This window comes from Atractosteus spatula, chromosome 4 (assembly GCF_055471065.1).
Source record: "Atractosteus spatula isolate fAtrSpa1 chromosome 4, fAtrSpa1.hap1, whole genome shotgun sequence".
NCBI classification, from domain to species: Eukaryota; Metazoa; Chordata; class Actinopteri; order Semionotiformes; family Lepisosteidae; genus Atractosteus; species Atractosteus spatula.
This window is the reverse complement of record NC_142709.1, coordinates 67,387,801-67,531,979: the sequence shown is the minus strand read 5'-3', so window position 1 is coordinate 67,531,979 and position 144,179 is coordinate 67,387,801. Positions and strand designations below refer to the sequence as shown.

At 37.8% G+C, this 144,179-nt stretch overlaps 1 protein-coding gene across 6 annotated transcripts; it reads left to right on the top strand.

The window, feature by feature from the left end:
- The first annotated feature begins 32,778 nt into the window (after window positions 1-32,778).
- On the top strand, window positions 32,779-137,626 carry dock10 (dedicator of cytokinesis 10). Of its 6 annotated transcripts, none has more exons than XM_088912800.1 (57): window positions 32,779-33,039; window positions 80,266-80,385; window positions 81,879-81,968; window positions 87,885-87,967; window positions 90,675-90,747; window positions 91,246-91,371; window positions 92,010-92,144; window positions 94,442-94,625; window positions 95,578-95,663; window positions 95,956-96,039; window positions 96,155-96,310; window positions 96,916-97,134; window positions 97,239-97,361; window positions 97,732-97,814; window positions 99,714-99,836; window positions 100,897-100,976; window positions 101,501-101,685; window positions 101,851-101,916; window positions 102,098-102,190; window positions 102,523-102,646; window positions 104,828-104,955; window positions 105,317-105,403; window positions 105,893-105,985; window positions 106,333-106,451; window positions 107,352-107,421; window positions 109,276-109,389; window positions 110,387-110,458; window positions 110,651-110,797; window positions 111,284-111,367; window positions 111,656-111,752; window positions 112,343-112,378; window positions 112,685-112,860; window positions 113,427-113,543; window positions 114,569-114,686; window positions 114,778-114,899; window positions 115,150-115,264; window positions 115,691-115,757; window positions 116,494-116,541; window positions 118,962-119,060; window positions 119,882-120,006; window positions 120,322-120,437; window positions 121,000-121,137; window positions 121,538-121,720; window positions 122,610-122,720; window positions 123,301-123,516; window positions 124,433-124,490; window positions 124,995-125,093; window positions 126,229-126,335; window positions 126,480-126,602; window positions 126,881-126,994; window positions 130,369-130,515; window positions 131,111-131,321; window positions 132,309-132,499; window positions 133,831-133,931; window positions 134,512-134,650; window positions 135,464-135,539; window positions 136,974-137,626. In XM_088912800.1, exons 1-57 carry the CDS (start codon window positions 32,932-32,934, stop codon window positions 137,042-137,044), a joined length of 6,576 nt encoding a protein of 2,191 aa, XP_088768926.1. In that variant the 5' UTR covers window positions 32,779-32,931; the 3' UTR covers window positions 137,045-137,626. The 6 variants fall into 6 exon arrangements, with proteins under 6 accessions (XP_088768926.1, XP_088768931.1, XP_088768930.1 ...); XM_088912801.1 differs by lacking the exon at window positions 32,779-33,039 and adding an exon at window positions 75,922-76,257; XM_088912805.1 differs by lacking the exon at window positions 118,962-119,060.
- The last annotated feature ends 6,553 nt before the right edge of the window (window positions 137,627-144,179 follow it).

Here is a 144,179-nt window from a genome sequence, read left to right as displayed (position 1 = left end):
GATCCCCGGGCATTTCTCAAGAAGAGTAGGGAGTTATCCCGGTGTCCGGTCCAAATTTCCCCCCTTGGCCTTTACCGTGACCTCCATGTATGATTGGCTTGCACTTGCCCTGCGATAGACTGGCACCACATCCAGGGTGCACCCTGCCTTGTGCTCGTTGCTTGCTAGGTAGGCTCCAGCTTCCTGCGACACCGTAGGGTATAAAGCGGTTTGGCAAATGACATGACACTTCTAGTTGTAAGTAAATTAGCAGGTGTAGAACCATAGCATTCAGACCTGGACAGAAACTTCTTGACGTGATACATTACGTTGTTGGTTCTGGATTACAATTTCCTAAAAACTAACTAGAAGAGTTACCCACCTGTAAAATGCAGAAAAAGGTCTTCTGTTTATTATAAAGAAAACCAGAAATTAGATCTTAGCTTCAGACTAATGTATGGTTTGTCTCTGGAAGCTGGATAGAAGGCAAGGTTTTTGAGTTAGTTTGAACCTATGGGACACAGAGGGCTGTCATATTTTTGCATATTTAGCAAAACTTTTTGAAGTATAATGAAAGACTAGCAAAATTATAGAGTAAGTGGTGCACACGCAGCATTCTGGTTAGCCCTGATAATTGCATGAACCATTAAAAAAGCACTGATGTTACTTGCCTTGGTTGTATGCGGATATCTCAAATTTGAGTCAACAAGAATATGGTGAAGGAGGCTTTGTTGGCCCCTGGAAGTCCAGCCATCATGCCTGGCTTCTCAGCTGAGGTAATTCATTATTAGAAGAGCCACCTTATCTTGTCATAACTCTCACTTCTATGGTTGTGTTTCTGTGCATTAGCCACAAGACGTGGGCTGAGCAAGAGGCTGATTAGAGCTCATCTCTGTTGTGGAGATGAGTGATGTCTGAAAAATTGAAATTGTGTTAATAATTTTCATCAGAATATGGCAGCCTGAAGTCTGATGGAGACACTAATGGATATTCTTGTACTATCTTTCTTCTCTGTGCACTCTCTGTAGTTTGATTGTAGGATTCTAGCTGTTAATGCATTTACCAACATTTCAGTTTTACAATGCTGGAATTTTAAAATCAAGTACATGAAAACTAAGAGAATGATCATTGCTTTCATCTGAACATGATGCCAAACTACTTCACCTTAATGGACTGTTAATTAAATACTGTGCGATAAGATATCTTGGACCCTGATTTGTTCACCCTGGAATATGGAAAGGATTTATTTGACCCTATTTTGCTCAATATATTTTAGACTAAAATAGCTATAGAGCTTAGGGATGACATTTTGTATCCTGCTATGGCAGAAATCATAATGGTTTTCAATAACGGTAGACCAAAAATTACATTTCAACACTATTGATTTTTATTTAATAGTAAATGGCAGGGAGGCAAACAGCCTGTGCACAGACTTCAGTGTAAACGTTTATCCAATAAGCACAGTTAAAATAGTTCCATGACTTGATACCTCCACAGCCTGGCAGAAGAAAAATCAATGCTAATTTAATATGAGGCCACAAAACAAATTTTGCCTTCATTGTTTCTTGTAAACTCAATCATACCTCATATTTACAAGCACATTCCACAAACGGCCTTCCAGTCACACAGCTTAAAAGTCAAAGTTTCACTACAAAACAAATCAAATTATAAAAACAATATTTTAAAATATATACTGTATATAAGTTTGGAGTTTTACAATCACTGTGACATACTTGTAAAACTTAGTTGTTATGATTAGTTGATTCTTGGTTAAAAGTGGAAAAACTAACGTACAAATGCATTGCTGCTGTGAATGGGATGCATTTAGTAGGACTTCTCTTCCCTCCCTTCACCTTTCAGGCTTCAGTCCTCTAATTATTATTCCATTCAGGATAATCTACGTCATTAAGAAAAAGTGGTTGGTTTTGAATTTCTAAGATGTACAGTATTTTTGTGCGAGAAAAACAACTGTTTCCTGAACATTTTTAAAATACAAATGTTAATGATATATCTAAATGTCCATCCCCTCCTCCCCCTCCATATTCATTTGTCTTAAGTGAGGCTTACTAATAATAAGACAGTCTGCTACCGGAGTCTTGGCTTGCCAAAAAATAGGATTTGCCCCAGTCTGGTAATCTATTATTAATTGCCTGTGTGCTGTCTTATTGCTTCAATGCTCAGAGACAAAAATTAGGGAAGAAATGCTGTGAGACTAATGTCTGCCTGGCCTAGCTGGCAGTAAAATAGTTGTCTAGTCAGGTAACAGAAGGGGAAGTAACTGTAGTCTCCTGACAGGTACATCTGCTGAGAAAAGGCACTGCTGGGAATCGCCCAATAGTTGATCAGTGATTGTGGAAGTGTGCTTTCAATGATCCTGAAGCAATTTCATTTAGTGGTTTATGTGTGTCTAATTTATTCACACAGAAAACTTTAAGTGTGTCACTTCATTTCTCTTTACCAAGTTTAAGCAATACATTCTCAATATTTAATTAGCAGTGTCTGAATCTGTGTATTTATTGGTCTGTTCACCTGTCTGCACCTTTCTTTCAAAGTCAAAGTTATTAGGCACGGATAGCTGCTTTGTCCCTATAAGGATACAACTGAGTAACATTGCTAAATTTGGCCAGAAAAATAGTATATACTGTATATACATTTCAGAGATACAATAATGGAGAGAGCGAATTAATATTCACATTCCCATAAATCAAAATGACTGCTTGTTCCTAAAGCACATGTTGCCTTTTGGAATGAACATTCGCTTCTATTCTGACATCATCATTCTCAGACTTTTGTAAACTATTTTAACTCTGCTGTTTGTTTATCTTTTTGACACGGCTGTAGAACGCCTTTTATTCCAAAAGTTTATTCCAAAACGGTCAGCAACAATGATTATTTAAGCATTTAAGCCTTACTACATATACAACATGAAAGCATTTCTATAGCATTTGGGATGATGGGCTTACTGGTCAATTCAATCGCATTTTAGAAACATTCTGGGAGAATGTCCTGTCACTCCAGAATATTAAACAATTTCATAAGCATCTGTGACTCCTGGATACTGTTATATTTTTCACTGTCTGTGCTGATTCTGCTTAAATAGACAGGAGAGAGACACTAACAATAAAAATATAATAATAATACCAGGTGTGAGGCATATCCTTCTGTTTGAACAAGGCTCCATTGGAACACTTGGGTGCATTATTTTAGGCACATACCTTTGAGAAAATACAGACTTTTAGCTTTGTTCTCTTCCTACAGTTATCATAGAGTGTTTACACCCATCATTGAGATTAAGCATATAGGAAAGCACTTTTTAATGACTTTGGAATTTTTTTTTACTTTCACAGTTCAACTGTTTTTTATTATGAGCAGGTCTTTCACAGTCATGTTATAGCGCAGAATGATTTGCAAGGAAAGCAATGATAATTCCTTTTCTAATTATTTATAACACTGGATTTTGCTAAATAAATGTTAGCTGAATGCTGACAATATTAAACAAGCTGAGAAACAACTCCGTTACATCACTGAAAGCATTCTCTACAATGCTCAAGGAAAGTATATAGTGAACTAGTATCAGCAATATTATAGACATAGATCATTTTTTAATACAGACATCACAATTCAGATTTTTTTAATTGCAGTGGCCTGCATCCAAGTCACATATCTAGTTAAATGAAAGATTACATTAAAAATTGATTAATGGATGAAATTAAAAATAGTGGAGTCAATTTTCAATAAAACATAGTGTTCCATATCTCTGCATATGTGTAACATTTTAGTAAAATCTTGATAGTTGATATCCTCCTTAATGTGGATCTAAGGAATCCTTAAATCACATTATACACTGAGCAGATAGTTGAGAAATCTATTCAAATGACACTGTTTCACAGCCATTACTGTATGTCCTGGAGTTGGCACAGCTGAAAGGGACTTAGCCTGCCACTCGCTAATTTACAACAGAAAGGACAATAGACTTTTCCTATTCGAAAAGACATCAATATTTACAGCATGTAGTTCCTTTAAACTGCAGAATGAATTTTCCATCAGTTTGAAAGGACTAAAGTAGGTTAACTTTAGGCTGAAGACTGTTCTGGGTAAAACTAAATAAACCAGTGTTTTTTTTTCACTTTCATAAAGTTAGGCAGCAAAATCTAAATGGTACAGCTAGATACTTAAACATTTACCTGTCACAAAATCAGAGCCGTCTTTTGCCCTTTTTTCATTCTTCCTCTACTTATGTCCCATAGTAAGATTACTTTTCTAAATGAGTTTTCCAATGACTGTTTTTTTGGCTTGTCCTTAAATTTGGTCCTTTTCCAGGCACTAGCAGGAATGTAAATATGGTATGAATAAACTTTTTCCACGTTTTTTCCAAACAGTCCTTTTATGAAGAACAGATTTTCCATAAAGGAAATTAAAACGTCCGTAAAAAATTCAGACACTGTGGTGTAGCTGACAACAAGCTTCTTTTGCCAACCAACAAGTGGTTTCTGAAAAAATCTATTCCAGGTCAAATTGCTTACATGTACCATAAATGTTTACAGTAGTGTTACAATTGTAATAATCCCAGTTACAAAATAAGGACCTTAAATAAAACTGCATGTTATATTTTCATTGTGCATACAATCCATCTTGCAACAGAGAGTCAAATTTTGATCAAGAAAAATAAAGAAACTTAGAGAAAATTGGGCTACATCATATACAAAGCAAAGCATTTGGACTGAAATGAAATAGAGTTCAAATCTAAGTCTAAACATTTTGACGCTGATGATGTAAACAGGCGTTTTAACAGAGCATTTCGTCTGAATGGCCCGCAAACAAAGCACATCTAAACCAGTGCCAACACTCTGCAAGACACTCATTTCAAATATGCCGTTAACATCAGTTATGCAATTTTGCACAAACTTCAAAAATTCAAATATACTAGATTTTGATCAAATGCTTCAGTGCTTATTTGAACTGTGACACTGCATACACATATCAAGTATGTCTGTTGTTTAACAGAGCAGTTTGGTATAATGAAATAACATGTGATTGATACATCAGTCAAACACATGATTAAACACTAATTGTGATTGTAGGCGAATATGTTTCATGTCAGACGTACTGTATTAACTATTGCGTGGACAGTAAGTGTATATAATGTCAGATATTTTGGAACTTTGCCCCCTGCAATGTCTATAAAGTCATAATTGTTTTCTTTTAGTATGTACAGTTTGATCCCAGAAAGAAATAATAGAAATATAGCAATGAACAGCGAATAGGCTTTATTCTGTCCAACTTAGAATACTGTAACTGCAACTAACATTAAAAGGCTACAATCACATTAACACTCTGTTTTGGATTTTTTGTAAATAATGATGTGCCTAAATTGAATAAAGGAATTAAGCCTCTCAATGAAAAAAATAGTTATTTCTTCTGAGGTTTAGACACAGAAATGACCATAGAAACACCTCACACTCAAACGTGGCTAGAAGCAGGGCTGTGCATTTTTTTTTCTGAGCAATCCGCAATGAATTCCCAGCAGTGGAACGGTAGTTTAATCCTGAAGCGCGCCAGGAGTTTTCTCCCGTTTTCTTTTCTGTCTCCTCAGGATGAGCAGCTGTCAGGTCAGCCCTTGCCTAAGAGCCTGAAGCCATTGAAAGCAAGGACAACTTCACCTGAAGGCCAGCTTTTCTACAGACCAGAGAGATCACATAGATACCTCCAGGCCACAGTGTTTGAATCAGATGCTCATGGGCGGACTGAGAGACCACAGAGTGCTCTTCCAGCCCTCCATCTGGGCAGGCCCACTAGGTCCAGGTACTGCACTGTGGTACACACAGCAGACAGGGAAGGACAAGAATCCAGGCTCACTTAGGTGTTGATGTTCTTCCTTTTTCTTTGGTGGAAGGTTGATGCAACAAAGCTGGTTTGCAGGAGCAAAGTTTTTGTAGGAAATTAAGTGAGCGAAGTATAGGAAAGAGGGTTGTTTAATCTGGGCCAGCTTCCACAGAGTACAAAACTAACATCATATACTATATTCACCATCACTGTGCAGTGGTTTCAAAGTATTTTGTGGTGAAGAAATGCAGAATCAAGAATATCTTTTGTAAACACTTAAACAAACTGTTTTCTGTTCCCTAATCCTTGGTTATTTGTGGTGTTCTCTCTGACTGCTTCTTATTGATACAACAGACTCAAGGACCCAGGACAGAGCAGCAGCGAGGGAAGAGAGTGTTACAGTTTGGTGTTTTAAGCACGCGCGCAGTAACAGCCTAGCCTTCAAACCCTACAGTGTTGTCCACAAGCTGCTACAAACATAACTGTTTTGAAACACTACTTCCTATTCAGCAATGTTCTAAGTAAAAGTCCCAAAGCCTCTTCATTTAAGTTGCAATGACAATCAGAGCAAACAGTTTGTGAAGTGAAATCAGAGTAACACAATGCGTCAAGCCATGTCACAGTTTCTCACCACTGTGAGGGAGCATTTGAAAGGCCATTAAAGATCACCTCTGGTGTATGTGAATATATTATGTGAAAGATAACCACAGCACACCCAGGGAAATGGTCCTCTTACATTGAATGGCAACATCCACTTAAAATCCACTTTGAAATGTATTGTAGTAAATGAGATAGTAAATAGAATAATTTTCATTTCTTTGTTTTAGCTATCATTATTAGAAGGTAATAAATATATCTCTGTTTTTAGTCTATACCCAAGGTAACAGCCAGCTGTGATTATATGCTTTTAATATTATGCTTTCAGAAATTTTACATAAAGCGCTGATTTTATGCTAAATGTCAAATCTCTGACATGTGACTTGGAGGGATTTTTATGCTAATTCATAGAGCTTTAATATTCAGATTTTTGTCCTGGGAGAAAAAGGTATCTTGCTTTAGTGTAGATAAAGTCTAACCTTCATAGATAACTGCCCAAGGGCCTTGATTTGATCCCTAGTTAGGTCATATTGTAAGTGTTCCACATAAACACATACACAAAAGAATGTTAGAATATCCATTAATGTTTTTACAGCACAAGTCTTAATAAGCAATTACTGATTACTTCTTGAAATAATTAATATGTAATTAGAGGTATTACTGTGCGCATTCATCAGGTTGCTGGGTTTTGTGTATGGAACATATTAAAACTGGATCACAGCTGTTTTTTTATGCATATTGGAATATATTAGGCAAATTACAGACAAAAGCAAAACCAAGAATATACTGAGCTAGCACATGTGTAAATGTCTGGATCTTGAATTGAAGTCGTGCAAAACCTGACATTAAGGAGAAATTTGTAAGGCAGAAATGATTAAGAATCTTTTCAATAGACCTACAGTATGTACATTTGCAAACTAATTTGCGATTTTCTGTGGAAAAAATCAGAAATGTGAATGTCACAAAAATCTGATCTTGGATTGGAAGGACCATTTGTTGGAACACTTTTTGTAAGAGGAACTATATTCATTCATAATCAAAACATTTTAGTTTTCTGTTTACAAAATGCAAATGTTGCTCTGGTACATAAATATACATTTACTTAATTTAAACCCAGTAATACTGATGTTTTGTTCTTGATTTTATGCTTATTAAGTATTCTCATGGTCATGAAATCTAGTATATTTTGAAATATTTAAATACAAAGCAGATATTTTTGGATTTTTGATTTTTTAATTCATTATACTGAAATAATTTAATAAACCATAATACAAAAAAAGCCTAAAAGCTTTTATTTTTTACGCAGGAGTAAACTGTGGGTTGGTGTTTTGTGCAGCTAGTTTGGAGATTGTGAATATTCTGTATGTGATGACCTAGTGCTACTCACACTCATTAAGAAAGGCTGTCAGTAGCTTACAACTTTTTTGCCACTTAAATGGGGAAAAAAAAACCCAAAAAAACAAAAAGTGATTTATTTTACATAAATGGTGGTGTTTAAGAGATCGTGGTTAATTTAGTTAACATTTGTAATAAAATATTTAAGCAAACACTGAGTGTAGGTGGTCTTTAATAAGCCTTGAAAGAGTGTTTGGAAATTTTAGAAGTAAAAATATAATGTTACTTGTGCATTTCTTTATGTTTATTTTTTAGCCTTTTAAGGACAAGATACCTTTCTCCATCAGTATCCAAAGATTTCCATCGAAAAGACAAAACAACACCATGTGAGTGACATTGGGCTCATCATTTTAACTGAGTATTTTAAGTTGACTTTTACTAACTTAATCCTATTTTAACCTAGGCACGTAGACTTTTATAATGCTTTGTAATAGTTTAATCACAGTCTTCATTATTGAATATAGGTATTAAGTGGTGCCTTGTATTTCAGCCTGTGATTTATCAGCTTCATAAGAAACTACAATCTTAAGTGCATTTTCCTTTTTTTAACAAAAAAAAAGCATTCGATATTTTCAGAAGACCTTATTTACTTTGACGTGCTGCCTAATGGAACTCCAAACTGCCATGTTATCGGAGATCTTTTTGTGATCAATTCAAATCCCACCTAACCTGACAGTTGTTCTTTTAAGTAATCATTAAACACAATTCATTTAAAGGTGGTTTTTAGCGGATAATAAGTGTAAATGTGCTCTGTTGATTGTGGGATTAGCACGTTATTGCGCGGCAGGTCTGGAGGGAAGAGGCTGGCAGCGCGTCTCTCCTCTCCGTGCGAGTACGGAGTGTGGCCAAGGGGTCAAAGAGGTCTCTACACAGTCAGTGAGGCACAGCAGGATAGGGCCGACTGATGGACAGGGCGGCAGATGGAGCCAGCCACAGTTCTTGAAGGGGGATTCCTGGCTGTCACACTTAGAAAGACAATTCTTAAACCCACCCTGATATTTTAACAAAACGGCCACACATACCTGTACTGTATATCACTACACTTTACATACAGGACGTGTGTACAATAGGTCCGTGTACGTTGTATGCAAGGTTCAATTAAAAAATAAAGTATTTCAGAATGTTTTCAACAAAAGTCATTCTTCAGCTGGCTAGAAAGAAATGTAACCTTACTCTAAATGCAACAAACACGTACTGTAACCCTACACATACAGTACTGTATGTATTTGCCTTGGTACTGTAGTAATCTATGTAGAAAACAGAAGTTTCTGCATTTTTCCTGTTTAAATTGTGTATTCTCTCTTGCCGCGTCATTTGGCTTCTGCTTTAAAAAACATTTCATGATCGTATGCATATTTCTTTGTGATTTAACATCGGGAATTGCGTGTTTGGTGCTATAAATACTTCAAGCTAAGAACTCATAAGGCTAAACATATTTGCATAAAAAGACTTATGTAAACATCCCCCTGCCGCCACCATTGTGATTGCTCTATTTCCATTCATTCAGATGTTGTTTTCCGTATTATGCTAAATTTTGACACCACAATGAACGTGAGTGAGCAAGTGAAGAGGAATTAATTGTGATAATTCTAAAATCATCCTACTATTCCTCAATTGTATTAGAAGCAAAAGCGCTTAGGGATGAAAAATAACTTTTTTGTTATTACTAGTAAAATCATGATTAATATCATGTGGTATTATTTCACATTGTAATGTAGATTAATTGTACAGCTGTTTGAATCTATTTTGAATTTTGTTGAATACTTTAAAACTTAGCATTGAAGTAGTACAGTTGAAAGTAAACAGAGTATTGTAGCTGCACAGCACCATCTAATGGTTGTTATTATATTATTTATGATTGTTGGAGATGGCTTGATAGTTCTTTTAGTTATTATTAACCCAAACACAAATAAAATAGTTAAAAAATGTTTTCTTTTTTATAACCACTGTAAGACCTTATCTGTGCTTTATTTATGCAGACACCAATGAATGATCAAAAAATACTTCGTGGTTGCTAATTAATCAAGTTTGGGATTTCAAAATAATGTTTGCTTTAAATTGAAGATTATTATATTTTTCGTTTACCCGTTTTAATGTGGTAAAATATTGTTGGATTAGCCTTCAACAAGGAACAAGATTGATACTGTCTTAGTAAAACGGATATCAGATGTAAAATAAATAACTGTCCTGATTTTGGGATATGGTGGCAAAATTGACTTTATGATATACAAATCAAAACAAAGTATTGTATCAAAAGTAAATAGATACTGACTAAAGTCATCCAGCAGAGTATGTTCTTAACATTCTAATATCATTAATAATCATTCAAAAGCTGATAATAGCTGTTCGTACAGTACATGAATGTGTGAATTCACAGTTTTGATACTGTATGTTTGGATACAGTATCTTGTTACAGCAAAGGTTACATGTATATTTAACAAACAGTCTGGCTAAAATAATTATTTTTCCATTACATTTGTTTGAATTTCTGCTTAATCTAAACACTACTTTAAGTCTGCAGGACTCTTTACCATTTCTTAGAAAGCTGCATGAAATTAAATTATCTTGGCTCTTCAGCTTGCTGTAAGAGTGGTTCAGAAAACACTAAGCAAAAAGTGTTTGTTCCTAGAACAAACTGAGCATAGTGATGCGGTGGATGGATGGATAGAATCTGAAAAGTGCATTACCTGGGATGCATTCTGATTTTTTTCTAATGTAATAAAAATGATATGTAGCGGGTTTCTCAAAGCACATGGAAATTTCTCAGGATCTAACACTGCAGTTCTGGTTCAGACTCCGAATTCCATTTGGGCAATAGCAGAAAAAAACTGTAGCAAAAACCTGTTCCCCTGTAGCAAGCATTAAGACATTTCGAGTCAACCTCTCCTTTGAATGCCTCTTAAGACTGCGTGTATCTTTCCTATCTTAACAGTATCAAGGGTCTGTTCAAAGTAAACAAATCAATATCTCTGATATGAAGGGTGAAAACAAAGGTTGCATTTTTATGATTTTTTTACTAACAAAATGTTTATCCTCTTCTTAGAAAAATCTATCCCCAGAGGTCACATGACCTCTTGCTTCTTTTATATAATATATACAATGAATAAAAATGCCCTAATTTGCTTTTTCCCCCTGTGATGTTAACATGCTAACTGCATTTATATAATCAGTGTACTTGAGCTCATTTCTTTTCTCACTTGGAAGTGGAAAAGAACAATTTTCACGAAACCCCTGACAATACTGCTCACTTAAAAAAACTTCAAATTACGAAAACATTGTTAACAAAAGGAGTACGAGTCATATATTTAGACACATTCTAAATCTCCAATAAATATGGAAGTAAGTATATTTTACAGATTTTCCCTTGCACCAATCATAAACAGAAACAAATGTACAGTATATTGAACCTTATACTTCTGTTCCAGCTATGGATCGGTGAAGCTCTGTTTTTACACAAACACACTTTTTGAAATACATGTTTTTGTTTTAGTAATCCTCATCAGCCCCTGTTCAGGAGGGTCCTAACCAACTAAAATGTTCAGAGATTTTGCTTCAGGTCTCACTATTCTGATACAGAAAGAGACTTAAGTTTTTGCAAAGCTGATGTTTTGTGCTGATGATTAAAACACCTGAGTGGTTCAGAAGATGTGTGATTATGTGACGTGGCTGTTTGCTAAATACACTGTAAAAAAACTTATTGGACTTCCAGATATCACCCATGGGAACTTATGCCCTCCTGATACACAATTGCTTAGGGTTTCTAATTATCTCGTTGGCTTTAGCTACTGTTCTGTTACCATGGTTTCTTATACACAGAGGATTTTGAAGCTAAGAACAGTGCTAACAAAGAACATATCCTTGTTCAATGACATTAGATCATGTTGAACAGGGAAACCTTAATTAAATATACGCTGATGTGGCCAGAAACACAGAGTATCCTGCACAGGTACAATCTGGCACAAAAATGCAAGTTTTTCTCGTTGTTTAGATCAGTATAGAGGCATTCCAATAAAACATTTGAGACTGGTGACTGGTGAGTTCAATTATTGAATAAAAAATAAGCAAAAAGAAATACAGCAAGGGATGCTGAAAACTGCTTTCCATTACGTTTTTTTTCTCCGAAGCGTGCCAAAATAAAATAACGACCTAGGTTCCATGCCCTTCTATGTATCACTGTAATTTTATAACCTTACTCTTTACATTAAGAGGCATTAAAACATCACGTTATATAATTAATGTACCGTACTTGAAGTTCAGTTTAGAGGGCATCATTACAAAACCATTGATCATCCATTTCAACAGTGCTTCTGTGAGGCTTGCTTTTTGCTTGGCATTTTGAAATCAACAATGAATTAATGTGTCTGCCAACTGTCTCCACCCCCTCCTCCCAAATTCTGCTTTACCACTGCAGGTACCCACTGCATGAAGTGAGTACGACTGAAAAGCATATGCAATATTCACACAACTTTGGTTTTGGACTGCTGTGGAGAGCTGACTGCCTGTTGTGCCAAATTATTGCAAATTAGGTAGTGGTCTTATCATGTGGACAGTAGTCTAATTCATTCCTCTGAACACCAAAGCCAGGGCTGAATGTAGAGGACACTAATGTGGAAGCAGCCTATTTGTGTCATGCAGTAGTGTTTTTATATACAAAAAAACCCTCTAATTGCTTGACGTGCTCAGCAAATATAATGATTTTATTACTGAATACAACCCCCCCCCAAAAAATGGAATATCAATCTTGCTACGGGACATGTCTTTCAGTTAAAGTTGGCTTTAAGTGTGCTCCACATTTATTTTGTGAGTGTGAGTAATAATGGAGGTTGTCTTTCTGTCTGTCTGGCCTATAAACTGTAGTATACAGAACATAGCTTTTGAAAAAGGTCACACATGATGGAACGCTGTGGAAAGCATATCCTACCATCAACGATCCATCATGCTGTCAATCTGCCCTACCTATATTGCTGCAATTATAGCACACACAAGAAATGTCATATTAAAACGATACAAATATGAAAGCATTTTAGAAGGCTGATAGTCTGTATTATTTGGAAAGTACTGCAGAAAAAATGACATACTGTACCGCGTGTGTCAGTGCAAGCTTAACACCTGTGTCTGCCTTACACTTGGAGAGAGACCATGTCTTTCCAGGAAGCTCTGAAGCCTGTTTTGTTTGTTTTACAGTCACCATTTTAATCTCCACAAATCACTTATCTCTCCTGAAGGATATCAGGTGTCTCAGTGTGACAATAATAACGTCCCTGGAGGTGTTAATTGATTTTGTACCAGGGTAATTTGGCGTCCTGCAGCTTTCACTTTATGGACTTACTGGTGTCATGCTAGGTAGTATTACTGCTAATGAACAACAAAAACTCACTGTGACCTCTGGAGGAAGATGTGATTATTATGAAACACAGCCTGCTAAGATAAATAGGCTAACACTGTTTTAAGGAACATTTAATTAGTCATCTGTGAGACAATAATTCCTTCCAAGTTTCACACAAATACCTACAGAAATAATAGTGTGCTCCATTTGCTTTCATAACCCAGACTCTATATTGGTTAAATAATGTATGTAATATTTCACTCATAAATTACATCATGAAATAGCTTTACTCTTCTAATTTATATCACAAATGGTCTTAAAATGAAATATATTGGGTCCTCTGTGTGTCATAGTTTTGATGTGCAAATTTTGCATGTGGATGATTTGATAAAAAATATGAATTGCTGCAATGAAACAATTAAAATATGAACTACTACTGTTAGAAAGAATCGCAAAATTAAATTTCAAATGCTATCAAAGGAGTCATTTTAGGTTATATAATTAAATTGAGATGAGGAATAGAATAAAGACCCAAGTGTTTGAAAATTATAAGAGAGACGATGAACAATCAACAAGACATTTATATAAATTAAACTACTGTAACAAAACAGCAAAGAATAACTTTTTGCTCGATGTCAGGACAAAAGGGCATCCTGTGTTTTGAAGAACGTGTGCAAACATTTGGTAAATGTACACAAAACTGTACTGTGTCATTAGTAGAAGCACAGAATCATAACCCTCAAAAGATCACAGTCTGACAGACTTTCAAACACACATAAGGTTAGAATGGTATTGCTGTTCCTTAATGAGGAAGATGCCTTTTTCTTTCCTGTGCTTTTGGGTTTTTGTAGTACGCATCCATGGTTCTTAATACATAAAGTGTATAATTACTACAGATATTACTGGGCTCTTGTTGAAAAAGAACATTGAAAGCTTGTTAGCTCTTGATGCAAAACCCTGAAGTTATATATGAAAAATATTGTCTAGGGAAGGAGTTATCAGGGTCATGAGCAGTCAATTGTATTTCTGTGAGTTATTATGAAAGAAAGGGAGGAAGGCATTGAATTCACAAACTGTTTACTCAGTTGAAGAGTGCCATTATAGTTTGAATTGGGATGCATACATAATGCATTTAAAAATAAAAAAAACCTTTTCATTTATCCACACAGTTCTACAGAAACTGCTGCATTACAATGAACTTGGCAGAGAGTGGTCAATAAAAGTAGAGCATGACAACCTCAAGCTGTTCTTCTTCCTTCAATAATATAACAAACTAGGCAGAACAAAAGATTAAGAAAGCATTATTGAGTCTATCTCAAGGTTAGCCTGTGTTGCTAGAGATAAAATACCTACTAGATGTCAGATCAAAAACCCTTGTTCAACCATTCAAGACCTACAGGAGCCCAGGCAGATTTCAGAACCTTCTTAATTGATTTTGTAGTATGTGTGTTCATTCATGACATTTAAATAAAAAGTTGCTTTAAAGACACATATTGTACATGAAATGTGACACAGAGCTAATTTGTATGTTTTAAGTACGAATGGTTTCCTGCACTTAAACAAAAATTATCCAGTCCATTTCTGCAGTGCATTCGACAGCTGTAATGCTGCAGGATAAGAATATGAACACAACAAGCAGCCCTCAACCGCTGGGCATATAGTAAAGTTCCAAAACCTTTTATACCGTATGTATTCTGCTGCTTTGCACAGCATGAAAGTCATGATGGGCAGATAAGCAAGTTGCCAAGCGCTTTGCTTTGATTAAGTTTCACAGTGAATTGATGTTCTTTTAATATAGTATAAATAATTGCAACTAAATGTGGTAAAACATTATCAAATGCAGTATGTTTATGAAATTTCCCACAGTATTCATATATAGTGGTGGCCTCTACACAGACATACAGTGGGGCCACAGAGCTTTAATTGTCTAAACTGCAGTAAAATAATTAAAGCGAAGAGAGAAAAATAAAGTGAATTTGTCTGCAAAGTGTGGAGGATAACTTCTAGTTATGTTCATGGCTTTTCTCTGCAATCCAGGTCCTTCTGTTGCCACAGATGTCTTCAATAAGTGACTAATATTGCATTGATCTTGACTAATTAAGCCATTGATGGATATGAGCATAATATTGAGAACTCAGCTGGCAAGAAAACAGGATGACTCTTTAGCAGTCTAAAACCAAGGTTGGAGACCCCTCGTATATAACTTATGCAAGAAAGAGCTTCAGCAAAGTTAAGCTCTTGAGGCAGAGACAGTTATTCATTTTTCCATGCCTTGTCTACACAGGTGATAACAGACGGCTTTCAAGTTGAAGAGAAACTCATCATTAGCAGCGACTTAGGAAATTTCTTGTTTCTGCATTTAATTATAGTTTCCTTTTGAACACTGCGCACTGTAAGTTTGATTAATTGCCTAGCAGTGTTGTTGACTTTAGCCTCTTTTCTGAGATCATCTAATAAATATCCTGAAACACCTCACTCTTAGTTCAACACAAAATGCTTAGAAACATGATAGATAAAATGAATGCCTTAAAAGGTTCATGTAGAGGATTGTGTCATATTTATTTAACTTGCGAATGCACTGTAATGAAAAGATAAATATTTTTATTATTATAATATGAGAAACCTTCGATAGTCTTAAACAATGAGTCTTCTATAGATAATTATTTCCATGTCAACTGTATCATTTGCACAGCACAAATGGGGAACATGATGAATAGGGTGGATTAAAACATTTTATACAGTACAAGTTCAAAATAGGACAAAACTGAGGTCATGTCTCAGTCACTTAAGCCATCTTGTCCGACTCACAGTATTGACTGAAATCTTACTAGGCTTTAGTTTGGATAGATTAGTGAACCAGTTGTTGTTGCTGCTGGAGCACACAATGATTAGGTAATGCTACTTTTCTCTTTTTGTAGAATAGGGCGTTTTCATTGAACTTGTTTTGCCATTAAATTGTACAATTTGAGCAAAGCTTTGGATCCAATCTACCAAAAAATTTTCATATTTGTCTGGCTTCCCACAGTCTCAGAAACATGCTGTTCTCTGCTTACATACTTATATTCTTTAATAAAGCCGCTAACGCAACAATACTGACATTGTCCCTGTTTTCCACCAACCCTTCCTGTTGCTGTGGTGGCATGAATATCAGCTTTTTGCATGAATGTCTTCCTTTTGTCATGAAGTGTACTTTCAGGACCCTATACAGACAACACAACCTGGGGGGGGGGAGTGAAGAAAACATGGGGATAAAGGCATGCAGGGGGGCTGGAAGGAAAACAGGGGACGTGTCCATGGTGCGCTGGTGTTCGGGGGAGGTGTGGCCGAGGCAAACAGTCCAAGGGAGTCCGAGGCAAATCCGGAAGTGTAGCAAATGTCCAAGACCGGGTAATCCATCCTGACAGACAAACAGAGTTAAAAACCAGAGTGGGATCCGGCGGAGGGTCGGGGGAATAAAAGGGGGTAACGGGACCAGACGCTCCCTAATCCCGGACTCAGTAGGTCAGGACGCCGTTGTGAAGCCTATGCTGTCGAGTCGCTTCTGGACTCACGGGTAGGCGGGCTTGGGGGCGTCCATCTTCCAAAGCTGAGCCCAGATTGGCAGGAACGTCTGGCTTTTATGGCTCGGGGGGCTGGAACCTGAGGCAGGTGCGGGAGATGAGTATAAAACAAGGAAGGGCTGGAGCGTCCTTAAGAGGAGGGGTTTACGATCGTGACACCTTTGGTCTTGCATGATGCACAAGGTCAGGCTAGCGTGTGTTGTGGTACTTATACTGACTTGATTTCCTGCAAGATGTTCTTTTATACCTCTACAGCTCCTTAGTTTCCCAGTGGGCAAACTGTGAGCAAATTGCCCATTCCATTGCAAATTATTGAGATAGGCAATTTGCCCACAGGAAACTTTGCTTGTCTAATATCCATGTCAAGCTCATTTTCATATGTCAGGAATTAGCACTGCCAGAAGTATTTAAAAATATAACATAGGCCTAATCCTTTTGACACAGCATTCTTATGAAAGACTATTTCTTAATCTAATGGGAAAAAAAAACTTTTCCAGTCATGCCTTCCCAGCAGCAAAGTGTTCCTAATAACATCCAACCTTGTATCAACCTCCTTTCCTCCTATTTTCTGCAAGTTAATAATTATAATAATAAAAATTAAAAAAGAAAAAAACATGAAACCACTAACGCCTGTAGGATTGCTCCTCATATTTGAGCATCCCACGTAGTAATTCGGGGTCAAATGAAACCAGATGCCTTAAAAGAAACTCTTGACTGCCACTTTTTTTTTTTTATTGGAGTGGAGTTGAGAAAAAAAGGGGTAGGTGGTTTTACACATGCAGTGTAGGAGTTGTTGGATCTGAAATGCCCTTTTTTGACATTTCATAACCAGCTTTTTTTTTCTTCTGCAACAAAAAAGATTGATAGTTTTGCTTGCCCTGATCTCAGTATGGACTAAACAGTAAAGGTCAGTAATCTGAGGTGAGAGTCTTGATATTGACTACAGAAAGCTTCTCGTTGAGGAGTCTATTGTAGTAGAAAATGCAGAGCTGCCCCCAGCACCTTCCCTTTTCTCTTTGTGCAGACAGAAAATGTCACAGTATTTCATGCACGTTCAATGGTGACTGCTCCTTGCATCATTATAAATAACCAGAGGAAATAAAGTAGTCTGGACAAGTGACTGATTTCTCATTTCCACTGCTTAAAAGTTCACTGCAGTTACCAGGCACACAAATTTCACTTACGTTACCTAATCCTTGTTTCTAGTTGCCATTTCCTATCATTGTATTTAATTTAAGTTTGGGGGTGCTTACATTTCCTGTACTGTTCACATTTGTGTCTCTGCAGTATTTGTCTTACGCCCACCTATTAATTAATGTCCCCCATTTGCTTTAACTAAATGGTTCCTTGGTTTTCTAACATTAGCAAGTGAAAACCTTCAAGGATGAAGGTCAGGAATCTTGTACTTAATTAAAGGAAAACAAACTTACATTTTCCTTTTCCAAACAGTGTTATTAGCGTTTAAGTCAAACTTCATGATTCATTAAGAAAAGGAAATTCAATCGAGCCCGACAGATGTAGAGAGCTGCGAGCAGTGAAATGTTTTTTTATGCAGTTGTTCATTTGGAGAAAAGTTATTGATTGTGTTTATAGTGAGCTGAACATCCAAAATTATCAGGGGTTACAATGAAAACTTTGTTTTAAGTTCCTTATGCAGGAATAATAAAATTGCTGTTCAAGGTCAAATGATTTTTTTCCTGTCTGTAGATGTTGTCTGAGGAGGGTTTGCTATCAAGGCCAAAGTCAAGGTGTTTAGATCAATGCCTTTCACTTTATTGTGCTCTTTGCAGGTTATATCCATTGAAAATGACTTTTCGCCTCTTCTCAGAATGAAGACTTAAATATTACACAAGTCAAGCATGTTTTTCTATTCGAAATATGGTCTGAATTGCTTTGGATAATTTCACTAAAATATAAAAGAAATAAGGATGGGCTTTTTTCAGGATATACTATTCATTTTCTTTAAATGTAAAGCTTTCTTTAAATATATTTTTTAAAGTACAAAACCACCATAGTTTACTTCTTTTATTTCTGCTGGGATGCGGATCACCTAGTTCAAATGATTAGTTCATACACAAAAATGGGTCCTTTCAAATTCAAAACTATAAATATTTACTTTTTAAAATAATCTTTCCTAAGCCACTATGGGAAAAGTAAAGTATTTCATTAGCAGAACATGAAGAGACTATTTGCACAAATTACTATGCACTCTTATTTATCCATATTATTGAGAATTAATTTCTGGATGTAGTAAACATCTACTAGATCAAAATAGATCGCGTTTTTTGCCTGTTATAGAATTTAATATGTTGGTGTTACTTAATTATATTTTTATTCTCAAAGTATTTACTTTGTATTAACATTGGTAAAACTGAAGTCAAAGAGACGATTGCTGAAAATGATAATTAATCAGATCTTCTTTTTTTTAGCTCCAAAGAAGTGCTCTTCCAGTAGACTACCTCTGAATCTGAAGGAGTATGTGCTGATTTTTATTTTTCTCTCTATTTCTAAGAAGCTTGTGGTGTGATATTTTTCTTTCCCTAATGAGTGCTAAGTGGCCAATACTTTCTTATGCAGGAAACTTATGTCAAACTAATTAACTTTTAATGAGAGGAAACCAACTGATTAGAGTGTTTTCCTTGGCACATAAACCAATTAATTTTGTGTACAGTTTCAACTGTATACGCTATAGATGATCTATCCTTAGCCTGACTAATGTTGTGCGTGCCTGGCGGTGTTTATTTGACTAAATGCTGCTGTAGCCTATTATAGCCAGTTTGTTGAATAGTCTGTAGTGCCTTACTTAAGGAAGTTGAAAAAGAAAAAGTGCTGAGATAAGAATTTGACTGAGAGGTTTGTTTTATTTTAATCTCAATAATTAGAAGCAAAAGAAATTGTGAACAAAACGAGAAGGAAGCAGTTAACAAAAATATAATTCTTTTCTAAAGTGTTTGACTGGGTGTGGAATGCATGTGAGGTCTGACTATTTGACTACATCTCAATGTCTCCAGACAAAATTAGAAAATGATGTCACTTTATACAACAATAAAACCTCTAAAACACAAATCAGGTGAAATTAAATACAGTAGCTGGAGCTTTATAACAACAGATACAAGTGCAATTCTTCAGAGTGACTTCACGATAATGTAATCAACATATGTTTTCATGTTTAATGTTATATTAGCGCATACTGTATACAGCACTTCATTTTTCACTTCAAGCTCAAGAACTTTTTAATTTTCAAGAAAATGCTCCAGACAAGCTGAAGTATCTTTCAGGGTTAGAATGGTAGCTTACATGCAACAACACAACTGAAGAATGTGATACAAACTGTTGGCACACAGATAAGGTTTTACTAAACAGCATTCAGTTAATAATAGATGACTGTGTTAAAGCTGGTTTTTTTATTTCCAAAAAGCACTGCCTTCAGTGCCATCCAGAAGAGATCAAAGAAAACCTGTCAAGTGAGGGTCTTTATCGACACTGTGATGATTTTTGTATGATTTGACCCTTTCATACCAGCTGGTCATCACTGCTGGGTTTTTAAAGAGATCAACACTCCAATACGAAGACACTCCGCAGAAACCTGTAGCTAAACAGAGGCATGGATTAATTGATGACGACTGAAGAAAGATCACATTTTCATTTGTCACAACATTCAATGAGCTAGATTGAAAACAATTCCAATATTGATTCACTTTGGATTCTTGAGTTCTGAATGGAAGCTTATTTCTCAGCATATTGCTGTTTTCAAATCTGATTGCTGTCATTACACAATAGCAGCTGAAGAGGACAGAACATTTAAAGATTAATATCCTAGCAAGAGCTGTAAAAAAAGTAATTAATGTTCAAAATTAGAACTAGATTTCAAATTTTGACATTCATCATCTCCCAATTTTTGTGATTTGTGAAAGTCACTTAGTTACTCATACTGTAGTTGGGTATGTATTCATTCCTTTCTTCCCAGTTTGCTTTATTATTTCTATTTCTGCATGTGCTAAAATAAATATTCACGTTTCAACTGATCTGAAACACAAGTAACCCAGTAAAAGGCCTGTCAAGATGGGTTACACCATGGAGGAGTTTAACACTAGGTAACTTAGTATCCTGCTGGCTAAGACAGCACTCGTAGGGGAAGCAGGGGTCTGTTTAATATTCACAGAAATTAAACGGCAGCAACGAGAGTGTGGAAATGCTGCTGTTTCATCTCTCAATTACAAAATTAGTTTGAAGTTGCCATGTAAGTACTTTATCTGTCACAATATGGCTCAAGTTTGTCGAAGTATTAAAAACCAAAAAAGCAACTGCAGTTGGTAATGTTTCAAAGAAACCATCCCTTAAAGACTAAATCAATCTTGTTTCAAGTTTATACCCTTGCTTTATGATTAGGGCTCTAGGGGTATATTTGGCTGAAAAAAAAGTCTTTTTGATTTGTCAGAAATTCTTTAGATTAATATGCAGCTGTCATAGCAAAGCAAATCTAGACCTCATTGCAGCCTTTTATCTTTTCTCTCTCACCCCAGGCTGCAGCGCGCGTGCACCTCTGTGGGAGAGGATGTCCATTCTTTTCTGATTGGAGCGCGGTATAATAGGTCAGTCACAAGGCCATCTCCAGACTCTAGATGACTATCCACACATTCTGCGTAGAAACGGAAGCAACACGGTTATTGTTGTTTACACGATGGGGAATTTCACGTCTTGGCCAACACTTCATGTTCTCGGTGTCCATCAGCTTTTTTCTTTTTGTCTTTTTCTTCGGCACAATGCTTTAAGCATTCACCCTTATAATTGACTTAAATGTGTTTTTGAAAGTCCATTTGCATGTATGATCCGGCGCTAATTTGACATGAAAAATGAAGACTTTTGAGATGGTTCTCTTAAAATGTTACTCTTTAAAATGACTCCGCTGCTCAACGGAAAAGTGTCACATTAGTCAGCGTCAAAATGTACTGATGCTCCACATCATTGAATTGAACTATTTGCAACTCTTCTGGGTAAAACCTCACAACTGAATTCTAGATGAAATAACATTGTTGAGCACGGCAGTGGCATTATCTGTGCTGAATGACAATACCTCTGTGATTAAAATAATCCACATGAACCTGGTGCAAATTTAATACTATATACTTACTAGAAGCTACAGTATACAGTATGTAAAGTATACATATAAATACAGTATACAATGTGTTTTTATATATTGTATATATACATTCATGGCAAGACATGGAAAGACATAGTGACATCAAATAAGTAGACACCGCACACTGAAAGAATACCCAGACTGAAGCCCTTTCCAGACACACTTTACGCAGCTCTCGGGGGCGGGTGCTGGTCGAGAAGCTCCTGCTCAGCGGGCTGTATGACTGGAGCAGAGTTATGATCTCGAGACTCTCGTTCTATTTTTGTTTGCGAATGTCAGGGGCACGCATGACTGCTTGTGTTCTGGCTGACCACTCTGTTACTAGCCAATAGCTCCAGCTTTTGGGCCATTTCCTCCTGGCATCAGCCAATGTGACATCTGGCAGCTATCCCCAGTCCCTGATTCACACTCCACCAGGTGTTGAAAACTTTGTGCTTGAGGTGTGGCTTCCTGTGGCCTGTACCTGTTGTCACAGATAACAACAGCGAGCTTGTTACGTGACTATCATCGGCTTGCTGGCGTTGGTTTGCAGTACTTGGGTCACACCTCTGGAGTGGCAAGAATGATGTATGTTCTGCTATTTTTTTTTCCCTTTTGGTCTGCAGGAAGAATTTTGATAGCTTGCTTTTATAGAGACATTTTGTGAATTTCGCTCTTTAATGGGTACTGCGTCTGTAAGCGTGTCCCAGGTTTACTGTGCCAAAACAAACAGATTTACTGCAGACTCGGGAGTGAGAGAGAAATGTGTCACACAGATGTATGCAGTGTCTACAAAAGCCTTCTCTACCTGTTCCCGAGCCTTGCGGTGCTAGAAAAGGACTTGCCGTATTGAATGAATTAAAAAAATATTAGTTCAATAGATGTTGTACATCAACAGATTCAATTTCTGAGTTGATATGTTACCTAGTGCAAACCATTTCATGCATTTCAGAATGCGAATGGTGTTCTTCATATTCTCTGTATGCACCCTAGGTTACTCTGGAACTAATAAATACAATTTAAACCCCAAGCCACACTAGGATATCTAAATGGTACATAACTGGAATAAGTAAATTAACATTTTCAACGTTGTACACACTTAAAGGCATTGCTAATTAACACGCTAACATTTTTAAATACGTCTGAGACCAGGAAGGAACATAATCTAAATTCATTACTTCGTTTGAATATGTGTGTATATTTGAAGCACAGTTAATATTGTTTGAGACATCTCCTGCATTATCACACTGCTGAAAAAGACCTATGCTACAGTTTAATTTTCTTTTCCCTGTAGGATTCATTTCCAAAATATGGAAATTTCTGCAGTCCTTAGGCCATGAGTATTGAACAGAATTCACCTTTTTGTTTGAATTTCACATTGACCTATCATGGAGTACAGTGTTTCTGAACATGAAAAGGCTTCATTGACAGGTTCTGTGTTGTGGCTGTGTGCAATCAATTTGCCAGCAATTACTTTGTAGTTAGGGCTAATTTAAAAAAAAAAGAATGTTGGATTATTCCAAGGCTGTTTTTACCGATTTCTAAACAAAATAAAGTCTTAAAAATGCAAGATGAGGAGTTTCCTGGTATTTATCTAGGCTATATTAACAACAAAACATAAATTAAACATTTAGTGATTTCTGGAAATTTTCTGTTTGCATATTCCCCTCTGGTTGATGTATTCATGGTATATATTTATTAAAGCAGGGGTGTATCTACCAACCAAAAAAGAACGAAAAAGAGAAATTGGCTAGATGCATTGATGAACACTTCATATGAAATTACTTGTTTATTAATCAATTCCCCTAATTTTGGACATTTTCTTTTTCACATCAATCAAAAAGGGATAGAATATCTTTTATTTTTGTATGTAATAATATATGGATTGCTAATTGCATTACTTTCACCATAGTTTATTCTGACAGCCTTGTGTTTACTCTATGAAAACATTTTGAGTGATTGTATTGCTTTTCATATCTCATTTACAGAGAAGGATACATGGACTCTGTTGCTGTTGAAAAGTATGGTCTATACCTCTCTCGGAGTTATCCAAACTGTGCCTTTCTAACCCACAGTGAAATTGACCTTTCTGAAGGAACACCCAAAAAACATGGTAATACGTACCTGTAAATCTACTGATTTCATGCTACTCTTTGACTACAAAAATAAGACATTTGAGTCTATTAATATTTGTTCCACTAGAGGGCGCCAGAGGGACTTCAATGGCCATAATATTGTTGTTTATCTGAATATGTGACCATTATTCCTGGCCTAGTTGTATTGGCAAATATTTATATTGGGAAAGTATAATAAAATAAAAATTGTTTAGAAAACATATTCTATATATATATGAACACATATATAAATATTTGAACTATATACTATATATATATAGTTCATTATGAAAGGTTGAGGTCCGATTCTAAAGTTTAAAGAAAAGTAAATTGTCCAGTGAAAGAAAGGACTGAATCTGTATCATCAGCCATATCTGAGCATATGATCAATTCATAACCTTGTCTGAACAAGGAGGGCTTTAATGACAAACTTAAAGTGCAAAGTTCTTATTAAGAAAATATACAAAACTAAATGCACTCCATATGTCAAAATAGACATTACTGTTTTATACATTACCACAGCAACTTGCTAAATGTATATATAATATGCAACTCTACTGAACAAAAGCATACATCATATGTAATTTCATTACCAAGTCTTAAGAAACAAACTGGAATTTAACAGATGGCTCTAGATACTGGAGTTTAATTTCAAATGTTAAGGCTGCTGTTCCTTCACTACAGTATATGTTTGATACACACCACATATTTTATCTCTTCTTGCCAAAAGAGTATCTGGACTGTCAGGGTCTTGTACAGAAACTACATTTGGCCTCTTTGATTCTCTTGGCTACAAACTCCAACGTTACATTCACATAAGCATATTCATTTCTTACCTTGTAAATTAAAATCTGTCTCAAAAGGAAATGAAGTGGAACCTTTTACCTTAAAAATCCACAGATATGCAATACATTTCCACAAGGCCTCAAAGTGGCCGAGTCAATGGTTTTGATTTACAGATCTCCGTCTCACCACGGTTTGATTAAAAAAATGTGATGGCTCAGACCTCCATACACGAGAACAGAAACACTGACAGGCTGGATATGTTTGTTTTAGTCTGAAATGGACTTGCTGCAAAAGTCATAATGTTTGTTCCTGGATGAGATTTAGAACCTTTGGTCCTGTTTATGATGTAGACAGAGCACATGCCCTGAGGAGCCACAGAGCAAAGATGTGTCAGGGCAACGGAGAAGAAGGCAGGGGCATTACTGCTGAGCAAACAAACAGCCACCAGGGGGCAGTCAAGAGTGTCTGGGGTACTGTGCCAGCAAAAGCCATCATGCACACGAAAAGGAAAGAGCAACAGGTAACGGGGGTTTTAGCATAAAAATCGGACCCAGGTCTCTCGTGTTTGTACATTCTGTACATCTCTCTGGGTCTAGCAGCCTGGAAGTCTGAAACAATGAAAGAAAAGAAGCTTCTTTGTTAGTTTTGCTCTATTGCTCACATACATGACTCTCATTTGTATCCACAACCATGACATCTCTAGAACAAGGGGTTTCAGCCTGGAGGGTCTGTAACCCCTCCGAGATTATACAGGGAGCGGCCGAATACGGACGTGTCACCCCAAGTCCAGTCCTGCTCTGTGTACCTAATGTCATACAGTGGGTCTGCTCTGATACAGCCGATCTATTGACTTACAATTCTCTTTCTACAATTTCATAACCGGTATTATGATTGATGGCACAGAGGGTTCAGGTAAGGTCCAGAATTAGGATTATTTGATGTTTAAATTTCCACTCAGGGGTGATGCTGTATAAAGGCATAGATCAGTAGGTAGCTGCAAAATCAGTTCAAAAATTCAGAAAGTTCCTTAATATCAGCATGAGCATTGTTAAGTCAATCATTCAGAAGTGGAATGCACCTGACACTACCTGGATCAGGATGTCCCTCCAAACTGGAAAGCCAGGCAAGGTGCCGATGGCGACAGTGAAACAGCTACAGAGTTCAGTGGTGTCCTTGGGACAGCAATATTCCAGCCACTTCACAAAGACAGCTAGTATATACTTTTAAAAAAACAACATCTCAAATCTCTCATGAGATATGTTTTTAATTTTTCTCCTCTTTTTTTTCCAGAATGACACAATGAGAACAGCAAAAGAGCAACATAACACTGGTCAAATGAAGTGGAGTTCCAATGCTCTCAAAGGACATTGCAGAGATGGTATTACACCACTTTCTGCTCAGAAATGTAAAGATACAATGTTCAGTCACAAGGCTGAGGACAGGAGTGACAGAAAAATCAAATCCACATCCCCTCCCAAAAGCCAGAATAATAACTCTTCAGGTTTGCTGGTCAAAGCCATAAAGCCTTCAAAATCACATTTCAAATTTGAGGAGTTCAGTGGCAGGAAGCCAAAGAACAGCCTGTAAGATTTAAATTGCAGCATCATTCAACAGCAAATAAACTACATGCAGCATCAGGAGGGACAAGGGGCAGATATCACTAAAGCATGTTTTATTAAATGCTAATCTGTTAAAACAAGCATCTCAGTCCAAACAGATATCTGCTTTGTTTCTTTTCATCTTTGCTTTCCATTTCATACTGTAAGCCTCCCTGTTTCTTATGTATCTGCTTATAGGGAAGATAGGCCAATCATTAAAAAAGCAGTGCTTCTTTTTCGGCACGTACTACACGATCGGAAATACCAACAAATACCACACATGTTCAGAGTCCACGGCCTCAGACGCATGAACCCAGGTGCTGAAGTACTTTCCTTTAAGAGTACCAGAGGCATCCAGAGGCCATTTCCGCCCTTAAACCTTAAAATTTCATTTATAGTCCTTCCAAGATGAAGTATTCCTAAAAATATTTTAGTATGTAAACTGTGTCTTAGAATAGATGTGGAATGTGTAGGTAATTTTTTTAATAAGAAAATAGGAAGATCAATGTCACTTCTTTTAAAGAAATCAAGAACATTTTGTGACTTTTCAGTTCTTTAGAATCATGCAAAGAGCTACAGATAGAAATGTAATAGTAGTTCAAGTAGGGAGCTGCATCAGCATGCGTAGGCTGCAAAGGAACAAGTAAAGGTTTATTCCACGCTGAAAAGAGAAGGAGAGAAACACAACGTTTCAGCTGTGGAGCCTTCTTGGGGTGAAGAAAAGAGCTGAAGAAAGCTCCACAGCTGAAACGTGTTTCCTTTCTTCTCTTTTAGGCATGGAATAACCCTTTACTTGTTCCCTAGAAATGTCATGCGGTATATCAAAGTTAGTTGCTTTTCAGTAAAGCTGTACCAAACCGAGTCACCATATGTCTTTGCTGACTTCTAAGAGAAGTTACATTGATCTTATCTATGTATCTACCAATTGTCTGTTTTTAGCACAAGCATGACACCTAGGGTGCAAATGTACTTTAATTAGTGCAATAATAAAGGGGCATTGTTCAATACACAACTTCAGTTTTTCCACTGCAAATTATATCTGTTTCCTTTTGATGCAGGTTACATGTTTTTATTTTAGATCTATTTTTCTGAACTTGCGGTAAAAAGCAACAGATCTGAAAAACATCTCATGTAAGTTGTTTTAGCTAAATGGAACAAGTACACAAAACCTTGAAGATATCCCTCTAATACCAGAGGCACTTGCAGAAATCACAAGATTAAGAGGTTTCCATTTTCTGGTACACTCTTTAATTGTTAATCACTATGATAAATATCTGTGGTTCCCCATGAGAAAGCAAAGAACATTTTTTTTCTTTGCTGGAGGTCTTTCATCAGGACATCATTTAAAAGAAATAGAACTTTCAGTACCATACACTTCAGCCAACATCGCAGGCATTGGTCTAACACAGACCCAAGAGGCTAAGACACATGATTATGAATAACATTAATCTTAAAAAAAGATTTACAGCTTAGTGGTCTTCTGTGTAAGTTGCTCTTAGTTTCTTCCTTTTTGCTGAATTTCAGATTAGACAATACAAGAACTTATTTTTTTAATCTAAATTAAAAGCACCACTTGCATGGATTTTTAATGTTACTGCAAAACATATGCAAAATGAACAATTCTTGTTTTATGATTACCATATTTTGAAAAACAATTACTGGTTTAATGAATACAGAAAAATCCAGTACCATTATAATCAATATACTGTACATGTGTGGAAAAATGTATTTCAGGCAGTTGTTTTTTAGCATCTGAAGAGCTATAAATTAATATTTATATCTGAATGAGAGGCATTAATCAGCAACACCACAACACATCCAAGTACACAAGACAAAATCCAATTAAACGTCCTGCATGTGATTGTTTTACAGCAAATTTAAGTACTTTGGTCGGTCAATACGTATTTTATATTTATTTTGAAGTTCGTGGATTATTTTTGCTTCAATGGCGCCATCTAGTGGCAGCGTAATGTAAATATAATTGGGGCGACATGGGAGCAGGCTGGTCAGCACCTCGCAGCTCTTGGACCTGGGTGTGATTCCAGGGCTTTGCCAGGTGCTTCTCCTTCCTCCCACCTTCCAAAGGTTAATCTGTGTCTCTGAATCAGGGGTTTCCATCTGGAGCCCCAGTACAGCAGGCTGTGAACAATTCCTAAAGGCCTGGAACAATTTATCTATGGTCAATGAAACAAATGGTGTGTCCAATCAAGTGAATTTGAAGTCGTTTGGAACATAATTAGAATATCCTTCAGCCCCTGAGTTTCCTTCATCGATACATGACTTGCTTAATTCATCGATTGCTTAAATAAGTGTTCATAATCTTTAAATAACAGGTGATTTTGGGGGACCTATAAAAACATGCGGATCGGGGCTCTCCAGCACCGAGGCTGGAGATAGCTGTGCTAAATTATCCCCACGGTTGTGCACCTTGTGATGTCTGACTCCCTGCTCAGGATGAAGCCCTGTCTTTAACCTCTTGATTCTGGCCTTAACCCTTTTCAAGAAGAAAAGCTGTTTGATAATGGATGGATGAACAGTGAGAATTAACAGGAATATTTCCTTCAGTTCACTTGCACGTATTTCTGTAAGTGTGCTCCTTTTTAACTCTTTTTTAATTTACTAAACATGGTGAATGATTTTTCTTTAAGAGGTCATAGTGTAATGTACCTAGGATGTGTATTATGTTAACCGAATGGGCCCTTCAAGACCTGCTGTAAAAAGAACTGTTTACCGTTTGTCAAAATTCATCCCTTACAGTTCTAGTTCTCAAATGGGCTGATTTGGAGTCATACAGTATATTATTATTATTATTATTGTTATTATTTTTATATCCATGTGTCAATAAGCCTTTGTGAAAATATTGGTCAGGATTGTAATAAAGATAAACCCTCTGAAGAATATGGCCTGAAAGAGTCAGTGATCATATGATTGATATCTTTGCAAAGTGAGTCTACTGCATACAGTAGTTAAAATCAAATGTTCAAACCATATGCCATGAGTCTGGTGTCTGTCCAGTGAAATCTTTTTATTTACAATTTTATAATTGCCAGATAATTTGAGGTGTCGTGTGGGTTACAAAATGTGATGTTTTAGTAACCCAAAGGTTTATTGCTGTTACATTTGCACATAATTCCATTCTAATGTTTTATACAAATACAGCTTCTTTTCACATTCTCAGATAAGAAAAGCTGAATTACAGTATTTAAGTTCTTGTCCGAAACATGTAATAATTATGACTGATGAGTCTGTGCAGGCTTTCGATTACTTTAATAAGCAATAGTGTTTGAAAAATACAGTGTATGAAAGTACTACTAGGCAGATGGATGTGATCGCTGTGGTTCTAGCAACTGGGACATTGGGCAATCTAATTTGTGGATTGAAATACTAAATAAGCCCAGATCAAGTGGCTGTTTGTACATACTGTACAAGATAATGAGAAAGTATAAGGATACATTATTGGCACCCTAAAAATCCCAAGGATTTATAGATGGAAATGACTGACCTGAGTTGTCTATGAAGTTTAAACCCGTGTACTGTATGATAGAATGTAGAGAAATAATGTGAATGTTTTGGATGATTTTTGGGTGAATTGATTTTTTTGTGGAATTTTAAAAGAATACATGGATATTTGATTTTATGTGGAAATTTGTGACATGTAATTGTGTATTAATTTGTATTTCATTATTCACTGGGTTTATCCCATCATGTAAGGGTGTTATTTAGATGGTTGCTGTAAAGAGAGAAAATGTGGAAGCGGTTAAGTTCTTTGACAATAGTAAGTCTTTGGAATCATTTCTTGTTTTTCCAGCTGTGAGTATATGGAGACCAAATAAGTAATCATACAGTACTTTTACCATTCTTTAAACCAGGCCAGAGAAGCCCCAGAGGCATTATTGTCTTGCTGGGGCAGAGGGGTGGGGACCTAGCAATCTTTCAGCGGGATCAGACGACAGTAGAACCATGAACCCCGGTACTGCCAGCAGCATGCTCACTCCAGTTGAGTCTGCTAGATCCCGAAAAATTGTGTTGGGGTTATTATTTGGTCAATGGATATGTGCAAAGGTTTTCTGTATCGCCATGAATTTAACATTGAACCCCTCCAATAAACATGTTTACATGACCAGTCTGTGAAGTTGCGCCTTGTGGTTTCATTATTAATCAAAGAGGAAAACTACAAACAAAACCATAAACACAGGAAATAAGAATAGGTGGTTACATAGAGTGATGCATGCTTACATGTCTATACTGTATACAGTACCTAGAGTACATGTATGAAATATTGCATGCCTTTTTCTAAAGAAGCACATTATAAAAAAGTCCATATTGGACTTAAAGTGCCTCAATTCCAAGATTGTTTATTTAGCATGCTTGATTTCTCTTAAGGGACTCTGTACAGCTTACAGAATTCTTGCCATGGAGCTGATCATGGAAAGTGAAAGAAGCCGGCCAATCCTGTCTTTGGATTAATATCACTCTCTTGAGGAACAACGCAATCTTTCTGGCTGCAACAAAAAAGAAAAGGGAGGAAAAAAAAAACATCTGGAAATATAGTTTTCACATGCCCTAAGTGCATGAATTCTTTCAAATAGGTCTTGGCATAAAATGTGCCGTTCAGCACTTTGTACTGGCAAGTTCCAATGTTAAAGAGAGCTGCTGTCAGTGTTCAAGTAAGTGTCGTATAAGAGAAGAGAATGGAATACAGTGTAGGGACATCTTAATCCCTGCAAGGAGATTAATGAATATTAGTTATCAGTCCTACAGTACATACTGTAAGTATCATGACATTCCTTAAAAATTACAGATGAGTCAGGAAACACATGTATTTAACTACTGAGCTCAACTTTGAACTCAACTAACATTTTCAGAATAATGTACTTTTAAGACTTACCTCAAAATGAAAATTGACAAGAAGAAAGGAGGTAGAAAACCTTAAGTTACCAACAAGGATAGTAAATACACAGAAAAAAAAAGCCCATGCATAGACATTTTCTAAAATCGTTTTTTCAAAATGGAAACATAGACCATAACAGAATTACCAGGTGAGCTCACACAAAACAAAACGAAAGAACCAGATTCATTTATTTTTTGGGAATGGTGCTTTTCAATCACCTAAAGTGACTAATATGCGTACTTATTCATACAGAATAGGCCTGCTGTCAGATTATTATTTTCTAACTGCTTGATCCAATTCAGGGTCGCAAGGGGACCCAGAGATTATTTTGGCAGGGCTGGGTACACCCCGGGACGGGACACCAGTCCATCTCCGGACGAACACAGGCATGCACGCATTCACACCAGGGCCAATTTTCCCAGAACCTACCAGTACATCTTTGGACTGTGGGAGAAGACCATAGCTCCCTGAGGAAACCCACGAAAAACACAGGGAGAACATGCAAACAAAATGCAGATGTCACCCCAGGTCCTGAATTGGATCCAGGGCCCCAGTGCTGTGAGACAGTAATGAGAGAGGGCAGTAATGAGAGACAGCAATGAGAGAAATTAATCTGAGGGAAGTATCTTGCTCAAGGGTACAACAGTAGTTTCCCCACTCAGGATTTTTTTGTGTGAGATCTATCAAATGCATTCACACATGTATTCTCATCATTTAAAGGAGCATCTTGAATTTAAATTATTTTAGGTGGCTCCACAGACCATTAATTCTGCGTTGAAGTCAATGTTGAATTCAAAGTCAGTGCTCCACATAGTTACTCTCAGACTGCCAGAAGAAAGCATAAAGCATACGAGAACACTGCAGATCAACAATGTATGTAGATAATCTAGATAATTAAAGCCAGATGAAGACCAAATGTGAAAATACAGAAGTCTTAGATGACACATGTTGTACTGTATTTGAGGAATCACATCAGAGTTTGAACCCCCAGCGTGAGTTTCAGCTTGCCCCTGTCTTTATTGCTGCGAAATGTAAGAATTATGATTTTCCTGCGTAACCAATTTCCAGACAGTGGTAAAGGTTGAGTCAGGCGGTTGGAAAGCAATTATCAATTAAAGGTTTCAGATGCTTTTTTTACATCTGGCACTAGGCAATAGAGAACAGGAGCTCGTCTAGTGGCCCACGAGGTGGCGCCGAATAATAAAATATACTTCATTGTTAACACTAGGTTTTCTTCACCGCATCACGCCTCACTAAGAGTTTTAAGTTAAAAGTAAAATTAAACACGCAAAAGAAAAAAAATAGATACATAGATTTGTGTTCCCAGCATCAGATTCGAAACCGATTTAGACTCTTTTCTAAAGAAAACAGACTTTTCATTTCCAAGTATTACAATTGAATCCGATCAATTTTGTTTTCATTGGTAAAACTAAAAATTAGTCATCGCGAACATTTGGTGCACGTACAGTATTTGTTTCGCAAACATTCAGGAGAAACAGAATGAAAATGCGTCAAGGCTCAGTGCAGTTACAGAGATACAGAGACACCGAGAGATAGAGCATTAGTTCCGCTTCCTGAGACTCACAAGCTGGAGGGAAAGCCAGCAATAAAGTCGAAGAGATCACTGTGTGGTAGGCGCTGCAGAGAGGACCGCTGCGCTTCTGAGCCATTTTTAATGTGAAAAGCGAAAGCAGATCGGTAGGATCTTTAACAGACCATCCCGAGTACCGTACTGATGAAGAAATGGCAGCGGAGTCGACCCGGAGATTTACCAAGAACCTGCTGAAGCCGGGGACAGCGGCTGAAATCAGGCAGACCGCGTCACACGCTGTCAGACACTCCAATGTCACGGTGAGTGGAAAAAGGATCGTGGATTTGGCATTAGTGCAGATGTGCTGCGCTGTGTATTTCGGCTTTTGATTTGTGCTGAGGCGCGTTGCCTTCATTTTTCCTTCTTCTGCCTCTTTACTATGAGGCGTCTGTTCTCGGTCTTTTGACTACGGGATAGCCAGTCGCTCCATTACAGCTGCGCGGCTGGGAGAACTTGAAGCTTAAAGCTTTTACTGGGATGCTGAAGATGCAGTCAGCCCACTGGAAGTGGGAAGCGGTGGTAGTGAGATGTTCATTGAATCGCTCTAATACTGTTACAGAAGCCTGCTGCCTTAGCCACAGTGCGTGTGACTTTTTTTGTTTCAATGTATCTTTTTACTGTGACTCCGAAACTGGTTTCTAGTTAAAACAGATAAAGGACTGAGAATTGAATCTTACTGGAATTACTGTAAATGGCGCTTCGTTTATTCATTATTTAATTGCCTTCACAACAAACCTGAAATGAAATACTCTATAAGGACCTACTGGGTTGATGGGTTATTTTAGGTATTTTCCAGGCACAAGCGAACATTTTCGGATTTGGCACTGTGATTTCCGCGGGAAATGCCCTCTTTACTCTTTCATTGAAGATGCTAAATGACGTACGTAGTCAACATCAGATCTGGGCTGTAGATAGCCGTTTGATTTGCTCATAATCGACAGAGGGCAAGGCATCGGAGGGCGAGACTTGGGATTTTTTTTTAATGCAAAGCAAAATTCACCGTCCGACGTCATGTTTGAAAATACCAAGTGCGTTGTGTAATATCTAATGAGTCCTGTGCAGGACGCCTCCATGCAATACAATTGAAAAATTATGTAACTGGTATCATTTTGTAAATGAAAACTAACTGCAATACGAAACACAGGTCATGTATCGTCTGCTCTCAAACCCGTTCTCCCTTCGTTATTATGTCTAGTAACGAACGATCTAGTTTACTGTAGTAACCTAAACGCGCAGGCAGGATTTTGCACAGGCTAAAGCGGTCAATACCTCTCTGTCATTCCTTTGCACGAAAATTCCACTGCGAGTGTAACTTCTATTTGTAAGTGATGGTTAAAAGCCACAATTAATTGTCTAACCAGTGTATCCTATATAAAGACATATAACACTGTTGCTGAACTACATTTCACAGCCAAATTTAGAAGGCTGTTTATGAACCATGACTTGCAGTCACACCAACCATGTTATAATTTAGAAAACAAATTGGTGAATAAAATGTGTTTTAATCTTAGAGGCATCACATAATATTGAAAACTGACAGAAAAATAAATACCAGAAGTGCCACTACTCTCCATTACAAATGCATATCATTAAAGATAAAGTTTTCATGAAAACATAATAACAACTAATAATAATTACTCTTCACATTTACCCAGGGCCGGCGCCTGGGGAAAGATCTGTAGGGGGCGTCTGAAATTCTGAGGGTGGGGTGATATTTCGGTTAAAACGGAGCCGTTGCAAATACCCAAGTGCAATCTCGCAACCATACCACTGGTTAGTGCTTCATGATAGAAGATAACGACGAGCAATCTGGTATTTAGCGATGAAGTATAGTTTCACATTCATCAGCACTCTCGCGATTATTATTGCCGGGAGCGACAAAATACCACACGCGTTCATTTGTGCGGCGACATCGACGGTAACGAAGTTCTGAATCGTTAAGAAAAAATAGTTGTAAAACCAACAGAAAGCACAAACTTCCATAACTACAGTCCTAGTTATGTAACGATTGTAAGTATAAGGATAAACTACTGCAAGGAATCGGTCCACCTGAGCAAACAAAACCGTAATAATGTTGACACCTACAGTAGTAAGGTAGACGCTATGTAATATGTGCAGTTCCTGGACGGATAGCCCTCCGGCACATCAGACAGTCCGATGTAGAAACTGGGAATTCGGGGTCAGTGTCGTTATCTGACCATTGACAAAGTACAACTGTTTTTTAGGGCGCAAGTTAAATAAGCGAACGTGTTCAAAAATTCTTTTGTCCAAAACTGAGGGGGCGGGACAGTTCAGTGGAGGGGGCGACCCCCCCCCCGTGGCGCCGGGTCTGCATTTACCCCCCACCTGCCTCTGAAGCCAGCCATTATGCACAGGCAGTCCCAGTACAAAGCAGGAGGGAATGAATGGGAGAAAGAGTGCCACCTACTGGTCCACACGGCCACTTCAAGTTCAGACTTGAAGTTATCTCGAAAGGGCAGGAGATGTACATCTGTTTTTATAAAAACGGAAACACTTGTGGTTTGGGGTTCGTGGGAAATCTTGGTAAAAGCAATACAAGTGAAACAAAGTATAATAACGTTTGGTGGGTGTGATTAGCTCTGAAGTACCCAAAACAGACAGTGAGTTTAATGTACTTTACAAAATGAAAGGATAGATATGTGGAGCTGACCTTTGCAGGCAGTAGAGAGGATTAAGTTGCAGCATACAATTCCTGTCATCTTACAGGCTCTTTGTCATCTATTTGAATTAACATACAGGAAAGCCAAACACGTGATGAGAATTATTAAGGTGGCCTTCTATTGGAACAAGGCATACATTTATGCTGGGAGAACAAACTAAATCCACATGTACATAATATACTGTGGGAGTTATCCACTGAGAGAAAAAATATGGTCCCCAGAACAAGTTAAAAGAACAGCCCAGGAGTATACAGTTCATATTACAGATCACCCAGTATGCCTTGGAGTTGCTTTCTAACCGTTAATGTAATTAGTGGGCCTGATCTTAACATTTCCTGTGCCCCCCTGACCTAAACTTGTTGGTCTTAAGAGTGAGAGAGATAGCCATAAAACAGAGTATCTGTCTATTGTTTTTCACGAACACCATCTCGGCCTTATCAGAAATATTTTGCTGAGCATTTGTGCAGACGTGTTATCTGAGTCGGCCACTCGTCTGAGGCTGTTGCGCTGAGGTGGTAAGGAAGACGTTAACCGCTGTCTCCTGTGGAATGACTGACACTTATTCACAGAAGAGTCTGCAGCGGAATTCAGCAGGAAGGACGTGACACCATGTCAGCAAAATAAAACAAATGGCCACAGAACAGACAGTGGGACGATGAAGTGGTGTATTTCTGAGGTATAAGGTGCATAACAAAGTGACTAAAACAGTCCTTAAAATACTAGTAACGCTTGCGTCATCAAAGTCCTGAAGTTCTGTGTCTCATCATGGACCTCACAACATCAGGTTGGGGGTGTAAATGCAGGTCAGACCGTGTCTTGTACAGTATGTCTGCCATCAGTGCCTGGACACAAGGCACCTGCGCCTCTAGATTCACGTCGGGGGGTTCAGGCTGTTGCAGCTGCTACCTGAGCGGGTGGGTGAGCGACCCTAATCCATCTGCACGTCCTGAGCATGTCCCATCACTGACATTCCCATCGGCATCATAACACCTCAGGAGCATCAGGGACATCTGGAATGGTTTGTAACAGCTTGCTGGGGCACTCCAGCTTGAAGCACCACCAGCGCTTGATTATGCTCATTTGTTGGGGAACCAGAGCATCACTGTGTACGGCTCGGAGAATTTCTTGTCATGAATTTGTGCTCACTTGACGTGTCTTCCTGAATATGGCACCTTACCTGCCTGAGTCCCAGTGAATAGATTGGTTTCATATTTTGCATGTGAATAGAAAAAAATCTGTGACTTGCCAGACCTGAGTGCTCACATTTTCACCAGTTTTCATGTAGAAAAATGAGTTTAGTTACGGTACATCATTGGTACACAACTCCAGTCCTGGAGGGGGGCAGTGTCAGTGAGTTTTTGTTCCATCTCTGCTCATTGTCCTAATGTGAGCTTCACAGGGCCAGTCTAGCACTTTTCAATAGTTTACAATAAACTTTGTGGTGCATTGTAACAGTCACAAATGCTATGTTAGTCTTATGTTATGGTGATAACTGATAAATATCTTCGAATGTATACCCCAGGAGTGTGTATTTCTCTGGGTTTATGATATCAAGGTATTCCAAAAAGTTGACTGATTCAAGTGTAGCTGTACATGAAGTAACCAACTGCCAAGTACATATAAGTTCATACTAAAACAAACAGAAAGAGCGTGAGTTCATGACATATCCCATATCCTCTCATCATGTGCTTTATTCAGCCTGAAATTCTGCCTCACAAAATTATTTCACTTGGTCCTAAAGTACTGTAAATGTCAAGTCAGTTTAATTGCAACAGGACAGCGTTCTCCAGTCCTCATCCTTGTGCTGCCCTGTTCGTGTTTTTCTGTTTGTCTCGTGTTGTGATTCTAGAAATTTCTCATCTCTACCAACAGTCTGACAGAGTGTGAATTTTAATCAGCTCATACTGTCCCTTCTGTAGGCTTCAGCTGACACTCAGCCAGCTATCATTTCTGACAGCTTGGTAAAGTGCCCGGTTATGCTGGAACCCTCTGTCTGGAGTTTCAGAACACTTCACAGCCCCCCAGTGTGGGACTTCATACTGTTTTCCATCACCGTGCGGTGTGGCCTGCTTCTCTGTGGCCACATTACCCAGGGCCCGAAGGTCTGCATTTAGACCATGATGACTGCAGCAACTCCCACTGAGTTAAAGTTAAAACTTCAAAATATAATTCTCCTTGAGGGGAAAGAAAAGGATCTGCTTCTGTATCTGCAAGCCAAGGAAGCACAGTGATATGAATAATTAAGACTGTAGGCTGATTTTTTGTGTGTGCGCATTTCTGTTTATATGACTTGGCTTCTCAGCATTCCAGTCCCAGTGCTTTAGGCCCGTGGTTATACTGGGCTTCTTAAAGGGAATGTTACAGAGTTCCAAATGTTCTAAATAGCCCCTTCATGAATATCCCTCAAATTGTGTGCCACAGATCTCTTCCCCTTCTTTCAGCAGCTGTCCCAAAGCCTGCCTGATACTCTTATTCTACCAGGAAAATAATATTCTGCAGCATACAGTACTGTATATGGAATTTAGTCTCCTTGGTCTGATAATAAACCAGGTGACAAATGACTAACTCATATCCTCTAGGTACCCAATTTGAATGGTAATGTTATGTGTGAGGCACCAAAGGGACATCAAACAAGTTTATTCTCCTTGTACAATAGATTTGCCATCCAGGTGAGGTGCAGACTCACTCTTGATCATGCTCTGTGAATTTTATTGGAATTTACAAGTAAAGGGAAGGTCTGAAGTAAATAAAAATAAATGCGAATGGAAGATAATTGAATTATACTGTGTACATCAGGCCCTTAATGTATGGTTTTGGATATGCAGCATTACAAGAGAACTAAGGACTACATTTAAAAGAAACACGTGTCTTCCCAAGCTCTTCTACTGCTGTTCCATATTGAGGTCAAACAGAGCAGGACAGAGACGTCAGTGCTGTGAAGCCCCCAGATAACACTGTCAGAGTCCTGTTCAGATGTTCAGATGCAGGGCTTTCTTCTCCATGATATTATGGAGTTATTGACCTATGATTCAACCTTAACAAAAAAACAACAATTTATTTCATTGGCTCAGTCTTCAGCAGATTTTTTTTGTAATGGAAACTGTGTGTTTTAGAGGCATCGTTCAGTTTAAATGATTTAGGAAGACCTACAGTAAGTCGTTTTTCTTTTCAATACACTAATGTAAGTAACAGCAATATGGTTAATACAGCAGATTTTCCAAGTTACCATTGTGACTGTGTAATTCACTTCTTTATTACAATGCTCAGTTTGTAGGACAGTGTGACTTACACAATCCCAGCAGGTCATGTACTGTATGTATTACTGTTATATCCTACAAAGATTTAATTTAACATGCATGTTTCCCTTCATGCAAATTCAGATGTCAAAATCTCACTTGTAACCCACAACTGGGGACATCTGCAGTTCATCAGTCAGCTGTGAAGTCTTTACTTTTTACTGTCCCCAAGCAGGGGAGCTGTTATTGCTATAAATTCTCCTCAAAGCCCCAGCAGGAGTCTGATCCAGAAGGGTTTTTTTGTGACCCTATAAGGCCAGTCAATCCCAGATTTGTTTTCCCATCTTACTGGAGCATTAAAGCCAATGTTGGTCATCAGCCAACGTCATTAACTTTGTCTGAGTGAAGCCTGAAAGCTCACCTGTCACTAAGCACAATCTGCTGGGTTTAATAGCCATTTAAACTGCAGTGACTGTTTGCCTTTTTTCCTTCCTGTTTCTTCCAGTTTTGTATTCAGGCAAGAGCATCAAATGATGATCAATGAACCTCAAGAGAGTAACTTAATAAGTATGTCAAATCTCTGGTCAAGAACAGGATCAGAGAATCCTGTATTCAAGGGTTAAATTGTGAAGAAAGAATGCTCTTTGCTTTCATATTGTGTTTCTCTACTTTTTTATACTTTAATTAATTTGATTCTGTGATATGTATAAACAGGGTTAGGGAAATCTTTGTAGGCCTTTGTAGGATTGTGGGTTCAAGTCCCCATTGTAGGGTGAGGTACTTTACCCCAGTAGCCCCAGTCTACCCACTTTTAAGAACGGAGACCAGCATTACTGGGGGGTGATCCCTGTGATAGACCATAGTCCCATCTGGAGGGGAGTCATGTGGTCACTTATTCTCTTAATGCCACAGAGACCAGGATGATCTCCGACCTGATGAACTGATCTGGCTCAGATATGGAAATTACCTGGTACTGATCAGTAAACAATAAAGATGTTGAACATATCATATACTGTTCATATCATATCCATATTTTAGGGGTGCCCACTTGGTGTCCGACTGTGGCGATGGTGGATTTGCACATTTTGCATGTCTTTGGTGCTAACAGGTCATGATGTTTCACCAGGGATTTGAAATACAACTTTCACCCCAACACAACCTGAAACTGGTGTGGTATAAGTTATAAGGTGGTACCTCTATTCCATTTTATATCCTCTTTTGATTCTCTTTCTCTGCGCAGTAACCATGCACCGTCTTACACTCAATCCATATTTTCAATGTTAGTGTGAATAGTGCGTGACAGATCACCAAAGTGAATGTCACCTTCTACATTGCTGATGGAAAATGGGAGTTTGAACAAAATGAAGCCACCTGACAAATTATTGGAGAGTGTGCCTCTGCCATCAGTTGTTTTTGAACATTAATCTTTTATTAACATACTTACATGGTTTGATGTGTTAAAATACTTTGAGTGGTACTTCCATATTGCTGTCTTCCTGACCATTGTTAGGAAACAGCTCTATTACAATTCTAACAGCTTATAAATGCACATAAATAGCTGTGATTAATAGTTATTAGCTACTACATACATAGTGCTAAAACTCCCATCCTTATCTTTTTGGGTGTCTGGCACTTAGACTTCCAAAGGCCATCAACTGATATTTTGATAGATACTAGTGAGGGAACACCAACACACACTCATTGCTGGACTGCTGGCATCATGCACTAGAAATAGTGTCCTATTACATGTTGGTAAAACACTGCAATCGTTCTTTAACCAGAGGAAAGGAACCCAGGCTGGCATTTAAACCATGGCAGAGGACAGTAGCTCAGGCACAAGACAAATTGTAATTGTCTCTCTGCTTTTGTAACAGATATGTGAGTATTAGACATGCAAATACTGTAGAAGTAGATCCACATACTTTCACAATGACTTCTTAAGTAAACACACCAAATGTAGTAGACGTGCCCTTTTAATTCAGTAGCTAAACCTTTTTTATAAAATCCATTCAAATTGTTTTCCATACTGTATGTAAAACTACAGTAAATATGACATTTTCAGAACAGTAAACCTCTGGCATATATTTTTTAAATGTCAGTACTGTGCATGTCAAAGCTATTAAGCGAAAGTGACAGCTGAGTGACAGCAACTAGGAAACATGAAATATCTTTGCAGTGAGAGCAAAACCTATCCTGCACGCTCTTGAAGACTTCACTGCCAGTGTTTCTGCTCGAGCAATTCACTGAACACTGTAGGGTAATCTATTACAGTGATCCCTTACATTACATTTCATGTCTTTCTTTGAAATATTTTTAAAAACAATATATATTGATTTTTTTCTCTTGGTTGACATATGAGATTTATTCTGTGGGAATCATAACTTTTTCCACACACAAAAATTTGATTCAATACTCATGCATTCTTGATTGAACAACATTTTAAAATCGGTGATTTCAGGAAGTATTTGAGTTAATCAGGCATTCATTATTAAAATGTGGTCCAGGTCTACAGAAGTGTGTGCTTGCTCCGGTTCTGTATTGCCCAGTTATCTGAGGTCTACTAGCTTTTTAATCTTTCACTCTAATTGTGTTAATGTTCTAAAAGAGGAAAAGCAAAAGCAGATTGAGAGCCAAGTCAGAACAAAATCAGAAGCAAAGTACGAAAAACTACACTCGGGAATAATCAATATAGATGAATTTGAAGAGCAATGCAGCTGCTCTCTAGCCACGACGAAACTGTCCTCGGGCATGTGTTCAGCATAAGAAGACAAGAGAAGGCTGGACGTCAGTGAGTCGATCAGCCTCCCAGTCCCGAAATTGCTAATGCTCACATTCTCCCACCTTTAGAAACCATTTCTTCTATTTTTCTCCTCAGCCTGGTCTTTTTTATCTCCAAATAAAAACTGAGAGATTGAAATCCAGGCACAGAATATGGTATTGGGTAATACTGATTTTCTCTTTGATCAGCGTCACTTCTGACTTCCACCGATACCAGTGTTTCTTCTGTAGGCATTTTTTTGCTAATGATTTAAGTATTTACATAATTTAGCATGTAAAATTTTATTTTTAATTTAGAATTCATTCACTGTTACATTTTAAAATAAGTTCATAACGGCTATTTACGTATGAGATTTTTCCTCAGTAGTGTTTGCTATTAATATTTGCAGATGCATTTTAGAAATTAAGAATACATTTTTATATTACACAAATCTCAGAATGCTTAGAATGCAGGATGCATAGTTTTTGCCTTCCTTTCCAGAACAGGCCAGGATTGTAAAAACTGTATTAATAGCTACAGGATTAACTATTCTATTCCCAAAACCTATGTATTGAGTTAGGAAGAGCTACATACAGGACCAGCAATAAATCTTTAACCCTAAGTAGATTACTTGTAATCTTTCACAATAAAACTGACTAAACAAAATGAAATAAAGTGCTGGCAGTTGTATCTTTAGGAATGGGAATAAAAAATGCAGAATGAGATTGCAGTCTCAGTGCGTATGTGTAGGTGGCTAAGGGTTTAAGAGGCCTCTGATTTTGCTGTCAAGAGATGAAATGTTTGATTTCTGCTCCTCTGTTTATATGCACAATGTATCTCACAATGTAAGACGAAGTATTATTATAACACAGCAAAGAGGTAATGGACAGGATAGTTTGTTACAGAAACTCTTTTTGAAAGCTGGGATTTTCCATTACGTCTCAGTAGCTTTCCATTTATCATTTTTGTATATTGCAGACAAACGTCCAAATATTATTTTCCCCCAAAAGACCAGTAGCTACTGTATATTTCCAATTAAGATTATGATATAGTTCCATTGTGATTATTTTATAGCCCAAAAAGCTTACTTTGGCAAACTGACTTTACAATCCATCCATCATATTGTCATGAAGTAATGTATTTGTTTTAGATATTATAAATTATGAATATTATTCAAAGTACGTTTACTTTTTTAGCTTCATATGCTTTTCTAAAATTGTCGGCATGGTGCAGAGTTTTACGAAATTATCTTGGCTTTTGAGGATGAGTACCTCTCAGTCAACTGTCCATTGTTGAAAGAATGCAAAGGCTGTCCTTGAGGAATTGATAGGAATACAGATTCAAAAGGTGCATTGCGTTTTTACGGTAGCTACCAAGACTTGATGAAGCACAATTCTCGCGTGTAGAAGTGTAGCACACTCAAGTACAAAATGAAATGAGTTACAGTAAAATAAGGATGTCATTTTTAAGGAAGTCATGTAAGGCTCAAAAGCATCTGTCGTGTTACCAGAACAGAGACCTGCTGTAGGTCAGATTCTTTTTATCATGTGTCCAGTACAGTGTATCCCCTTTGTGGAATAAGATGTACCCGTATATAGTTGAAAGTCATACAATATTTTCTTTGTTTATATTTCTTTTTTTTCTGAGTTGCACAATGTTTCCAAGGTGTGGAGAAAATGCATCCTGCCCTCTTTTGCAACATGTATAAAATAAAAATTGAAAACACAAAGCATCGCCAAGAAAATGAACCGCACTGAATCATGGGAGTTCTCCATGCATGTCTTTCGTGGTACAGTAGCATTTATTTCTAGAAAACATTAAAATCAATTAAAACCATTTACTTTAAGACCATTTATACACACCCTGGGCTTATAGAAAGCACCAGACTTTTGGTATATGAAATGAAATCAGAGTGAAAACTGATTAGGTTCAAATTAACATTGGAAAAAATTGTTGAACCTGTTCATCATTCAGTACTGCATAATGTGAACACACACATCAGCAAAGCAGGAAACCTATGGTTTTCTTACATTTCCTCTCTGGTCGATGGTCTTTTCTTTGCTGAACTGCTAAAGATTTGTACCTCAGTTTTTGGTGTTCAACGTTTGTTTTCAGTGAAGTTTCTGGCAAACTGTACAACATCTTCAATATTCAGTCTTTTCTGCAAGAAGGATCACAAATGAGTTGTAAACATTTGTATTTTCCCTTTAGAATATGAGTAATGCATGAATATATTAGGAAGCACATTGTGGTAAATTACTCAGATTATCAAACTGCTTTATTTGGTATTAAACTGGGAATACACCAATTTACAGTATGTTTCCATTTACTTTATTAATACAAATAAAAGTACTTGTACTGTAAATAAAAGTATTTGAAGCTTGTTTTTCTTGATGCAGAGAATCAATAAAATGAATGTGCAACAAACAGGATGATTGTTCATATTTTTTTTTAATTTTGCTGATGCAGCTCCTCAGTTTTTATTTGACTGCTCAAGTGTCTTATTAGACATTGTGTCTTACAGTATGTATGCCGTTGCCCTGTGTATTTTTAATAAACATTGATGGTCACTGTCAGAGAGCCCAAAAAATAAAAGTCACAAGACTCCCATTAGCTAGTGTGGCTGGAATGTAGGGTAATTGGGTCAGACATCACAAGCAATTACAGATTTCTTAGAGACGGAGGATGATCTTTTTAATCTGGGCTTTTATCAGAGTTACTCCCATCTCAGGAGATTAGGCATAAAACTATTCTCCATTTCCTCATGGGTCAGATATTATCTCATGATAAAAATAGCCTCTTGTGTGCAATGGTTTGTTCACATTATCGGTGCTGTTAGTATGGAAATGGTGCTGGGTAGCACATTTGTTTTGAGGAAGGAATAGTCAAAACTGAGATCTCAGGGTGTGATCCCCACCTAGTTCTCACTGTGGAAACAGGGAACAGATATTGTTATAGACTAAATTCCTTTTGAACACTGCAGAGACAGTATCAGTTGTAGTGCTAGTATTTAGGTGAGACATATACTGCAGATCATCCTTTGGGTTAATCAAAATGATTTTTTTTTTTGGGTGGGAAGAAATAAAGAAGTTGGCGGTGTTGATTCCTAAAAGTTGTTCAAAGAGTATCATCAGGCCAGCCTTGTGCATCGTTTTACTTTACATTGATATTTTGCATTGTGCGACGGGACCAAAAAAAGTAGGCTTCTGCATATCTGTATGTAACAAACAAATCTGGAGCTGAATCACAGATTGAGAAGTCTGCTTAAAAGCCAGGCATGCTAAGTGGACGATAAACATGAGACGATATGGTAATGGAGTTTGCACGGAAGCCACAGTGTGTTCACAAATGAATAATTGCTGACACCTGTGGGTGGGAGATGGAGTTGTGCACGCAGTCTTTGTGGAGCTGGGGGAGGGCTTACATAAAATGTCAGTGTCCCAGAACCCCAGCTGAATGAATTGACTTGACTGAAGGTAGTTCGTGGCTTTTGTTGTGTTCCTTTATTTTACAAGGCGAGTTAATTGAAAACAAATTCTCATTTACAGTGACAACATGGAGTCCCATTTGAACAGCTGGGCTTGGACTGGAACAGTGTTGAGTGAGCTACCTCAAACAGGGTGCAACAGCTGTAGGTCCAGACTCCCAGCCAGGCCACTGCTCTGCACAGATGACTATATGCACACATACTGCGGGCCTTTCATCATCGATTCTCACAGTGCTGTGCTTTAAGGTTTCCACACTGCGCATGCCTATGGCCTGTGGTGTTCAGTAATGTCTGACTCATAACCAAAATGATTTAGCTGCAAGTAGAACAGGAGCTAAGGCAAAAGGAACAATGTTGCCAAACTTTAAATAACTAAGTAGCTACAGTAGGTGAATTTAGTTACCAGCTGTCTTATTGGTAGCGGAATCTGTGGAGCACTGAGTGCAACTTGCAAAAATTGCGACATGTGAGGTAACTGAATGCTTAGACTGTGACAGGTTTCTTTAAAGATATATTCATTTTTCTGTCCACTAAAAATGGTGGAATTTTGTTTTTTGTCCACTAAAATAAGTAATAGTTTTAGGCTGCAAGAACGTCTTTCAGAAACAGAATGTACGTGTATTCAAAAGGACAGAGTGCTCAGCTTTGAAGGGACAGGATAAGAGTAGTCACTTGTGCTAAACTCTGTCAACCACAGAATGTTCCACACAGTGAAGATGTTACCAGCTGCTTAAAGATCAGCAGCAATGAGTGTTTGGGGCATTGCTTGCTGAAGAAGACAGAGGAGATCTAATCTTCTACTTTAAAGTACTGTTTTATCTTTTGGAAATCTGAAGAACATGATTAAAACAGACATTTGAAGATCAAAGTTATGTTTGATATCATGATCAATTTACATGGCACTGCACTAGCAAAGGAAAAATGGCCATTATTGCTGTATTGCCAAATGTTTGCTCCACTGGTGCCTCTCGTGTATGCAATGAAAGGTCACTTAGTGACCTTTTTAAGGTAATTTCCTGCAACAGAAAAGCAGGTGAGATCCACAAAATCTTAGATAATTACGTGATGATGCTGTTCAGTCAACGTTATTTGGAACAATAATCATGGGGATTTCTCTGCTGTCATGTAAACAGCGTTCTGATTTGGCGTTCCATTGAAAAATGAGAGAGTGAATGTCTGTTCCAGATGGTAATCCCTCCAGCATTTCTTTTTTGTGTTCAAACACTAATTCTTGCTGATGGTATTGCCCTGTTGTAGATCCCCTGAGGAGATACTTAATAAGATGTATTACAAGAATGCTGATTCAATGTGTTTCATACTCTGGTACGCTGAAGTGTGAACTGTCAGTGACAGTTCAGTTTTTTAATTGCTTTTGTTTATTGTTTGCAGCATTTGCAAGTAATAGGATTTTTTTATGGAAGCTAAATAGCTGTACTTCATGGGAAGATACTTTCTGTTGGCATGAAACAAATGTCTAACTGAAAAGTAAAGTACAATATAAGCAACGAAAAGAAAATCAATTCTTAAATATTGTATAAGTGAAATATTTTTTCTTCTAGACGAATTACATGATTAATCATCTATTTAATGTTACAACAAAATGTACTATTCTTGTCACTGTCACTTTACAAATAAAAGGAAACCAAACCAAGCCTGAAGAGCATCTCCTAATAGATGGTAAATGTGACATTAATGAAGTGGAAACCCACGTTTAAAATAACTAGGCAGCAGGACGTTTTAAACGATGCAGTGTCTTATCGTAACTTCACCATAACTCCAGTATCATGACAGGTTTCGTATCTGTAGCACTATTTTCTCCTGCCTAATGTCTTTCCCCCTGAAATGTGTACTTTAAAACTCAAGTCATGAAATATAATACTGTACATTATTGTGAGAGCAAACAGTTTAAAACATTTTAAGTGTCTTTGTGATGAAGTTCAATGTTTATTCTTTTGCTGTTCTTACCAATGTACTTTATACATTTCTATTAATCAACAGAAATTACTGAAGACTTTCATCCAGTTCAGGGGCTTCAGTGTACTATCGTTCAATCTTTTTGGGGTTTTCGTCATCCTCAGAAGCAATGTGTGAGTTTCAGTAAATGATGACGAATTGTGGGGCAAATGGAAAATGTCAGTTAAGCTCTTTGCGTGTGGTGTCTCTGATTACTTTGTGATTGTCATGGCACAGTCTTAAAATAAGAATGCTCAGCCCTTGCCAATAAGCCAAATTGTGTTTTTCTCCAGAATTACATACAGTACATTTTAATTTAGGGAGTTTAATTGATTGTGCCTTACTTAGATCAGTGATTCGGAACCAGCTATCTATAATTAATCTTATTTTATCTAAATTCCTTGATATACTTTTTTTTTAAATAGCAGAACAACAACCAGATGGAGATGAACTACGTCTGGAATATATAAAGCTAGCACTCAAGCGTTTTCTTTTTCAATTGTATTCATGGTTGTCAGATCGGGCCAGTACTAAGCACAAAGTGGCATTATTAACATGGTTTTAGACTTTTAAATTTAGGTATGATACTGTATATGCTGCTGCATTAGGTATTGGGCATGCCACTTCATCGCTCAATGTTTTAAAAGACTGTACATCGTGTTAAAAGAAGAGCTACAACAATAGAAAAAGTCTGAAATGGTTAAATGCAGCTCTGTCAAGGGATGTCTGGCCTCTCATTCTGTCAATACGTTTAGGCTGGAATAGAAAAGTAAACACCATCTGGGGTGAATCCAGAAATCATGGAGGTGGAGTACAGAGTATGAGGAGTTCTTGTGGGAACAAGATTTAAGAATAATAAGTTTTTGTTTATCCCCTGCTGTTCGGGGTTCAATGGCTTATATACAGCATTTTAGAACATGCATGACTTTGCTTGAGTGTCAGCAATTCCTTATACTGTATAACATTTTCTTTTCTGAGCAGAAACTGGCCCAATCTTATGTAACACCGGAAATAGCATGAAAGGCTCATAATCCCGTTTGCAATTACAAAAGTGGCTGCTGGCATCTTTCATATATTTCAATTGCCATCACAGTGAATTGAATAGAATGTTAATGTGCCTGAGTCCTTCTGCTGGTATGCTCTGCTGTAATGCTCTTAGTTGGACTTTCAGATGTAGTGAATTTTTTCAGTTTAGTTTAGTGTTTCATTTTGGCTCTGTGTGAAGCCGTCATTGCGAGTGGTGCTTGACGTCTGTCAATCAAATATTTCTTTGATTTATGTCCTGGGTCATTTGAAGAGAAGCCATTCTCCAGTGATAATGAAGAAGGGCAGTCCCAAACTCTAACCCTTGCCTGTTACGTGCGTTGAATATACAATCAGCTTCTTTCATATACTCCAATGGATGCTAATCTAGGAGTTCTTAATATTATTTCAGAGAAGGTGTTTTAAGTTTTAATCAGGATTTGGTAGTCTAGGAACGTCTTACCAAGTCCCAGCTAGAGCAGTATATTGCAAGGGCAGTGAAATCTAAATTTAAATGATTTTTAAAATTAGGGTGTGCTTGGACATAGTCGATATCAAACAGCAAGAACTTTTCCGAAATTTAAGAGAATGTTGCCTTCAAAATGTTGGTCTTTTTGCTCTGTTTTAATTTCCACTCTAGCTTGTAATGAGTGTTAACTTTAAATCGCTTTGTGCACAGGGTCTCTCTCTTCACTACCTTCTCCCCGTCGATCACACGGGTAGGACAGCTCAAGCAGAGAGCAGCAGGTGCTTTGCTTTGAAGGCCCTGCTTCTCTGATGACCTTGGATACTGTCACTGATTCCCAGAACACGGCCTGACCTCCAGGATGCAGCTCAATGGCTGGACGCCATGTCCTTTGCTCTCACTGTCTTTAACACCCTCCAGCCCTGTGCCTCTCCCTCTCTTTGTCGTCTCATCTGCTCTGCGTGCACCAAGCAGCAGGATGAGAACTTGGACACTCTGGGAACCCGACTGGTGGCTCAGTCCCAGAACTCACTCATAAAACTTTGGTTTGAAAGTCGGAGGAAGTATTCCACAGCCGGTTTCGTATTTCTTACCATTTCTATCCTTATTCGCAAAAGGAGAACTGTACTCCGTCTAATTTCTCCGATCATTACATTTCACATCCCCGATGAATTTGTCCATTAGAAAGCACACCATTGTGTTTGGCTACACAATGTCAGATTTTTCTTGGATTTTCTTTTTCAAAAGGTCTACGATTGCAAAGCCTGGGGATATAGTTAGAAGCAAAGCTCTGCAAATGCATTGCCAAATTCAAATCCCAGAGTTTAAATCTTGTCTACAAATATTTTAAGCTTGAGTTTTTTTTAACTTCTGCTCAGACAGATTCCTCCTAATTACGCCATGGTTTTCAGTGGTGGAAAATTCAGTAAGCTGATATCCTGATAGAAATTCTAGAGGATTTATTACATTTTTCCAGGATGCACATCATAGAATCATTTGGTATTCTCTTAAAAAATGTAAATGTCCCCAGTAGACTCTTTAACAATCAGAGAGTTTGGAACATCCTGGCGTTCTTTTTGCTACAGAGGTCAGACTGCTCACGCTGGGTCTGAAGCATCATTTAGACTGAATGGGAATGTCAAACAACCATATTTTGACTTATACTGTATGTGATGTGACCTTGTTTGAATGAAACATATTTAATTTCACGTCTGGATAGCAATGGTATTTTTTCATATTTGTGCTTTATCATGTTATTCAATAAATTCTGAAAGTAATACTGTATGTAGAATTACAGTATATGTAATATTATGTAATATGTAATTAGTGAAAGAGGCACCACAGTGGTGCAGTTGTTACCTTGCAGCACTGGGGCCTTGGGTTCAGTTCCTGTTGTTCAATCCCAGGGGTGCTATCTGTGTGGAGTCTGTAGGTTCTCCCTGTTTTTGTGTGGGTTTCCCTCAGGTACTTCGGTTTCCTCCCACTGTCCAAAGACATACAGTACTGGTACTGTAGGTTAATTAGCCTCTGGAAAAATGTCCCCTGGAATGAGTGTGTGCGAGTCTGTGTCTGTGTCTGTGTGTCTGCCCTGTGATGGACTGGCGTCCCATCCAGGGTGTAGCTTGCCTTGCACCCTTTGCTTGCTGGGGTTGGCTCCAGCTCCCCCACGGCCCAGTATTGGGTAAAGCAGTTAGAAAGTGGATCTGTGGACTAGAATGAAAGTGCACTGAGTGAAGCAGACAGGTCCCTTATGGAAATATGGATGATTTGGCAAGGTGGCACAATGTCCATCGCTACTGCTTGACTGCTTTTGGGACCTGTGCTGGGGCTCCTTCTGTGTGGAGTTTGTGTGTTCTCCCCATGTTCCTGGTGCTGTGATTTCCTGTATGTGTTGTTGTCGGTGTTAATGGGTGTCTCTATATTGACCCTCTGTGTGTGATCCCTGTTTATGGTCAGTGTCCCACCTTGTACCGTCTGCTTCCCGGATAAGTTCTGGTTTTCTGGTAACAGACAGATGATTGGCTCTTTCTGTTCCGTCTCTTCTTGACTTTACATTTCAGGTTGAGAAAAGTTGGCTGAGTCTTTGGCAGACATTATTGTGTCCTGCGTGTTAGAAGGCTTTGCTTGTGTTTTTGGCTTTGGGAAGAGGTATTTTAAACACTGGCTTTGAGTCACTTAGCACCCACTGTCTATTCAGTTCACTTGGCTGTTATTCAGCATTACTTGTGTTGTCGTTTCAATGAGAGGTTTCTTAATTGCCTGGACTAGTGTTTAGGACTACAAGTGAAAAACAATTTAATTTTTCTGTATGACTCTTTGAAATCACGATCCCCTTATAGACACCAATTTCAAGTTTATTTTCTGATGAATATGAATTTAAAAGTATTTGTGATTATCCTTAAGACAAACCACTTAAATCGAGAAAATAAAGTTTAGTATAAAAACAAAAACTAAGTAGCAGTTTTGTAGAAAATTGGCTGTTGTTCACATTTAAATATAATCTAAATCACATGTTAAATAACTATAGACTGGATTAATTGCAAGCAAAGGCCTGCTATACATTGGACACAGTTTTGATTCAGTTTGGCTCAACTTGAATGCATTACTTATTGAATTAGGTGTTTCTTTTGTCTATTCATAGTATGTTTTGCTCAGTAACTTGAAATAGTCATTCATTGCCTGCACTATACCGTTCATACTGTGAAGTCCCTCCTCTCCTTTCAGATTCATTTCATGTTCATTCTTGCAGCTGAATGTGTGAGAGTTAGAGGATTAAGTTGTTTGGTCAAGCAACACAGAGGTCTAACCAAGGTTCAAGATCCCTTGCCTGTTTTCCATTTTTGACTATCGCCCAAAGTAGATTTCAGGTCCATAACCCTCTGAAGAATTAGATTGTGTTTAAGCACAAGTGCTGTATTTGTACATTACTAAAGCAAGTCCATTCATAATTCATGTTTAATTTATAACCAGAGGGTAAAATGTGGAGGCCACTCAAAACACTAATTAGGCCCAGTGCCAGATTGCAGTTTGAACTCCTACTGTTCATGTGTGGCACTAAAGCATGAACCCTTACTGTATACTTGATAGGATACTGGGATGCATCCTGGTGTTAACTTCTATGAACAGAAACTATTTTTTTCAGTAGTTCTTCTTTTGGACTGAATAAAAACAAAAAAACATCAAATCATGTAATTTCTCATATTTCAGGCATTGTGCCATGATGGAATAATAATGTTTTTATTATGTGCACCAGAAGAGTGCCATCTGGCTGGCTTTGTCAGATTTTTCCTCAAGCATTGTTTCTCGTTTATAAATTATTAATGTTTCATTAGCATTTGGGGAAATTAATTTCCTAAATAAAGAATAATAACTCCAATCAGAACATTTTATCATGTTTGATTATTAAATTCAGTAAACCTGGGAGCTGTAAATGTATGCTCTTATACAGAATATATATTGTATCTGGATTAAATAGATACTTTAACCTTGGTGTAGAAGCTGAAAAGAATGAAAATCTGTTTGAGATTGTTGAATAAGTCTAGCTCATAGGAATTGCCCTGGGTTTTATTTAACTGCTGTACGTTTCTTTAAAAGGCAAAGTTCCACCGAACGTCATATGAGGTGGTTTAGGGGGATTTGAAATTTGAGATAGAAAGGAAATTTGAATGCAGTTCCAAAGAAATATATTTTTTTTGTTTTTCTCATAATACGAGAAAAGACAGATCCAGTAGTTCTGTCAGATCCTAATGCGCATGATCTAGGGGATGAAATGTAGAGTATTAGAGGTTTTTTGGCATAACTCACCTGGCTGAGGCAACAGCAGCCTGACTGTGAATATGAGGCTAAACTTTCACGAGAAATGAGTCAGAGAACTGCTGCAAGGGTGAGGATGAGGGATGGGTGAGGACGATGCCAGACAGATGTGCAAAAGGAAGCTCAGAGGGCCAGATGCAGTACACTATATATACATACACACTGGAGATTAGGATCTGACTTTACAGAATTTCTGTTACAAAACTCCATTTACAGTATATTGACATGCTAATGTACTTTAATGTGATCAATCATTTTACAGCAAAGTTACATACTGTAGTTCATGATGAATATTTGTATCCTATTTAGACTTTTAGGGTTCTGAAAGCTTGTACTTGCATTTAGTTCCATTTTATGAAGGTGACATCCCCTGCAGCAGATATGGCTTGTTCTGTTTTCTGTGAAGATGATTAATATTTAAACCTCTTGAACTTACCATTTTTAGCTGAGGAGAAGTGTTGAAAAATGATGTACTGCACAGTCATAATCGTGAAGTCTGCTTTAAGCCATTAGTAGAATTACAATTTCTGTTAATACCGCTTCAAGTTTTCCTTCTGCAAAAAGGAGACCGGAGCCCAACATGTAGTAATGTGGAAGGGAAAAAGAGGATTATGTGCTTAACACAAGATCTGAATGATTAAAAGATCATTTGTTTTAGTATTAACCTGAATATGAATGTATAACACCAAAGTTTCCCTTTCTTTTTCAGTCAATGATTTTGTACATCGCAACATTGTGCAGAATATTTCCCTGTACATTGTACATTGCAACGTCCTCTGAGAACCTGTGAATTTTACTGTAAGTGCAAACTCAACTGTGATGTCCAATCCTGTACAGAGACATCCCCCTTTGAATCGCATTAATAGAAAGCAATCACCATGATAAATGCCCCAAGGGTGCCTGTGTTAGACAGAGGGGGGTTTATCATAAGGAGGGGTGTGTATTATGCAGGGTTAAGTAAGTCAACATCATTAAATATTCAAACTGGTTAAATATACAGTAATGATATCTTTCCATCTATATTGTAATTGTGGATTGTCCCTGGCTTGTCACATGTGAATGAGTGGGCCTGGCAGGCACTGTAAGTAAAAAAAATTAAAGAGAGAAACATAAGGAAAAATCCTTAAACCAGCTGTGTCATCTGTCTTGGCTCTCGTGTGTACTGTGCAGTGCTCAAATGTGCAGGATCCAGAGAGGAAGAGCACACTCAGTAGAATATGGAACATAGTCTCGAAAGTCACATCATGTTTCCATCTTGGTTGTAGTATTTTCATACAGATTAAGAGGACGGGGAACAAATAAATGCTAAGATGTTTCTTATTGTTTGGGTTTAGTTTAAAACAGGATCCTCATAAAGACAGTCTGCGTAAGGTTCACAGACTGACACGTGGTCAATGCAGACAATAAAATATCACAGCTGAGAGACTTCTGAGCGGAAAAGTTCAGAGGAAAATACTGTAACGGCAGAACAAGAGTTGATTCCAAGGCATGCTCCTCCCTCATACAGTTTTGAGCTTAAGAACTACTATTTAATCAGGATGGTCTGCAGCCTGACTACAGTTTCCTTTGAAATCTGTTTCTAATCATGTCATAAAAAAGAAAAAAGAAAGTGTGGCAGTACTTTGTTTTACTTTAAGAACAGGCCATGTTATTTGCCTCTTGTATTAACTCAGACAAGAGAGATCCATTGAGAAGCTGCATCTCTATTCAAAGAAATGTACTTTCCATTGTAGAAACAAGCAGTTGGCACATTAAGAGGCGGCTCCTGTGGCTTTGGATGTGCTCAGAATTCAAGCTGGACGTCTCTGTTTTTTCTTGAGCTTGGGATACAAGTTTCTAAATAATCAGCAGCGTTTCTTTATTGGTAAAGTGGTCTCCGCAATAATTCTAGCATTTAAATATGACCACTGATGACAAAGTCTACTTACTGGACTTTCTAATCCCCTATAGTCAATCTGCTAGCAGCCTGTACATCTTGTTACTCAGCATTTGGGTCTTTTCTTGTGATCTGGACATGCTTAAAAACCTAAAACTGCTAATATGTTTTAAAGCGTCAGGTGTGTTAATTTAGATTTGTTTCCGCAATCCATTATAACCTCTAAGGTCAGTGGCCCTGAGCCAGCTAGCACTGAGGACTCCATTATGTTTCACAATTACACTCTCTGTAGCATTTTAGATTGTGTAGCTCTGGGGGAAACTAGAGAAATCTCACTTGCACGCCATTCCCCCTGATCTAACAGCCACTCTTGCTCCATGAGACCTCATGGGCATAAATGTGAAAGCAGATGGCAGGACACAGGCCTGTCTGTTCATTTACTTGCCTTCAAGCAACACCAACAATCCAATAGCAATGCACTGACTGCTGCCAGGTTTTATCTGGAAAGCTACAGAAAGGAAAGAAAAGCTAGAGCCCTTTATACCACCAGTTCATAAGTTCAGAACTTCACTCCTAAAAGTATGCAATGACTTTTAAAATGTATTTCATTGCAAAATCAGGCATCAGTATATTGCATATTGTGATTACAGTTCTGAGCACAGTACGTGTGCTTTTAAGTTTGGTGCATCTCGCTTTGTAGAGTTGTATGCTGTCTCTCCTCAGCTTTTTTAAATAACCACTACACATGACCCCCATCTTGTGTTCCTTGGATCTTTTATGTGTTTGAATTTGTAGTTCCGCGCCCCTTTGTAATGCATATCATCGTCAGTGTCATCACTGGGGTTGTTCTGTCAGTCTTTAAACTTGCAGTTATTATCCTTCTGTTATAAAAAGAGAACGCAGACTCCTGCCTACTCAATAATTATCTGCCAACATCTATAATACAGTAACTTAACATTTTTGGCAGAAGTCCTAGAACAAGCTGTTGCCATTGAGTTACAAGAGCATTCATCTACAAATATTGTGGATGGACCATTCCAGTCAGGATGAAAATTAATACATGTTACTGAAACAGCTCATGTTAAGGTAATTAATGATTTTCTGATGGCCGATTTTTGTTCAATATTATCTTGTAGGACCTCAGCGCTGCCTTTGATACTGTTTATCATACCCTGTTGCTGAATACATTAGAGAGAGTTGTTGGTATTACTGGAATTGTTCTGACATGGTTTATAACTTTTTGTTTATTGATCTCTTTTTAACTGATATAAACAGATAATGATTTGTGCAAATTGGACATTGACCTTTCTCCACGGTGATGGACACATCAGGAATACTGCCGGGCTCTTCTCTTAGTGTATCTACATCAGGGGTTGGCAACCTTTAAGAATTGGTGTTCCAAGAGTTCACCTATTCTATTAACCATCTGCCATCGATGCTTCTTTAATACCAATAATAGTTCTATTTACATTTTAGCAGCTTCATTAATAAATAAAGATGCAGATCTCACTGTTTAATGTGGTCCTTGTCTTTGCTGAGATCTCCATTCTTGGGTTTGTAAGTTAGATACTGAGATTTCAGTCTTTAAAGAAATGATTTCATAAGTGCAAATATCTGTCCACAGAGTTATTTAGATCCAAAGCCTAAGAGCTGTGGAAATGCCACTTTCTTCAAACAGCCACATTTCCCAGGCAGGGACTTCCAACAGGTCATGACACAGACCATACAATCCCTCTCTGCAGCCTCAGTTATGTGTTACAGATCCCTAAGCTTTGAGCCCCATACATCTGAGCATTGTCATTCAATGAGCTGAATTTTAAAATCCTCAACACCCATCCACTGAAACATGGTCAAATTCATTAGGCTGGTGTCAGAGTTGTCTGGTTTGATTAGAAATTAAAATGTTGGGTCAAGACATTAGACATTTTCAAATCTAAAAACAAAACAGAAAACTCTGATTGAGTTCTTGTGTGTACAGTACATTCCAATCTCAGCAGCTCTGATGGTGCAATGTTTGATAGTTTTTTAAGATACTAGAAATAGAGGAAAATCTAGGCATCAAAGTTTCAAGATAAAGATGAACTACTTTGACGCATAACAGCACTGCCCATATCTAGATGCGGAGCTTGATACTGCCTGTGCATCTTGGCAGATAGAGCAAGAGGAAAATTCACTATTCACTTAATAGTGTGATGCCACTCCAGGCATAACACTATTAAGGCCAGAATTAGAAATATGGGCAAATATTCTCTTGGTGAATAATACAATGAAAATGTACCGTCGGGTTGTCAGTTGTCATCTCAGTGATCTGTACAAATCTGCTCTGTTTTCTGACTGTAGCAGGGGGATCTGAACATCTGAGAAAAATATCTTCTATACTGTATACTCCACGTCTATAAATGGCTCTCCATATTTTGCAATAGGTTGTGCAAATTTTAACTTCCTTTTGTGGCTTGATTTTTACTGGCACAGAAGCGAGTAAACATACAGTACCTTTGCTTTCCAAACCTTGCTGTGGCCCATTGGATTGACTCAGTCTTGTCCGCCTCATCTTGGCATCATTTCTCATGTTTTGTTTGAAAGTGTCATTGGACACTCGTTGGGCAGCAAACCACCTTCTCGCAACATAGAGCATGAACAGGGTCCTCATGCTCAAGCAACAGGGCTAAAACAAGCAAACATCTAACTCTGCTTTCTTTTTTGTCAACATTTCTAAAAACTTATTGGAGCCTTTTTCAGAAGGTAGCATTATTTAGAGATTGTCAGAGCAGTCAAGGATTGTTTTTAATGTTTCTTTCATTAGTTTCTTCACCATTAAATAGATTTTAATTTGCGTGCCACTCATGTCACATGTGCCTTAACCCACTGGGTCAGATTCTTCACAGGTTTTGATGTGCTTTCATTTCTCTGCTGATGACACCCAAATATCAGTTGGCATGAAATCTGATACTTATGAAACACCACCTATTTTGCCATACTGCTTAGATGTTGTAAAAAATGCATTTGACAAACTATAGCAAGCTACTTGACTCTTAATTTTGACTATGCATTTGTGTCAACTTTAGCTTAGCTATTAATGTTGTTGAATAGTGATTTTTATGATAAGTAATACATTATTCTGGACAACGTTTATGAAGGATACCACTGAAGACTGCAAAGACATGAAAATCGTCAACAACAAAAACTGATGTGTTTTTGAATTGTGTTGTGACCTTTTTGTCCTAGAGAGATTCTATTATCAGTGACCATCATCAGAATAAGAGACAGACAAATACCTTAGACATTGTGGAAAACAGATCATACTCTCTTCACTGTTGCAAAAATAGAAACCCTTACTTTCAGCTAATCCATCCTTCACACATCCAGTCCATTTCCTGCTGCCTCTTTCACAACGGTTGATTCCCTTAAGAAACACTTGTGGTTTCCTCTCCACACACAGAGACTTGTGTTTTTGGTTATTAGAACTCAAATATGTCTTTTCATTTAGGGTATCTGGAGATATTAAGGATAATCAGTAACCCTTAGTGGATTATCCTAGATTCCCTTTCCTCAGGATTGAGAGGATGACTTACAGTACCTTCCAGAGCATAAAATGTTGTCCTGATGAGCTGCACTCTAGTAGCTTTAGATCTGCCCATATTTTTTAACACTTTAAAAGTGCACCAACAACTTCAACAACATGTCTCTGGGTAGGTTTCCTGATGCATTTTTGTTATTCTATTCACTGGTTAATCTCAGTGACTCTGAAGGTTTCGCTTCTACTGATTCACTTCCGAGTGCTGCTTGACTGCTCTCAACAGGGAAGGAAGAGTCTCATCGGAGTGTGAACGGAAACTGTTGACGTCCTCTGGCGGCACAAGATTTACTGAATCCCTCTCTTACAGAGTATGATTCCTTTTTCTTGAGATTAATAGTTTCCTTAGATAAACATAAATGTCTTTGACCCACACCCTATTATTGCTGAGCTCTGGCGCCCTCTACAGGCAGACCTCGTATCAACAGCTTTGAAATCTCATTGTGAACAGTAGTTGCTGGTGTGTGCTACAGAAATTGTTTTCCTGTCTTATATCATTTTAACTTCACTATAACACTCTTATGTTATGTGTTATGTTTGTCCAGCCAAACCTGAAAGACCTCAGTTTTATTATTTAAGGGTAATACAATTAGAATTAAAAAGTCTGTGGTTTAAAAAAAATAGTGAGTGCTCTTCTGTTTTGCAATGTTATCCAACAACATACCTAAATCCTCTTAAAGACCCAAAATCACCTCTAAATATTTATGTGTTTTGTTCTATGCAAATGCCAATGCTTTTAAATATATTTTAAAACCCCACTTCAGTATTGAAGAGTGGACAAGGTCTATAGATCTCTAAAATGTCCGATTAGACTGTTTAAAAAAAAGATTAGTGCAGTTTTCTAACAGCATGCCAACTAATTTCAGACCTGTGCAGCGTGTTATGCAATATCAAAGAACATTAGCCGTGAATCGAAAGGCACTGCTTCTGTCATAGTTTCACTACAAAATCCTGTTGTAACGATGTCTGACTTGATTGTTCATTTTAGAAATGTGTGGCTTGATTTTCTTGAGGGTTTCGAAGATTAAGAAGCTCCCTTTTCTGTTTCAACTATTGATCCTGCCATTCCTGTGATTGACACAAGATGGCAACGAAGGTGCACTTTTTTCTTTTTCTTGAATCGCAGCACTGAGCATTTTTGCTCCATGGCAGGCTCTCACTTTTAACATGCAGACTAATAAAGAGAGAGGAGGATAAAAGAAAAACCCTACAGAGACCTTTAACCCCCGCATTAGTAGAACAGACAGGTTGTTTAGATCAGTCTGTAACTATATCACAGTGCTGTACAGTATGTGCATGAAGCAGCCATTTTTCGATTGTTAAGAATCCGTTTGTGTTTGATATCCCTAGATCATTTGAAATTTGCATGGAATTAAAAATTCTTCTCACACGTTTATGCGATTCAAGCCTTTTAAACGCAGGAGTTATTTAACTAAGATTTGCATACTTTTTGGTTTAAACATTATGTTTTTATGTCAGAGAGGATAACTTGACATTTATGCTACAATGATTCTTATGTCATACAACATTCATTTTTGCAAACTTCTAATCCATATTAGGCTCACCGAATCAGATGATTTCCTTTCTAGAAATTACATTCGGAAGATGTGACTGAGGATAATTTTACTTTAAACTTAAACCCTGAGTAGTGTACTGTACAGTATACTACGATGCTTATAATATAGTATGAATCATTGGACAGTAATATACAGATGTGTGGTATTCCAGTGTGTATTCACTGAAAATGTTTTATTTGCTAAATAAAGCACAGTCTGGCATTTTAATTAAATAAGAATAGTTTGATATTCTTGATAGTCTTTAAAGAAAACTTAAGTTGTTTAGGTTAATGCTTGGTAAGATAATACATATCCTGTGACTGAGGCTTTACTGAGAAACAGTTGATCTTATCAAAGGCAGTGGTTAAGAGGATTTTTCTGTTATGAACACTGAACTGAATGCTCTATTGAAAGTAAAAAATAGACTTGGCATCTCTCTGTACATATTGTGTATTGAGTAGTTTGTTTAAAAGTTGGATGGCTTGGGAAAATGTATACTGATCAACGTCTTGTTTTGTAGACAGTCTGTTTTGTATGATTTTCAAAAAACACACAATGTATAATGGCAACACATTGATGAATCTTGAATTGATCAAAATATGTCTAGTTTATGATATGAGATCCAGGTGGCTGACCCACACGTTGGAAATTTCGACATCATGACAAACACGTCTGTGGCATTAAATCATGTTTTGTGACCCAAAGACCCTTGGTTGTGTGCTGAAAGAGATAAGTAAAACATTACAAAAGCAACATAAAAGGTACATTGTACAATTGCTGTACTGTATATCACCTGGAAAAATTGCTGAAGCTTAAAACAATTTAAAATCTGTAAAGAGGAATGAACTGAAGGTAGGACTTCTTTGTACCTAATTCAACTTTTGTTTTTAAATGTATTTTCTCTCAGTGTGCAGGCACTGAAGATCCATATCTCAGTGTGTTTAAATAGAAGCTGTGCAGTGCTGTGGTGGAGACTTAGCAGCCTGAATAAAAGTCCAGTAGCATAGTAAACCCAGAGAAAGTGTTTGCCATCAAAAACCTAATCTTTCACCTTCAACCCTTTACTTACAGACTCTCAGGTGGAAAATTGTCACTGAACAGGGTCTGGTTTCTGTGAGAGAGGTGAATAAAACGTCCTTGGATCTAGAGGAAGGCTTCATCTTCTTCAAGGATTTGCAATTCCCTTAAGGTATTCCTGGGCTTAAGGGAATGTCTTATACTGATACGGTAAAAGAGCTAAACCTTTTTAGTCTCGAACAGGAAAGACTACAAACCCTCAAAGTATGCAAAGGGCTTCCCAGCCTGGTTTTTGAAGTCAAAACCACGGCTTATTTCAAGAAACAGCTGGTTGAGATGCTAGCTACTAAATTAGCTTCTAAAAGGGCTAGGTGGACAAAATGCCTCTTGTCCTCTTGTTTGTAACCTTTCTTCATATTCTTATGAAGTCACACTGAAGACCTCAGTGTTGCAAAAAATGAAAATCGAAAGAAACGGGGTTGTTAGCAACTCTCGTTTCAGGCTTATGATTGATTCCTTGAAGCTCTAGCTCTGATGTAAAGAAATGATGCAATGAACAATGCATCACAACACCTTGATAAATGCATTTCAGTTTATAGGACCTACAGTAGTTAGATGCAATTGAATATGTGATTTGCCACAGACACAGTGTCTAGTATTTGTGGCTCCTCTTATTTTTCATTGTACTGTATATTCTTTGTTTTCAAGCGGTGCAAAATCTAGATAACAGAGAGAATTGCGCTTTAAGATTTCCGTTTTGTAGCCACATTCTGTAACTGTAAGATTTTAATTTCACATTTTATTTACTGTAGACAGAACTTTCTGAGATAATCACTCACTGCATTTGAGCCCTTGATGACAGCTTTGATAGAAAGATCATGATGTTGCTTTGGTTTTTATTTTCTGTAAGTGATGTACGCTCTTAAATTTATGGAGCATTCTGCGACAAAATAACAACAGCACCAAAATTATTTGATTAAAAATTACAATTAAACATTACAAGTAACAATATTCACTGAGGAATATTTAGTTCTCTGTGCACAGTGTACACAGTGTAAGCTTTATTATTAATCAATTACTATTCTCATGTATTTCTTGAAAATTGGACCCAGAATAAGACAGACTGGTGAAGCAATCCGTGAACTTTTCTGCTGGGCTCAGAAAATGGCTGCCAGATGCCTATTCTCAGTTTATTGTACTCCTGCCCCCTGGGTCTCATGTGAGTTGCACCATTGCAGAATCTTAGAAATGAAGATGATGGCGTAGCTCAAAGGCTTACACTGGCAACCGTCACGAGCATGTGTTGGCCGGAAAAAAATGATTACTTCGCAGTGTAGCAACGTGTGTGGGCACAAGACAACAGAAGCATTGAAGGCGAAAATATAAAGGATGTCACTATTATGCTTTTAGACACTGACAGCTAAAGTCCAAACAGAACCAAGAGAAAACACTGCTGTCCAAGACTTTTTCTCCAGCAGACATCAGACATGGACTCGCCTTCAGGCTTCTCCAAAGTGAGAGAATCGCACAAGGTCAGTAGTAATTCAGAGAACCCTTTTCTCCTTGTTGTTATTGCTCTTTTTTGGTTGCTTGTAAATAGAATCTGCCCTGACAGTTGTTGAATCAACTCACACTGGGAAAAGCTATTGTGAAGAGCCTAATCTTTTAAATATAGGATTGTCAGATCATCTCCTGCCGACAGTGCCAAGATTATGTCATGCAAATTAGAAAGGATGTGGCACTGCACTGAATTGCTTAATCACCCATAGGTAATTGCTTTTACTTTTTAATTAGTTAGCTAGCTTTCTGTGTGTTATGTGTGTGTTGTTAGCAGCATGCAACAGAGTAAGGCTGCTGTGTAATGTTTTCCACAATCCTGTTCTGTAAATAGAAAAACTTTACTGGTGCTCGCAAGTGATATCAGTTCAAAAGTCCTAGAACTCTATACATCATGTTGATGCATCAATATCATCTTCTAGACAGTGTGGAGAAGCAATAAAAAGCAAAGAGAATGTTAGGATATATGGGATATATAGTTTAGTTATGTAAAAATGTATTTAAGAATACGGTCTACAATTTGTGTCACCGCATTAAAAGAAAAGATATCGCTGTCCTGGAATCAGTCCAGAGAGCCCAATACAGTGCATTCCTGTATTTTAAAGAAACATCCTACTCTGACAGGCTTAAAGAACAGAACATTTTTAGTCTTGGACAGAGAAGGCTACGATGGGACATTCAGAAGTTCAAGTATACAAAATCCTCAGAGGCTTAAACAGAGTCAGCCCAATGGACATCATCAAAAATATTGATGCTATGGCTACCAGCAGCCATATCACCCTGTAACTCACAACTGGCAACCCACTGAAGCTAAGCAGGTGTGAGCCTGGTCAGTACCTGGATGGGAGACCTCCTGGGAAAAACTAAGGTTGCTGCTGGAAGAGGTGTTAGTGGGGCCAGCAGGGGGCGCTCACCCTGCGGCTCACGTGGGTCCTAATGCCCCAGTGTAGCGATGGGGACACTATACTGTAAACAGGCGCCGTCCTTCGGATGAGATGTAAAACCGAGGTCCTGACTCTCTGTGGTCATTAAAAATCCCAGGGTTCTTCTCGAAAAGAGTAGGGGTGTTACTCTGGCGTCCTGGCCAAATTTCCCATTGGCCTTTATCAATATGAATTGGCTTCGTTACTCTGCTCTCCTCCCCACTGAGAGCTGATGTGTGGTAAACGTTCTGGCGCACTATGGCTGCCGTTGCATCATCCAGGAGGATGCTGCACATTGGTGGTGGTGGAGGGGAGTCCCCATTACCTGTAAAGTGTCCAGAAAAGCGCTATATAAGTGTAAGCAATTATTAATTCTTATTATTAATAACAGCGAAACACAAACTACAGAATGCCAATAGAAGCTCATGGATAGTGCATCTAAAACTGAGAACAGGATTTTTGGTGAAATCCAGTTGCCTGGCATCTTTCAAGAAATGACTAGCAACCAGTCAAACTAGACAGACATCCTTTCTTATGTTTCTACTGTATGTCCTTAATATTTGCTGTTAGCTAGCAGTTACTGTAGCTTGGGCTCCATGGTGGTATAGCGGTGAGTACTGCTGCCTCACAGCTGTAGGAATGGGCCAAATGGCTTCCGTGTGAGTCAACTGATAGAAAGAAGTGTGATACGTATGCATGAAACCATGAAAAGCCCAAGTCAAATAGACAATCTATGATTAAAAGTAAAAAAAAGTAATGTTTTCTGTCATTGACTTGTTTTGTATGTTGCACACATCATTTTTGTAGATTAGGACCAGCTGTGAAGTTTAATCAGCTGTCCATTTTGTCAAGTCTCTGCTGAGAAGTCTACACCATTTTGTCATTTGTGCCACAAACATCAAAAGAAGCAGAGCTTGCATGTACTGTATTCTGCCAGTGAAATCACTGTGCTGTAAGGACCATGCCTTAAAAAAACAATCAGTATTGAATCATGTGCTTGCAATTTAAAAACACATAACCCCATTATTTTCATTACTAACATTCGCATTTCTGCTGTGAGCTGAATCCCTCAGCACTAGGTGTAACAGAGCTTCATGCAGCTTTTTCTGTGAATGCCCAGGCACCCGTGTGCGAAATAAGCCAGCCTAGCCAGTGGTAGGAGGAAGCCAGAGAACCTGGTGAAAAATCAAGTGATCGCAAGAGCAAACGCGGGACAGATGGAAAGATTTCAAACTCCGGAGATATTACGGGTCCCGACGAATATACATACGGGATCGCCTTAACTGTAAGAATATTAAGAGGAGACGGTTAGTCTTGGCACTTTTGGTATCTTCGCTTATTTAAATTTAAAGTGACTTAGCATTACAGACACAAGGTTAACTGAAACAAGGTTTACAGTGCTTACAGTACGAAAACTGAGAATTGACATCACCGGTTGCACCGCTACGTATGACAAAATGTACACATTTTTCCAGATACTATTAAGAAACTCAAGAACCACATATGATGAATTTTATTCATATATTATTATTATATAATATTATTAGTATCTCAACGGACCAGCTGGAGTCAACCTTAAGGAATATGAGGATGAAGAGGGAAAAAAGACCATTTTAATATTGTTATCAAGGTTTCGTTATGAGATTATTTACCTATATACTGGCATTAATACAGCGATACTTCAAACGTCTCTGTTTTCACATTAACTTGACCACACGTGAACAGACCTAAGCTATTCGTATATGGTCAGTCAGCAGTTTCTCCTAGCGTAACCTGCCACATCTTGTGTCAAAGGAGTTGTGTTTGCGTTGGTCTACTGTATGTTGATTGGCTTCAGCATCTTGTTTTGTTTACAGTATGTGTATATTATTTGACTCAGGCCTTCAGAATCTTGTTGGTTATCATTTGGTTTCCATTGTAATGTTTTATGCAAACCTGTACTTGAAGGAGGAAACAGTATTGTACAAATAATTATGTGGGGGTGACTAGTAAAAAATGTGGTACAGATTGGTGACATACAGTAGAAATATTCAAATCACAACTGCAATGTGATAAATACAGTATATGAGAGAAGTGTCTTTATTTTATTTGGTGAATTTTCCTGGATTTAAAGGGGCTTCTTTTAAACAAATAAGTAAAATAAATGAGCAGCTAGTTAGCAGCTAGTCACCAGAATGGAACAGTGGTTTGGGGACTGGTCAGGAGGATTGTGAGTTCAGACTCCAGGAAGGATGCCACAGTCCTCTTGAGCCAGGTACTTCAGTCCAGTTGCTCTACTAATTACCTGCTATATACAGTACAGCAACAGGGGGACTCAATCGACTTGAATACCTAAACAAAGGAACAAAAAGTTTTTTAAAAAGTACTCGAAGAAGCAGGTAGGCAGGATGAAATTAAAACTAACAGTCTACAGGGGCACTCAAAAACCAGCCATTTCCCTAAGCCTCCGAGTGCAGTTTCAGAGAGAAGTTTATAGAATGCAGAAGGAAAAGTTGGCATATTAAATAATGATAAATAAAATATTTCGCCGTTTCTCTGGTGTCCATATGGTTTATCTCATTTTATATAATACAAGCTTGACTGTTTACGCAAAATTGTGCAGCCCATACTTTTACACAGCTGCTTTCACTAAAAGCATTACTGGCTTTTGTAGAAAATTTATAAAACCTGCAGATGCAGAGGTATATGTCTTTCATTTTTCATTTTCTTTTATGTTCCCTAAAATGTGTCTTCAACAGGGTTTTTATTTATTTTTGTTCTTTACCTTCTTGAAAATGTGAAGTGCGTAATGGAAACCTTGGTGCTGTAGTACATACTGTAGATTAAAACAGATGTAGAAGTTTCATTTTCTTGATAATTGTCTAATTGGGGAAGGAGACACTCTATAAAGACTGAGTATCACCATTAAGCAGGTTTTTAGCTCTTACAAACTTCCCCTTCACTTAGTGTATGAGAGGCTGTTGAAACATAATTGTCTTATAATTATCTTAATGTATTGCTGGGTAAAAGCTTCTTCCAGGAACTTCTTCGCTATCTCTATCCAGCATCTTCCGTTAGATGTGCGGGTTTTGTCTGGTCAAGTCACAGGAGCTATTTTCCTTTTTTTTTCTTGTACAGTAGTATCCTGCAATCCAGTTCAGTATTTTTTTTTTGCTTTGCTCTTACTATGTGTATCCCCTTTGCTTTTAATGTCACATACAGGTGCTCTCTTTTGTGATCCAGTCTGTTCCACTCATCTTTTATCATCCAAAGCGTACCCCGTTATATGCATCTTTTGGTTGTCTGTACTTCCTGTATTGTGTTTGTATTCAATGTCCAGGTTTCACACACATAGCCCACGTTGTTGGCAGGCCCTACTTTTAAGGCCAAAACGCATTTTCACTTTTAGAATCACGCTGTATCTTCCAGAAGAGCTCCAGGTTGGCTGCATCCTTCGCAGGCAGCTGTGCAGAAACATAGTGTTGTTAGTCAGGAGATCCCTACCCGATGGCCAGCTGGCTTTGGCAACCAGTATGTATTCAGGACCAAGCTCTGAAACAGTAGGAGATATCCGATTTTTAGGATTTGATTCAACTGCGGGTTCCTATTGTCCTATTCTGTGTGGACAGAACTTTATCATATTAAAATGAGAAGCAATTACCGTAAGTAGGGATAATAAGGAACAGCAGACATCAAGACAGTGAGGTTTGGAAGCTTTGCCTTTTGTATATCAGACATAAGAATCTTGCACAGAAAGATGATACAGTACTTATACCAGTAATGTGCACGATTAAATGAGAAACCAAACAATTGTACTGTACTGTGGGTGTTCATTTTAATATGACAGGGCTGTATATGGAGAATGTGCTGTATGCACTGTACCTCAAAGCGGTTAAACCTGTGATATACTATACTGTATGAGGAGGTGCGAACCAGCAATCAATTCTACATGAGGTTCCCGTGTTCTACATACTTCACTGACCGTGAATCTTTAGGGAATCCTTAGCTGAATCTTATTCCGCCAAGTCATGAAACAGATTCATAAATATGGAAATCTGGTACTGAATTTTAATATACATGTATGTTTCAGTTCCTCACAACATGCTTTCTGAACACCCTGAGCCTCTGATCAGGCTTTGACATCAGCGTGAGCGTGGCTAGTGTTGGCTTGTTTCATCAATTACTGTTGGAAGTGGGGTTTTGAAGTTAAGAGGGGGACTTAATTGGATTCAGAGCAGTGCATGTAAAGCATTGCACTGGGCTGAATGTGGTTTCGTTGCAAATGAAACACACAGCCTCACTGGCTCGCACCGTTCATGAGCCGACTGCATTTGTAATTTAATCCATTGTGTTGCCCTGTGTGACAAGAAGCAGACATTGGTTCCCCTTGTTTGTCTAAGACTGATTTTTATCCTTTTCTCCTCCTATTTTTTTGACATGATTACATCCTGCATCGGAGCAGTTCTCTGTATGTGTGTGTCTGTGCTTTTTTTTCTTTTTCCTCTCATCAGCTGACTCCGATTCCCAGCTCTGATTGGAGATGCAGCTGCCTGCAGCTGCAATGTAGGCAGTTTTCAGAGACAAGGATCCACTGTCTACCAATATAGTAGCATAAACATAGAAAGTATTCTGTAGGCTTCAGGATGCAGATATGGGCTGTACTGCCAGCATTGTCCTGCTTCAAGCCTTTCGTTCTGTGGTACAGAGGAACTGTGCACATATCTGCTCAAGGCGCGAGGAGCAATTGTCCTTTGAAATCCTGCCCATTGATGACTGCAATGGAATGAGCAGACCTAGGACCATCATAATTATGGTAAAGTAATTCATTGCATGTTATACCAGGGCTCAGCAAGTCACCTCTGTTTTCCAAAACTCTTTTTTTTCTGTTGTTGTTGTTGTTTTTGCCTTAAATGAGTAAGTCGGTATTATTTGCAAAACCCAGGAAGGTGCCAGACATGAAGTAATGTTTCACGATGGAAAAATGTGATAATTTCTCTCCGTGTAAAAGTCAGCAGTTTCCTTTGCTTTTATGAATGATCGATGGAATATATAATTCCATGCATAAATGGAGCCTTTTCATCCATTGTATTTGCTTCAGTTTGTGTTAGATTATGAAAAGGCTCAAATCTGCCTTAAGTCCTTTGCCTGTGATCAGACCTCCTATTACCTAGACGTACTGTACTTTACCAGTAATTTTTTTCCATATCTGCCACATTGGTGGTGATCTGCAGCTGACATTTGTGAGCGGGCCGGTCTTCAAAATTAAGGCTAAAGATAGTATTTTTTGTGGTGTCCTATGCTCGAGACGTACTGCAGGGGAGTACAACAGAAAAAAGAGGTCCACCTAGTCTAGAAGAAATGAAAAAAGTATGTAAAGACAGACCTGTGTGTATATTTCTGCAGGATATTAAAAGTTTTTGTCTGTGATCCATGCTTCTTTAAACAAAATAGCTAAAAGCTGCTACTATACTGTAGCTGCTAAGATCTGCTTCATGCCTGTATGGCACGTTCAGTGTTTGCTAGGCTCTGAGTCGTTCATGGTTCCTTTTTTAAGCACTTGGATGGCAATAGTTTAACATTTCCTGCTTTTGCACGATAAAATTGAATAAACATTGACTGCAGTTTATTGGATTGAGGTTTGAACTAGGATGTTACCAGTGCTTGGCAACTATCTGCAGCCTTTTTGAATGACAACTAGCAACAAGATACATTACTGTACATCTTGCTGTTAGCATGCTATCAAATGCTAGTCTCACCTGTCTTTGCGTCACCTTGCAGACATTATCCCCACAGTACAGCCTGTCGGAGAAAAGAATGCTGATTCCCTGATCTCTATGCAGCAGCCTACTGGAAAAATTGGCAGGCACAGTCGTGTCCCTCTGAATGTTATATCTTGGAAAGGCTCCCTGAGGGTGTATCTCTACAGAGGTTTTATAGTAATGTTATGATGTTCTGTTGCTTGATTTATTCCATTCAATTAAAGAAAACAGTCCTTCTCTTCTCAGAAACGCCCATCTGAATCCCAAGCAGCTCAAGAGTGCAGGGATTTTCTCATTTAAAAAAGTGCATCACAGTCTTTTGTTGCCTTGACAAAGAAATCAAAACATCATGTTTAGTCTCATTCCTGAACTTCTCATCTGGAACATTTTAATCTGCCTGGCACATTAACCTACATTGGTGCTGAAAGGAACATGTTTCAGAGCCTGCTCAAAGAAGGACTCTTAATTATTTCATGCATTTTAAGGTCAGTGCTTTACGTATAAAGCCTTGTTTGATGTACAGTATTACAGATATATTGTAAGTTTAATTTTCAAGCCAAAACCACAAAAATCCATTACCCTAAAAGCCTGGTTGTAGTTTTGTGTTTGCTTCTGTTAAAGATGACTATTTTTTTTCTTTCTGGACAGACTTCACTAGCACTTCAGTGTATGTGGACTATTAAGTGCTTGGATTAGACGTATTTGAGTCTGTTTCTATTTTCAATATCTGTTTGTCGGTACAGATGGTAGCATAAAGTGCAGTGCATTGTGAACTCTAAATGTCTACTGAAACTCGTATTACTTTACAGATGAGCTCATGGTTTCAATGTTTTGCATCTTCAGAAATGCCAGGAGATGAAGGTTCAGGTTATTTCCTTTAGACAAATAGTTTCTATTTACAGAAAGGAGAAACTCAAAACTATTCAAAACTGATTTTCATGTTGCGTTTTTGTCACCCAAGTATATCTTTCACTGGGATGCAGCTGAGGATTTTCTAGTGGCTGTTTTTCAACATGCTTGTTCCTCTTTATGTTTTGATTGGACAAGCTGTCACATCAAAGTGGAAATCACATTCGGATAAGCGTTGCAGTAATGGTTTTTGAATAGTGACATGAACAGGGCAGAGATAAATGTACTGTAGAATGGTTTGCATGCATATAGTGTGTGGTAAACTTCACATTTTGCTGTGCTTTACACTTGTTTAATCAGGTATTTACTAGAGTAAAGAGAAATTGTCTTGTCTGTATTTACTTTACTGTGATAAGCCTATACAATAGTGTACAGTATATCAGTTTTCTATATTTGTATGACTTTATGGGTCTTCATAGCAGACATCTTTGAGGACTCAAGAATCTGGGTCAGAATTGCTGCATTGTATTTAGGTTTGGGGACATAGAGTAATAAACATTATGATACATCTTCATAGTAACAGAACATGTTTATTTTATTTTTTACAAGCCTGCTTATGTGTTTTGGTACTTTTTACATTTCATTGAGATTTCTAACCATATTTTAATTGCCGCTGTTTCATTTGTAGACTCCAGATGCTTTAAGTATAGTTGGAAACCTCATTTTTTATTTTACGTAACATCACCACAAATTTCTACTTGTTTAACTGCTGAAACCTGATTAGCTGACGTCATGAAGGCTGACACAACATGGTGTGTGTTCGAGAACAATTTAATTAAACCGTTGGTGGGGATTTTCGATGAAACTCCATTTCATGGATGTGGTTTAAATTTTATACTATCTTTAATTCTGTCTTGTCCTGCTGCCAATTCCTATAATGAGCTTCATTTTGTGGGCTATTAAAGTTGGTCAAATGCCTGATAATATGGGAGTGTGGGGATGTTTTGGGGGATCATTACAACTCTTCAGTCTTGGGTAATATTTGAAAATGCGGTACTTTGCAGCCTTTTTATTAACCTGAATTTCACTGCTGTGGTGTGTCTGGTTGGCTCTATTTCACTAATACTGCCACACACCTGATTAATGCAGTTCTCTTTACTTAGTATCAGCACTTTAACACGCTTTTCACTCTCTTCTTTGGCTTTCAGATATAAAATGGTTTGCGTGTTCCTTTTCTATTTTGAGTCTGTACAGCTATAATTTGTCAGCATACTGATTGCTTCCATTCAACAGATAATTGATGGGCAGCTAAGAGAGAGGAAAGGACATCAGGATGAACAACAGGTGACAGCTTGTTGGACAGATGTTGTTGTGGCCACGTTTTCTTTGAGCTCTGTGTACTAAAGGGCACGACAGCTTGCTACACTGGTGTTCATATGTGGGGATGAGCATAGGTTAGTATTAATACCAAGAAAACCCAGCAGGGTGCTAATTTTATCTACAATGTGTTGCAGAATATTATTCTACTGGGTCAAATGTCTGACTATTAAATAACAATTTTTTGTCCACATTTTTTAAATGTATATTCCAATGCTTAATTGTTTTGTTACATCAAGTATACAGTATGAAAATATAACATATTTCTCACACATGCTGTATACTTTATTTGGCTTAAAAACACATTCAAATGCAAGCAAAATGTAAAGTCATTTCATTTTAGAAATGGTATTTCAGTATATTTTGCAGTCTGTTTTTAAACAAAATGCATCGCTGCATTAGTGTATGAGTATGTCTTGTGTTCCTTTGCTGTATGGGTCTTGCCATAATTGAAGTAACTCAGGAGTTTTAACGTTTTTCCATTAAAAAACATTCTAACTGGCTTCCATTCCAGGCCTAGTGAACCACAGTCCCACCCAGCTGTAGAGGATGGAGCAAAGCTAACAGCTAACAACTTGATGGAAATTATGTGCTGTGTCACAACAGAGGGATCACATGTGCGAGAGCGCTGTGTTCCCAGCACAGAAAATTATTTCAGAATGGAAAAACAAAGCTGCCAACCTCAAAAAGCAAAATGCTCTGTCAGCCTGTTAGATATCACTGTCTTATTTGTTATAATCGTCAGTTTAGGTCAGTGCTTGTTGTTGGTGGCATCGCTCCATGGATGGTTTAGTGTTAGCAGTGAGTGGTGCTGCTATAGAATCATAGCCTCAGGGCCTGGGCTCAGTGGAGGTGTGTACTTGTTCCCTGTGTCTGCAATCAATCAATCAAAGTTTATTTATCAAATGCACAACAAAACAGCATGCAGCAATAGTGGCTGACAATGAAATGTTTTTCTGAGAGCTCACCGGGGGGGTTAAAAATCACAAAATGAAGGTTACAAAATGAGGTTACATAATAATAGATGCATGGGTTATCGTTGGCAGTTTTATATTGTACTTCATGGCACTGTGTTCTACCCAGTGGGGGGACGTCATACCCTCACTGTCAAGCCTGTGAGTGTTGGATAGGCCTGCCTGAGCCCCACAAGGGTAATCCGTCTGTTTGGTGGTTTATCAGCCACTGGCCTCCAATAATTCACTCTTGCCCACAGTTATGTAACAGATATTGGAATGAAGGTTTTCACTGATAATGACGTTTGTGCTCCTCTGGTTATCTCCTCATTTTGGCAGTTTAGGTCTGATCGGAGATTTTTATTAGGCTTATTGATACTGTATTGATAATGTTTTGCATTTGAATACATGTCTCGTCTGTGGATTTAAATGTTTTTTTTCCATCTACAAACTGATATTCTGCCCCTCCTGGCATCCTTCCTCAGTTGCTTGTCTGCAACTCTTTTGTGACGCACAGAGGAGTAAATTCAGTATTACGTCCGGTATAGTTTTCTGTTGGAAAGGGTGTTTGTTTTTCTTTACTAATTCTTACTGAATGTAATGTACAGTTACACTTTTTGGTTGTCATGGGTGTACATCTGTTTACACCCTTTTTGGACTTTTCCATTTTAACATATGGGAAGCACTTCATCTTGGGCCAATAGTTTGTCTAATTCTTAATGGAGATGTCTCCTGAACAATTAATAATGTAAAATTCTCTGCTCTTAGATGCAGTGCATTGCCTATTTTATGGTAAACATTTTAAACGTAATAAATAATTAACATTACATACTGTATGCACCAGATTGTATATGTTACTTCAAAACTACAGGGCATTGTTTTAAGTGAAGGGTTTACCCAGCCCTTCTCTTGGGAGTGAAACTGCTTGTTCCACACTGCACATTCATATCTCTAACCATATTCAAAGGGGGTTTTGAGCAAAAATAACCTCTTACATATTGTTAAAGCTGTGGTAGATGAAACAGCCAGTCCCAAAGTTCAGTCCAAAAGCGTCCTGCTCTAGAAGGACTTCAGATTAGAGGTTTGTGGTTTGACGGTAGTTAATGTTAAATTGCTGTCAAACCCTCCTGTGAAATGAAAGTGGAGAAACATTCATTTGGACAGCAGCTTTGCAGGGCAAACCTAGAATGAGAGATGAGTGGCCCCCCTTTTTTGGGAGGTGAACGTCAAATATTTGATTCAGTTTAGTTTTTGAATTGACTGTTTGTTTTTTTTCATTCTTTTTGGTGAACGTGGTAATATAGAAAGATGTTTGTCGCCTTGCAGATAAAATGCAATTAACAGCAATGTCTGAACCGTCCAGCAGGTGGCTTAAAATGATTTATAGAGAGCAAAGATAGATCCGAAACATACTAATAATACTGAAAGAGATTTTAGACATATGTTAGACCTTTTAAAACTCAGCATCAGTGCTAGAAATGCAAATCATAAGTGTTTCATAGTGGTATGTTCCAAATGAAGCGATGTAATCATCTTAAACAAGCTGGGGCAATTAAACCAGGGTTCTCAAACACACCTTTCCATTTACAAGTCCGGAGCCCGACCTACTGTTTCACACTGCTGCCCGCATGATCAAATGGTCTGTAAATTGTCTGTTAATCAGACGTTTCCTTGACCAAACCCCTTGACAGCAAAAATACTGTTCTGTGCTCGCCAAATTCATGTGACCTAAAAAGACAGGTAGAGAACTAAGACAGAAAAACCACAACCCCAGCCTTCTTAAAGCAGGAGCAATAGCCAGATATGCTGGGCCACCTGCTATGTTTGCGGTTTTCTGGCTCATTCTATTAAATATAAATGAATTCTAATTTTTAAAGCCAGACTGATACGAGCACCAGTTACAGTAGTTAAAACTATGCTATAGTATCCATAGAGGGAAAACCTGCTCACTACAGTTACTAACAAACATAGATAAGGTTTACTAAATATGTAGGTACTAGGTACTGTACAAATGCAGTAGTTTCACATCTGTTTTTGAAAGAACAAAGCATGTGACTTAAAGTCAGAAACATCTGCGTCTAAAATAAAATAGCCAGTGAGGACCGAAATGTTTTTGGGTGTTGAAAGCTGAAATTCCCCCATTCGAAAGATTGTCCATTTTGACTGTGTTGATTGTATTGTACATTTTATTTACATAAATGTTATCGTATGTAAATGTTATTTTATTGGAAAAATGAAAACAGACTGAAGTACCTTCAAATAAAATGGCAATTGTATAATGAATTCTAAAATTTATTGGAGTGATAGAAAATTAAGTTGGTTGAATTAAAAGTTGACAACGAAGCGTGGATATATGGTCTTGGAGGCATATCTGCTCTCTCTGGCTCTTCACAAATCTCATGAAACCTTTAACTCACTGTGGTACTTGTTCCCTCATCATTACCTTTTTGACATAAACACTTGGTTCTCTGCTAAGCCAAACCAGCAAGCATGCTGCCTTTTTTTTCCCCGTTTGAACTGACTCTTGAATTCTAGTTATTTTTACCTTTGCGTATCATGTATGAAAGATTCATACACAGCACATGTTGGATATCTAAGCGCTCTTTTATTTGCTTGCAGTTTTTTTGGAAAGTTGGTGATAACTGTATTGCACCTGTTAGATTGCTCTTCAGCTGTGTACTTATTACTGGATTATTCTTAAAATGGCATGTTGTACTGTAGCTCTTCAGTGCCCTGCCATGTTTTTTTTAATTATTTAAAAAGACCACAGTTGAAATGTATAGAGTTAGTGAAGATGCAAGAGGAATACAAGTCCCTTTTCTTATCAACTGCCTGTCACCACAACCCTAAAACCATGAGTCAGGCTTTCCCCTGTGCTGCTCTGTGTTCCTTTGCCATCCCTACAGCAGGACAAATGCAGCAGCCCCTTGGCTGGCAGATACCCTGTTGGCCAATGGGGTTAAAGCCAAAGACTCTGAAATCTCATTACTTAATACAGGGCTCGTCTGAACTCCTGAACATATAATTTATCAAGTGAATCACTTGGGAGCTCTTAACATTATCATTTCGAGAAGAGATCATTATCATGGGACTCCAGAAATATGAGAGAACTGTTATTATTTATAGACATAGCTATTTTTAATTTAATGAGTGGTATTAACATGATGCTCTTGTGGGAGGGAGGCAATGTTAGTGATCAATAACAACAAGAACAATAGGAAAATGGTTTAACGGGAAATTGGTTTATTTAACTGGTTGGTATGTGGAAAAAAAAAAACCTTTTTCAAAGGCCAGTGAAACCGTGCAAGCTTACACCACAGGCCCTTGCTTTCTGCTGCTCAAAATGTCTCGTACAGCCTGAATACAGGAAGTTTGAAATTAGATCCCCTGGTGAGGTGTGTGTTGAGCTTCCTGTCAGTCTGCGAGGTAACAGCCTGTGACGTGTTCATAGACATTTACTGTGTACAGGAAACAATGGGAGATACTTGCAGAGCCTGCTTTCCAAAAAACGTACTGTGCAGTTGACAACTTATACATTTGTTTCATATAGAGACTGTATCATATAGAGACTAGGGGAGATGAACGGTATCACTTCCACTATGTGATTTAGCAGCTGGTGGTTGTGTCCTGTAAAGGAATTACAAAGCATCTATTACAAATTACACTTTTTGTAATAGAAAAAAAAGTCATTTTATACATAATAGGCGAATCCTGCTTTGTTATTGCCTTTGTTACAGTAAGTGTGCCCAGCACACATGAGCAGCTGATCAAGTAATTACCATAGTAATTTTCTTACAGTATATTAGTCTTTAATGGCAGATGGTGCATGCTGTTTAATTCCGGACACTTATTTTCCATGCTGTGTATTTGTATATGACCAGAAGACAAATAAAATGGTTTCTGCTCAGCATTGTAAAAAATGAGTTTAAGTTTGAAAAAAAAATGTGATACAGTATACTGTAGGTGTTTCTGAAGAGGATTTGTTTTAGAATTAGGCCTCATTCTAAAATAAGCTCTAAAACTACAGTAGCTCTTGCAGCTCTTGCAGCTCTAAAACTACAGTAGCTCTGCAGGTCAGTCTTAAATTCTGCTGAAACATAAAGCGAAGCACTCAGTTTGTAAAAATTCAAAGTTTTAATTCCTTGGCTCTTTTGCTTTTCATACTGTGTTCTGTTGCACGCTGTGGTAACTAAATCATATCACTTCATTAGTGAATTTGAAACCTTCACAACACAGGTGGAAGCACTGTTATGTTTAAATATTTTTGTGCCAAGCTCCTCCTCTCAGGTCTTATAAATAATTCTTCATGGTAGCGCGCAGAGCTCATTGCATGCTCTGTGGGGAGAAACGGCTAAACGCACAAGGTTTTCTTTTCCTCTTTGTCGCCAGTCAGCTCTAGATGACTATGACAGCGAGACCAGAGTACTTCCCCCTCCCACCGCCCTGCAGGTTTCGCAGTTAAATGAAAGTTCTCCTTCTTGTTCTGAAGCGTGTCTGGCTTTGCTGCCTTCTCGTACCCGTAATCCCTGAAACAGAAGGATGAGTTTCAGATCCAAAGTTTTCAAACGGGAGCCCACCATTGATTTCCGGAGGAAAAGAAAAACCAGACGAGCTCGAGGGGATTTTAGCAGGCTAAGCTGTGTAGGTATCTTGATCTCGTATCTTTTCCCTTCACCTTTTTAAACAGTGAGGTTTTCCGACAGTATGGTTGGAGTTACAAAATGATGTTCTGTATGTGTTCGGTGGCTGATGAATAATATGTTTGATGTTTAATGGAGGAGATATGTAAAGAAGCTGTGGTGACAGTGATTTAGTAATGGGTTACACCTGTGGAAGCAAACCAATTTTAACGTCATTGTTAAAGTGTGATACTTAAGTGTGGTTGGGATCATCCCTAATCTCTTTGATTGATTCTTGATTGAATTTCTACAGCCTGGTCATCACACTCAATTGTTGCATTCACACAGGCGATGGCCACGAAAATGTGGTGTGCATTCCTCAGGAACCTTGCAACTGTCATATTCTGAGTCGCATTGTGGTGCACCTCAAGATTAATATCTCTTGGTTCAGTTAAGAAATCTCGTTGTACATCATCTATACAGCCTTTGTTTTTAATGTGTGAAATTAAACAAGGATTAATTGAATGGGATGTATGCTCCATGTCAGTCTGGCTTTCTGACTTACGGAGGGTAGTAATTCCATCATACTTAACAGAAACAAAACGTGCACTTTATATATCCAGATACCTTCCTTAAATATTCAGATGTTGTGCTGAATATTTATTTTCTCCAAAAACCTTTGTACTGTACATATAGCATTATTGTGAACATTTACCTTATGGTCTGTGTTGATGTTGTACAGTATCACAAAATCTCACAAGTCTGAAGGCATGCAAACCTATACACTGCATATTAGGAACAGGAAGATGTTTAGGCGTTCAAAGCAAATTAACAAAGCCACTTCCTTATGCAAAAAACGAAAGAAATTACATCAATAAAAAAAGGCTAAAATCTTATGGATTCTGAAACATTGAGACAATATTAAAAATCCCTCTTATAATCTTTATTTGAAGTCCTAGAACCAGGCTGTGTTAGGTTTCTGATCAAATTGACAGGCTATTCTGTGGCTCCTGACCTTATACATGAGCCTTCCTAACATACACTGTGTATAATTTTTTCATTGGGGAGTGAACAATGGCACTTCAGCATCTGACATCTGTGTGGACAAGGCAAACATTTCTCATTGGACTGATAATTCATCCTATCTACTGTATATCAATTTCTACAATCTACTTGCCTTTTCTGAGTGTCATAAAAACACTTAGTCTTCTTTAACTATAGAAAAGCACATGAATATCATAACTGTAACGCTCTTACATGAATCATAGTTACAACACAAATCTGTATCTGAAATTCTTGTGTTTAATCTCACTGACAAGTAAGTGGTCAACATCTAGCTTGAGTGAAAACAATTCATCCGCCTCTATATTCCATTTACTACTTTCAGATAATACTGTATGTAGGTGTAATTTCAGTCTGTATTGATTGATAATAACAGTTATTTTAAATGGATATACAGTAGGCAGCCTAGTGCTTTACAGTGCTACTGAAACTTTGTTAACGCTTTAACCATGCTTTGACTGAACTTCCTACATTTTATTTCACTCTGTTTTTTGTCACTCTTAAAAGCTGAACAGGTTTATCTGCTTTTTTTGCCATTCCACAGTCATTTAATATTAAGATTCTTAGTTTCACCTTGGCATCTAGAGTTCTGTCTAGGTCCAAGTCTGGCAGTCTGGCCCCTGTCTTCCCACTGAATTTTGCATAGTCATCATATGATACCTCTTTAGCACCCTGATAAAAAACTCTGATACATGCCTCTTGTTTGTACTGTCCTCAAAGCTGGAAACCGTGGGCAATCCTCCTCTTCCTATGCTCCTGGTCTGTGGAATACTGTTGTCAATGAAATTAAGAACTCTTGTATATATTATAGTGTAAATTAGGTCAGTTTCTTTTATTTATATTTTACATTGTTGTATATTTTTTTTCCTCTCAGGTTTTTTTTTGTTATTGGGTAGAGCTTTGAGATAATTGATGACCAAAGTGCCCTGTATTCTGTTGAGGGTATATTTTCAGGAGATGTAAATAGGATGGATTACTACCGATTGGTGACTTTCTACCCATCGTGTATTCAAGAATCAATTAAGAGATGCAGAAAAATGGAAAACTGAGAACATTTTTGGTTTGTTCTGTTTGTCTAGTTCATTTCCTTGTGTTTTCTCTCTGTGAATAGGAAGTTAAATTGAAGTATATTACTGTTTTCCCCTTGATGTTTTGGTAAGTACCCATGCTTACATGTTCTCAAAATAATGAGACAACAAGGGATTTCCAAAATGACTGACCAAGACAGTTCTTGTAAGTTAGAGGTTTGGCATGCACTTCTCAGCAGTGCTGTAGTTATGAATAATGTACCTTGACGCATCGGTGGCCTTTTTCCCTTCGTTTATGAAGTACTTTCATTTTGGGGGCTTGTGGTTAATATAGACTTAAGCTACTGCACGTGTTTCTGAAGATCATGCTTCTTTTGTGTTCCACCAGGCCTCAGGAACATTTGCTAGCACTCAGAACACAAAGAATTAAGAGCTGTTATAGGTTAAAACAGCAGCATTGTAATTCTGTTTCTAATTTTGATTTATGGCTCAGGTTATACCTCAAGAGTCAGGGTGTGTTTAGAGTTAATGCCAAAAAGCATTCAGCTAAAAATGTAAGAGATCAGTTTATATTACTTTCCTTTAGACTTTAAAATAAGCTCTGGACATTGTAGATACCATCATGTCATCATCCACAGGACTGGACAGTTTTGATGGGCAGAATCAAGGAATTGTCATACTGTTAGAGTGGCACATGTGAAGGCACATTGAAAACATGATCTCATGTAAGGTGCACTGGTTATGGAGGAGATATTGAACAGTTCTCTGGCCTGGCTGAGCCCTCTGCCCTCTGTTTAACCAAATGATAGTGGACTTTTGAATGGTGTGGAAGGGTTGAGAGATTGGATTCCTTACACTGGACTTATGAGTAAGAGTGACATTTTTCATTGTTTGTATTAAAGGAAGCATAGCACATCCAATACAGATGTATGGAGTGGACTCAGTGTGTCCAAACTGACTTGAGTAATTGAAGTAGTTCAAGTAGGGAGCTGCGTCAGCATGCGTAGGCTGCACAGGAACAAGTAAAGGTTTATTCCATGTTTCGGCTGTGGAGCCTTCTTTGGGTGTGGAGGCTAGAAGATGGCTCCACAGCCGAAACGCTGTGTTTCTTTTCTTCTCTTTTCAGCATGGAATAAACCTTTACTTGTTCCTTTGGTCATTGAATGCCAAGGTGATCAAACTCTGAACTCAAGTGCTGAACTGAGAATGTCTGATAAGTCTTTGGTTTCACACACCCAGCACATTTAGTGCTACGAGTACCAGGAGGGTGGAACACCCTGATTTGTGCCTCAGATACCATCCATTCATTTTTCTAGCAGCTTCTTCCAGTTCAAGGTCACGAATGAACGCCAGTCTATCACAGGACTGACAGACACAAACACAGACACACTCACACCAGGGCCCATTTTCCCAGAAGCTGTGTTGGAGCTGTGGTTTTGGAACTGGGGGGGGGAAACTGAAGATCCCAGAGGGTACCCACGCAAACACAGAGAGAACCAATTTATTTACTAGTAAATTTAATACACTTCAAAATGTAATTAGTTTAAATGGAATAAATGTACCGATTTAATATATTAGTAAAAAACGATCAAACTCCACACAGATAGAACTCCGGATCTGAAATTGAACCCAGGGCCCCAGCTCTGTGTGCTGTCTGCTTCAGCTGCCCTAGAGAAATATTTCATGTCAATTTCAGGGCACAGAATTTGAACAAAGATTTCGGGTTAGTAGACAAGCCGGTGCTATGAATTTGCACCGGCTTGTCCCTGGTGTCTTCAGCTGTGGCTCCTGAGCATCTGAGTGGCACATCACACCTCTGCAGAGACACAAAGCCTCTTTCGCTGAACTCAACAGCCTGATTTATACTGTAGGTGCCAGACTGCAAATGTTTTAAAGGGACACCATAGAAGTACTGACTCTTTTTCTTGTTTTCCCCTCAGCAAGAGAAGCCTAAACTGGTCGACCCTCTGGATTACGAGACTGTGATCTCTGAGCTGGAACCTGAACAGAAGGAAGAGCCACTGAAGGACTTGCTAGTGTTTCCCGAAGATGATTTTTCAGTCAGTATTTCAATCCGAGATTCAATTTACAAATTGTCTATGCTTGTACACAAAATAAACTGATGTTCTGTAAATGATCTCATTCTAGCTGGTGTTATGATGAGGAAGTACATTCATACAGTAGTTTCGTAGCAGGCTTAAAAAGGAAGATTAACCTAGTTACTGAGGAAGCACATGAAAACAAATATTAGTTACCTTAATGGTGAACGCATTTAATACCTAAAGTTCGGAGGTATTATGATGTCTAAATATACTACTTAGATCATTTTAGGTCATAGCTATACATTGCCAGGCCCTTCCTGTCTTCTTCTCACGGGACTTTGTCTTGTATATATTGGAATCCAGCCACTTTTGTATTGTAGCAACACTCTTCACAAGACCAGTAGAATAAGCAGCTCTTTTTTGGAGTCTTAAACCCCAGCAGTGAATTAGTATGACTCTGTGTTTATTATTGTGTGTTCTGCAGAAATGTAAGGGTCTCGCAAAGAGTTTTGTCCCAGCAGTTTGCTACAATGAAACAGTGGCTCACTTCCAACATATACAAGACAAAATCCCAGGAGAGGAAGGCCGGAAGAGCCTGGCACTGTACAGCTATTATACAGTCTAAAATGATCTAAGTTATGTGTGTATGGGGCCACAGTGCTTAATCTTTGAGATCTGTAACTGGAAGCTGATGGGTTCAAATCCCAGGTGAGGCACTGAAAGTTACTTTGGATAGAATCCTCAGCCAAATAAATTGGTAATAATTAATTGCTCTTTTCTTTGTTTGCAATGCTGTTTTCTTTGTCAGTGGATCTGAAATTTCAGCGCGTTTGTGTGTTTTGTGTTGAGGTCTTTGAATCTCAGAGCTAGAGTGAGCTTTTCCATCTCCATCTGCATCTGTGTTCAGACTATGATCGTACACTTTTGTTCAAATTGGTTTAGAAGCAGCCCAGGTATTATACAGTACTGTATATACAGTATATAACTGGATGTGGTGGTTTTGTTTTCTGTTGTACAGTAGCTCTGAACTTTGTTTAGTTCAGTGACATCATGGGGATTTTCACTGTGGTACATTAAATAATCCCCAAGGAAAAGGTGTATTCATAAATGAAAGAGCATAGTTTATGATTAGCCTTTTCTCTGTGCATGCAGGTATTTCAAACACCTTTGTGCTGTACTGTGTAGTGGACGTGTATAGCAGTAGATGGAAGTAGAAATTTCTGTGGTGGGGTGTGGCAATAACTTACATTTTAAGATGATTTCAATTTAAATGGACTTTCTTTTAATGCCCCAGAATGATTAAGCCCTGATGTTTTGCACGTCAACATTTTTGCCATTTAATCATGTTTTTATGTGCATGTTGCATACACAGTATATATAATAGCATCCTTCATCCTCATATTTGGATGACTGATTTTCACAGTTTTTGCAAAAACTGGCAAATCTTAATCCTCAGATTTACCATGTGAACTCTTTGTTCCTGTGGTGATTCTTGTCCCTTTCCTTTCCAGGTGTCCACAATCTCATGGGAAAGGCGGACTTTGCACTCGACTGTGCCTGAGGGAGCTGAAGTACAGGCCGAGAGTCTGCTGGTCAGAGAGGTAGGGCCCTGCTCTGACCCGCTGCTTCACAGTTTCATTTTAAGATGCCCGGTTGCTTATTTTAGAACAGGAGCTCTCTGTGATTTCAGCTGCTTTCTGAGGCGCTCAGGCAAGCAGCGTACCTGAGTATATAGGAAGGAAAATGGTGACCTGAAATGTCTGCTAAATGTCTGGGTCACCTCCAAGGCCAGTTTTGAAGACGAGGCTTCAATGACTTCTCTGGTGAGATACTGTAGGTGATAATGAAGTGTGAATTCATTATAAGTTGCATTGGTTGCATTGGACACCGGTTTATTGTTTCAGCATTCATGTGCTATTTCTGATGTGTGAACTCAAATGAAGAGCTCATTTCACACTGTGCAGCGTACCTTTGCAGTGTATTTTGGTGCAGATTTGTTCAAAGAAATTAAGAGCTAAATCTGCAAATATATATTTCTTACCTACATTGGCACTGTTAGCCCTATGACGCATGATGATTAAGCATAAGACAGTTGTGTTATCATTGCAGTTGCAGTACTTCAGCTCCTTGTACCTGAAGCTAGTTTTCCCTTGTCCGTGTTATAAATAAATATACAAGAATGTAATAATGATCGATAGAAATCTAGAAAAAAAAATCAGACAGTGCTGCTGCCATCTCTTATGTCAGTGAGTATGAGAACAAAGAGTGAAGCAGTTGTTTGTAGAACTTGTTTATATTAAAGGCCTTGCCTACTTGCATTTACAATGGCTCTGATTTTACCTTTCCATAATTGTTTAATTCAAATTATACAGAACTATGAGAGAAATATTATGAGTCAAATTTACTGTCATGCATATTGCAGACAGAGTGACAATTGTTTAGACAGAGTCAACAAAACATCAGAAATCAGCTGGCGTGTCCCAGATCTATACACGTCTAAATATTTTTTTGGCTGAAGAGTTACACCTCAGAAGATCCTACAAAATGTGTAGAAAAAAAATGAACTTATTTTCCAGATTCTACAGTCTGTACTGAATACAAATCGCAAGTTTCACAGCTAGCGAAAGGTTCCAGTATTACAAAACATTAAGAAATGCAGCACTTCCTAAATACTAATTGTGGACACCGTGGGAGCAATGTTAAAGTGGAATACATGCAAACTACATGTGTTATAAAATAAGGATAAACAGAGACATTAGAAATGTAGCTATATAAAAAAAAATGTTAACCTGACTTTCTGCACCAACTATATGATCAGCACTGTGCACATTACAGTACATTGAATTGTGTAGGAATGAAGAATGCAGGATGAGAATGGCCAGGGATCTGGAAGAGTAAGGAGAGAAAACATGTAAATGAGATGTAGGAATTTTGCTTGGAGCAAACCTTCTAAATAATTGACTTCTTTTCCAGAAAATTGCAAACTTTTGTAGAACTAAGTAATTATGAACTGTAAAGGGCCATCTACCTCACAAAAACATGTATAGAGGTTGCCCCCGTCATTTGATTGTCTAAACCCTTTAATGAAATTAGTCCTATATGTGGTGATGAGACCTTCCTCCTGTTTGTGATGCATGCCTCAATACCCTTTCTGTACCTGAGACACAGCAATGTCCTGGCGAGACCACCAGCACTGACTATCCACTGCAGAGGACCATATGGTGTTTTTGGGAGCTAACTTGTTGGCAAAGGCATCTCCAGAGAGATCTCTTTCATGCTGATCCATGAGGATGCGCAGCAACCAAAATCAAACTCGCAGCAAACCAACTCTTTGGATTTTGTTTTCTGTGTCTCGATGGTTTTGTTATGCTTCCTCTGTCTTCTAGCTAGTTCACTTTCATCTCCGTACTCTCCTGCAGGTCTGTTCTCCCACTGGGAAAGCAGATGTTAAACAGCCTGATGCTCATGGTGAACATTATTAATGTATTTATGGCTCCTAAACTGTGTTCATTGGATACTTTGCATATCTTATACAGAATGCAGTGCAAAATAATTACCTTCCCACAAGGAAATTTGGATTTTGCAGCAGAATTATTTTCACCGTGCCTGTCCTGTCATTAGCCACCCATATCTGTACAGTCTGTCTGCTATGTTCATATGTCTTTCTGAACTGAGGATCAAGGATCATACCTTTGCCAAATACAGAACACACCATTCCTAAGCTCTTGAGAAGGGAGCTGCATGAGCATGCAGAGGCTGCAAAGGAGCAGGTAAAGATTCATTCCATGCTGAAACATAAGGAAAAGAAACACAGTGTTTCGCTGTGGAGCCTGCTTATGGATCTCATACCTGAAGAAGGCTCCACAGCCAAAATGTGTTTTCTTTTCTTTACCGTTCAGCATGGAATGAGCCTGAACCTGTACCTGTACTGTTATTGATTCATAAACACTGTCCTAGACATCTTCAGAGTCTTCTGGAGCATAGTGGCTTCTCAAATCTTATTAAACCTCCCATTTCTGATATGTCAATGCTTAGAGTGGTGTTTCTATCCAACTTTGATAAAAACTGTTTGCCTTGCAGCTTCTCTGTGATTTTCCAAGAATTTGCTGAGTGTATTGACTTACCTAGAATCGCTGACAAATTCTGAAGAGCATACTGATATACTCCATAGTGAGCGCTATTTGACATTGTTAGCTGAGAACAATTCACATCACTAAAGATTATTTCTTTCAAATTATAAGAGATAAAGTAAGCAATTAATGTTTTTGATGTCTTACATTGTCTGTAATAACTCTTACGTTAAAAATATTGTTCAGTGTCAAATAGCTCAGAAATGAACTTTATACTTAGACATTGCCTTGAATAATTTCCTTGATATAACAAGAAAATGTCATTCCAGGTTCAGCCTGTCACCACTGGCCACGGTGAAACAATACCATTAGTACTGCGCTCATGTAAAGTACATCCTTGGTAAAACAGCATCATTGCCCCCCCCCCACCCCACCGTAAAACAGCATCATTGCCCCCCCCCCCCCCCCCAGTTTAGTATCGATTGGAATCAAGTGCTTCTTAATGTACTTTTCTAAGGCAGAGAATTACAATAGATCTTATTGGTGTGACTACTACTGAAAGTTGAAACTGAGTTTTATATGTGATTCTTACTGCTTTAGCATGGACCTGCGGCAGGTTATTATTAGCACTGGTTTGTTCTGATTTTGCTTGTATTGTTAAAAATTACTGCAGCCTGCTCACGTGTATGAGGTAGTCAGAACTTTCCTATAGGATGTGGGGGGTTACCACATTGGTGGTGGTAGTGGGATTGTTGGAGTGATGCTTGAGCAAAGAACGCTGAGTCCATATATGATCTCTTAACCTGTAATTGGTTGGTGGGAATTAGGGTTTGCCTTGCTCCTAAACTTTGGTTATAAATTCTGTTTTGATCTTTACTTTAAGGAAAAGCTGGGGCATTATATAGTAGTATAGTATAAAAAACATAGTATCGAACAACTATCGTTATGTTTTCTGAACATCAACATGTTAATTTGCTATTTTATACAGATTGTGGTGAAAAACACTTTAACTGCATGACATCAAACAGTAGTAGACCTGGTTTGGCTCCAGTGGTAATATGGATATTTATCATGATGAACCATTAAAACAACAAACTGCCAAACAAAACCTCAGTGCTGTAATTCCTTTCCACACTTCAGGGCTCTGAGTTTCCCCTTCCTGTTTAGAAAAAGCAGAATCTGACATTTTGTGTGTGAATTCAAACAACCTAGTAAACATGCAGAGCCTGTGATGAATTTAGCTGCTTGCATACGTCAGTAGCTGCTAGCGTCTTGTTTTGCTGCAGTGTTTAGCTGAAATAGCTCCATTTTCATCCCCTAATTAATTGATTTGGTGTTGTTAGTATTGTGATGAATAAAGCGGTAGTCTTGTGATGAGTCTCAGCATGATGAGAAATCACACTACCACTGGTGTTGGGTAAACTAACTAGGAGATTTTATTCATGATGCAGAAAATAAAGAATTGTGTTTGTGGAATAGGCTTTAGACGAATTAACATACAGTACTTTGGCTTTCTAATTGGCAATCTAAAGCACTTAGAAATTGTGAAATTATTTTGGCCTCTTTGCTGATGTGCTTTTGTGGAAAAATCATTACTGTTAAATTGGAGGACATCATTGAGCACTTCTCTCCCACTGAATAACCCACTTCAGATCTGTATTGTAACGTTGACAGAGGGCCTTTTTATATTAAAGTGTGATGAAGTAAATTGCACACTGTGAAACTAACTAGGTATGTCACCACATTACTGTGACCCAAAGGGGACACCCCTAACTGCACGGATTGGTTGATGTTTCTTTATTCGCATAAAAAGAAATGAAAAAGCACATTATGCTCCCAGACTGCAGTGAAACGAGAATGTGAGGAATGTACCCATTGGGGAAGTGGTTAGTACAGCTGCAGGCATTTGTTTTTTCTTTTCAGTGCCTTAACCTCACTAAGTTCTTTTCTCACACTGAGACTATGATAGTTTTCCAGCTAAATGAAGAATGACAGGCTTGTTTATTCTGGTAATTACTAATGTGCAGTCTTGCTTGCATGGCTCCTACATTTTCCCTTGGATGACAGACTGACAATCTGAGTATTTGGAGAAGAAGTAACAAAGTTTTTTTTCTAATTAACATTTTTAAAAATCAATATTGTTTTTAGCGTTCTCTGTGTGTTGTTAAAATTAAACTATTAACAGAACACTGCAAGAAAGATTTAGAGCAGCTTTTTAATACATTGAACGTCACACTCAAAATACAGAAAACCTCATAAAGGATGGCATCCTTTAAGGCTTAAGGCTCAGGTAATAATGAAATTATCAGACTAAATCATTGACATTGCACTGTATCTAATAGGTCTGCTAAATTCTTATGTAGAATCTCAGACTTAGTGTTAATCTCTGTTTTACATTTATCTCTTTTTTAATGAAAGCTACAGTTAAGTAGTCCAGATTATGCTTCTAATAAGCCTCATTATGAGATACACACGCTCGTTTAGGTTTCAGTTTGAGTTTATTTACAGTAGGTCCAATGACTTCAGACAATTGTTTCTCACAATTGATGGTGGTACTGTACAGTATATATAAATATGTTTCCCCCAATGCAAAACTTCTGGGTTTTGGATATTATTCTAGGAGGACTGGTGTATTTTTATTTTTGCTCAGCAATGCTGCAGTGAGTTTAAAACCTCTGTAATTATAGAGCACCATAAAAATGTAATACTCTGCATGATGACAACTTTTATAAATAAATATAATAGATTTTCAGAAACTGCTAAGCAAGATTAAAAAATTGAAAAGGTCAGTAATGTTGGTTTGTTTATGTATATGTCTTTCTAAATTTCAAAAAGGGTGTGCAATATTCATGCATATTTACATGCTTGAATCATTTTATATTCATGCTGGTCTGACTGGCAGATGAGAACGCTTTTTGTGTTTTTCCAAGTTGTGTTTGTATTTTTACTCTAATATGAATGTGTAACAAAGTATTATTTATGATGGTAATGTAGCTATTTTGGTGGTAAATTTTACTATGAAGATGGCTTGTAACAGTTTATTTGTAAACATAAACAAGTACTGTACCTATTGCTTAAAGTAAGTGTGGAATTCACTCCATAGAAAGGTATAATGTTTACCAGAAGCCTTTCAGTTCTAATCAATAACAGCAGGAACGGCATTTATATTTTATAGAACTTCGAAATCTAGAAATGTCTCCTGTATAAATCAATTAGGAAGTTTACAATGGCTTGGAGATCTGAATTTCTGGCTTAGTTTATTAAGTACATTACTTCTTCCAGGTTTTTATTTTCAGAAACTGTGCAGTACAGGGTACAACTTGTATGGTACAGTACATACGCCATGCTTGAAGTTTGATAGATACAGTATAGACAGAAACAGTGTCTCACATGAGAAGAACTTGTTGTTCAACAAAACCCTTCTTTTCTTTTCTTGGTTCTCTGCAGGCCTGTAAGTACTTCAACTCCCAGTGGAATGTTGTAGATTATAAGTATGAAGAGTATGCTGGTGATTATCGGCAATTACCCAGGTAGGCAGCCCCCGTTTTTGTTTTGCTTATTTTGAATCTGTGCTTTGTTTTTAAAGGCTTTTCTTAAATTAGTGAAGGCGATGTTATTTCCCTTCACCAGTGGCCTCTGTGTACAGTATCTGACTCAGTCAGCATGGAATGAAGATCAGAATAGCCTGATCGGTTTCCCAGCCTTCACATCCCCGTTGTTCCATGCTGAGACTTCCCCAACGAGCTGCATGGCTCTGGATGACAACTGATTGAGCAAGGGCAGCTGACAGCAAGGAGACATCACCCTCGCCTTCCACTATCTCGTCACTCCCCTCTGGCTCCATGCAGAGAGGTCCCTGTTGAATCTATTGGCACAACGGCTTTGTCAGGAAGTGTTTATTGGACCCTCTTTGGATGCGTCAGAAGACAACGTGGTTTTAGATTCTTAATTCTTAGAGTAGAATTCACTTTAAATGCTATGCCATGGGTGGAACTGTGATGCAGCACTGCTGCCTTTCAGTGCTGGTGCTCTGGGTTCAGTTCCCGAGGTCTACCTGCATGGGCTTTGTATTTCTGCCCGTGTTCACAGAGGTTTTGGCCAGGTGCTCCAGTTACAGTACCTCACACATACTGGTAGGTTGATTGACTTCTGGGAAAGCTGGCCCTGGAGTGGGTGATTGTGTGTCTGTGTGTGTGCCCTGTGATGGACTGGCGTCCCATCCAGGGTGTATCCCACCTGGCGCCTGTTGCTTGCCAGGATAGACTTTAGCTTCCCCACGACCCTGTATTGGATAAAGCAATTTGAAACTGGATGGGTGACATGCCACTTTATAACTTATGCATTCTAAAAATAAAAAACAACATCCATTGTTATTAAAACATTATTATCTAAACTCGAAGTAGACATTTTCAAATACAGTGGTCATCTTACCCAAAAGCATTCCTATCCCACCTTCTATAACTTTAAAAGGAGTGAGTTGTTGTTCATGATCCTCCCTGGAGTCACTTCCTCTTGATGTCGGTCAACTCTCATGGCATCCAAATGACCAGCAGGCAGAATTCGGAGTGTCTCCAGATGAAGAATGTCTATAAATAACACAAGAAGATTATCTCATTCGGCAGCGCCAGCCCTTAAATACATCATTATGTCAGCAACATCTTCAGACCACATCTGAATGAGCTTAGTAAACAGCACCCTTTCTGTCTTATGAATCCCATACAGTACTCCCTTTCTGAAAATGTGGCTGGAAGGGAAAGAATAAAGTACCACCATCTGAAAAGTCCGTTCTTGACAGGCTGGAAAATCAGGCCCTGTGACAAGTGTTTGGCTTCGGTGACTCCTTGCAGACAAGATTTAGTTTGAAGAAATGAAGAGGTTTCTCCAATGAGAGTAGACATCAGATGCATGGACAATGTAGACTCTATAGAGAGGCTGTAGAAAATAGTTTAAAAGCACCTCCTGTGTTTGTAATGGCTACTCATATTTTCTTTATATGTTACTCTTTGTTAGAGCTTTAAAAAACTGTTTTTTTCAATTCCATTTGAATCTGTTATATGCTTTGTGGAAAGGAAATTACTTTAGTCTATATTTTAAAGGGTGTGGTATTAATAAAGTCCCCTAATATTAACTGCATGGTAAAATCCGTTTACTGTGGAGTGCTTTATCTTGTGCTTTATCTAGTATTTTCAATGTGTGCTTGTTCCACAATTAGCTTACGTAGTTGTGAAATGTTTTAGAAAATGTTAATAGGAATGTAGATTATTATTCAGATGCATTATTCATTTCCTTTAGTAATTATGTAATGTCCCCTGCTTGAGATGAGATAAAGTAGTGATCCGTGGGTCATAAGATGAACCCAAGAGCAGGCACAGGCCAGCAGTAGGCGGGAGTAATGAACAGACAAGGCAAAGTCTAGAGACGCGATTGAAAGAAACAATCAAAGTTCGTAGCCAAGTAGAGAAAGTAGCCAAGAGCCAAAGGAATTTAAAAAATATGAATTCAAGTAAACAATCTGAGCCAGGAAATGAACACAAGGAAAATTCAAAAGCCGAGGTCCAACAGAGCAGTCCAGGTTCACAGCCGAATAGAACACAAGGGAAATCCAACACAAGAAAGAAGAAAAAAGGATTGTGAATCCAACGAAAACACAAACACAGCTAGGAACTAGGCAGGCCTAGGCTGTAATAGAGCATAGAGCATAATAGCCTGCTTCACCTGAGACGGGGAAGGTTATGAATACCCACAGGTGAAACAAGCTTCTGGTCTGATACGTATCCATGGCAACCGGAGAATATAGGCATGGCCTGCAACCGTGGAAATGCTAGCGTGCTCTACAGTGCTCCAGCAGGGGCAAGCATGACACATTACAATTGTGATTGTAATTGTTTAAGGGGAAATGTAATGCATCTGGAGGGTTTTTTTTACTTCTCCCTTAGAAATGTTAGGTCCAACATTAATAATTCTCAAATTTACAAGGCAAGGTTGCGATAAAACCTAAGCTTATTTTGTGGAGATACGGTATCTTTGTAGTGCTTTCGAAAAAAGGAAAAGGCAAGTTACATATAAAATTTAAATTGCACGTAAAATATAGTAAACGAAGCAAACAATGGTTATGTGTCCTGGAAAAAACATCTAATTTAATTCCATTAAGCTGATTATTCATTTAAGTTAAAATGTCTCCGTCTCTAACAAGGAGCTGGTGAAATAATCAGCGTTTGATTGCTCATTACTTTGCAGAAAACTGTACAGACCAGAAAAGCTTCCTTCACACTCCTTTGAAATCGACCATGAAGATGTTGATAAAGATGAAGTAAGTGTCTGTATGGCTCATTTATAGAAATTCCTTAGAACTTCAAAATCCTAAATTGGCAATTCATGCCCCCATTGAGTTGATGACTTAATTTATCCCAAATGCCATCTTTAAGTTTAAATTTTCATGTTGAGAATAACGATGACTGAAATAATGTTGAATGCAAAAACTGCATTACTGTATAATGAGCACTAGTTAGAAACTTGTTAGATACAGTCTTGTACCGATCAAGGTTGTCTGAAGCACTACTATGCAATAATACATATTTATTGTCCAAGCCAGCTTGCTCCTGAAACTAGAGGTAGAGCCTAGAAAGTTTAGATTTATCTAATTCTCGGGCTTTATTATTACACAGCAAAATATCACTCAGCTGTGAGATCTACTGAAATTACTGTACTGGTTTGATCTTTTCACACTGTAATTACAAGGAGAAAGCTTCTTTGTCCACGGAAAGGTCATACCTTGAAGACAAGAAGTTAAGAACGGTTGTCTTCACAGGACACGACATCCCTGTCATCATCAAAAGGTGGGGGTGGAGGTGGAGGAGGACTTGGAGTTTTCAGATCTGGCTGGCTTTACAAAGGGAATTTCAACAGCACTGTGAACAATAGCATCACTGTGAGGGTAAGGAGACATTTCCACTCGCCTGTGTGCTAATTTTAACAGCACTGCCTGCACTTGCTGGATGAGTCAGTGTCACTAGCATCAGCCTCCACTGCAAACAGCGGGGAGCATGCACTGTAAGATTAACTGATCAGTGCTGCTGTGCAGAGAAGAAAGCCTTTCCACGACAAACACAATCGGAAATGAATGCTGGCAATATGCTGCAGTGTATTTAAAAATGCACAGTAGAATAGGGATGGTTAACCTTTTTTTCTGGTTTGGGGCCCCCTTCTCAAGAAATAAACATTCCCGTAATTTAAATTAAAGGCAAACAACAATAGGCTATTGTGCAAAGGTCTTTTTACTGTATCAAACTCAGGCATTATACAATATGTACAGTATGTAATGAGCACTGACCTCCACTGTATTATTACTGTAGTGAGTCTTATAATATGTGACTTATTAATACACCTTAGTTTGTATAAGATATTAAACTGGTAACTAAGCAATCTTTCAGAATCTCCAAAAACTCATACCTAGTCAAAGTGAACCATACATGAACAGGTAATATACTTTGTTCCTCTTTACACACCTTTAATCATCCTTAAAACTGAAAGACTACTTTTGTGTGACTTCTTTCTGTGCTTCTGTACTGGCAGTCGTTCAAAAGGAGGTATTTCCAGCTCACACAGCTGACAGATAATTCCTACATCATGAATTTTTACAAAGATGAGAAAATATCCAAGGAGCCAAAAGGATGCATTTTCCTTGATTCTTGCACTGGAGTTGTACAGGTAGGTTTCCTCAGTTATGATTGAGTCCCCACTCCTTCAGTTTCTCTTTGTATTTTTCATGTTGACAGCAGATTAAAAAACCTCTATATCCAGAATATTTTCATAAGCTGAATCTTGAAAATCCTCCTCCAGGCAGTACTCTTTTGTCTGCCATGTTTACCCTGCTGTACAGGTTATCATGAAATGGATCAGCAGTAGAAACAGCACAGTCTTGGACACATATTACTTAAGAATGAATCAGTAAGCTTTTTGTTTGAGAACGGGTTCATTTTTTCTTCTCCTGCAGCTTTTGTTTAAAAGAATAGCGATGTTCACAAATGAAGCACCTAACACTTTAACCAGAACTTCCATCTCCATCTGATAATATCTTTCATCTTTGAATGACAGTTTAGTTTTATTTATAGTTATTTTAAGGCTTCTCAGCAGGTGCTTCCTGATTTAAAATAGAAATAGAGTTCCATGGAACTCTTTCGAAAGCAATGCTAAATGTCTGGACTCCACGGGCAGTTTGATGATGGTATAATCTAGCTGTTTAAAACCATAAAGCACTGTGGTTGGGGCTGCCAGATTCTCTTCCAATAAGGTGTGACTTGTGATGAGCCCAGTTTCATTTTACTCATCATTTTCCATCTTCATAGGAAAAATGAATAGCTGATTGTAGATAAAGGCTGGGAGACGTGCAAAGGCAATTTGTTCTGTCTGAAATGCCCTTTCACTCTTGTGGCAAAGCCAACCACTAAAGCAGAAAGTAGAATGTGAATAAGTGAGTTCAGGCACTCCAGCATTCAACAGTGCTGAAGGTTGAGAAAGGTAACAGCTTTAAACAAGCCGGGAGAAGCACATGATAATTTTTAATGCTAAATATTTTGGATTTGTTTTTCACAGATCAGCACAGCTGCCCACTTCAGGCTTGTGATACTTGAAAAATATGTTTCAAAAAAGGAAACAACACTTGACATTTGTCAATATGATTAGGCACAACTATGCTATTTTAGTAAGAAAAAAGATACCAAAGACAAAAGAAGGTTTATTGTAGTTAAAATTCAAGTGTGGTGACATCGTGATGCGATGATGTATAGACAGTTCCCTGAGTCGTTTACAAGAACATTTACAAGAACATACTGTATACTTTTATTTTGTTGTTTGTTTTACCTGTTTGTGGGTTTGCACTAGTTTGGCAAGGGAAATTGACAGAATTGTACACTATTCAGTACATGGTATAAATTGTATAGAAAAAAACATTCAGCACTTGTGTATTATTGTTGAAAGTGTTGTTATATTTTGCAAGTTAATATTTTACGATTCTAAACATACAGTATTTAGCAGGGAGAGAAATACTGTATGTTTCATGAAAGAATCCAGGGTGGAAAAAGAGAACTAGTGAAAAAGGTCAAGTTTAAGAAAGCTCTCCAATAAGGACAGAACAGGAAACCACAAAACGTGCAGGCAGAATGCAAAATCTGAGCAGCAAAAACAATTTATTAGGAAGTAAGACTCTCGAAGCATGTGATAAAAGGTTTTAGAAACAATCACGAATGTAACGTGTATTCAGTGAGATATTTAGATGGTTAAAAATGAAGTCTTCCTGCGGGAAAATATGCTTTGCAAAGCACAGCTGTAAACTCATTTAACCTTTCTTCAGCAAGGCTAAGGCAAATCACACTTTGACAGACATCAAATGTGAGCTCTAAGAAAACATTTGAAAAAGTAATTTTCCAGGCAATGATTCCCAATTTCCCTGTATTTTTATGATAATCAGGGCACCCTCAATGGCTAAAGTTGCTAAGTGTTGGTATTGTATACAATCAAAGGGCACTAATGCACTGTCATATAAAGGGGTTCAAAAATTGCACATTTAAAAAGTTTTCAATTTTTATGTTTAGACTGCAGCATGTATATCTTTTTCACATGATCACACGTCGCTAGGATTTAAAACGACCAATACCTACTGTATCTCACTGAAAATGTCAATTATTTTTAGGGTTGATGATAGTTACAGTACAGACTCAAGTTAATACCATTAGAATAAAAAGGCTAGGACTTCTGCAATAGGCCATCGTGCTATAGTACTCAAAGACAAAAAGCTTGGTTTTGACATCTGGACGGTAGCTGTACGTACAGTACTTGTACAACTTAAATTGTAAAGTATAGTTGTTGGAGTTAAGTCAAAACGCTAAAATATGATTTTGTCAAACAGCGCAGGGTTTGTGGTTTCTTTTTCTGTGAGATTTAAATAGTTTTAAATGAATGTTTCCAGCCTGCTAATGCTATTCGCTTGAATCTAACACTTTTTGCAGAATCACAAGTTGAGGAAATACGCCTTTGAGCTGAAAATGAACGATGTGACATACTTTGTCCTGGCAGCCGAGAGCGAGCAGGACATGGAAGACTGGATAAGCACCCTAAACAGAATCCTGCAGATCAGCCCAGAAGGGCCAACTCAGGAGAGAAAGAGTGTGGACCTCACAGACATGAAACAGGGTCAGTGATCGGAGCTGAGGCAAACCACAGCAGTGAGCACAGGAAGTGAGCTCCTTACATTCAGTCAGCATCAACACAAACATTAATCTTTTCGAGTCCTCGGCTTCCCTCTCCAGCTGCACGACATTTACAACAGTAAAAAAAGAATTCATTCAAGCTCAGTTTTGCACAAAAAAGTATGATTGAGCATTAACATATGCGAGGAATACAGAGAGCTTTTTTGGTAACATGAAATTACATTTGCAGAATGCTTAAGAAGTCCCTCGAGAAGTCTCCTTGCATAATTTTATGAAACTGAAAGAATTGTATAAATAATTTTTCAGAAAGAAAACATTGTAACTCCAGGGTTTTAATCATTCGTCATTGTCAAAACTTTATAGTAGCTCCAGGATCTACATTTTTAGAATGTAACTGGTTTGCTTTTAGTTTAAAGGAATTGTTTTTGGTTCATTGCTTTCATTGCTTCAGCCAGACATGTCGGTGTTATGTTTTATACACAAATAAGAGCATTAAACAGGTGGACACTGAGGCTTGTTTCATCTTTAGCAAAATCTCCTATTGGGGTTTTATTTAGTCAAAGCTTCAGATCTGCCCTGTGTCATTTTTTCTGCAGCGGTTTGAGGGAACACCAGCAGCTCTGTGCTGTTGCCCGAAGAGCCATTAAGTATGATTCACTCACACGAAATGTATTCCCAAGTCTAGCTCTGGAGCCATTCTTTTCTTCAGTCTGAATACTGTGATTACTAAACATAGATGGTATATAGATGTTAAACATTACAAAATTCCATAAATGTGAAAGATAGTAACTCAGCTAGTTCAAGGCTTATTGTCACCACCAACATGTATTATATTCCATCGCAGATGTTTTGTGAACTTCAACATACAGTGCATGTGTGCAAAAGCTCAGCACAGTTTTGCATCAGCTGTATTACCTTCCTTATTTTTCTTTCAGATTCAGTAGATCTTCCATCAAGTGAAACAATTCTGACGAATACAGATGAGGTGTCAGAAAACAGTATAAATCCAGAGCTAGCAAAGGTGAGTATTCTCGATATTTTGAAATGCCATAATACAGTACAGGTTCCCATTATGGAGATTTTTTCATCTACACATCTGGTCAAATGAACCAACCTATATTTTGAAATGATATTCATTTATGAACAAGACAATTAAACTCGTTAATAAATTATTTGCTTTATGTTATAATAGACAAACAAGTTTTTATTTATAGCAGTTAATTGAACCTTCAATTTGATGTATTTAGCGTATGTTCCTTCTACCTTATTCATAAAACTATGGATTTTTCTGCTGAATGTTTTCTATTCGATAGTACATCACTGAAACAGAGGAAACAGTCAAGATGGCGCGCAGAGAGGACCGCATGAACTTGTTTTCATTGGATCCAGACATACCTGTAAGTTTCCCTTTGCATCTGTTGTTTGGGGGCTTGTCGTATAGCGCAGTTTTTGTTTGTATGGTGGGGTAAAACCTAATGCAGGAGAGAAATCGCATCTTTGCTTATTTTTAAGGTGGTCAAGAGCCAGAAATCTGATTTTTCACCCCATGAGCCCACTGTGAAGCCGTTTGAGGAGAAGGTTGGAAAACGACTGATGATAACGTGCCATTCGCTCAATTTAACGCTCCAGGGGTGTGTGACCGAGAACGAGAATGGACCATTAACAAATGTAAGCATCATTTATTTGTCCTGTACCTCAGAATTTCGAAGGCTGAACAAGGGTCACGTTTTAAAGTTATCAAAAACAGATCACATCCTATGCTGGAAATGAGGAATTATCTTCGTAATTTATAATCTGATGTTGAAACGAGCAGCACGGTGCTGCAGTGGTGAGCATTGCTGCCTCGCAGCACTGGAGCCCTGGGTTCAGTTCCAGATCTGAGCTGCTAAATATGAAAAGGTCTTTGTGAGTCTGTGTGGGTTTCCTCTCACAGTCCAAAAACAAGGTTGTAGTTTCATTGGCATCTGGGAAAAGCGGCCCTTGTGGAGCACGTGTTTCTGTGTTTGTGTCTGTCCCACGACCCATCCAGAGCTTTGTTTGCTGGGATAGGCTCCGGCTCTCCCGTGACCCTGAATTGGAAGAAGTGGTAAGAAAATGAATGAACGGATATGTATTAATATATACTTTAGGATATATAATATTTAAGTCTTTTTAACTTTAATTTTTTAAAACTGAGATCTCAGAGATCTTTATAGTTATCTTATGGCCTGGGCAGTTTTTTTTCTAGATCCCATTCCGAATGTTTGTTGTTTTTTTTTCCCGGTCGGATGCAGATCGAGCCGTTCTTTGTCAGCATCGCCCTGTTCAACGTGCGGGACGGCCGCAAGGTCTCGGCAGATTTCCACGTGGACCTGAATCCCGACGTTGTGAGGCAGATGCTCGTAGGCTCTTCTTCCGTGGTGGAGAACGGGATGAGCTCCCCGGGAGAAAAGCGACCAAAGGAATGTCAGCTGACTGGAAATTTGGACAAATGTCTGCAATATCCTAAACAGGTACTGTTTATATCCAAGAACCTGGCTATGTGAGGCAGAAACAGATTCATACATAGCTGACACGTTTAGTTTGGCTTAACGTTTTTCTTTCTTCTTTGATACAGGCTGTTTTCTCGGTCACGGACACCCACATTGACACTGTGATGGTCGCCAGAGTCGAAAAGGTGTTGATGGGAAACATTACTAGTGGAGCTGAGCCCTACATCAAGAATACAGACTCTAGCAAGGTAAAGTAAATGGCTCAGTCTAATTTGGATTTGGCTTAAACAGTGGATAACATATTAAAGTGGATACAATACTAGAAGCTCAAATTTATATAACTATACATTTATGGAATTATGGTTTTTAGACGCCATTATGGATGTATTGAAAGAATAGGTTACTAATGTAATGCAACGGTATTATGTACAGTACATATGAAAACATTAATACTTAACATTTTTAACTAGAACATGGCATTGTATGGGGGAAACGGTGGTATACCTGTGTGAGAAAATCTTGAATGGGAAATTGCAAGATTTGTGTTGCCGTATAAATGCCTTCAGATCAGTTTGTGGAAAAGGGATGAAATGACAATTAACCTCCCTGTTTTAACAGACTGTCCAGAAAATCTTAAAGTCCAACAAGCAGTTCTGTAGCAAGCTTGGCAAATACCACATGCCCTTTGCATGGTCAATAAGGTAAGTCTACAAAAAGCTAATATATTACACGACTAGAGTCTAATTCTGGATGTGCACCTCTCCTTTAGTTATGCTCATGAATAGATACACTTAAAAAATAAATGTTTTAAATGGTTTTAGCTTGCCACACTTTTGCTTTTAAGCTTCACTTTTACTTTTAACTATAAGTGCTTAACTGTCATATCATATTGAATGGAGACTGGAAAGGTCTAATAATGCATAAAAAGGTCAGAGAGAGAGAAAGCGTGCTACACAAACAGAGTCAGTCTGTCTGCACTTTTTATGTCCACCTTTACTTTCATCGCTCCCTCAAGGGTGCTGTCTTTAATGAGAAAACACTGCAGTGAAAAAGCAGTTCCTCACGCCTTCCAGTGACATACTGTACACCGCTCCTGAGGAAGAAAGGCTCTACACTTTCTCTGGGGTCAGAGTATGGCTGGGACTTTGAAACAGTGCTGTGTGAAAGCTGTGAGTGTAGAGGTTGATTATTTTCCCTTTAGGGGATCCTGTGACCTATCGGTGAGGTGCCTGATGATCTGTCCTGAAAAGTTGAGATCACAATAGGAAAGAGTCATCAGTTCTTATTAAGTGAATAGTCTACTTTTCCTTGGGCATAAAACATCTACCATGTGACGTGCTGATATTACTTATTGTTATGGATTTTACTATAAGATATCTGCTCTTCATGCCTTTATTTCTACTTATGATTATAACTATTCTGACATATACTGTACATTTTTTAGCATTGATCATTGCTTTTTAATACTGCTTCATGGTGGAAGTTATATTGGCTCACAGCTTCTGGGACCTAGGTTCAGCTCCCGCCTGTGGTGCTTTTTGTGTGGAGTTTGCATGTTTTCCCCTTCCCATATGTTTCTTGGCATGTTCCAGTACGCGCCTCTCAGCGGTACAGAGGCATGCTGTCTAGATTAACTGACATACCCTCACTCCGGGTGTGCCCTACAATGGACAGGCCTCTGTTCCAGAGTTATTGTCTGCCAGGTTAGGCGTGACTGCTAAAGATGGTCATTGAAGGCCTGTGGATGTTAAAACTTAAAAAATAATAACAGTACTCCTATGAAACTAACTCAGTTATAAAAATAGAAAGGATATAAATAGATTTTGCAGCTAAAAAACTCTAAGTTTCTCCGTTTGATTCATTAATGCAGTCCATTCACTTCCTTTCTTTGCCAAATACAGTACTGTTTCTTAATGTGCTGTCTTAGGTTGGGTTTTTTTCACAACATTGAATATGTACAGAACAACTTCTCTATGTGAATCCTGATTTACAAGAGACTTCAACGGTTGGTAAATGGAGTGAGACAAATTGATTCAATGTAGTATATTGCAAACACACATTTAGAAGCTTACAGTAGGATGACATATCGATTTCCAAGTTCATGTCCTGTATGGAGGTGTAAATACACTCACTAATCATTCAATTTCTCACGCAGCAACATGTGCAATTGAAGCTGGATTGAGAGCAATAATGTGTAAGATATGTCTGTGACATCCCTTCCATCAGATTTTAGTGGGATTGAGATTTCTCTGGTCAGGGATAGTGAAAGTCTTACACCTCTCAAGACAACCACCCAAATCCATTAAGGAGGTCAAAAAATGTAATATGTGACATGATTTCCCACAGAAAAAAAAAATTATCTTACTGAACTGAAGATTAAGTTAATCTGCATCAGCTACTGTACTGTATGTCTCCCCCAGAAAGGAGATAAGTTTGCTCTTCTGTTCCGAGCTGTTTTTTAAATGAGTTTGGATTAATGCAGGGTACACTGGATGGTCCCTCATTAGCCACAGATTCACAATGAATTTGCAGAACATACTCCAACATTTTAAAATAAATCGAATTTCATTGTTTCTTATTTCTTGCTCGGTCTTTGGCAGGCCAGTTTTCAAAGACAACGATGGAACTGTAGATCGGGATTCGCGCTTCTCACCCTTGTTCAAGCAAGACAGCAGCAAAATCTCGACCGAAGACCTGCTCAAAGTAATATCTGACTACAGAAGGTAAAAAAATCTATTAAAAATAAAAGAAGTTCCACAAATTGCTTTAACAGCTCTTTAGGCTTATCACTCTAGCTTGGAAATTACAGCAGGCTCATATCCGTGATAGCTTGAAAAGAAACACTTAAAGGGTTCTTTCTCTTCTGTGACCAAAATAGCTCCGTGCATAAAAGTGATCTCTTAGCCTGCCAAACAGTTTATTTTCTTGCTTTTGAATGTCATCCAGGTGAAGTAAAAATACACTTGTCAACAGGAAATCCACTGTGCTTGTCTGATTTTTAAATTTGGAAACAGGATAACAATCTCACTTTTAGAAGTCCGTTAATCATTCTATACTAGATTTCAAGAGAAGAAGTACTGTATATACTTTGAAAAGGTAATTATACTATTCAAAACCTAATAGTTGTATTCAGGTACTTTATGTATTAAGCAAAAAATATATGGATTCAAATCTTTTTGGAAACATTTCTTAATATGGTGGATGCCATTTAAATGTTTTTCATTATTTGAAAACAAAGTGACTTTAACAATGTTTTCTTTACAAATTCTTTGCACTGGATTTAGTTTTTAAGGTTTCTTCTACACAGTAGCTTACGTTTTTTAGGTTTTTATTCACCTCATTTTTTACAAAATATAAACATAGTATCAGGTACATAGTATCAAGGCAAAGACATTTTATAGATTTTAAAAGATGTATAGTAATTTCAAGATGATGGGGCATGAAGGATGCCCGGCTGGAAGGATCCAGGCAACTCCTTTGATACCAAAAAGCAAGTGGTACACACAGCGTATACTGCCTCAAACACTCTGTCAAATTGCTTGTTGTTCACCGCACCCAAGAGTTAGTGAGAACTAAAGCCTCCGAAATTAAGAAGTGGTCTTAATTCTTAAAGCATCTTAAACCCAAAACATTCAAATTCTGAAAGCACAAGTCAACAACTACCTGTATCTCGAGCGAAAGCTGAGTAGAATATATTGCAGGTATATGTGCAAGAGAACATTGGTCCAGCCTCTGTTGTAATGAATGTTCCTTGAGTTAAAAGTGATCATTTACTGTTGGCAGGGCAGAGAAGACCAGCAAACTGCAGACCATTCCTGGAAGCCTGGAGGTCACAGTGGATTGTGTCCCAATGGAGCACCCAAGTAGGTCATCTAGATGTCTTTCACACACAAACAGGGCTGCGTTCTCGGCAGGTTCTCAGTAACTGCATTTGTAAGTTTTAAATTTACTGTTTTAGAAAAAAAAAATCTAAAACCTTTAATACTTCTAGGGACTGTACATGTATCACATACAGTATGTTGCTTTTATCTATCATATAGGTGATTCTTCAGTCCATTTTGTTTTGTAAAGAAAGTAGCTGGACGAATTTTCTCCTTCCCATATCTTTCAGCATGTTGAAAATGACACTTTATTATGTTATGTAGTCAGGTTTTTTGTCACTTAGGTTTTATTTTATGATCTTTCTTTCAGCTATTATAGAAAAGCAATTATAGTCTGTTTAAGCTTAATAAATTAATTAGACATTCATTTTAATTAAAATCTCTTAATGAATCATCTGTCCTTTGAGTGCACTTATTAATGACAAGTAAAAGGTATTACTAATTGATTTTAAGTACTTTGCTAGATTTTATGTTTTAATTATACATCTTCTCCATTTCCACTGCAGACTGTGTTACATCATCCTATGTACCTATAAAACCTTTTGAAGATGGTGAACATCAAGCGACAGTAGAGATTGAAGAATTTGTGCAAGAGTCAGCCAAGTACTCTCAGCCATACAGAGTGTACAAAAACCAGATCTACATCTACCCCAAACATCTCAAGTACGACAGCCAGAAAACGTTCGCTAAGGTGGGCTGCGTTCACTCTTTTGGCTATTGCTCTGAGAAGATGTTTGGTTGTGTGATTCAAATGTTTAAAAAGTCAATCTTACGCTCCTGTAGAATAAGAAATACAGACTGAACATTTGGAATGTTAAATCCAAGGAGCGCTGTCTGATTTCTACACTGTTTGCAGGCAAGAAACATAGCAGTGTGCATCGAATTCCGGAGCTCGGATGAGGACAGTGCCAAACCCTTGAAGGTAATATCCGACAATTATTTTCCTTAGATGTTTTTTTTTAACCAAGCACTCCATAGGTGCCTCCGTATTGACTTACAGCATCAATAAGACATGGAAACCAAAATGTGTCTCCCATGGTGTGTGCCTTATGTCGCAGGGCTGTGTTCCATGTACAGTAACTGTTCCTCCTTTCCCGTTGCAGTGCATATATGGAAAACCAGGGGGGCCAGTTTTTACCACGGCAGCCTGCACAACAGTTCTCCATCATTCACAGAACCCTGATTTCTATGATGAGGTCAGCTCTTGTGTCATAGTTTGAGATTCATGTATAGAGATGTACAATAAATATCCCCGTCCTGTATACAGTATTTCTCAGTGGAGTTGCAGACAAAAGTATGGACACTACCTATTTGAACTCAGTTAGTTCACCTGGTGTCTTTACCTCTGCTGTGTAAGATGAATAAGTGGTTATTAATTAGTTATCACTGATTATTGATAAATAACTAGATTAATAACATCAATCATTACATTTGTTTAAGTAAATCAATTCATGAATAACAGTGTTGTGGTAACTTCCGAGGGTGGTGGTATCCACATTATTAACAGTGACTTGCCTCTTCTCTCCAGGTAAAAATCGAACTTCCAATTCAGCTTCACGAGAAGCATCACATCCTCTTTTCTTTCTATCATGTAACTTGCGACATCAATGCCAAGACTAACGCCAAGAAGAAAGAAGCTCTGGAAACTGCAGGTATGGTCACCAGAAATGAAAAACGTTACGGGATCGGCATTTTTGATAAGGCCTGTATCACATCATTGTTGTTGATCTTCTAATTGAACTTTTGCTTTAACTTTTACCGTAATTTTCTGGTTTGGGAGTCTGAAAAACATACTGGGGAGCATTGTCAGGCTATGTCAGAAAGTCATTGGTGCTAATTTTTCGTCCCTATTCCCTGTCTATCAGTTACAAGTCTTCCATAAAGCATATTCTATTCCAGAGGTCCCTTCACACTCTTTGTTTAACTAATTCCAGTTATTCCCCTCAGAACGCAGATACGGTTTTCCCAATTTAAAAACAAACAGGTTCAAGTTCTCATTTACAACCTGTCGCTATAACTTTGCTCAACAGTTGGTTCTCTTGTGCTTATGTACTGTACAGTGTGTGTATTCTTTGTTTTGTGTGTTTTCCTTATATAGTCTGCTGCTGTAAAACAAATTGCCCCTTGGGTATTATAATGACACTCCCTCATGGTTTGCTCTCAAGCAAACAGTTCACACAACATTGTCAAAGTGCACTTAATTTTAATTAATCCATCATTTGTATCCTCTTAGTTCAAATGAAGGATTGGGTTAGACTGCACTTCTTTTTCTATATATCTGTGTTCTTTATTTTCACTTTTGTCACTTGTGGATAAACTGTCTATTCCCTAGTAAATTAATTACATGAGAAATGTGTCAAAAACTTATACAGTGTTCAAGAAAACTGGGCCCATCCTTTTTCTTTTGTTTCGTTGCCTCCAAGGACAGTGACCAAATGCAGTGAATAAATTGCGCTTTGTATAAGAGAAAAATCATGTACTAGTTATCAAATCCAAAAACCTAGGTGTAAACTTATTTGTAAACGAAAGCGTTGCACCTTTCTCGAGCTTAAAATTAGTGATTAATACAGTACCTGCATGTTGTAAACGTGTAATACTGAACTGCTGTTCACTATTCATCCCAATGATCAGATCATGAGAACAGCAAACAATGTCTCTAATTTTTCCAAAAGCATTATTTCATCATTATAGAGTCTCATATCATTGTTGTGAGACTGTATTGCACATTTACTGCTGTCAGGAACAGTTCTTTCCGGGCCCTATGCGGACGACACGATCCGAAAGGTGAAGAAACAATAGGGAAAAATAACATGCAGGAGTCAGTCAGGAGACAGGGGGGCGTGTCCATGCAGTGCCAGTGTCCAGGGGGAGTGAATCCAGGCGAACAATCCAAGGGTAAATCCAGAGGGGGAATCCAAGACAGGCAGTATAGTCCAAAACCAGGGGATCCATCCGTAGTTAAAACCAGAACCGGGTCGGGACCGGCGGGGCAGGGAATCAGGAACAGGAAACTAAAACCATAACGGAGCCAGATGCGGCAGGACCCCGGGCTCTCACGACACGGAAATCAATGAGAAGCCCCGAGCAATCGCCTGCGTCTGGCTTTAAGGTGGAACTAAAGAGGGGCTGGAATAAGGAACAGGTGTGGGGAATGGGACAGAACGAGGAAGGGCTGGAGCGCCCTTAAGAGGAGGAGTAACGATCGTGACAACTGCATTAAGTAGTGATTTTCATCTCATCATTGACAGAATACCAAATTCTCATATTATTGTATTTCAGTTTTGAGAAGTTCTACTTTTCAAACTTAAAAGTAGTTCTACTTAAGAGTTGAATGGTCTTTGTTCTTTTGGTTTATTCTGTATGTCCCAACTAACGTGCTCAAGAACTGTGTAGCAATCTAAAATGTCAGCTAATCAGACCAGGGCCTTTGATACAGAGTTGCATCTGCAGAGAGGCCTTGTCAGTCTTCAGGTCCTAAGCAGTGTCTTCCAACATATTCACCTGGCTTCCTTCTACCTGGAATTCTGCTCTCATCTGAAAGTATGCCTTGTTCTGAACCATTACGAATAATCACTTGCCTGTAATGTAATTTGCACAAAGGACTGGAAAGGGATGCAAGTGATATCATGTTGCACAGTGTTGATGGAAGTGTTACACAGTATGCCGATGCTATAGTATATACAGTACAAGTCAAAGTGAAACGTGCTACGAAACAGGAGCCAAGTTCTTCTTTATTGGTCAGTCTTTAACACGTCTATTATTTCTATGCAGTGCAGTGATTTCTAATTGCCTCTGGAATCACCTGGATGCAACTGTATTTCTTTTCGGTTTAGTTGGTTTTGCCTGGCTCCCGTTACTGAAAGAAGGCAGACTCATCTCTCAGGAGAATCATATCCCTGTGGCCAGTGCCCTGCCTCCAGGCTACCTCCATGTCAAGGACCCTGGATCAGGATCGGGAAAGGTTGGAGAGCAGGAAGCTGTGATGAAAAGACACACTGCCTTTTCATTATTCGTGCTGGGATATTATAAAATTGGAAAAACATAAAGAAAACTTTATTTTATTATATCCCAGTTTCAGAAGGACTTGCCATGTTTTTCATTATTGTTTAATTAGGTCTCTAAAGTAATCAAGAAGCTACAAAAGGAATATTCTAAGATTCTGTGTTGGCTTATTTTCCCTTATTGAATATCTGCTTAAGAAATTCTTACATACATATTTAATGCATTCTTTTGGGGGGCATATTTTAAGATTGTTTCATAAAACATGCTTTTACACAGATATTTTTTGTGAACACTAACAGAATACAAATTCAATATTGCAGCAAAATGGGGCAGACATAAAGTGGGTGGATGGAGGCAAGCCGATTTTTAAAGTGTCTACTTACGTTGTGTCAACAGTATACACTCAGGTAAGAGGAAGCATTTACATGTGCAACTGTTCTCATATTCATGAGATGTTATTTCATTTCAGTGAGGATTTTTGACTCATTTCAAAATGTTATTTCATACTTATTCTTAGAATTCTTATTTTGTAGCAACACAGTATTTTATTGTGTTTTATTCTGTAGCATTTCCAGATGACACTGTGGTTGCATTCTTTTGTACTGAAGGTGCATCTAGGTTTTCAGAATATGCCCACTGCCTTCATGGTGTGGCCATTAGTTTTTCAAAGTAGTTTCCCTTAGAATTTTTGCTGCATTTTTTAAAAATCAGATTGGTCATAATTAACAGACATTCACTGGTATATTCCACACAGATAGTACCTTCAAAAGCAGCAAAGGGAGCTTTCTGTTTCTCCTTTTATAATAACTACATTTTTAGTGCAGTAAGAATGTAGAATCAAAGCAAAATATCACTAATATTTTTTTTAATATTGTAATGCTATTTTCAATTTACAGGATCCACATCTGAACCGATTCTTTCAGCAGTGCCAAAAAAGAGAAACCGAACTTTCTCAACCTCCTGCCTTAAACTTCATTAACAGCCTAAAGGTACAGTATTTCAGGCAAATGAAGCTTGGTTATACTTTGACTGGATACTATTCACTATATTTTGCTTAAAGTTAAGAAAATTGAGTTAATTATTGTAGTATTTTAGATAATAAGCTTTAGATCAGCATTACTAGTTTAGGTATTTGTTTTTAAACAAAAGTACAGTAACAGTTACTAATTTCCTGTTCTAGGGACGTTTAGGTGTTTAGTTTCCAAAGCAGACAGACACAGGAAGTCTAGATTATATCTGAACTTACTTGGTTTATTATGTTTCCCAGTTTTAAATAAGCAATTCTGCATATTTTTCATATTCTGTAAAAGTTGTGTAACTTGTTTGCTTACAACAGGGTCTGCTCAGCATGGAGAAAATACATGTGATCATACGGTTCCTCCCAGTCCTCTTCAATCAGCTATTCAAAGTTCTTATCCAGAATGATGATGAAGAAGTCATCACTGCCACCTCAAGGTAAAGGCTGGAACTGCAAGGCTCTGGCCTTGATTGTTTAGGTCTGATTTTCTACTGATGTGAATTGTGACTAAGTGGGGGTGCGTTGCTGATACTTAATTAAACGTGGAGTGTTTGCCAACAGTAAGGACTTACAGTACGAGTAGTATGTTTCTCAACACCTCCTTAGTGAAGTATGAAAAGGCAAAACACTGACATGTTTTAAGTCATGCACACAAATGTGCCTGAAGACATGTTTGCATTTTTTCTTTCCTAACATCACAGAATATACTTCAGCTATACTGTATAAAATAGGCACTTTTAGCTGCCTGCATCTTCCTCTGTCTTTCTGCAGTGTTATTAGTCTTTCTGAGACACCTTACTCTTAGATAATTTGGTAGTGTCTTGTTCTACAAGACTGCAATAAAATCTCTCCTGGCACTGTTTCTGATTTGTTTTCTCGAGTTTCAAGAGAGCGTAACAAACCATGCTGAGCACTTGGCTGGGTACTGATTAGATTAATTTAATGGGAGAGACAGAGTTAGAAGCATATGGAATAGAAAAAGTACATTTCCTTGTGAGGGCTCTAGAAACTGGAACATTAAGATAAATGTCATTTAATGCAGAGCAGTACAATTGGCAAACCATAATGTGAAGAGCTAGCTTGTAAATAAAAAAAATAGCAGCCATACACAGAAGAGATTTACGCATTATCATCAGTTATTGTTTTCTATAAAATGAAGAAAAATTTTCATACAAGACGTGGATGAAGATTTATGGATCTGGTTCTTGAGAGAACTAGTGCACTTAGGCTTTACGATCAAGCAGGAACACTTAGACAAATATAATAGTCTAGATGGCAGCTACTGCAATCAATAATATTTCTTATTTTCTCAAAGTCACACTGCCTTTCTCTTACAGGGTGCTGGTTCACATTGTTGCCAAGTGTCATGAGCATCACCTAGACCACTATCTTCACTCCTATATAAAGGTATACTTTAAAAATCAAAATGTGACTTTTTTGCCAAGGTTCAGTGCTGTGCATGTTCCAAAGACTTGAAGAGAATCCAGAAGCAGTCTGTACTGTATACTGTATGTGGTTTTCCCATATAAAAGGTAAAGGCCGCAGTTTGTTCATTGACTTTGGCCTGGGAATATTGTTGAGATGACAAACTACAGTGCTAAAGTTCCTTTTCCTCCCTTCATTATGTACTTGGCAAGGAAATATTGTCTGGCCCACCTGATTCCTGTGAATAACACACCATTTTAAACCCGTTTTCTTGTCTCTTATGGACATTAATTCAAATGTAAAATGGATCATACAAATAGCTAAAACAGGTCATTGTTTTGAAGAGAGTCATGGCCTTTACTAAAGGCTTTAGGCTAGACCCCTGCCCCATATACTACAGGCTGTGACAGGCTGTGCTTTGAAGAGAAAAACCATATTTCACTCCTTCTGTTGGTGTTTTATTCAGAAAAAGCCCTGGGGGAACTGTAAAATGTGAAGGCTTCCCTTTTTGAAAACAGCAGCACAGAGGAACAGAGCCCTTGATCCTTTCAGAACTGTGGCGATAGGGTTAGAGTTGCCATAGTGACTGCTTGGCACCGTGTCCAACTGGAGGTCAGATGAGCTTCTGCTAAGTCTGTTATTTAAGGAACACCTAGGGGCTATGCCATCCCCTGTCACTGCCAGTATAAGCCATGGTTTTGCATAGTAAAAACTCTCTTAACACGGGTACAACAAAAGAGAAACTTAAGCAAAAAAAACAACAACCTTAAGCAACTGTGTCCTATAGAAAATATAAGACAGTTTTTGTAAACAGAGATTATAAATTGAAGCCTGTACTGTAGGTTATATTGGTGGTTACAAATATAAACTTTTCATCTTAAATAGGAATAGTGAGGAGCTGTATGTTGTGTTTTAGGCTATTTATTGTTCAGTTCAGTGACACAACAGTGCACAACAGTGTATAATAAATATATAATATAATGAGCAGATTATTTCAGAAATGACAGTGGGAAAGAATGAATGAGTAAGCCCTCTTCCAACAAGATCAAATTCTGTGGTATAAATAACAAGAGGGACAAGAAATAAGATGAGAAGGGGGGAAAGTAGGCTTTAAATTTGACATTACAACAGCTTACCAGGAAAGTCTTTAATCGTCTTCATATACAACATGTCGCTAGAAATGATGTTGATCAGAAAGTCCTGTACAGATGGGGTTCTGAAATTCATGTCTGTAAATCTGAATCTAAGTAGCATGTTGTTTTGAAAGGATTTGTGCAGATTGTGGGATATAGGGGTGCACTCTTCCCTCTTGCAGTTCCAAGAATCAGCAGTCTCAAGTGCTTTGGGATATTTGGATTAACACAGATGATTAAAGCAGATTGACACAGTATAATGATACTACAGTGTTTATTTTACAAAATGCCTAATACAATTTAGAGTTTGCTGTAGCAAGTTTCAGTTTACTTTAAGCCTTGGTGCCAGGGCAATGGTGTGGAATAGTTGTCAACTTTCTGGATTAGCTGGTGGCACAACTGTTATATGATTGAGCAAAGCACTACTGTAAAAATGCCCATCTTTATAAATGGGTACAAATGTAAGTTGGAAACGATTATAAGCAAAATATATATATATAAATATAATTCAGTCATTACGGTTTTGAGATGTCTGTTCTCTTTGAATTGTATTATGATTGTATTCTGTAATGTTTATCCTGGGACTGTCTCCTTTAATTTGTAAAATAACAGTAAAACATTATGTGGTGCCGACAGTGGTTTTGCTCTCTATCATGTGTAAGAGAAGAGAAATTTATTTTTTGTGCTTTTTTGTGTTGTGCAGTTTGTGTTCAAGACAGAATCCCACGAGGAGAAAACTGTGCATGAAGAACTTGCAAAGGGAATGAATTTGGATCTGAAAAGCAATGACACGGACGTAGTGAAAAATATACTCAAGGTAAAATGTATTTTACGTTAGAAGATATTAGATCAGAACTATTTCCTTGGATAATGACACAGTTCACTATGTGTTATTTTGAAAAAGAAATCTTACTCATGAGCTTACTGTATTATTTCTGATGCAAGAAATTAAATACACATACAGTATGACATATCTGTTTCAAGGTCATACTGTAAACTTGCCACAATGCATTTGTACTGCATATACATTGATTACTTTTATTGAATGTTAATTAATTGCATATAACGTAACTGGAATTTTCTTCCTTAAATGAAATAATCTGCTGCAGCAAACATTGTAGCAGAAAAGGTTGAAGTTTTGAATGTTCAGTTATGCAGTCTGTCATGGCTACTGTGGCATATTGCAAATCTGTGAGATACGCATAATGGCCTACCCAGGCTCTCCATGTAAAGATCAGTCTAAGTTGCTCTGACAAGCTTTCAAACTGAAATTGTAATCGGTGGCTTTTTCACCCATCTGACCCAAATCCAAGAGACACATAGAGCTTTGAGTCACACCGTCATTTCTTGTACGACTCTGACCTGAATATTAACGCATGTTCACACAGTAAGGAATCTCATCAAAGACACACGCTCAGACTGCTAGTGTCCCTCTCTTCTCTGCTTCTATTACTTCTGAGCAGCTAGTGAGATGTAACAGACAAGGACTGTACATTGAGTGACAAAGGACAGTGGGCTGTTGGACTCCATGTGTCCTTCACAAGCTTCTATAGGATTCATTATGAAGATTCATTATAGGATTCATTATTCATTAGAAGTCATGCCATGTCCACAAAGTACATCTAGAATCCAATACGAAAAGGATTCAGTTCATGACAGTACAAAATATGAATTGATATTGAATCCTAAATATTTTAGGAGACTACTTGGAATGGTGTACTAAATTTGTGCAGTTGTTATAAAGGAATATAAATGTGAGAGAAGCATACTGTACTTCACAATCTTATAATAAATTGATTTTTGTTTTTTTACAGTACTCATGGTTCTTTTTTGAGCTCATCATTAAGTCGATGGCCCAGTATCTCGCGGATTCAGATAAAGTAAAGGTAAAGAAGGCACAGTACCTTTTATTATATAAAATGTCATTTTTAGAAGCCAAGTAAATGAAGCTACTGTTTTGACAAGGTGATCAATTGGATTTTTGTAACAACATTTGTTTGGAGTCCTGACAAAGCTCTCCTATTATTTAGTTAGGTCTTACTAATTAAAATATTGTTTCTTTTGAATGTGTTTTTTAGCTGCCACGTCCAGAGAGATTCCCAACATCGTACCTCAACATGTTAGAAACACTGGTAATGACCACGTCTGATCATGTTTTCTGGAAAACCAAGACTATCTCAGAAGAAACAAGGAGTGCTAACCTGGCAGTTGCAATGTTTGTGAAGGTTGGTAAAAATGTCTTTATTGTAACACTGAACCCTGCATCTCACAGTGTCTGAAATAGCAGGTAAAGCACACGTCTGTATCCTGAAGGTTCTTAATGTGCGTTCTTAACATTGTACTTATCATTGCCACCATCGCCACAAGAAAAACTCAGATATGTTCACTTAAATTAGCATGTGATAGTTATTTTGAATGTGGCTATCCCTGGTTCTAGAGATCATAGATAATCCTAAATCATCAATTTGTAAAAGACATAAAGTATTACAAGTTTTTTTTTAAAGAAGTTGGCAAGCACTTGTAGTAATTAAGAGGTGCAAATTGATGTTTTTACATAAAATGTTTCAAGTCTCTGGGAACTTTGCCTTAAAGACCTACTGTACTATGTTTTGGCTCTTCGTGACAAAGGCTTATGATTCTTACCTACTCTTCTAACACTTTTGTGGTTCATGGGCTTAAGTGACTAAAACTGTATCTGTTCCTTTCCACAGCGTTGTTTCACATTCATGGACAGAGGGTTCACATTCAAACTGATTAACAATTACATCAACAATATTACATCAGGAGATAACAAGGTAAGGGACAATGTCATTAATTCTAGTAAATTGTGTTAGGAGTAATTTTACCATCATTAAAGAGAGTGGACTACAGTTATTTTTGGGTATATTATGATTCACAAATCCCATTTCTGTCTTCAAGAATGTGAAACACAAAATGAACACACAGACCCTGCAGTTGACGAGCAGCAGTTGAATCCTTGCTTTTCAATTTTCTACTTGAGATTTCATCACTGCCTTGTCAGCCCAGGAGAAGGCATGTGTTCCTTACTGTTGCAGCCAATGTACCTCATTCCTGTGTTTCAGACCCTGTGTGAGTTCAAGTTTGAGTTCCTCCGTGAAGTGTGTAACCATGAGCACTACATTCCTCTTAGCCTGCCCATACCATCTGCAAAGATCACAGGTAATGAATATAAAGGGCTACGTATGGGTAGCATATGCCTTAAGGCTTTGGTTGAATGTAGAACTACTAGACTATGATGTTAATAGTAGTTCAGGTGGGTAGCTGCGTCAGCATGCGTAGGCTGCAAAGGAACAAGCAATAGGTTTATTTCATGCTGAAAAGAGAAGAAAGAAAACACAATGTTGTGGACATGTAGCCTTCTTCACCTGAAGATAAACAATGTTTATGTTGCTACATAAACAAGGAGAAATATTTTACTACTCTTCAATAGGAAAAGGAGAAGCCATTCAGAGGCTTCCAATTAGGATCTGAGAGACTCATCCCAGTAACTATTTCAAATTTACCACATAAACTAAGGGATCATATTGTAGCCTGATACTGTACTGTAGATTGAAAGCACTTCTAAAGGATTTTCTGGCTAAATTGTACAATATGTTTAAAAATTTCCCCCCATAATGGAGACATACTGTAACACCAGAAATGAAATGGAACACTTCAGTGTATTGTGTGCTACTGACGGGTAGCAGCAAGAAATGTGTCATGGGCTGAAATTTCTCATTGTGAACACATTATTTCTTGTTTCTTCACAGACAAAGATTTGCCTTCAGAATCCCAGAGCACACAGGGTCTGTATTGTACTGCCTTTCTTTCTTTTCTGTCGAGCTATCAAATCAACAAGGTTGCAGAATGAAATAAACCGTGTTTGTCAATGAGCCAAATGACTGAAGAGATGAAGTCTGGGACCTCAGGGGTTCATTGAGCAAATGCTTCCCTCTGGAAAAGACTCAAGATTTACCTGTTTAAAGATGATTAAGGATAAGACATGAAAAGCCAGAAAATGATTTAAAAAGTCAGGCTAGGACTGCAATATTTAACCACCCCTGTGCCTTAAGGTATTTAAAGTCCCCTGATGTTCTGTTCCATTGCCTCAGATGTGCCGGAGTACAGCCTAACCAATGAGTACTGCAGAAAGCACTTCCTGACTGGCCTGCTGCTGCGTGAGGTTGGCTTTGCTCTCCAGGAGGACCAGGATATAAGGCACCTGGCTCTTGCTATACTTAAGAACCTTATGGCAAAGCACTCCCTAGATGATCGATACACTGACAAGGTAGGCTTTCTTTTTTTTTTTTGCTTGAGCTTCTTAGTGTTTTATTTGTCCCATTAGAAAGATACCACATATCCACAGTACCACATATCGAATAAAAGAAAGAGATCTTTGCAAGACCCTATAAATGGCTGGCTAGGTTTATTTATTTTGAGTTTTATGAAGCAGGACCATAAATCTCCTGGTCAATTTTAAAGTCACCAATGGTAAAGACATTTTGCAGCAGGAAACTATTAAAATGGGTGTCTCCCAGTTCAGGAAATGCTGCAATTCACAATGGGAAATGAAAATGACTTCAGCTGGATTTAGCGAAACTTGCCAGAGAGAGTCTTTCTCAGTAAAATAAGTACATCAAATACATCTGGATGAAAGAGTTTATATATCCAGGTTTGTTATAAAGGAAAAAAGACACAGGAAACCAAATGAACGATTCAGCTGTCGGTTCTATTGCAGTGTATCATTTCTCATACCCTGACTGCAGGCCCTAACACTAGGGCCTATTTGTATCTTTCTTATCTCATTTCTTAAACTGTACCTTTACTGCTAATGATAATGTGATTTTTTGACAGAACAAGCAAGCCAGAATAGCCTCCCTTTACCTCCCTCTGTATGGCCTGATTCTTGACAACATGCCCCGCTTTTTCATGAGAGATCTGTTTCCATTCAACATCAACGCCAGTGATCAAGTAAGCCTCTGCTCCTGTCTACCAATACCGAGCCATTAGTGTGTCACTAAATAAAACTTTGAATTTAACACCTGTCTGTTATAAAAGATAGGATTTGATTTAGTAGCCAATTTCATTTCTGTGAAAGCAGACTACGGTACAATGAGAGACACACACCTTTCTTTCACACAGATTTTAATCTCACCAGAATTTATCATCTTTCTTCATCTTCTTTTAATTGTGTCAGTGTTAAAAATGACTTCACTGTAAGCTTTTATTACAAAGACATCAGCATCTTCAAAGAAGTGATGAATACTTCCTATCATTTCAGTATCTTCCAAGAAGCACTCCATTTCATTTTAGATTCTTTGTGAGCATTTTCAAAGATAGTTGAAGATATCTTAATAGAGGTTACAGGATGGCCTGCTATATTTAGCTCTTTAAGAGATAAGGTCTTCATACAATTCTGTCTCTTAATGTATTCCCGATTAGCTACTGACACAGCCCTCAGCAGTTCTTAAATTGCTAGTACTGTATATATTTTCAACTTTCTGTGATGTTGTCGCTGATGTTATTCAGTCTCTTAGTTACTTGCTTGTGAATGTGTCCTATTGCACATGGCCTCAGTCTGTATTTATTCTATAGAGTGTGCTTTCATTCCTGAAGTGTTTTGCTTGGGATATAACAGGACACAGACTGCAGTACAAAGCTCAATTTAAAAACCTCACAAAGTTCTAAAAAAATTCAGAAAAATAATCTTTGTTTCAAATGTGACTTACATGCATATTGAACTATTCCACCAAAAACTCTTTTTGTCTATTCTTGCGTGGTAAAGAGGGGAGGAGGACTACATTGGAAAGATCTGTTAGATTCTTTTTAGTCACTGCCGAGCTGACTGGCAATGTTGGAAGGTGGAGAAGAGAGGGGTTCCAAGGACAAGCAGCAGTGTCTACAGGCATAGCCTGTCCTGAAACTTGTTATTTTAACCCGTAATGAAAGCCGCCCCTTGCTCCCGTTCAATTCTGAAACTGTGTCTCCCACTGCAGGGCTCCCGGGATGACCTGAGTGTGGGAGGCGGACTACAGAGTCAGATGGCCCTAGCTTTAAGACATGCAAACTCAGTGGACACTTCCTTTTCCAAAGAGGTGCTGAACTCCATCACGGGTACGTGCATGTTATCAGCCTGACGAGTGGGCAAGTCCAGGCCTCCTTAAAGTCCCTCTGAGCTGCAACCCTTCTGTCCCTTTCTCAACAGCCTTCTCGTCGCTGGCGGTGTCGACTGCCAACAATGCGGACTCGAGAGGTTCCCTGATAAGTATCGAGTCGAATCCCAGCACGAGTGATAAGAACAGTGAGAAAACGGACACCTGTGAGAAGGTACAGCAGCGTGACGATGTGTTAATGTAGACTTTTCCTGGGCCCAAAGCTGGTGAAACCACGGATAACATGTCTTGCTTCGTATTAAAACCATGTTTTGGGCTGCCACCGAATTCCGTTTCCATTGGAAACCATCGGATGTGCGCAACAGAATCAAGATCAGAAAGGAGAAAAGGCAGTTTGAATTGGTGCACAGTCAAAACAGATTAGCGATTTATACGGGACTCTCTCCGTTTTTCTCTTCGTGAAGATTGCCCGACCCTTATCGTTGATTGGATCGGCCCTTCGGTTCGATAAGCTGGACCAGGCGGAGACGAGAAGTCTGCTCATGTGTTTCCTGCACATAATGAAAACGATCTCCGAGGGTAAAGCGCTGCCATCTGCCCATCTACCACTCAAGGGCTGTGGCTTTTTTTCCCTAACAATCTGCTATCTGGCATATACATAGGAAAGCTCCCCCGATCCTCAGACTCTTTAATACAGTACAGTCATCTCTATTTACCATTTCATCTAAAAGTTGCATGCAAACCTTGCAGCTTTTAATCAGAGAATGATCTGTAATCCATTGCTTTTGATGCCTCAATGCCCTTAGAGTATTTGCTTAAATGTAAAACGTCTTACAGCTTAAAAATATTTTGTCATTAAGGTTTTTACTAATAACTAGTTGTTGTGATTATTCAAAATGTTTATCACATTTACTTAGTTTAGAATGATTAAAATGCCAAATACAAGATTTGGAAAATGTAGGGCGAGATAGTAGCAGAATTCATGAACAGCGCTCTTATTTACAGATGTGATGGTCTCCTACTGGCACAGAGCTGTGCACCAGGAAATTTCAGACTTCTTCAACATTTTAGAGTGAGTGCTTATTAATCCATTTATCACTCAGTCTTCACTTGTCTTTTGTTCCCCTTTTTCATAGTGCTGTTGCATTTAGTGAAACATCTGCCAAACAAGCATTAAATGTCAAAACACAAAGATGCCAGAATAGAATAAATAGACGTGCTGGTTCTGAGTAATGAATCCTTCAAACTAAAGAAAACCAACAGATTTCTCCTAGTGTTTGAATCGTACCCATAGTACAGCGTGTGTGACATGCCATATGCTTGGCTGGAGCACTAATTGTGCTCATTAATTCTGTTACAGTCTCAGTTTCCATTCACTTATTAGTAATAAACTCATCTACTGATGATCAAGATAAAAACCTCATTAGTCTACAAAATCCCTAAAAACAAAGAAGTGATTGCTGATGAGAAACAAGCTATTTTTTCAGACAAATGACTTGTCTATAAAATGAGAGTCCAGGAGTTTTTGTTGAAACAAAAAAGATCTGAAATGTATGAGTTAGTAATACAGAGAAAAGGGTGAGATAAACTTGAATATCGACTTTTATATTTCTTTTACCTTCACCCATAAGTCTGTTATGAATTGATTTGTCAAGCTAGCCTTTTTAAACTAATTTCTCCAAAAGAAAATCTCCAGAGACCATTTATTGATGTTGCAGCATATTATTTGATAAATACAGCTACATGTATGCCATTGTATAAAATATGTATTAGATTCCCAAACTAAAATGTTGCATTCTTCCATTAAGGCTGTGTCTCCAGCACTTTAGATTTCTGGGGAAGAGGCATATAGCTAGGTAAGTACTTTACATTACACAGGCATTATCTGTTATGAGTACTTGTCTCTGTTCTTTGCATGAAATGTGGTTTTACATCCTCTTAATTTACTTGACTTGTCAGGCATGCTGTGGATAAAATAAACACTGTTGGTGTGTTCCTAAATGCAGAGCGTAATTTGATTTGAAAGAATAATGAATACAGTTTTATTCAGTTTCTGCTATCTACAGTACATGCAGTATATATTGTACCAGGACAAAAGGTAGACGTTTTGTTGAATATGTCAATATCGCCCTTTCTTGCTGTATGGATTCCTTCCTTAGAAAATACAATATCAAATGATTATCCAAAACTTAACTGCATTGTTTTGGTAAGTAGGATTTATCGTGGAGTATTTATTGGTAATAATATGAAATGAATTTATATAATTAATGTGTGTAACATACGTATATAATTCTACACCTTCTCTTTGTGTATCAAACACAGAAAACAAGTTACAAAAATAAGCTATCTCTTTTTATGACTCTTTAGCTTTGTCGTTGCTTAGTAAATTAGTACACATATTTGCCAGTGTGAACACAGTAAAGGCAATGTGCAGCCATTCATAGCTGTGGAATATGAAAATATGTTAGGAATTTAAATAAGATACCCTTGTTCCTTAGACACTGAAATTGATTTAACATGCCTTGTTAGTAAACTGAGAGAAAAATATCCACACTCTCACAAAGGCATGACAAATATGCCGAGGATTCTGTTTTAATTACACTATTCAGGTTCCAGAAATATGATAATATTGGTAAGATGGTACAAATACATGACAAATACCTGGTAAAATAGTCACGGTAATTTTCTTATGGGATAATTTGGTAATATGACATACTAGTTTGGTGATTCTCTCGATTTTGTTCATGTTCATTTTAATTCTGTGGCTACCTCAACTGTAAAAAAAGAATAGGTTGTGATTTGGTACTGATACAATTGTTTTTCCCACAGAAAAATAGCTGTAAATTGCCATTTGTGCAGTTTTCACACTGGCATTGTCTTTCATCTCTGGATTGTATTAAACAAACTGTTTCTCAATGTGATATTTGTGTTTTGTTAAAAATATGATAAGCCTTCATTTCTGTTCTCATTTCATCTTTTATCACCCTGTGTTTAAATCCTTTTATTCCTACTGCATTAGCAATTATCTGATTAGTCTACAGCCTCTCTTTCCCTACCAAGCTGGACTTTCCAGATTTCATCAGTATTAACAGTTACCATGATTGAGATAAATCACAATTGCATAACTCACATCATGGCAACTCTGTTGTTACTGATCAAGTCAATATCTGACATAGTGAATTTGAGCTGTGCACATTTGCCCCTTGCTTTGCAGTGCTTTTGAGAATAAAACTGTTCTTTTAAACCTCAAAATTTCCATCTTCACCACTGGACAGAAACCTCTTCACCTCTTTTTAATTAGAGTTTGTAAAGACAGCCAACTTGACATTGTCAAATGACAATTGCTTGACATTGCATTTATTGAATAATAATTTATTGAATAATAGAGTGTTGTCTGTAAAATAGATTTAAAAAATGTTGGGCCCCTTCTGTACCTTCACATTAAGGTTATGGTGCAACTTGCAAGACCTAATTTGCTTAAAACATCTAATATGAACTAATTCAGATGCATTTACAGAAGAAATTCCAAGAGGCCTCATAAATTACCCTGTCCCAGTCACTCAGAATGAAAGCCTCCAGTGGAGCCAGATTAGTTGAGACAGACTGACAGTAGTCAAGTTCCTTATTTAAAGCCAAACATAATTAAAAACCAAATGACACAGTGAAGACCTGTAGCGTTCAGTCATAGAAGATGTACTGTATTTGGCAGGTGGGACACCGGATTAAATTATTTCACAAAACAATGTACAATGGGCTCCATCAAATTAATTTTTGTAATTTAACTTTAATAGAGATGTGGTTTTTGTCTGAGCTAATGCTCCAATACCTACAGTATTATATTCACTGTCTAAATTTTAACTGACAATGTTTCTAGACCTTTTCATATCTCTTCATATAAATTTCTTTTCATTTATTTCTACAGAAGAAGTATGGTTACCCAGGAGTTATATTTAGATACGAAGAGAGATCAAACAATTTATTTAGCTGTCTCACAGTTAGTCTTCATGGCTTTACCTGTAAGTTGATATTACCTTGAAAGACAGATAATATAGGAGATGTTGGAGGCAAAGTTCAGAATCCTTTTTTTTATACTACTCCTAAACTAGCTACTAATAATTCTAATCATTCACACTGATATTACTAACACTACTTGCACAATCCTACACTGCCCCTACTGCTTTGCTTCCTCTCGCGTGTAGTAGATAATAGTTAATAATAATAACAGTAACCTCCACCTGATTTTTTTTTTTATGTTGGTTTCATTCAATGTGTACAGGAAGTTAGCTGCGGCAGTTAAACTCGCACAGGCCACCCAGAACAATGGCACTCTCAAAGGGTCTAGCTCTTCTCAAGCCACTGGTCTTCTTTCACAATGGTAAACACATCCAGTTCCGAGCCCGGGTTTCAAATCCGATAGATGAAGGGACACCTACCCACTAGATACATGATATAATGAACAGGCTCATAAAGCATTTGCTGCTTTGGTGTCCCAGTCATGAATTTCACCACATACAATTGCTTTATTAATGTGTCAGTGTAGTTTTTTTCATGCAGTATGTCCTCTGATTTTGATTTAGATTGTTGTCCTGAAAGCTGGTTACTGTGCTTGAATTTGTCTGTTAGCTAATGATGTACTGTAGGATAAATCTTAAAAACAATACAATTCTACTGCACTTGTTGATTATATACAATAACTGATCAACCATACAGTATATTTACAACTAAAACAATGGGATTCACCTTTGAGGTGATTTGTATTTATATATCCCAGTAAGAACATTTTGTCATTAATATAAAAAGCATCGTTTTATACATAACACAATAGCACTCATGCCTCATGTCATTCATGGGATTTCTTTGTTTTGTACACCTAAGTCAGCCTTCATTCTCTTGTTTGTAAAACTCTTAAGAACTGATAAAAAAAACAATTTTAGGAAGTAGACTTGTCCACAATGTGTGTTGTGTCCCTTATTCAATGATACCTTAATACTATGTCTTTCAATGTTCCTTTTTAAAGGGATACAAGTCTTTAGAGGGGATTGTTTTAGATTATGATTACTACTTTAGAGTAAAACCTCTGAAATGCCTGTTAAACAGTTGCTGTGTTCCTGAAAGCTGGGGTTTCTGGAGGGCCAGGAGTTCTGACAGGGCTGTGGTTGTTGACATGCTGTCTGCTTGTTCTCCACACATCATCAGGATGCACTCGAGTCAGGACGGCCACAGACACGCGCGCTCCCAGACCATGCCCATCATACGAGGGAAGAATGCGCTTTCGAACCCCAAACTGCTGCAAATGATGGAAAATGCCAATGCAAATTCCAGTAAGTCTTCTTACTGTGGATGCTTGAACCTAGTGTTTTCAAACAGGCTCTGACTGACTTCAGTGGTAATTGTATTTTAGTATGGGGAGAGCTTTTTAAACGTTTTTACTCCATTGGAAAATGTATCGCACTGGTGTGAGAAATGTGGCTGCATTCACGTTATATAGAGTGAAATGCAGTATAAAGTAATTGTAGTTGTGTGAGTATTAAAACATGGTGTGCTCTTTCAAATATAAAGTCAGTGTTTAACAGCCATCGACTGACTTCCATTATTTATCTTAAAATGTGTTATCTTATGTCTGTGTTTGCTCTTAGACAGCAACGTGGCTGAGACAGACTCCATAAGCCCTACAGATATAGAAGCAAATGTTGCCACCGAAGTCTGCCTTACTGTCCTGGATATACTTGGACTTTTTACACAGCACCATAAGGTAAATGAAACTGACATTGAATTTGAGCTGTAGACTGTAGGAGAAGAAAGTAGTTTTTTTTTGTGTTTGTGTTGTACCAGGTGAACCGTCATGTTAATCAGATTGTCATCATGTTTGTGATCAACATGTATCTAAATTTATTCTTTGCTTTTGTTTTTGCTCATACCATACTACTTCTTCAGCCTTTTGTGTTCAGTTGACATTGGTCTTTGCAACCTTAATTGCTTGGAATCCCTAATATTCTGGACAGTTTGTTATTTAATGATGAACGTGGTGATGGGCAAGGAACAGTGAGATTATCAGTTCTGGCTAAGACTACTTATATAAATGTTCTCTAGTAAGACTAGAAAATAAAAAACAGTGAATCATAATGTACAGTAATTGGAGTATGCAAAAGAAAAAAGCATTGAAACAGAATGCAAATATAATTAAAAATCTAATTACAATGTATTATACTTATGTATGGCCCACACTGTACATTGTACATTATAACAATATAACAACTATAGGGAATTATTTTAGTATTGATGTTTTTTTTTTTAATTTGATCATTTCTATTCAGAAACAACTGCAGCAGGATGACGGCCAGAATTCCCTGATGAGAAAGGTCTTCGATACCTATCTCCTGTTCTTCCAAATCAATCAGTCCACCGCAGCGCTTAAACACGTGTTTGCAGCTTTGCGGTTCTTCATCCACAAGGTGATTCGCTCTCGATTACGTTTTGTATCCTTATTCAAAAAAATATTCCAGACATTGAACACATGGCATTGGGACTGTAAAGTTATAATTGTCCCTTCATTTTAGAGCATGTTAGAAAAGGGCTTACTGATGTACTGCTATTTAAAAATATCTGCATTTTTTTAAATGTTTGCACGTTTAGTTTTAAAATCTAACTTTCCTTTGATCCTGTAGAAGGGTCATTACTGGAATAGAAATAACAGGCAATATTCTTAAGTGTTTGAATACAAAAGGATGCTGGTGGACATATACAGTAGTTATATTGGTTGCCCAGTAATTGGTCATTTGAAAGTTATGATGCTCATGAAAGCAGAAACATAAAGACACTAGTGTGATCACTTTTTTTTCTTTTTCGCTATAGTTTCCTTCAGCTTTCTTCCAAGGAAAAGCTGACCTCTGTGGGTCGTTGTGCTACGAGATTCTGAAGTGCTGCAACCACAGGTCCAGTTCCACACAGACTGAGGCGTCTGCTCTGCTCTATTTCTTCATGAGGAAGAACTTTGAATTCACCAAAGGGAAGTCCATTGTGCGATCTCATTTGCAGGTTAGTGCTAGCATTGAAATAAACCATCCTAATCCTGATGATTCTAGATCCTTCCCTGGAATATAATAAACTGAATATAAATTTTTCAAATGCTCTAAATCTAGATCACCTGAAGTGGAATTTCCTTTCTTTTAAACTGATAAACGCTTATCAAAAGAGAGGAGACTTCTTCATCTGGTTGAATGATACTCCTTAATTCCCGAATTAAAATGTATTGATTTCCACTAGAGACAATACCTTAAAACAGATATTGATGAGGGAGCCTGGATTGCAGGTTTCAGTGTGATACTCAACATTCTTAGTGCACTTTGGATAACAGATGGATTTTACAGCTAACTGATTTAAGCTCTCGTCTGTCTACAATACTGTGAATAATGGTTCTCATCTATTTTAATTTTAATTTCCATAAATTCATTTAATTTTCATAAATTGCCTGTTTACGTCATCCTGAGCATTGAACAGAATGACTTGAGATCTCACAAGTTAGAAGTTCTCACTGCACCTGTGTGTTTTGTTGCTCACAATTTTCATATTTTTGACAACACACATGGAAAAAATGGGAAAGTGTAAGCTTTTATCACCCTTTTCCATGCAACAATATCTTGAAACTGCGCTATGAATACGGAAGCTGACTGGGTGATTTTAGCATTCCAGTTGCTATTGTGTTCCATCAAGGATCAAATAAACCAAGTCATTTTATGAATAAGACACGACGGCCTCACAGATATAATCTCTGCCGTATTTTAAGAGCTCGCATTGCAGCGCTGCCTTTCTCTGAATCATTTCCAAACATCTTGTAGAGAACTTTGTCTTTTGATCCTTGCGAGACCTTTTACAAGACTAACAGAAATGTGGCATTGTGCTCCTTCTCTCCTCTCTCGTTTCATAGCTGATCAAAGCTGTTAGCCAGCTGATAGCCGATGCAGGAATCGGAGGATCACGTTTTCAGCAGTCTCTAGCCATAATAAATAACTTTGCCAATGGTGATGCACCCTTAAAAGTAAGTTTTTTCTTTCTGATAATTTATTTTTTCCACTTTTTTTCACTATTTTCAGTATTCTGTATAGGTATAGGTTATGGTTATGTTACTGTACGTGGTAGATTAACACCAGTACAGGTCTCTTCAGCAAACCAAGATGAATAAGTCAGATAAAATGTTAAAAGGTGTGTTCTGACAGGAGGAGTGCACTAGTGTGTCTCTGCTTTTTTGCCATTTACCTGTAGTTTGTGAGAACAGCATCATACTATATGAGTGCAAATGATAGTGGTGTTTGACAAGACTAATTTAATATGCACATATATTAGCCCTGCCATAAAAGTGTATCCTAGAGATTAATCTAGTTTGAAAGTCCATGAGAATTTCATTCCTTTGTATGTATTAGGTAGGAAGAGAAGCATTTGTAAGCCCTTAATGATTTAAATGTATCTCCTTTCGTGCCATGCATGCATATTTCGGTGAGATTCAAACTGAAAATGAACATGTCTGGTTAGAAAGGTATTGCTGTTACAAGTGTCACAAGTGGCACAAGTGATTTCCCGCTGAAAGGTCCTGCTCCTAATGTTGCACTCTGCTTCCTCAGAACACCTCCTTCCCAGCTGAGGTCAAGGACTTGACCAAGAGGATCAGGACAGTGCTGATGGCCACGTCGCAGATGAAGGAACATGAGAAAGACCCCGAGATGCTTGTGGACCTGCAGTACAGCCTGGCCAACTCGTACGCCAGCACGCCCGAGCTGCGCCGGACTTGGCTGGAGAGCATGGCGAAGATCCACGTCAGGAACGGAGACCTCTCGGAGGTACGCTGGCGAAGCCGTGGGTCACAGACCATGACCGAGAGAAGCCCGCACTGAGGGGCGCAGACATTCCAGAGCTTCGTCTGGTCTCAGAGCCTAAAATATCTCAATGTTTGCCAGCCTCTCAATGCTTATGTCAACTGCTTAGTGAGCAGTGGCTGGGATATTAATGTACAGCAATGTCATTAGAACTAGGAGCGCACACTAAACACTTATTAGGATTAATTAAGAACAATTAGGGTTTTCTTGCTCCATTAGGTCAAACATGTCTTGCAGTTTGAAATTTGGGAATAACAGAATTTAACAGCATGTATGAATCACCTGTATATCTGCTGAAGTTGACATGGTCAACAGAAATATGAATTCTGGATAGAATTATGAATAGTTACTTTTGTTCAAACTGCATTATCAATAATAAGCAAACTCTATGTTGAAATAAATATTCTTATCAAGACTTTTAGACTCGAGCAATTTTCATAAAATATTTCACATTATACTTTTTTATACTGTATAAAAAGTTGCAAGGGTTTCTTAAAATGTAAGCACATTGAATTTCCCAGTCCCTATTTATGGATTTGTGTTTTTTTTAAACAGTTAAATCACACTTTAAGTATGACTGCAGTTTTTACAGTTTTGCTGTTATGAATTCATTATGCTTTGCATTATTATGCTATTCCTCCGTTTATGATGCCAAACAACAGAATGATGTGGTCCTATCTATAGATATTGCCACAAAAGCATCTAGATGATCTTTATATTTCAGTTACTAGCAGATAAAAATGTAGTATGGCTTTCATTACACATTAAAAGGAGGAAAACAAGCATTTTGCCTTGTTGAACTCAGAATATTCCCAGTGTTGTGGTTTTGGTGTTAGCTGTGTAAACTCTGTAGTATTCTTAATCACTTCTTTTCTCCTAGGCTGCCATGTGTTACATCCATATTGCTGCTCTCATCGCAGAATATTTGAAAAGGAGAGGTAAGGATTTTGGTAAAAATGGTTTGATCGCACAGCTGCTGAGAGCATGAGGCACTGAAATCCTTTCCACACAAAAAAATCGAAGCGACTGAGATCCTGAGCCTTTTGCTAACTCCCAGCTTTTTCAACTGTAACATCCACGGCTATTCTACAGTCTGCATCAGTGGGTTATTATTGCCTTCCATATATTATAATGAAATCCAGAATACCCTGACAGAGGAGTGATTGAGTCCCTTAATCTTGTGTATTAGCTGATACGGAAGAACAGGTAATTATGCTTCCTACGATGCAGAATATTGAATATCCATGTATAATGCTTCACATTTGCAAAACTGCTTTTGCCTGATGCAGTTATTCCTTTATGCTCATTTTTATTTTATTCTGCACTGCTGCTTGCAAATGTTTGCATGCCTTTTCTATTCATAAAACGTACACTTGTTTATAAGCATGTTCTAATTCCTAAAGACACTCTCAGTAAATTGTTGAACTCCTACCTTAACACAGGTTACTGGAAAACAGAAAAGGCTCGGAACTCAAGTGTGTTCGCAGAGGATGCAAATGTTATTAACTATAACCACTTACTAACATCTCGAGATGGAGAATGTGAGTGTTTTAATCACACATATCAATGTATAACTTACACTGTGACTGTATTTCATTGGAGGGGTTGTTACATTAAGAAGTGGGTTAGGATGCTGAACTATGTCTTTGGCATTGAAAATCATTATTACTTAGGTGGGTCTCATAAAGAGAAGAGATACTGCAAACTTGTAGAGTATTTGTTATTTGTGCTCTTTCTCACCATAGATAACAGATAAATAATCACTGATGACAGGTTTAATTCACCTTACTTCAGTGTCAGAGTGTTAATTTATTCCTCTATATTAAATTGATTAAATGCTCTCTGTTGTAAACAAACAATGAAAGTAATGATTACAATTAAATAGTTGAATTTGTATGGAAACTTAATACAAACATTTGCACTCTGCATGTGCTCACAAGTATGTCCATACAATTTCTCATTATTTTTAATGACAGTGTCCCTGCCAAACAGTGTTTTGGCAAAATACTCTTTAAGAATGTTTTTTTTCTGGAAAAGTTACACTATTGTGTAGGAGTGTCTTGGCTCACTTCATATCATTTCTTAATTTTTATTTTGGTATTGAGTACATTCAGTGTCTATATGGATTCTTTCCAAACTAAATTCTTAGATATTTTACAATTGCCACAGTATCCCCTTTATATAAAATATCTGTTCAAGTTGTTCAGCTTTCCCACTGTTTCCATTAAAATAAATCAAGCAATTACAGAAGAACCGGATTGCAGAGAAGTCACAAGGAGATCAATGCACTTAGAGTCTGCTTTAACGAAAAAATCACGCGGAATAATTTTCCATTACCTGAACTAATGATAAATTGCATTATCTTAACTATGCGGCACCCAGTATATAAAATCGAGTTGAGATAGACTTTCGAATATGTAATAGTGCGATCCCATAAGCAGACAATATCATAGATGTATTCTTCGAGAAATAATTAATTACATAGTGATGATAAAAAAGGATACCAGGATACAGACAGATAAGGACTGCAGGCTGTAGGCTTTCCTCTGACTGGACTGTTTTACTTTTTACACACTACTAAGAACTTGCTGGACAAATTAGGTGTAAATGGATGCTGTTTTTGTATTTGTCAAGTGATAGGCGCATGTTCTAAAATGCTTGTGTTCCAAACTTCAGCTTCTTTTGCAATGGGCTGGGCAGCGTTTCTCTGCATTACCCCTAATGTAAAAGAAGAGGGAGCCATGAAGGAAGACACAGGAATGCAAGATACTCCCTATATTGAGGTAAGAGATGGCGTCCACTGCTCTTCTGAAGGCGAGGGAAGAAGGGTGGGGGTACAGTGGAGATGAGATAGGTACCTCTTCGTGAATATGCCCTTTGATGTTCTCGAACGCTGAAGCTGGTTCTGTGCTCTCTGACTTTCCCAGGACAGTCTCGTGGAGCAGCTGGAGCTGTGTGTCGACTACCTCTGGAAATCGGAGAGACACGAGCTCATCGCTGATGTCAGCAAGCCTGTGATCGCTGTGTTTGAGAAGAGAAGGGATTTCAAAGTAAGCGGTTTCGTTTTGGATTTCAGATCGGGCAGTGTTTCATAGTCTTTCATGTAGAAGAAAATTAAAAAGAATCTAGTTTGTTTTGTCCTTGTCTCTGTCCTCTGTTGCTGCATATCAGTGAAATCTAAAACATTAGTGTGTTTTTTAATGTGCAGCCTAATATTGTATGCAACATGGAGAAGGAGACATGCCTCAAGGCAGCTTATTCATTCCAGTGCACTGAATATGAATGATTTAGTTATTCAGTAACTCTTTTCCATGTCCCTGTTTCACAGAGGCTGTCAGAATTGTACTATGACATCCATCGATCATATCTCAAGGTGACAGAAGTGGTGAACTCTGAGAAACGACTGTTTGGCAGATACTACCGAGTTGCCTTTTATGGTCAGGTAAGCGGTAATCATACAATATTTTGTCTCTCTAGACTCTTTGTGACTTTGGCCTTAAAAGAGAAAGTCTCACCAGGATCACTGAGCAAGATATCAGATCTGTGACAGTAGATAATATGACCTGCTGGCCACCTTTATCAAAACAACAGGCTGTCTCTATAATCCGACACATGAGAAATGTATACTATTTTCAAATTATTTTAACAATACTTTCCACTGAGCAGTTGTCAGGAAAAATTAAGGTCGAATATAATTAACACAGCTTCTTTCCTCTTGGGTTTTTTTTCTCAATGTTCATGCATTTCTAGATTATATAAAAATATTGTGGTTGGCTTTTGTGGATACATTGGTTACATTTCTAAGTTTAAGCCTTCTGCTTCTGTGGATTTCTGCAGAGTGTTTTCTGTTTTGTTTGCATTTTCTTTTAGAATAATATACAGAGACTTAAAGTAAGATACCATTAACATAAAGCGGGAAAGAAAATATGTAATGTACTGTATATGATACAAATGTAATATACAATATACGCTTAAGTACACTTGCTTGAAGTTTACTTTGTAAAACCACCTTTGTAAAATCACTTTATATGATTTTTACTTTGTTTAATATTTTTCTTACATAAATAGTAGTGTATTTAACAAAAAAAACACCAATTATAGAGAGGTATAACATAGACATGCCTGAAAAAACCTTTTCCAAACATCACTACACAAGGCTGCAACTACAGAAAAAAACATTTTACCTAGCTGAATTTTGAATTTTGTTAGCTGTGTAAGAGTATAGCTAAACATTTAGCAGTTCATCAGCAGCTCAATTTGAAAAACCAGTTCAATATTTGCCGGTATTACAAGTGTCCTGAAATGCAGGTGGTCCCAGGGAAGGGAGAAAGTAAACCCTTCATGGTCTGCCGAATTTATACTGCACTAAGAATTGATAGAAAACAGTATTAGCTTTAAGCTTTGTGGGGTAATATTCTACATCCAGGTTTCAACCCCAAACTCTGTGGTTTGGTTGCTTTGTGAACACAAAGACAGACCTAGTAAAATTCGACTGGAAGTGGGGATCAGTGGTGTGAGAGGTGAAAAAATGTCACTGGTATCCTACCTTTGGTATCTGTATATTATTCCCTAAGCACTTCATGTTATGTGTCAATTAGCATCTTTAAAGAGTGACTGTGATTCAAGAGTGGCATGCGAAACGCAAAGAGCTCTTGTGTATTTTTAGTACTTTTCTTTTAGGTTAGCTCTAGTCTGAGCCTCTTTAATGCAGTCGTCTGCTCTTTTCTTCCTTTTTTGTCTTTTTCAAGGCAGTGGTAAGTTTTTCGTTTCTCTTGAATTTTCTTAACTGTTGCATAATGTTCCTAACGTGCTTCTGTTGGTGTCATACGTTAAAGTACACTAAAGTTGTTCTTTATATACCATATACATATATACACACGTGTGTATATATATAATCTCAGGCAATTATGTGTACATATAATATCTTAGACACTTACATTTTACATTCCCTCAAAATCCCCTTATATTCTTCTCCGTGGCCTTTCCATAGATTTCAAATGTCATCTTAACTCTTTCAAATTTTCCTGGCTTAATATTACATGACACCAATATGGTTAACATTGTAGCAGAAATGGCTGAGAGAATCTATTTTTTCATTAAGGTTTTAAAACTGTGTTCGTCTGCCATTACACCACAGTAATTTTGCCTTCACATACTGAGACTTGCTGCTTTTGGAATTGCTTCCTTTTCATTATTAGGTCTTCTTTCCATTCCACTTCTAATGTGCTGTAAATAATTCCCTTTGACATTAACACCTGTGTTGTTTTGTCACACCTAAGTCCACAATGCCCAGAGAAAATTGTCAACGTGAGAACTTAACATCTTATAATAAATTAAATGATTTAGGCCAAACTATTCGTTTGAAAATGTAGAAGTCTGTCAGGCATACTCACGGTATGTAACAAGTTTGTGTTCATTTAATCACATTTCAGTTATAAAAACTTAAGTTTAAATCCACTTGCATTGTGATTATTTTTATATTGTTTGGGTAATGAATTCCCCTTGCGGGAATATTTTCACACAGAGTCATTCCTGCTGGTTTGCTCAATCTTACGTTTAAAAGTCAAATAGAGGTCTGGACCTAGTTAAAACCCTGCTGCTGATAGTTCCAACCCAAACAAAATTCCAGATCTTTTCACAATTTTGTGCTAATCTGGGGGGTGCTACAAAATCTGAGTGTGATCTTAATAAGGGCATTAAGGCCCCGCTGTCCTTACTACTCAGATTACAGATGTTATGTGTGCCATGTTCACAACAATACCCTCATTCCCCACAGGGTGGTAGTATATACTAAGAAAGTCTTCTAACAGTCTCAGGCCTTGTGCTTCTTTATAAATGGCTGGATTTTCTATAAAACCAAAAACAAGAACCATCACAATAAAAATAACCCTCCATTAAAACAGGTTCTTTGGTTCACAGAAAAAATGAACAAAAATATTTATATAATATCCTATATTTCACTAAATAATGAAAAGAATTTCTATAAGATTCTTAATGGTGCTTCTTTATGGATAATGGTGCTATAGCAGACAACATTTTCACTTTGGGCAAAAAAGGCTTAAGGGATCTTGACAAATATCAAACACAGTGACCCCTATAATATAATTGGTCAGGCTAAAGTCTTTAGGTTGTTTTTTTTTTCATTTATTTTCTCACCAAGTATGGACTCTTCTGCTTTCTTTTTAAGCGTATTCGACAGGTGTTAATTTTAGTGCTTATGCATAAATGCTTACAAAACCCTGAAGTATTTGCAGTTTCCTCATTAGCCCTGTCATGTACTGATATTTTGAATACTTATTTTAGTGGCTTTATTTTACCAAACAATAAAATATTTCAGTATTTGATAATGAATTGCTCAACAACACTTTTTCTTTAATAAAATATCAAGGCAAATGATTGTTAAATTTGGATTTGTTTTTGTTCCATGAGATCTCCCAGATTTGATGATGAATACATTAGTAGGATGATTTTTCCTTATTAGCCAGTTAATCTAAAAAAAAGACACAAGAGAAGGAAATTTCTTTTCTGTGACAGTTCTTTTCAGCTTTCGGAATGCAAGTTTCCCACTATCAAGCAGAGTTGTTCTTTTTGTGTATTTTTTCAGCAGTTCCCTTGAATGATAGCACTCCAGAATCTACTGTATTTTTCTGAAAACCATTTTTGTTGTAAGATTCACCTTCAGTGGACAGAAAGCTAAAATGTTAACAACAATCTTCAAAGATAGATCTACAATTACTGCAGGCTCTTCACATGTAAGGTTATTTGAAAAGACAGCACAATACAGCATAATATAATATAACCATCTATCTTTTACAGGGATTTTTTGAAGAAGAGGAGAGCAAAGAATTCATATACAAAGAGCCCAAGCTGACAGGTCTTTCAGAAATATCCCAGAGGCTGCTAAAACTGTATTCCGATAAATTTGGAGCAGACAATGTAAAAATGATCCAGGATTCAAACAAGGTGCGTTTAAACCAAATTGTTTTTAATTATTATTTCAGGAAAGACATAAGGTAAAGTTTAGCTGTTTATAGTGCATTGTTATTGTGGGCATCACATTAAATATTTCCTCAGAAGAATGTTATAACACCCAGTAACAATACATTTTATTTAGGTTCAGAGAATGAAGTGCACTATGTAGTACTGTAAGATTGTGGTCACTTCTGTTCAGAGCCATAAATTCTCAACTGTTTTTAAATGGAGTGACCTTTCTAATGAGTTCATGTTTGAATTGGATCAATTATTCATTTTGATTACATTCTCGAGATAAATATGTTTTGGCTTCACTTGTCTACATGCTGTTTTTGTGTACACAACAGTTTCTTTGACAGAACTACAAATTAAAATACAATTCATTTGTGAGATACTCAGGTGGTTTTACACAGCCAGTGAATGATTCCTGTTTATAGTCTGAATCTGAAAGCTTATTACCATCTAAAATCCATTGTGTGGTAACTGACTAAACGCACTTGTATCATCATGATAAAACAGTGAGCGGGATCGTGTGGAAAAGAAATATTTTAATTTTATTCTCTCTGCCATCTCTATGTTGTTTTAGGTCAACCCTAAGGATTTGGATCCAAAATACGCCTATATTCAGGTCACGTACGTAACTCCATATTTTGATGAGAAAGAGCTTCAAGAAAAGAAGACCGACTTTGAGAGACATCACAACATCAAACGCTTTGTGTTTGAGACTCCCTTTACACTGTCTGGGAAAAAGCATGGGGACGTTGAAGAGCAGTGCAAAAGACGAACTATCTTGACAAGTGCGTCCATAGTTTTCTTCTTGAAAATATTAGCTGAATAATCCCAGACAACAGATTACAGAGTCATGTGTATCCATTAATGGTACTTGAAAACTACTTCACGATTGCCTTTCACTTCACAGTAGGTTGGATTTATTCCACAATGCCAATAATACCATGTAAACGTATCCAGTTGCAGGGTGATTCTAAATCATACTCTTTTCTAGAGTGCTGTGAGAGGGTAACAGCTGAAGTCCTCCGTCCTCCATTGCTTAGTTACTAATGGACATCCTGCTTGCCAGTCTTATACGATTACAAGGAACGTTACAGACAAGACCAGGCCATTTGGCCCATCAAGCATGTTTGCTCGTTCATAGCTAATTGATCCAAAGTTCTCAACCGGTTGTTTTTTGAAAGAAACCAGAGCATCGACTTTAACAACTTTGCTGTGTAACATATGGAATATTTCTACAGCCCTTTGCCATACCTCCAGTTCTCGATTTTTAATACACCTCCATGCAGTTTCTACTGTCCTGAAGATTGTGTTCCCACCATGGGTTTTTGCAGAATTCCACAGGGCTGTCTTTATCCATTCCACTGAGGATTTAAATATTTGAACCTGTTTTTTTCATATTCGTTTCAAAACTAAAATGTTTTTAAGGAATAAGTAATAGGTTTACTCCATGCTGAAAAAAAAGAAGGAAGAAAAGAAGGAGCACCTCACACCCTCTCACCTGAAGAAGGCTCCACGGCCGAAACGTTGTGTTTTCTTTCTTCTCTTTTCAGCATGGAATAAACCTATTACTTGTTCCTTTGCAGCCTACGCTGTTTTATTAACTGTTCAGTGTCCTATACCTGTTGTAAAATACAAAACTGTCTTTTCTATTTGTGTCTTGAAATACTAGGGAATGTCAGGTTTCCCTTTAACAAAGATTTAGAGGTCTACGGTTGTGTATTCTATGTAAATAAAGTTGCTCATAATTCTTTTCCTTTTGGTCTGCCTTGCAGCCAGCTCTACATTTCCATATGTGAAGAAACGTATCCAGGTTGTTGACCAGCAAAGCACAGAGCTCAACCCAATTGAAGTGGCCATTGATGAAATGTCACGGAAGGTGTCAGAGCTCAACCAGCTCTGCTTCATGGAGGAGGTGGACATGATCAGGCTGCAGCTGAAACTTCAGGGCAGTGTTAGTGTCAAGGTAATGTATTGAAAGCAGCAGGTGTTTAAATTTCACAGGGCCAGAGAAACCTCCAGCTGTTCCATTAGTCTGGGAGTTGAGATGCGATCTGCTGTCATGTCTTGTGAATGGAAGGAAATGAAATAGAGAGCACTTCTTTGATTTAATTCTGCCTGAAAAATTAGAATAATGGAATGCGTATGTTAAGATTGTGCTTGTGCTTTGAAATTTTAAGTTGCTGCTTGAAATTCTAAAAGGCAAACTTCACAAATGAAAGAATAACAGCAGCTGCCTTTTTGATTGCTGTGCTAGCTGCCATGCTGTTGTATAGCTGAGTGAGCCTCTTACTAACATACATCCAGAGACGTGTCTTAGAAGATTTGCAACCTAATCCTTTTCTACAAAAGAGCCTTAAATCAATTCCAAGACCATGTTTCACATAAGAGTTTAATTTGGATTATGCTTGCTCACCGTTCTTTGTCTAAAACATGATTATATCAAAAGAAAGGCTGAAGTAATACTGGATTAATTTCAATAGGCATTCATAAATAGCACACAGATTAAGGTTTATGACAATATCCCCATTAACTTAATCCTCTAGGGTCTCGAAAATAGAATTTTCTTTTTACATTTTCTCTTTTTGGAGCATCCTCTAAGGCAGTATTGCACTAGTGATTAGCAGTCAGTTTATTAACATGCAAACATTTCAGTCTTTCCAGAGGAATGTGATGTAATGTGTGCAGAACAGTTTATTCAAAGGGCTGGAAAGGGAAAACAAAACCCTTTATGCAGTGACTGTCCAAATCACCATATCTTTTAATGTTCGTTGGCTGCCCACATTACATATGCTTGAATTTCGGAATGCCTGCTCTGCGTTTTTATGACAGAAATGCTTATGATGACTGAACGTCCAGCAGCTTTACTACAACTAATATGTTGTGCTACACTGCATTGTCGACAGGAGGGTCTCCATCCAGCACCCCTCCACTTTCTAAGTGCTGCTTCCAAATCAGAGTCACTGGGGGTGGGAGTCTATCCTGGCAAGCAATGAGCGCAAGGCAGGGTACAGCCCAGACGGGCATAGTCCTTCACACAGACATGCATATGCACATCCTCATACCCAGGACCAACCAATTTTCCCAGAGGCTAATTAACCCAGCTGCATGTTTTTGGACTGTGGGAGGAAACCGGAGTTTCACTCGAACATGGGAAGGATATACGCACTCCGCACTGATAGCTCCCCAGGTCTGGAATTGAACCCAGGGCCCCTGTGCGGCGATTGTCCCTGACCACTGCACCACCGTGCTGCCCTTGACTGGGCCTCCTGGTGAATGAAATCTCCAATGTTGCAGGTCAATGCTGGCCCGATGGCGTACGCCCGAGCTTTCCTGGAGGAGAAGAATGCAAAGAAGTATCCCGACAACCAAGTGAAACTCCTGAAAGAGATTTTCAGGTAATGCTTGTGGTCATTTGTTTCTTCTGCGAGTCATTTTAATTCAAAATTAAAAGAAGACAAACATGAAATGCTAGCCTAGATAGGTCACCAAGTAGAATTGCACATCAGAAACAGATGACAAGAAACGGAGAGGCGTAGAACACATTTGGGAAAATATCCTGTTTCATTGCCGGAGATGGCTTCAACCTAGAGATTTGAATTCCTCATAATTTTCATAATTTATAGAGCCTTTCGGTTTTCTCAGTTTGTCGTGTAAACCTGAATGATTTCTGGAACACTCAGTACCCTAGAAGTTTGAGATTGGATCTGTCTACAGATTGATTTATTGTTTTACATTCCATTCTACCATGGAGATTAAAAAATGCAGTTGAGTGAATAAATCGAAGGTCTGTAGCCCTTATATCCCTTCTTGGTGGGAGTACTTGTAGAACATTTCTCATTCTGCAGTACTGGGCAGCATCATTTGCTGAAGAAATTGATAAATAATGAGGAAAGATACATATTACTGAACAGAGTCAAGTAATGGCACATCAGACTTGATTGTCGCTCTCGTGCGATGTGCCTCTTGCTGCTGCAGGCAGTTTGCAGAAGCATGCGGGCATGCTCTGGAGGTGAACGAGCGCCTGATTAAGGAGGACCAGCTGGAGTACCAGGAGGAGATGAAGACCCACTACAAAGACATGCTGAGTGAGCTCTCCAGTATCATGAATGAGCAGGTGAGCTGTCTGTGTCCCTGGCACGTCTCACTGCAGATGGGTCAGAGACTCCTGTACCGGTTGACTGAGGTGGACACACATTTAGCCTCATAATTCAGGTTCAACCCAAGCAGATTGCTCTGCTGCCTACAGCAGGTTGCACTAAACCCATCCCCTGGTTCATTTGCATCCATTCTTAACAGGTGCTACTGTCTGCTTTATTCCATACTGTCTAAATGGTAAAGCAGTGTCATTACAATCATTATTATATTGTCATGATTTTCTTAGTAATGCCCGACAACGATTTGACAATGACCATTTATTTCAGATTTTTACCGAGGATCTTTTCCACAGCTTTTCAAGGGATCACTTAGTACAAGTTTAAGGACGCGTGTCATAACAGATAATTAAAACAATAGATGGTTACACAAAACACACTTTTTTGAATTACTGTTTTAATTGTCTTTAATTAGTTGATTAAGTTTCAACATGCAATTTCTTATTATTTTAATAAAAAATAAGGAGAATTTTCTTTTTATGATAACGTTTGCACTTTTTTTTAGGTTTACTGCAAGGTAGAAGCATCCAATAGGATTCATTTAACATATTAACATATACGTACTTACCATGCTTCCCTAACAATATTGACAAGATGTCATATAATATTCATTTTTTGATCCTGCTGCTCTTAGGAAATCAGAGGTACAACTGAGCGCGTCTGTTGAGATCAGACACGATTCTGTCACGTCTCCCTGCCTGAAGACTGCAGGCAGAGCTGACCTGTATCCACACTTTTCCCAATGTTTTCCTTTGCTTTCTTTTTTTCTTCCTTAGCTGCATTATGGCACCATCTCTTCCAGTTTCTGCTCATCTCTTTCTAATATCTCACTCGCAACAGTTTCCAAAACTGGTATGTCATGTTTTCTTCTTTCCCGTTCTCTGTTCTCAGTGCTTGGTTATACCTCTCTGGCAAGTACTCATCAGTCCCTTTATGTTTGCCTTAGTTAAGAAATCTACCAATCCATCTAGTAAACGTTAGCGAACATTTTGTTTCCTTGGCTGTGGCCAAACAAAACCTGGGCACTGGTTTTGTCTGTCTTCATGCTTTGATTTTGTTCCATCCTTTCAGAATCACGTTTTAGTTGCATGCTTTACAGATTTACAGACAAAATTAAGTTGGTTTTTTTTTAAATCTGAACAGAAAAAAATGTCCCAAGGATTTTACCTGGGGCTATGTAAAGTGATATGAGGGTGGCCTTTTAACACTGGAGTTTGGAGGATACTGACATCTGTTTTTAGGGAATAGCGTGACACTGTACTGTACAGTATGTCTCTTATTCTACTATCTCTTTAACCTGCATTATTTTGTAGCTGAAATGAAAGGTGTAATTTTGGGTCAATGGAGGAAATTATTTATAACCATAAAACAGATTGTGGTATTAATAATTGTTTTAAGTTAATAACATGATCACCCAACAATCTAAATGATAAATCCAGTATTTGGGATTTTGTTTTGCTGGAGGTTTGTTCCTAATGAATGAAATCTGACATGTACTGTAGCTCTGAGTTTGATGTTTTGATTTAATTCAATTGTATGTGTTAGGGGAGGCAAATCATACACCAAAAGTCTATAGATGACAGGAAGCTTATCACAAAGTAGTTAAATACTGTAATTAATAAATAATTTACAGTACGTCTAATGATGTGGTTTAAACCCTACTTATCCTACTGAGATGGGTTTAAACCCCTGTCTTCTGTGACTGAAGCAAAAAACAATTCACCTCAGCTATATAGTAACTGGTGTGTGCTAAGTATTTTTTAATTACTGTTGAAAACGAAACACTCTGATTGAGATCAAAAAGCAGGCAGGAGAATCTCATGTGAGCACCATTAGGGAGAGCCTATGTGCTGTTATTGCTGAGGGGTGATCCCTGCGATGTGACGTGCTCTCTGGCCTGCTCAACACCACAGAAATCGGTATGAGCTCTGGCCAGATCAGCCACTGTGGCTCTGGTAGGCTCCTTCCATTTTGCCTAGGAGCTGGACAGAACAGGGTATTTTGTTACTGTAACTCTGTGGTTAAAAAGTCATGTTTCATTATGAAACGGCTGGTTTGTTATTTAAAGACGTTAATAGTTATCCAGAAAGCCATGGTTAAAAGAGTCACATTACTGAGTGAATGAATCATGCTGCAATGAGCTCAATGTTCAGAAATATTTTGCATTTTGCTTTTTATGAATGTTTGTTGTTATGAATCTCCCTGGATGATACTGTATATGTGCATCGTATAATGGCAGTGTAAACCATACTCCTGGCTTAGACTTTTTTTCCATTTCTGTTAAAGATTGTGTACAGGGAGGACACCTCAAGACAACAAGGAATGGAGCGTCATCACGTCTTTCGAGCAATCAGTAAAACCGTGGCCTCGAGCCAGCAAGGAGCCACTGAAACAGCCAAAACCGACTGACTGCGATGAAACCAAGAATGGCTGTTGAACCTGTACAGTATTCTTTTCAAAATGAAGTTTAAAAAAAAACTGTGACATTTACAAACTGGAAATAAGGGAATGGACCACAAGGGAAATCCAGAACTCGCTGCAGATTGCTGTTATGTGAATGACGTCTGTACACCACCAGACCGGTTGATTTTTAAGGCCTAGCCCATGTCGGCGTTCCCTCTGCCTGTCCCAGCCCCCTGAGGATAGTGTTGTCGAGCCTTAACCAGGCTGTGTACTTCATGTGAATGTATAGCATCAGACTGAGCTATCTTGTTTCTTAACACCCACAACTCCCAGTTACAGATTTTAAATGGAAAGTCAATGTTTTATAATGGATTTTTGATTTTGTGTACTGTTTTAAAATGTAAATAAGAATTAATATTTAATTTTTTTCTGTTCCTTTTTATATAAAATATGAAATTTGGGTTTCGAGAAATTTTAAAAAAGAAGTAACTAAATTTTATGTATAACATTTAAATAAAATTTGTTAAAGTCTGTAACAAGCAGATTACTGTGTTTCGTACCTGCCCTCTTTCTATCAAGTCATATATTCATCAGGTTGGAAACATAATCAAACATTGCATACAAATGAGTTATAAGAATGATTCTATGCTTTGTTTTTTTATGTTTTATGTTTTTTGCTTTTTCCATAGGAGAATTGCTTAAGCTTTGGAGTTTGGCCAATGTATGCAGTTACTGAGAGAAAATATTGGCAGCTGAAGGGATTTTAGAACAAATTAATTCCACCTTATCTGCTTTTAATATGCTGTAGTTAACATTTAATCGCCAATTGTAAATACATAATAATAAGTCACACAATGTAAGAGATTTCCAAGATCTAGTTAAACGACCATTATAATTTACATAATCCCTAGTATGTTTTACTTAGTAATCAACTATACTGTGTAATTCTTATAAGGATTTTTAACATCAAGTAGAAGTCAATTTCAATTATACGAAATGAGGATGACTTAAACCCGAACTGTATACGGGATGTTACATATCCAAGCTTTTCAAGATATCGGTGTCAGCTTTTCTACATTTCAAGACAGTGGTTTTGCGTCAGTTCAGTTCTGACAGTTGGAGCGCAGTAGATTGAATAAGAGCCCTAAAGTGTAACTGAGTTCAGAAAAGGCGTGTAACTGAAGATGGATAAGTAGGTGTGAATTTTACATTTACCACTCTGTGCAAAACTTTGAGAGATATGCCGCTCCTCATGATCTTGAACAGCTCCAATAAGAGTCCCTGAATTTCCATTTGTGTTCCATTGTTTCAGAACACAAAAAACTACCCTCTCTCCCTGTTTCTCTCTCATAATGCGGTTTGCCACCTTTGTTGTCAAATGGCCATTTGTATTCACATTTGAAGAAACAGCTTCAACAGATTTAGCAGCTCCTCTGAAATGAAAATCTACTGATATGTGATTGCCCAGCTGCACGGTGCACACAGTTAATTTCCTTTCCATTTGTGTGGTGACAGCGCAAGCACATCAGTGTAATTATAGATAATTGCTCGGCCCTTCACCCCCACAACAGAAAGGTCTGTGTGGAGTGGCTCCATGTGATGAAATCAGCCTTTATAGTCCTGTCAGCCTCTGGGAAATTCAGCAACAAAAGATTTGCTTATTTCTGTTCAGTGGAACAACAGAGAAAGAACCAGCTATCCCCTTTCAGCTCATTTCTCTTTGAAGAATATGTGGAAGTCTTTGGTATTAAACACACATGCAAAGACAGAGATTAATGGACCCACATTTACAGTATAATACATCGCGACACCTTAGTAATTATTAAACCTGTGCATCTGGTTCTTGTTATTTTTTTTCTTCAGTGCCTTACCTGAAAATGATTCTTCTGAACTAATGCACTGACTTTTCCATTTAATACCAAGAACTGAAATCCATAGATCCACAGAGACTCTCCAGAGAGCTTCAATTGTGTGACTTCATGTGTTTTCTCACGTATGTAACAAGTTGGATTGCATTGTGCTCTTGTGCGTTAATACCTGAAGGTCCCTGATCTGCGAGCACCTGCTTCAATTAGCCCCTGCTGTCAGATTAATTTGAACCCACTTCTCCTGAGTTTAATTGGCTTGCAAGGCATCCAGCCATCCACACTGTCCTGCTCTATAACCAGGCCCTTTGTAGAGGCCTTTGTTGTTGTTTCGAAAAAATGATGGAAGTCTTGCCCCAGCTGGGACACAGAACGAAAAATTATCTTTCAAAAAACAAAGTAAAAGATAAAATATAGTAAGGAAGAGTATCCCATGTCTATAAAAACTAAATGAATAAAGAGTGTGCTCCAGTTTTCCTGTGTTCTGGGGTGTCCAGTTACCCAGAATGATCATAGAAGCCTTGGGGATACAATGTACTCCAGTATTGTACCTGCAAATGCTACAGACATTAAGAAATACTCGTTATTTATGGATGAAACACATCCTCAACGTAAATACAAGTATTCTATATGTGTACAGATTTACACTGCTGTATGTAGTGATATGTACACTGAAGAAACTTCGGTATGTCCAGAATTCGGGAGCCAGATTCCTGACCAGGTCTTGTGCAAGTGATCGCCTCACAATTATACAGCTACTACTAAGAAAGAAAAAAAGAACTTAGGAAGTCCAGCACAAAAGTGAGGTCTTTGAAGAATATACTCTCACGGTTAGAGTATGGAAGTATCCTTTGAGGGTGTCTGACCAAGGAGAAGAAATGAAAGGGGGTTGTGGTGCATATCAAACAACTTGGAGAGAATAGTGCTGACCTTTAACTAAAAGTCAGGAGTGTCTTCCTGAGCATTGAAAACAGAATGGCATTTGTTCCGTATCCTCTGTTAGTATTTTACTGCCAGACCGGTCTTAAATATTACTGGGTATCCAGAAGCTGTTTCATCCTATAGTCCTGGTCAACAAAGTCACTGTAAATCAGTAAATATGTTTTCATTTAATATTGATGGATTACTAATACATTGCCTTTCTTTGTGAGAACACTCTTCATCATGACACTGAGAATAAATATTTTTTGTAAAATCACAAAATCACAAGACACAAAACCAAGGAAGAAATTTCAAATATAACTTTAAAGTTAAAGCGACAATGTGATACTGTTGCATGTAAGAACGGTTCAAGTTAACTGAAAAACATGTCTTCATATGGAAAACAATAATAAGAAAATGTTGCAAAGCAAAAAAACGAAAACTAAGATCTTTGAACCGTAATGTAATTGCTTAAAATAATGAGTTGAGGAGGATGAATGCAAAGATCACTGTATCTTTGAATGGCTTTCATAGTTACAATGATGATTCTATGACCGTTATACAGCAAGTTGGTACTGCCTAATTAATACTAAGTAGCCACTTAATGCATAATTTATTGCATTAGGTTATTGCTGTATTCTCTGATTTATTAGACAGTATTACTTGCCTGCGAGTTTATATCATTCCATTACATCTGATGTAATTGGTTTATTATTGCAACTACTTTCGATTAACCGCCTTTAGCTGCAATTACCCTAACAACTACCTTTATCAGCAAAATGAATAACCAAAATGACAGCTGAAATGAGTTGAATCAAAAGCCGTGCCTATAAGTGAAGAATTCACAAGGTAAAAGTCTCCAAAAGCCCACTAGTGGATGAGTTTGTAGCTTCTTTTGTTGCCATGTATTTCTGAAAGTTTAGCTTTGATCATTTAAATTGTTGTTGCATGAAGATTCAGCCATCAGGGGATGTTTTTCTTTTGAATTTTTAAGAATAACCTTGATCTAACTCAGCCCTACAAAGCACACAACTTTGTGCAAAAAAAACAATTGAGGTGCATATGATTAACTGAGGTGTTGCTGGTACAGTAGCTGTTAAATGCCTATGAATTCCCCTTGTGTACTAAGGTAAGGCCAGTGATTTTTTTTTACTCATGTCCTAGGTGGTCATTTCTGTCCTCCTTTCTATACTAAGGAGACTAAGATATTTAATTGTGCTCTTAATGTGACCCAGTGGTTTTCTAACAAGGGTGATAGATGTTCATGATGTTCTGCAACTATGTAACATTCCAAACATTAGGCTTGTTTGATATGTTTTAAATCTAAATACTTGTCAAAATGTTTAGTTCTGTTCTTCAGAATAATCCCAAACTGAAGAACTTTGTTTATACAAAATGATTATACATATACCTCTAGCATCTTATGTTTGAGTCTTTTATGCAATTTAGTACCATGGAGATCCAAGTGATGTTTATTAGTGTGATCTAACAATGTCAGCTGGTTCCGTTTTTCTGAATCCTTCTCACTACAGTCAGGTTTTTGTCCCTATGGTTAATATTTAAGAAGACACTTTCAAGGGCCTATCATAACCAAGCATTGTCTGTTTTTCATAGATCATTGTTTATTCTGCTTTATGCTACAATTGTCTTCTTCATTGACATTAGATTATAAAGTAAATGTATAAGGTTATTATACTATTAAGTGATTGTGGGTTTCCTGGTACTTGAATGTACATTGCACTTGCTGTATGCTGTCATCCCAAAATAATAAGCACATTTTTAATTTGCTTCTAACGATATTTTTACGATAAGAATTTTTTCTGGTAGTTGTTTTTAAACATTAAATGATTCCCATCCACTTTTTGACTTCAAAATTTGATGATATCTAAATAATGCAGCTACAAACAGTGACTTCAAAGGAGTGTGATGAAAGCAATAGCCGCAGTTCCTTGATCAAAGACTTGCAGGGCATGCAGCGATTCCTCGGAGTCTTCAGTTTGCACCTTAAAAAACAGCTTTTCGTTGTATCGAACCATTATTTTGTTAGAAGTTAGGCAGTGCAAACAGCGCCTTGTCTTGTCTTCATCTGAATGATCTCTTTTAAAAAACAATATTGTTTATTTTAATAATGCTTAACAAAGATGGTAGTACAGTACTGTATGTACATTGTAACCTTAAACCAAATTGCAGCTATGGAAACTTATTTCTTTGCACCTTGTGGTCTGGAGGTCTTTTTTCAATTTTAGCTCTCAGGTCAGCTGACGCCTACTTATCATACGGAACTGCATCAAAACCAGTAAGTATTTTTACATACAGGTTTCGATAGTATTTATAGTGTTTTGTCAACTACAAGTTAGGTTTGATAATTAAGGGCAGGCCCATTTTTTTGAACCCAGTCTGAGGCTCCCACTTCATTATGCCAGTACCATTTTAAAATCCCGCTAATGTACGGTTGGCTTAGTCTCCAATGATTACATGACGTACAAACTGCCAATAATTAGAACAGTGTTATGAATGTGCTGGATGTATCGTAAATAAAAAACAATATCTATAATCTGTGAATGCTGCTTATTGTGCAGAATACGAATCGGCTTAGCTCATCAGGGCTAGATAAGATACAGTATCAGAGAGGACAGACCCTACATACTGTATGGGAGTCTGGTTATGCAAGCAAAGTGAGAGTGTTGGTTACCAGGCACAAGACCTGAGCAGAGCAAAGATTGTAGAGAGCAGATGTAAAAACAACACTACAGTACATCAGAAATAATGGACATGCGGTTTGTGCTTTCCAATGCCACAAAACCATATTTACCAACGGTATACTATGGTACTCACCTGATTCAAGTTGAGTTCACCATTAATCCTTTGTAACCTCTTTAAAATTCTTACTACACCATCAGACTGGACTATATACTCGTCTAACGCTCTATTAAGTATTGAATGTGAGCAAACATAAAGAGCTCGTAACTCTTAAGATTAACTTAGCATTCAGTGTCAAGATACATGAGGACCTACTCCTTTTTGTTAGCTGTCTGTTTACAAAAGACCAGTAATTAAAAAGGCTTACAGCCATCCCATTAATACTGAGAACAAAAGATCACAGAGAAATCTTTCCTTGCACTGGGGGCTTTCTATTAAGATATTCTCTATCCTATTTTGAGAAATGACACTTCTGTCGCGCTCAGCTTGCGTTTGTAATCGCGACTGCTCAGCCAGCGCTGCCGCAGTGTGAAAGGGAAATGTGATGTTGAAGGCGGATTTAAATTTGGAGAGAAAGTGTTTGCAGTTTCTGTTGTAGCCTGTGATTTCCACTTCAAAGTTAAAGCAGAAGAACAAAGTCAGTGACTAAATTCAATTTGAATTAAACAATTCATGTGAAAGCAGAGACCCTAAGGCTGTGCTCGGGACAGAAAGTCCCCTGTCTCTTTAATCGCAAACAGTGAGGCATAACAGGACAGGAGAAGGCAGAGCTCAGCCTCTGAAAATACTTGAGTGGATAGTAAACTCACGAGGTCAGAGAACTCAAGAGGTAAAAAGGCTTTCACTAAAGGTTCTATAATGTTTCAAATTATAAGTTTGTGTAACTGACCAGATGAATTTCCAAAGCTGATTTTTTTTCTTAGGGTATCCTGGGGATTTTGTACTACTTTACAAAAGTCAGAGGATAGATAGCACTTGGATTTTATGCATCTTGCTCATTCAGCATAGGGTAACCAAAATAATGAGGTTATTATGGACAGAAAAGATACAATGTGTGTCTTTTAGTTTAACTCTCTAGTCAACACAAAAACTCTGTATGTATGCCTGCATGGCTATTGTCTATATCCTATGCCTAGCAATTTTGGACTGATCTCACTGTTATTACTTTCCATTATGGCAATCTGTGCAAAAAAAATGTACAAATACCCTGAGGTAAGAAACAGGGTACACAAAGAACATAACATAAGACTTCTGACAAGTTACAACCATTTTGATACAAATGTGACTATTTGAAAGTGATTGCCATCATTTCCTACTAGTATATCTATATCGCCCTACAACTCGCAACTAAGCAGGTGTGAGCTTGGTTGGTACCTGGATAGGAGACCTCCTGGGAAAACTAAGGTTGCTGCTGGAAGAGGTGTTAGTGTAACTAGTAGGGGGTGCTCACCCTGTGGTCTGTGTGAGTCCTAATGCCCCAGCATAGAGATGGAGACAATATTCACAATATGCAGTTATATTACATCTTCATTGGTTTCAACCCCAAGGAATTTACACTCTTTGTAAGGGACTTGTTTTGCACTGCGCAGGGCAGAGATTAAAG

Excerpts from the sequence above, each read along its gene's own strand:
- dock10 (XM_088912800.1), top strand. The coding sequence starts at position 32,932 with ATGGCAGCGGAGTCGACCCGGAGATTTACCAAGAACCTGCTGAAGCCG. Across the intron at positions 121,721-122,609 it reads TTGTGCGATCTCATTTGCAG|CTGATCAAAGCTGTTAGCCA; the intron begins GTTAGTGCTAGC and ends CTCGTTTCATAG. Across the intron at positions 123,517-124,432 it reads GGAACGGAGACCTCTCGGAG|GCTGCCATGTGTTACATCCA; the intron begins GTACGCTGGCGA and ends CTTTTCTCCTAG.